Source organism: Lonchura striata, chromosome 23 (genome assembly GCF_050655825.1).
Source record: "Lonchura striata isolate lonStrDom1 chromosome 23, ASM5065582v1, whole genome shotgun sequence".
In the NCBI taxonomy this organism is placed as follows: domain Eukaryota; kingdom Metazoa; phylum Chordata; class Aves; order Passeriformes; family Estrildidae; genus Lonchura; species Lonchura striata.
This window is the reverse complement of record NC_140725.1, coordinates 607,049-741,639: the sequence shown is the minus strand read 5'-3', so window position 1 is coordinate 741,639 and position 134,591 is coordinate 607,049. Positions and strand designations below refer to the sequence as shown.

General features: G+C 57.4%; 8 protein-coding genes across 21 annotated transcripts in view; 4 read left to right on the top strand and 4 right to left on the bottom strand.

Moving 5' to 3' along the window:
* Positions 1-4,713, bottom strand: part of TENT5B (terminal nucleotidyltransferase 5B) — an 8,607-nt gene extending 3,894 nt beyond the window's left edge. The window contains exons 1-2 of the mRNA XM_085559509.1: positions 4,296-4,713; positions 1-722 (exon numbers count right to left, since the gene is read on the bottom strand). The exon at positions 1-722 is cut by the window's left edge and continues 3,894 nt beyond it. Of these exons, the coding sequence (XP_085415635.1) occupies positions 1-722; positions 4,296-4,475 (902 nt within the window). The 5' untranslated portion in view covers positions 4,476-4,713. The remainder of the gene's footprint in view (positions 723-4,295) is intronic.
* Positions 4,714-10,391: 5,678 nt separating this feature from the next.
* On the bottom strand, positions 10,392-36,117 carry SLC9A1 (solute carrier family 9 member A1). The gene is made up of 12 exons (XM_085559499.1): positions 35,725-36,117; positions 18,094-18,554; positions 16,383-16,633; positions 15,705-15,922; positions 15,047-15,249; positions 14,739-14,828; positions 14,319-14,389; positions 13,786-13,959; positions 13,552-13,666; positions 13,040-13,141; positions 12,676-12,748; positions 10,392-12,037 (listed from the first exon to the last, which is right to left on the bottom strand). Exons 1-12 carry the CDS (start codon positions 36,047-36,049, stop codon positions 11,712-11,714), a joined length of 2,409 nt encoding a protein of 802 aa, XP_085415625.1. The 5' UTR covers positions 36,050-36,117; the 3' UTR covers positions 10,392-11,711.
* Positions 36,118-39,962: 3,845 nt separating this feature from the next.
* On the top strand, positions 39,963-65,585 carry WDTC1 (WD and tetratricopeptide repeats 1). 7 transcript variants are annotated; one of them, XM_085559503.1, is made up of 17 exons: positions 40,831-40,984; positions 43,658-43,696; positions 46,420-46,567; positions 48,898-48,981; positions 49,975-50,021; positions 51,155-51,266; positions 51,683-51,870; positions 52,260-52,442; positions 52,728-52,822; positions 53,929-54,044; positions 55,120-55,195; positions 55,771-55,867; positions 57,176-57,349; positions 60,648-60,883; positions 61,257-61,425; positions 61,831-62,023; positions 62,143-65,585. In XM_085559503.1, the coding sequence occupies exons 3-17, from the start codon at positions 46,460-46,462 to the stop codon at positions 62,338-62,340; spliced, it is 2,076 nt and encodes a 691-aa protein (XP_085415629.1). In that variant the 5' UTR covers positions 40,831-40,984; positions 43,658-43,696; positions 46,420-46,459; the 3' UTR covers positions 62,341-65,585. The 7 variants fall into 7 exon arrangements, with proteins under 7 accessions (XP_085415630.1, XP_085415631.1, XP_085415629.1 ...); XM_085559504.1 differs by lacking the exons at positions 40,831-40,984; positions 43,658-43,696 and adding an exon at positions 39,963-40,216; XM_085559505.1 differs by lacking the exon at positions 43,658-43,696 and having other exon boundaries at positions 40,805-40,984.
* A 4,688-nt stretch (positions 65,586-70,273) lies between these two features.
* On the top strand, positions 70,274-76,738 carry TMEM222 (transmembrane protein 222). 2 transcript variants are annotated; one of them, XM_085559507.1, is made up of 6 exons: positions 70,274-70,415; positions 71,884-71,968; positions 72,600-72,631; positions 73,265-73,361; positions 73,642-73,772; positions 74,652-76,738. In XM_085559507.1, the coding sequence occupies exons 1-6, from the start codon at positions 70,300-70,302 to the stop codon at positions 74,737-74,739; spliced, it is 549 nt and encodes a 182-aa protein (XP_085415633.1). In that variant the 5' UTR covers positions 70,274-70,299; the 3' UTR covers positions 74,740-76,738. The 2 variants fall into 2 exon arrangements, with proteins under 2 accessions (XP_085415633.1, XP_085415634.1); XM_085559508.1 differs by lacking the exon at positions 74,652-76,738 and adding an exon at positions 74,167-74,645.
* Positions 76,739-80,121: 3,383 nt separating this feature from the next.
* SYTL1 (synaptotagmin like 1) lies at positions 80,122-86,153 on the top strand. Of its 4 annotated transcripts, none has more exons than XM_085559488.1 (16): positions 80,127-80,274; positions 80,839-80,952; positions 81,878-82,133; positions 82,288-82,433; positions 82,507-82,606; positions 82,903-82,942; positions 83,193-83,292; positions 83,610-83,755; positions 83,986-84,105; positions 84,630-84,796; positions 84,875-84,977; positions 85,074-85,235; positions 85,301-85,379; positions 85,448-85,547; positions 85,624-85,829; positions 85,898-86,153. In XM_085559488.1, the coding sequence occupies exons 3-16, from the start codon at positions 81,928-81,930 to the stop codon at positions 86,035-86,037; spliced, it is 1,815 nt and encodes a 604-aa protein (XP_085415614.1). In that variant the 5' UTR covers positions 80,127-80,274; positions 80,839-80,952; positions 81,878-81,927; the 3' UTR covers positions 86,038-86,153. The 4 variants fall into 4 exon arrangements, with proteins under 4 accessions (XP_085415617.1, XP_085415614.1, XP_085415615.1 ...); XM_085559489.1 differs by having other exon boundaries at positions 80,128-80,274; positions 83,625-83,755; XM_085559491.1 differs by lacking the exon at positions 85,898-86,153 and having other exon boundaries at positions 80,122-80,274; positions 84,875-84,996; positions 85,624-85,774.
* Positions 86,154-86,558: 405 nt separating this feature from the next.
* On the bottom strand, positions 86,559-91,533 carry CD164L2 (CD164 molecule like 2). 3 transcript variants are annotated; one of them, XM_085559497.1, is made up of 6 exons: positions 91,330-91,533; positions 89,714-89,818; positions 89,284-89,361; positions 89,038-89,103; positions 88,243-88,408; positions 86,559-86,965 (listed from the first exon to the last, which is right to left on the bottom strand). In XM_085559497.1, the coding sequence occupies exons 1-6, from the start codon at positions 91,412-91,414 to the stop codon at positions 86,959-86,961; spliced, it is 507 nt and encodes a 168-aa protein (XP_085415623.1). In that variant the 5' UTR covers positions 91,415-91,533; the 3' UTR covers positions 86,559-86,958. The 3 variants fall into 3 exon arrangements, with proteins under 3 accessions (XP_085415623.1, XP_085415622.1, XP_085415624.1); XM_085559496.1 differs by lacking the exon at positions 86,559-86,965 and adding an exon at positions 87,168-87,889; XM_085559498.1 differs by lacking the exon at positions 86,559-86,965 and having other exon boundaries at positions 88,239-88,408.
* Positions 91,534-92,327: 794 nt separating this feature from the next.
* GPR3 (G protein-coupled receptor 3) lies at positions 92,328-95,172 on the top strand. Of its 2 annotated transcripts, none has more exons than XM_085559495.1 (2): positions 92,328-92,710; positions 93,277-95,172. In XM_085559495.1, the coding sequence occupies exon 2, from the start codon at positions 93,293-93,295 to the stop codon at positions 94,277-94,279; it is 987 nt and encodes a 328-aa protein (XP_085415621.1). In that variant the 5' UTR covers positions 92,328-92,710; positions 93,277-93,292; the 3' UTR covers positions 94,280-95,172. The 2 variants fall into 2 exon arrangements, with proteins under 2 accessions (XP_085415621.1, XP_085415620.1); XM_085559494.1 differs by having other exon boundaries at positions 92,652-92,710; positions 93,020-95,172.
* Positions 95,173-100,263: 5,091 nt separating this feature from the next.
* Positions 100,264-132,852, bottom strand: WASF2 (WASP family member 2). The gene is made up of 9 exons (XM_085559493.1): positions 132,732-132,852; positions 115,566-115,719; positions 111,656-111,790; positions 111,009-111,162; positions 109,826-109,943; positions 109,033-109,163; positions 107,492-107,647; positions 105,204-105,718; positions 100,264-104,788 (listed from the first exon to the last, which is right to left on the bottom strand). The coding sequence occupies exons 2-9, from the start codon at positions 115,693-115,695 to the stop codon at positions 104,631-104,633; spliced, it is 1,497 nt and encodes a 498-aa protein (XP_085415619.1). The 5' UTR covers positions 115,696-115,719; positions 132,732-132,852; the 3' UTR covers positions 100,264-104,630.
* Between the last annotated feature and the right edge of the window lie 1,739 nt (positions 132,853-134,591).

Sequence of the window (134,591 nt, the reverse complement as noted above, 5' to 3'; positions counted from 1 at the left end):
CTCTGCAGGTAGCCCTCCAGCTTCCTCAGCTGCTCGCCGATGTCGGAGAAGTCTATGAAAAACCTGGAGCACATGTACCTCTGCAGCGCCTTCATGTCCACCTCGGACTTGGGCTTGAAGCCCCGCACCAGGAGGTTGCAGTACTTGAGGAGGCCCCCGCCCCGGATCTCCTCGGGGTTCCTGGTGGCGATGACGCGCTGCCGCAGGTGCTCCATGGCCTCCTCGAAGTCCCCGTACATGCTCTCCCCGGTGACCGTGGGGTGGAAGTTCTCGGCCATGGGGTTCTCCGAGCACTCCCCGAAGAGCAGGAGCGAGTCCAGGATGATCTGGAAGGAGTCCACGCTGAACTCGAACTGGCGCCGCAGGGAGTCCACGAACTTGAGCTCCACGTTCTTGCCGCTGTTGTTGGAGAGCGAGATGAGGCTCCAGCGGTCGGTCTCGTTGCACACCTTCACCAGCTTCTGCACATAGGCCTCCTTCAGGGTCACGGGCGTGATCTTGTCCTTGTTGACACCTTCGGGGAGGAAGTCCAGCAGGCAATCCATGACCACATCTTTAACCTGCTGGAAAACGTCTTCGCTCTTCAGATCCACCCCGAAAATGAGGTCCAGGTCCTTGTAGCCCAGGCCGCTGTCCTGGTGCAGGACGTGGCTGGCCGCCGAGCCGTTCAGCCTGACGTCGTGCACCGGGATCCCCTTCTGCTCCAGGCGGCTCCGGACAACCTGAGGCAGAGACAGAGTCAGAGAGAGCAGGAGGGAGCTCCTGGAGCAGCCCGGGGACGGCAGCAGCACTCCCAGCGCTATATGGGTCACTCCAGTGCCAGACAGCCAAATAAAAAGCTAATCCACTGGAAATAGGTCACTTTGGAAAGCATCCCGAGTGCTGCCAGCAGCTGGGGGTGGCTCTCCTTTACTTGTTCCTGGCATTGGAGAGCTGACTGCACATGATCAGCTGTTCTGCTTCCAGTGCAGTGTCTGCTCTCCCTGCCTTCCCCACTCTGGCCTGGAGAGCCTTCCTGACCCCATTTTTCAGGCTGGTCTCTGCCCTCTACATCCCCCCCCAGTCCCAGTGACCGAGCCAAGGCCAGCCGACGCCAAAGTGACCCCAAAGAGGAGGTGGCAGCCCAGTCTGCAGCACCCCCGTGGATTTAATCAGGGTGGCTCACCCCTTTGAGCCATCCCTTTGGCCTGTCAAGATCCATTAAAGGCAAATCAAGATGCCAGAGCAGCTCAAAAGCCCCAGCCAGGCGTGTGCAAGTTCATGTCCCAACTAGTAAGTGTATCCTAACAATTTCCAGTGTGTCAGAGCTTGGTGCTGAGCTTGGCGTGCTATCAAGCACAAGAGGCAGCTTTCATCTTGCGGGTGTTACTCCGGTGATTTTAATGCTGCCTGCTCAGTCCTGGCACACCCAGCAGCCCCTCCAAAGCTTTCCTCATTTACAGGAAAGCTGAATCACCTGCCCGATTACTTAACAAGAAGGAGGCTAAAATAACCCCCAAGACCATAAAATAAATTATCTGGACACCAGCTTATAATTTGAGTTTAACTCGGCTCAGAGATCCCAGGAAGATTAGGTTTGCACCTTCCAGCAGGAGCTCTTCCCACGTCTCATCCTGCTTTCGTGTTCCCCTCCAGCCATTTCCATTTCCCTGGGAGTCCCAACCAGCCAGCCTAGAGCAAGGCCATGGCTTGAAAGAGCCGAAGCTCGGGACACAAATGGACAAACTGGATCACCAAGAGCCAGTCTGCCTGGGCCCTGCAGCCCTGTGGGCCTGCCCTAGTTTGAGAGGCCCCACAAACTCCGAGTTTGGCTGCCCAAAACGTGAATTTCAGTTCAAAGCTGTATCACAAGGGCCAAACCCTCTTGGCTGCCCCGGGCCTGAGCAGTTCTGGGGGAGACAAGAAGCGCTGCAGTTCTGGTCTCAGCAGCAGTAAAACTGCCCCTCCGTGGGTTTGGTTTGGAAGGAAGAACACACAGAAGGTCAGGGGCTGCAGCACGGAACCCTCGCCACATCCCTGACCCTCGGGGACCACAGCAAGCTCTGCTGCCTTCCCAAAAGCATCCAGCACAAACCCACCGATGTGGGCACACCTGGGGGGCTGCCATGGCTCTGGAGGCAGCTTCCCTGGCAGTGCGGCCCCTCTCCCTGGCAGTGCTGCCCCTCTCCCTGGCGTGAGCCATCCCTGCCAGGCTGGAAGCGCAGCCGGGCTCCTCGCCAGCCCGCTGGTGACAGTCACATGTCGGGCAGCATTGAACAGGACTGCTCACCCCGCCAGCCCAGCCAGGGAAAACGCTGCTTTCCAAGCAGGGAGCCTGACCAGAGGAGGCTGCTCGCAGAAGCCACGCAGGGCTGTTCCCCCGGGGAGCAAACGTCACCCAGGGGTGCTGGGGCCAGCCCCTGCTGCCAGCCGGAGCCACTCAGCCACTCGTGCAGCTGAAGAGCTCCGTGCTCTCTCTCGGGCTTAGGCAGACAAGATATAGGTCACAAAGTCTCAGATGTGGAGCCGGGCCCGCTGCTCGGAGAAGATCTTGTTCCAGATTTATTTCCTAACCCCAAAGAACTTAACCCTTCTCTGGGCACGGCTCAGGACCTGCAGCATTCCAGACCCACAGCCTCCAAGCTTACTCAAGTTCCCCAGTCTGTCTGTGTGAGATATATTCAGAAAACAGGGAAAAAAACCCAATTTATCGAGTCAGCGCTGTCCTGGATCATCCCAGAAGTCTCCAACCTGCAGAGCAGCGGGGAGCAGAGCGCTTTGCCATTCCCTGGGAGCTTCCACCCACCGACCTTCACCTGGAGCTCATCCCCCCTGGCTCCGGCAGTGGGTTCAGGGCTGCGTTTTCCCCCAGAGGGTTGGATATTTCCAGGGTTAGGCAGCTGCTGACCTGCTTCCCAAAACAGCAGCTCACCTTCCGTGTGGTTGGGATAATTGACTGTGACAGCCAGGCAGGAGCAAATCCTGCTGCGTCCTGACCTGCGCTCCCCACCTGCCACAACAACAACAGGATAAATACCTGCCTTTTGGGTTACTTGTTCCAGCTTAGTCAGCCCTAAACACCGGCTCTGCCAGCACGGCCGGGCACAATTACAGCCCTCAGCTACGCCGTGCTGGGAGCTGCTGCTGGCAGCATCCTCTGGGCACCGAGAGCTGCTGCAAGGTTTGCTGCTGCCCAGGGCGTGCTGCTGCCCGGCCGAGGGCAGCGTCCTGCCCGCAGCTCCCACCTCACCTCAAAGCAGCCAAACCCAGCGCTCCTGCCCCCACCATGCGGCAGCAACTCCAGGAATTCCAAGCCAGCCTTCCAAATGTCACCTTTCCCTCTCCCAGGCTGAGCTCTAACTATTTCTCAAGCAGCTGAAGCTCCAAAATCCCGGTTATTGTGAATGCCAGTTGGGTCTTAGCGCCGTGAATAGGCTTTTTAATTAGAAGCCAACATGCCCGATTTTATATTTGATGAGTCACTACTGAGGAATGAAGTCGCCTCCCAAATATGAATATGCATCAGCTCATTGGAGCTACATTGTTAGTTTAATATTAAACACAGTTATTACTTGATGGTTCAACTGAGAGGAGCTCACGAACAAGCCAAAGTCTCAGGCAGGCACTGGAGAATTCAGCCAGGGGTGCCCAGAAATCAAAGGACACGGACATTTGATCTGGCCTTTGAATTAATAACTCTGCCGCTTCCAACACCAGCCCAACATGTCCACCAGCACGAAGCCATTTCGTGGAAGCAGCTCCAAAAAAAGCCACTTTTGCCCCGGCCAAACACATTTCGCTGAATTTAGGGCAATAAATTAACTGAAAAAGAGTAGGAGCAAGGCAAGAGGGGAGGAAGCTAAGCAGGACCTATGGCAGAAGCCGCAGCAGCCCCAGGGACGGGGCGAGCTGCTCAGGAGGGTTTTTCCAGCTTTAGGCATTCCTGCAGCGGCTGCCGGCAGGGTCAGCCCCACCGGCACTCCGGGATGACGGGGGCGATCCCCCCAAATCTGCAATCCCCCTGGAGCAGCCGCCGGGCCGGCCAGGGCTGGGAGCAGCCTGCGGCGGCAGGTGCCGTGCCCGCGGGGAGCGGAGGCTGTTCCCGGTTCCAAGCCCGGCAGGAGCCGGGCAGCACCCGGTCACGGCTCCGGGAGGCTCCGCGGGTCCCTGCGGTGTCCCGTGCAGAGCCGTGCCGGGCTCACGCCCCGGTTTCGGCTCCGCCCGCACCGGAGCCGTCCCGCGGCCCCCGGGACGGCTCGGGCCGGGCTGGCTGGCGCCGCTCCCCGGCGCCTTCATCCCCCGGGAGCCCCGCTCACCTGCACGATGGTGCGCGGCCGCACCGCCAGCGTGGGGAAGTTGCCGCGGCCGTGGATGGGCACGGCCTCGCCCAGGATCTGGTCCAGCCGCTGCACCTGCTCCCACGTCAGGACGCTGAAGCGGCTCCCGCGCTGCTCCGCGCCGCCCGCAGCGGCCCCCGCCGCCGCCGCCTCCAGCATCGCCCCCGCCGCCGCCGGAGCCGCTCTCCCGGATCCGCCCGCGAAACAGATGGAAGTGCCGGCGCGGAGGGGAGCGGGAGGAAAATTTAAAAATAAGGGGGGGGAAGCAAAAAAAAAAAAAAAAAAAAAACCCCAGTGGCGCCGGCGAGGGGCGGCTGCGCGGGGCGCGGCGGGAGCGCGGTCGGTGCCCGCTGGGATCGCTCAGGACCGGCCCCGGCCGCACCCCGCCCGCCACCGGCTCCGCCGAGCGCTGCGCCCGCCCGCGCCCCGCCGCGCCTTTTATACACCCGCGCCGCGCCCCATTGGCCCGGCTCCCCGCCAATCCCGGCCCGAGCCCGTGCCCAGGGGGAGGAGCGCGGCGGGACCGGGGCCAATCGAAGCGGCGGAGAGAGGGAAGGGGCGGGGCGAGGGGCGGGGAAGCCCCGCCCCCGCGGCGCGCGGGAATCCCGGCCGTGATTGGCGGGGCGGGCGCGCGCCCGGGGACGGCGGCGACACGGCCGGGACGGGACCGGGACACACCGGGACACACCGGGACGGGACCGGGACAGGGCCGGGACACACCGGGACAGGGCCGGGACACACCGGGGACACACCGGGAGACACCGGGACGGGACCGGGACGGGACCGGGACACACCGGGACACACCGAGACAGGGCCAGGACACACCGGGACACACCGGGACAGGGCCGAGACACACCGGGACGGGACCGGGAGACATTGGGACACAGGGACGGGACCGGGACAGGGTCGGGACACACCGGGACAGGGCCGGGACACACTCGTGCCACACCAGTGCCCGCTGATGTCCTCTCGGTGCCCCATTGATGCCCTTCGAGAGGCCCCCGGTGCCCTTGGGTATCCCGCTGGTGCCGCAGCGATGCCCCGTGACGCCCCATGACCTGGTGGTGCGGTGATGCCCCATTTTTACCCCGCAGATGCCCTGTGATCTGGGCCTCCATCGGTGCCCGTCGATGCTCTACAGGCTGGCGCCCCACTGATTCTCCCTGCAGTGATGCCCCATGGGCTGGCACTCCACAGATGCCCCACGGTCTGTCACTCCGCAGCTCAGGGTCCCCATCCTGGCACGCCCAGCGCCCCCAGCCCTTGTCCCTGGCCAAAAGGGCCCCCATGTGCCAGCTCTGGTGCCCAGGAGACGCGGGGTCCCACCCTGGGGAGACGGAGCTGCAGGAGCTCCGACCCCTCCCCTAAATCCCAGCGCTGGCCCAGCTCCCAGCTGAGCCACCGCCTCCCCCTGGGGCCCGATGTGTCCCCAGCCTCTGAGCACCGTTTCCTTTCATCCCGACGTTCCCGGGGCTTCGCGGGGCTCGTTTCTCCCTGCGTTTCACCCTGCAGCCGTTCCCAGCAGGGCCTCCCCGCCGAGCTGGTGCCCCGCGGTGCCGGGATGGGCAGAGCGGCTCCAGCCCCATTCCCCTGGCCGCTCCCCTTCCCCGGCTCCTGCCTGCAGCTGGGATCCGTCCTCAGAAGCCAAGAGCCCCGCTAGGAGATGAGCCAGTGCTGATTTTTTTTTTCACACCCTGGCAGGGTTTTGTTGCAAGAACTCCCCTGAAAACTCCCCAACATCCACCCTGGGACTTTCCACCACTGCAGAGCTCTTCCAAGATGCAAAGTCTGTCTCGGAAGATCTGCCACATCCCGAGGGTTTGCTGCTGGAAGCTGGAGGCGGCTGCAGAAGGCGGGACGGGGAATTGGGGCGTTCAGGAGCAGGCACAGCCGGGGCTGGAGGGGAGAGAAGGGAAGTGGCGTCCCGAGCCCCGATTCCCTCTGGAATGCTCCCCATTCCCTGATGCACTGGCAGCCAGAGGGGCTCCCGGGGGCTGGAGTCCCCTCTGCCGGCGTCCCCACTGGGATGCTCCTCCTGCTGTGGTGTTTTGCTCCCTGTGACTCCACCAGGCTTCTCCACCGGGATGAAAAGCCGCTCCCGGTGCTCCCCGTGAGGCTCCCAGCTGGGGCACGGGACAAGGGGAGCCCTGCTGGAAAGTGATTTTCCAAGGAACTTGATTAAAAAATCAGGCAGCTGCCTCTCATTGCAAAACCCTTCTGATGTTGCTGGAGAAAAGGCTGGATCAGGGAGGGTTTCCCAAGAGGCCGAGAGGGGCCAAATGGCTTTAGGGTGAGGATGCATCCAGCCGGGGATCCAGCGGCAGGAAGGGCGATCGGGGCTGAGGCCACCGCAGCTGCGGGTGCCCCGGGCGGTGCCGCAGGATCCGGGCAGGGACAAACGCTGCAGATCCCTCCGGGATGAGCTGGGCTGGACGCTGGTGCTGCCCGGGCCCCAGGGCGCGGAGGTGGTGGTGGCTCCGGAGGAAAGCTCGGCCCGCTGGGGAGAGCTGAGCCCCCCGGGGCTCTGGGACCCCCAGGCTGAGCTGAGCCCCTCGAGGAGCTGGGACCCCCAGGCTGAGCTGAGTCCCTCGGGGCGCTGGGACCCCCAGGCTGAGCTGAGCCCCCCAGGGCGCTGGGACCCCCCAGTATGAGCTGAGCCCCTCGAGGAGCTGGGACCCCCAGGCTGAGCTGAGCCCCCCGGGGCGCTGGGACCCCCAGGCTGAGCTGAGCCCCCCGGGGCTCTGGGACCCCCAGGCTGAGCTGAGCCCCCCGGGGCGCTGGGACCCCCAGGCTGAGCTGAGCCCCTCGGGGCGCTGGGACCCCCCAGTATGAGCTGAGCCCCTCGAGGAGCTGGGACCCCCAGGCTGAGCTGAGCCCCCCGGGGCGCTGGGACCCCCAGCCTGAGCTGAGCCCCTCGAGGAGCTGGGACCCCCAGCATGAGCTGAGCCCCCCGGGGCGCTGGGACCCCCAGGCTGAGCTGAGCCCCCCGGGGCGCTGGGACCCCCCAGTATGAGCTGAGCCCCTCGAGGAGCTGGGACCCCCAGGCTGAGCTGAGCCCCTCGGGCCCGGTCAGTGGGGAACGGGCTGGGAGCGGCCGGCAGTGGGGCAGTGGGTGAGAATCTCTTCAGCCTGCCGGGGAAGGGGCCTCGGGGACTCCGTGACTCGCGTGGGACGGCTCCGTCCCACTCGGCATTAAGCAGGGCGTGTGCCAACTCCCTGAGCAAGCAGCAGGGACCAAGCCCTGCTCCCGGAGCCACCAACGTCACGCAGCCGCCCCGGGGCAGCGGCAGCGCTGCTGTCGGTGCGGGCGCCCCGGCTCCGCTCCCACGGCAGCGCCCTGGCCCCGCCGCCGCGCTCGCGTCACCCGTGTCCCGGGCTGGCCCTGTCCCCGTGCCCGCAGCAGCTGTCACACAGCCTGGCCCAGGCAGATTCCAGCCATCCCCATGCACAAAGGCCACCATCGCCGGGCAGACACCCACTGTGCCCAGCACTGCTGTCCCCACACACTCGTCACCGTCCCCACGCCCACGCTGCCACCCCCACGCACACGCCCGTGTCCGCGTGCCCGCTGTGGGTTTAGGAGGTGGAGTCCGTCTCCATGGCCTTGTCCAAATCCTCCCTCGGCAAACACAGTTCCTGGACACCTCCCAGGCACCCGAGCTCACTGTCCAGCCCCGCTCCCTCCCACACAGAGGTGCCACCAGAGGTGCCACCAGTCCTCGCTGGCCAGCAGCTGCCCAAAGACGTGTTTCCCCCGTGCTGGCCACAGCAAGGCTGGATTTGGCATGAGGGGCACTGTGTGGTGTGAGGGGTGTCACTGCTGCCACTCTCTGATCTCAGCCTGGGGCCCCTGTGTCACCACCCTGGACCCCCAGACTCGGCCACATCCCATCCTGGAAGGGATGACGAGCAAGGCTGCTGGAGAGGGGCCACCCGGGAGGCCCCGAGATGAAAGGGAGCGCAGGGTGTCATTACTGAAGGTGACACAGAGCTCGGGAATGGCACCTGTCACCTCCCCCGGCTGCTGCAAAATGCTGCCCGGGGAGTGGGGGGACACGGCACCGCCAAGCTGTGGGGACAGGGACACAGCAACGGCGTGGCCCCAGCACCGATGTGCCCTGCCTTGAATCTCCCCTGGGGTGTCACTGGCTGGGGACATCCCTGTCCCCTGGCAGCATGACCTGTGTGTCCCCAGGCTCGGTGGCTTCCCGGTGACACCATGTGCTATTTTTCTTGGCATGACTTGTGCCTCTACAGCCGTGGCAGGGGATGACCCATCTCAGTGCCACTAATTCGGGCCTGGCAGGGAGCACACCGCTCCCTTCGCTTTGGGATTTTGGGCCTGGGTGCCACCGGAGTGCAGCGGTGGGGGTGGCAGCTCCAGGACACCCTGTGCCCGCGCTGGGCCGGCCGCTCCTCTCGGGAAAGCCGGGAGCTGCACTCCGGAGGCTGCTGGGCCTGGAGCCCTGACTCGGGCTGGCATGTCAGGGGTGCTTGGAGGGCTCTCAGTCCTTGCTGGGGCCACAGGGACAGTCACTCCTGTCCTCCTGACACCCCCTGCACCCCAGGCTTCGTGCTGGACCACACAGGGAAACTGAGGCACGGGAAAGCCCATCTCCTGTCTGGGGCAGTTTCCGGCCGCTGCAGAGGCAGCAGATCTTTAACCCTCGTGGATGGGGGCTGTGGAAGGGGCATAAACAGGGTGGAACACATGTGAAAGGACAAGGTTATCCTGCTCAGAGTCCCATTCCTCCCTGCTCTTGCTGCCAATGTCCAAACATGTTTTGGGAGGGAGAGGGGGATATGGGGCACGGGGGGCGCACACAGGGAAAAGACATCACTGCCAGGACCAAGGGGCTGGGGGGACACGCTGGGGCCACCCCCAGCCTCAGCGCTGCGTGTGCCTTGGCAGTGGCTCAGTGGTGACAGCACAGCCCTGGAGGGATCATTAGTCCTCCCTCATTAAAAAGTTACTCACCCTTTGAGACAGAAACAAGAATATCCTGGAAATGCCTTGGTTTGGGCAGTTCTCGCTCTAAAGGTATGACTGAAATCAGGCTGCAGGTGATGCTGCCCAGCACGTGGGCAGGTGAGTTACCTGGGCACTGCCCGGGGCTGCTCTGCTCCTGCTGCTCCCTCCGTGCCTGGGGTGGGCAGTGCCCGGGGTGGGCAGTGCCCGGGGTGGGCAGTGTCCGTGGTGGGCAGTGTCCTGGGTGGGCAGTGCCCGGGGTGGGCAGTGTCCTGGGTGGGCAGTGCCCGGGGTGGGCAGTGTCCGTGGTGGGCAGTGTCCGTGGTGGGCAGTGTCCTGGGTGGATGAGCCATGGCCTGGCCTGTTCCTGCCAAACCCTCCTGTTTTGGTATCCCCTGCCCTGGGGACAAACTACCTCAGACCCTGCGTGGGATGCGAGGGTGGCACTCACCAAGCTGGCACCGCCATGGGCTCATGGCACCGCCTGCCGCACATCCCTGGCCACCTCACCCTGCCCAGGAGCCCCTCGGGCCGGCCCCGCGGTGGGTGACCCAGGCGGGGACCCGGGCTCAGGTATTTCGGGCAGGTGAGCAACGCGCCGCGGGGCGGCCGCGGGCGGAGTCCCGGCTCGGGGCTGCAGCCGGGAACGCGCTCCCGCCGAGCTGCCCGGAGCGACTCCCGGCTGCCCCGGGACACCCCCGGGACACCCCCGGGATCCCGGCTGAGGCCGGAAGGGTCCCGTGCTGGGACACCTGGCCGGCATCCCGGGCTGTGCCAGGTGAGCCATGCCCCCGGAAAGGACCTTCCCTACACACCCTCACCCGGGCACAGCTCCAGCGGGGATTTTGGGAGCCCGGGCTCTGTCGAGCCTCTTTGCCAAAGCTGGGAATGGCTTCAAATGTCCCCCTGGGAGGGGGCTCCACTGTCCCTGAGCCAGGCAGGAGGGTGAGAGGCAAACCCCCCATCCCAGCGATGGGGATGAAGTGTCACAGCCACCTTGTTCCTCTAGGACCGTGTGGCAGCAGCAGGAGTCCGAACAGCTGGAAAAACCCCCACTAAAAATTAACATTAATTTATTAGAATACTTATGATAAAAACCAAGAATCTCTTTACATGTGGGTTTGTTTTTTTTTTCCTTTTTATACAAGAGAATTTCCATTGCTTTTTTTTCCTCCTGGAAACAGAGCAGGGCAGCAGGCAGGCGCAGGCAGCAGCGTGGGTGCTCGCCCCGGTGACGGAGCCCTGCGGACGCCGGACCTGGGGGTCCCAGCGGGATGTGGAGCAGGTGGGATGTGGGACAGGTGCCCACCAAGGCAGCGGGGCAGAGCGTGGCAAGGCACAGCACAGGGAGGGGACAGCGGCCGGGGTCCCCGGGGAGGGGTGGTGAGCACCCCCAGTACCCATGGCAAAGGTGGCACGTGGCAGGAGCTGGCTGGCACGTGGGGGACAAGGTGACAGATGCAGGACACCCTGAGGAGGGCTGCAAGTCACCAGAACACCCAGTGATCCCTCCCAAGCCCTGGGGAAAGATGGGTCCTTCCAGGACCCCTGGCACCCCCAGCCGTCCCCTTGCTGCCAGCCTTCGGATCCAACGTGTCCCCGCTGGCACTTGGCTCTCCCCCAGCTCCTCTCGCTTGCAGGGGGACAAAAAATCCCCCCGGCACACCCCGGGCCCCGTCTTTGGTTAAGGAGCAGCCGCTGCCGCGCTGGCACAGGGCGAGGGCCGAGGGTCCCCGTGGGGACAGGCGATAGCAGTTCCAGGAGGGATGGAGAGGCTGCTCAAAGCGAGGGGGGTCCCGGCTTCCCCCCTGCATGGCTCTAGAATATTTCTTTGAAAAGACCTGGCATGAAATGTGAGGCCAGGAGGGAGGACCCCAGGCACAGCCGGTCCCGTGGGAAGCTGCCAAGGCGGGGGAGCAGCAGCAGGAGCCCGAGGTGCCTGGCAGGGTGCAGGGGGAGTGTGCGTGTGCCAGCCCCGGTGACAGCTCCTGCTGCCCCATCTCTCTGCTCCGGAGCACGGCCAGGGGGCAATCAATAAAGCACAAGAGGGGAGAGGGGAAGCTGTGCCACGGGGAGCGACTGTGGAGACCCCTGGTCAGAGCCGGCCGCAGGTCCTGAGTGGGTGGGCACCTCTGGGAGAGCCCCGCGGGGGCTGTGAGGCACCTGCAAATCCCAATCCCGGGCGGAAAATTGTCCGTCACCCCCAGGCCACGCGGCCCAAGGAGCCCGGGGCATCCCAGGGCTCCTTCCCTGCTCACTGGGGCCAGCCCAGCGCTCGCTGGGCAGAGCTGTCCTGGCAAACCCAGTCCATCCAGGACAGTCTCCCCTTCCTGAACCCAGTGTGTAGTGACAAGAAACCAAAACGGAGAGCAAAGAACGAATGAATGAAGGGAGAGAGAAACAACTTGGAGGCTTTGTGCCAGCAGCTACTGCCCCTTGGGGATGAAGGGCTCCCCCTCCTCGGGCTCCTCGGGCCGCGGGCCGGGGTCGCTCAGGCACCGCAGCATCCGCTGGTTGCTGGGGCTGTCGCTGGCCCCCGGGGTGAAGACGTCGTCAGTCCCCGGGGAGGAAGGCTCCTTCACCCGCATCACCAGCCCCTCCTCATCCTCCTCGGGCGAGGGTGGGAGGCCACTGCAGCCCTTGGGCTCCTCGCTCATCAGGTCCACGGACTCGGGGGACTGCGGCGAGGCCGGGTCGATGGTGATGATGGGCAGGTTCTCCGAGTCCTCCTTGGGCTCGTAGGCCAGCGGGTCTGGGAGGCACAGAGGGGTCAGGCAGGGAAAGGGGGTCTCAGGGACCCCCGGCGACGCACCCCAGATGTTTGTCTGGGGCTGGGGTGCCTGGGCTGCCTCGCTGATTTCCAATTCAGCTGTGTAATTCCTCTCCCGACTCCCACAGCCCGGCTGGAGCTGCCGGCAGCCCGGCTCCATCGGGAAGGGCGCAGCTGCCCTCTGCTGATGAAGCGCCGGCTCCGCAGCCGCGTCACACCCCGACACCCGACACGCTGTCCCCGGAGCGGGAGGGGACACAGGGACGGGAGGACCCGAGGGTGCCAAAGCAGATATGCGATGGACAAACTGGGAATCCAGCGGCAACAGGTTTGGGGGCTAAGCGCTCCTGACGCCCTCCCCTGAGGAGGGGCATGGGCTGCGTGGATGGAGCGAGCTGAGCTCCGGAGGGACTGCCCAACCTGACTTCCAGTGGGAATTGTGCTGGGGAGCCAGCCGGGTGCTTCTGCTCGGAACAGCAACCCTCTGGGGCTCGGCTGGGTGGGTGTGGGATGGGGACCCTCGTGGCTGGAGAGCCACAGGGAGCTGGGGAGGTGCAGGACAGCTCCAAGGGCTCCGGGTGCCAGCAGTGCCGCTCCTCGTGCAGCCCCCTCACACCTACCTGAGCCGATGCGAGCCCGGGACATGGTGGGCGAGTCCACCCTGTGCGCCGGCACCGTCAGGTAGTTGTTCATCTGCAAGGGAGCAAGGCACCGTCAGCGCCGTGGCCAGGGCAGGCAGGGACCTGGCCACAGGGACGGGCAGGGAGCAGCAGTGGGACGCAGAGGACATGGGCACAGATCCTCCCAGCCACGCTCCAGGGACTTGCTTGGGGCCTGGGGCAATCGCAGCACCCCCGAGGCTTGGGGTCACCCTCTGGCATCCGAACCTCAGCCCCCTCCCTGTGCCCTGCCTGGCTGGGAAGCCCCCCTGGCCCCCGTCCTGCCCAGCCCTGGCACATCCCCGCCCTGGTGTTCCCCCAGCACCTTCTGTTCCAGCTGCCGGGCCTTCTGCCTCCGCAGGAGCATCTGGTTCCAGGCTTCCTCGTAGGGGTCAGCCACCAGCGTGTGCCGGTTGTAGGATCGCAGCTGGGAAGAGATCCCGAGAGGAGACGGGTTAAAATCCCACATGGAAAGGGAAAGGAAGGCCACAGCCCCATTCTTCCTGGAGATGGATGGAACAGCCACCAGTGGGCAGAGCAGGTCCAGGCAGGCTCGTGGCTCATTCCCTGTGTGCCACCACAGGATGCCTGATCCTGGCCCTGCCTGGCCCAGCGAGGGTTTAAAGGCTGGGCTCAGCCACTGACCAAGTCAGCCTGCCCCTCAGCCTGTCCCAGCACCAGCCCAGGGGGAAAAGCCTCTGGGGAAGAAGAGTCAGGCCGGGAGCACAAGGCACAGCAGGGCAGGGACAGCAGGGGTGAAGGGCCCAGCTGAGGGTGTCTGCAGGGCAGTGTCCCTGCCCCTGCCACGCACAGGGGACATGCCAGGGGACACCTCACCCTCTGCCTGGTTTTCTGCAGGTTCGTGCGGAGGATCTTCCGGATCTCCTCCTCCTTGTCCTTGGACAGGGCTGGAAGGACGCGCTCCAAAGGGAGGGTCTGGGGGTTGATGTTCCTGCGTGGACAGACAGGATTCAGAGCCACACTGCCACGGCCACGCAGCACCCAAGGGCTGCTTGCCCTGTGGCCACCAGCAGGGAGCACTCGGGGTGCCACGGGAGGCAGGGAACTCACTGGATGGAGACGGTGGAGACGGCAGAGGGGATCTTGCCGATGCCCCCACTCTCCACCAGCTCGATGGCCTGCTTCATCTCCATCTTGTGGTAGAAGGCGATGAGCTGGGGCTCCTTGGAGCGCTCCCCCGCAATCAGGCACTTCTTCACGTACTTCTTGTTGAAGCGGTTCAGCCTTCCCAGGAACGTGGGGAGGAGGAGCAGCCACAGCTCAGCCCTGGCCCTGCCCCAGTCCTGAGTCCCCAGTCCCCAGTCCCCAGTCCTGATTTCCCAGTCCCCAGTCCCCAGTCCCCAGTTCCCAGTCCCCAGTCCTGAGTTCCCAGTCCCCAGTCCCCAGTTCCCAGCTCCCAGTCCCCAGGACAGCATTGCTGGGCTCAGTGCTGGCTCCAGTTCCATCAGCATGGCTCAGGCCAGGCTTCCCTGAATCCCTCCCACGGTGAGTCTGTGTGTGGATATTAAAGCCTGGCACAGAGCTGTGAAACCTTCTGGGTGGTGACTGAAACCCTTCCCCAGCCACCAAACCTCCCCACTCACTTGTCCTTCCAGTGGTGATGCCCGTAGTGACCACAGATATCCTCGATCCCTGTCAGAAGGTGATCCAAGAACTGGAAGAGATGGTCCAAGGCATGAGCAGCTCAGAGGGCTCTTTCCCACCCTCTCCCTCCCCTGACACCCACACTGACACATGGCGGGGCACTCAGGGCGTGTAAAATCAGGGCTGTGGGTCCAGGATGGGCTTTGGGAGGGCAGGACGGACTCACACAACCAGGCTTGGCTCTACAGGCACCGGGGGTGTGGGTCAGAGCAGGATGACAGACAGGGGAGAGCCCTCGCTCTGCCCCCCTTACCTTGGGATCTGATTTAGGGGCAGTCCCAGTGACAGAGGTGGAGTGGCAGAAGCAGAGAGAGCAGAGGGCTGAGGCAGCGCGCGGGGTGGCCGCAGCAGCGCGTTACCTGCGTGTGGATCTCCTCGTTGATGGAGCGCTTCGTCTCCTGCTTCTTCTTCACAGCCAGCAGATCCACCAGGGGCCGGATGGTCATGCCCTGGGGAGGGGGAGGGAGGTTACATCTCTGCCCAAGGCAAGTGGTGGGAGTGGGAAGGGCTCAGCAAAGCCAAACCACTGTCGGTGTCACTGTGCAGCGATTTGGGGACGTGGGACAGCGGCAGGGTCAGGGACGGAGGCTGGGGATGGGCTCCCCACTCTGCACACGGCATGAAGAGCCCCTTTTCCTTCTGAAAGCACAGCCTGAGTGCCACCAACCTGCACGAAGACGGTGAAGAAGATGACAGTGATGATGGCTGTGAGGAACATGTCCCTCATGCCGAAGTGCTTGTAGTCCAGGAGGTAGCCGAGGGAGAAGGCGATGGCTCCCCGCAGGCCCCCGTAGGCGATGATGAACTGGTCCTTCGGCGTCAGCTTCACAATTCGGAACTTGTTGATGAACCAGGTGAGGACAAGGACACCTGGGGGAGCAGCACAGTGCTGTGTGAATGGTCAAGGATCCCCTCCAGTCCCACAGAGCCCACCCTGCAGCCCCTCAGGGCTGTGGGTGCAGGTGAGAGCTGTGCTCATCTCAACGCCCCTGAGCAGCCTCCACCCCATGTCTGGCATGACCACAGCCTCAGCCCCATCTCCCCACACCACCAACCACCAGCATGGGTGATGCCCACGGTGGAGCAGTGCCACTCAGCCATCCCCAGCCTCCCCAGCAAGGCAAACCATCACGGTCCTGAGAGTTCACCATGACCCAGATGGTGGCTCAAGGTCAGGCTGGGCAGGGCTTGGAGCCACCTGGTATGGGGGAAGGTGTCCCTGCCCATGGCAGCTGGAACGAGATGGGCTTTAAGGTCCCTTCCAGCCCAAACAATGCCATGATTCTGCTACACCCCGAGGGCTTTGCCACCACGCTGACACTCACCCAACACTCTGGCGATGAGGCAGAAGAACAGCGTGCTGATGACGAAGGTCCAGTTCCAGTAGTGGTGACCAGCCACGGTGGAGACACCCAGGAAGATGAAGATGAGGGTCTCGCTCACACTGCTCCACATCTTGAGGAAATACTTGATGGTGGTGTGGGACTTGTGGGAGATGTTGGCTTCCACATAGGGCCGCATGACCACACCAGCAGCGATGAGCCTGGGGGTGAGGTTGGGGCCCTCAGCAGCCATGGGGACATGGGGACAGCCTCAAGCCCTGGCCCCGCAGCAGCATTTTGTGTTGTGACACCAAACTCCAGGGCAGGACAGGCCTTGTGAACCACCAACAAATATTCAAGGCCTCCAGAGAAGGCAACAGGAGGTTTCTTCTCACCCTGGCAGGGCAGGAGTGAGCACTGGAGCACAAACCCAGAGTGTCCCGAGTGCTCAGCCGGCCCTGCCTGCTCCTGTGTGCCCGGGAGAACAGCAACAGGCTGCCAGCAGCCCGGGGTCTGTGGGACCACTCCCCAGGCTCACTCCTCTCGTGTGCCTCCTTGCATACCCCAGCCCAAACACACCGGGGCGTGTCCTGAGCACGCGGGGCCAGCCAGAAGACTGTGGCTGCAGCCCAGAGATCCCCAGGGGCCAGGAGGGCGCCTCCGGCCACGCTGCCCACTCACGCCATGATGCCGGACAGGTGGAAGAGCTCGGCAGACAGGTAGGCCATGTAGCTGTAGAGGAACACGAAGAGGGGCTCGATGACGCGGATGTGCGAGGTGAAGCGGGACGTGAAGGCAGCGATCACCCCGTAAATGACGCCCACCAAGACCCCGCCCAGAGACACCACGAAGAAGCTGAGGAAGCCGAGGATGATGTCGAGGATGGTCACCTGCTCGAAGCTGGCAAACTCCTCAAAGAGGTGGTAGAGGACCTGGCAGGGAGAAAGGGGAGCAGGGTTCAACCTGTCCCTCTGGTGAGGGATAGCCTCACCCTGGAGGAGACCTGCCCAGGGCCCTCCCTTGGCCGTGTGGCACACCTGAGCTCAGCTGGGTCACTGCTTGGTGACCCTGAGCTGGGTCCTGTGCTAGACCAAGGCCCACGCCAAAACCAGCTGCTGGTGCTTTGCTGTGCCAGGCTCAGAGCCAGGGGGACCAGCTCCCTGTCCTCTGTGCCCCCAGGGACACGGTGCCACGGAAGATGTGTCTGGGACAGCTCTGCTCTCCAGCTGTGCCAGGAGGGCCTTTGGTCACCAGCCAGAGGCTGTTCCTGTTCTCCCAAAGAGCAGGACAGGACAGATCCGGGCTGGGGGACTCCTGACAGATGCAGGGACATAAAAGCCCCCGTCTGCCCTACACAGCCCAGAAAAGAGCCCAAACCCTTGAGGCAGCTTCTGCAGCTGAAGGAAACCTGAGGGGAAGACTCTGGGCTGTGCTGCCTTCTCCCACCCCCAGACACTGCAGATGTTAAAGCACATGTCAGGATGGGAAACAGGATTCAGAGCATCCTGCAGGAATAGCAGCACCTGCAGGCAGGGAGAGGGCGAGGTGCCAGCTCCTGGGGCAGGGGCAGACAAAAGCATTCCCCAGGGACCAGAGGGGGGACACAGACCCTGCAGGCACCCCTCAGCTGAAAAATGGGGGAGAAGTGCCTGGAAAAAGCCTCGTGGTGGGACAGAGTGTTCTTTGTCACCAGGAACCTTGTCAGCAGGGGCTGAGCAGTCAGCTCCGGAATGGACAGCTGGGATATGGGAAAAGAGCCAGGAAAAAGCAGTGCGTTAGGAGTCAGTTTAGAGGTCAGCTCTGCAGAGAGGAGAAGACCGTGCTGATGGCCAAGCCAGTGATGGACAGTGATGTCCTTTGGAAAGGGAGCAGGCCTGGCCCCACCTCCCAAATGTCCCTGCACAGCTGCTGCTTGGAGTGGGCTCAGGGGTGCTCCAGGTGGGATGCCAGCCTGGCTTCAGCCCCTCCAGTTCTCCCCTTTGCCATGGCTGGCGTGCTGCTCTCCCACCTCCTGGGAGCTGGAGGACACCGGGGGCACCACGTGAAAGGAGACAGAAGGAGCAGCAGCTACAGGGTCAGCCCCTCGTGCTTCTCCTGGCAGGACAGGCACAGGCACAGCAGCAACTCCAGCCAGGAGAGCAGATTCCCACGGCACCATGTGCTGATGGGGCCTGTGCCCTCAGCCTCCCCAGCCCAGCAAGAGAAACACTTCACCTCAACCCACCTCTGCAGTGTTTTAAACCTCTATTTTTAGCTTTGCACCTGGACAAGGTTTGGTCCAAGTGGAGCTGCCAGGAGGCACCCGGCAGCTTGGCATGGCCCTGACAGCTGGCACCACCCCGAGACGCTCCTGCACCGAAGCAAACCCCCCGTCCCGGGCCGAGCCCCTCACCACGGTGACGGCGTCGTTGAGCAGGGACTCCCCGAAGACCAGGATGTGCAGCAGCTCGTTGATGTGGATCTCCTCGAAGACGGCCAGCACGGCCACCGGGTCCACGGCCGAGATGATGCTGCCGAAGAGCAGGTTGGCCAGCAGGCCGATGTGGTTGAGGCCGGGCCCGCCCAGCTGGCACACGGCGTACATCAGCCCCCCCAGGAAAAAGGCGTTCCAGAGCGTGCCCACCACGGCGAAGATGAGGATGGTGCCCAGGTTCTCGGTGAACGGGCGCAGGGGCAGGAAATAGCCGGCATCCAGGATGATGGGGGGGAGGAGGAAGAGGAAGAAGATGTCCGACTTGAGGATGGGGGGCTTTTCACCCACCCCTTTGATGAGCCCCCCGACCAGAAGGCCCACCACGATGAGCAGGCAGCTCTCGGGGACGATGCTGGACACTGACGGGATCACATGGAAGCCTGGAGAGAAGGAGAGAGGAAGAGTCACGTTGGCTACAGGAATGGAGGATGCTGTCTGCTGGGGGACACCCCTGCCAGAATCAGGACCAGTTCCCAGCCCTCCTGGCACTCCTCGTGACCTGTCACTCCTCGTGTGCCTCAGTTTCCTCTCCTGCCCTGCTCTGTCAAGTGGAAACTGCAGCTTAACCAGACCATGGTACTGCTGGTCTGAGGAAGAAGCCCGAGAGCCCCAGCAGCAGGTGACAGACACCCCTGGGACACGCCAGGGTCTCTCGGAGGGCCCCAGGCCCGTGACAGCCCTGCAGCAGAGGCAGCTCTCTCCACACGAGCAGGCCCTGGCTCCAGCCCTTCCCACCGCAGCACTGACCCCGAGCACATGCAGGCAGTGGCATTTCCCTCCATCAGACAGCAGCCACCCACCAGTGCCACTATTGCACGTGCCAGGCACGGCGCCAGGCACGGCGCCCGGCCCCGGGCACCCCTGGCACGGGGCACTGTGGGATGGGGGATGCGGATGGGAGCTGCTGCTTGGTGGATTTTAGGATGCAATTCTCCTTCCCGGAGGTTTTACATGACTGGCTGCAGCAGGGACAGGATGCATCCTTGGGGTGCAAGGTAGCAGGGAACACATTTCCCCCTTTTCCAATCACAGCACAACTCCAAACGCAGGTGCCTGAGCCAGCCTGACCTGCTGGGATGACATTCCCACCAAACACCCCCAGCCGGGCACCTGCCAGCACACCAACACCCACAGAAGGATTTTGGGTTCCCTGGATCTCCTCCCAGGCTTTATAATTATTATTTTGAAGTGAGGCATATTTGTTCCCTGGCAAGGGAAGCAGTTTAAAATAAGGAACCCTGCCTTGGCATGCTGTGTTCCTCCGTTCCTTCCGGCCGTGCCATCTGCAGCAATTCCACAACAGATTAAATCCCCTCCAGAAGGAGCCAGATCCCCCCGAGCCCGCAGGGGCCACATCTGTGCCACGGCTGCTCATCCCTCCTCCAGCTGCGCAGAGACACCCACGGGAAAGGCCTCGCTCCCACGGGCCCTCAAATTCCACCCAAATTCCACCCGAGCTGCAGAACAGGCTCCAGCATGGGCGAGCCCAGGGGATTCATCACACCCGAGGCTCCTGGAAACATTCCAGCTGCCCCAGAGGGTCCCTGGTGCCCGAGTGGTGCTGGAAGGAGTCTGGCCCCTGCAGCTTTGCCCAGCAGCACCAAGCCCAGCAAACAGCTCGATGGCCACAGGCTCCAGGGGAGGCAGGAGCAGCTGGGAACACCAAACTCCATCCCGGGCACCCCCAGCACCCAGGCACCTGCATTCAGGGACTTCCAGGCCCGGATGCGGCTCCTGATCTACCCCCGTGGGATTTTTCTTCTTCCTTGGATCCCCTGGAGCCCACACGAGCTCTGAGCACCCCAAGGCAGCCTGGCAGGCAGCTGCCTATGGGAGGGGAGGTGATAATCCCTTTTCCATGCACAGCTCATGCAAACCCTGGGAACCACCGACCCTTCCAGCACACCGGGCAATTTCTGGCTGGAATAAGGCTTAAAGCCACACAAGCAGCGAGAAGCCAACAGCAGATCAGTTTTTGCTTGCTAAGTCTGTTCAATCATGAATAAAACACAAACACTGACAATTAAGCATCTCTCACTTCTTCCCCACAGGCCCCAGGATTCCATTAAACTGGAACATTCGTGTGCTGATGGGAATTCAATGGTTTACAGCCTTTTTGTAGGGCCCTAAAAATACACTTACACGGGCTGCATTTTAATTATGCCTTTGATTTCACTGAATCTCAGCCATTTTTTGCTCCCTGCTTGCTCTGCTCAGTATTTTTAGAGCATTCCAGAGCTCATTGGTACCAATCTGTTGGTGGGAGCCAGCATCCCACTTTGGGATGGGGGGGACTCATCCCTGTGGGGATGAGGCCAGGCAAGGGTGAACTGCTTTGATCCCAGCCCTGTGCCTGAACTTCCCTCCTGGAAGATGAGGCAGGCTGCGGCAGGATGCCGGGAGATGAGGATGCTCAGCCATGGGCACATCCAGGGGCAGCAGAAAGGGGAACAAGCCTTGCTAATAGCTTTAAAGATGATGATTATGATAGTAGTAATAGCAATAAAATAATAATATTGTGACCCCAGATCCCTAAATCCCCAGCACAGGGCACGCACAGTCACCCAAGCTTCCTCCTTTGGAAAACAAACTCTGTGTGAGCAGCTCCCTCACACCAGCATCAAACACCACCAAGAACCATTAAAAGAGCCACAGCTGAGTTAAACATGAACCCCAAGAGCTTGAGCAAACACAGACAAGGAAATCCAGGAGATAACAGCTCCTATGAAAGCAGCTCCTTGCCCACATCAGCTCCTACATGCCCAGCAAGGCACACACAGGGATTGCTCACTGGTGGTCAGCAATTCCTTGGGTTGGGCAGAAAGGAACCAGGGACAGGAATCCCAGTTTTAACCACAGACTGAGCACTTGCAGATCTGGAGGAAATCTCATCCTTCAACTGAAAGAGATTTTGGGCAAGGAAAGTTGGCTCTGACTAAGTTTGTTCAGCAGCTTCTGAGCATTCTGAGGTCTTTATTCTGGGGTCAGTGGATTTGCTGGACGGGGAAGGAGGAGGGAAGGGAGCAGAGGGCACAGCTGGTTCAACCAGCACCTTCACGGTTAAGCCGGATGCTCCTGAGGCTTCAGCCCACATTCCCAAGCACCCACGCAGGGACACAGCCTCGGAGAGCCTGGATGCTTCCAGGATGATCCTGTCAGCCAAGAGGAGGCACGAGAAAGGAGAGTGGTTACACAAACCCCCATCCTCCCAGGCTGCCCAGGTTTATTGGAGCAGCTGCAGGCTCCAGCAGGCAGGCACAGAGGAATCACTCAATTATTAACCAGGGCTAGGAGCTCTCCCACCCCCGGGAATTCGCTCTGGCAGAGGAAGGGTCGGTCTGGGCAAGGGGGCTGATGCTCTCTGCAGCCCTGGAGCCCAGGCTGGGTGCAGTTTGGGCTGCAGGGGGCTGGGAGGGCCTGGGAAGGAGGCACGAGGGGGAGCAGGCATGCTCAGAAGGGCTGCCCTTCTGAAGGACACTGCAGAGCAGGGCTGGAGGGACACGCGTGTCTGACAGCACCACCCTTCAGGACAGCAGGCTGGCCCTGCAGAGGGGCAGCAGCCATCCCAGGCGAGGGATGCAGGCACTGTGCACACCCTCCCACGCTCCCGTGGGACACAGGCACCCCGCACGCTGACGCTCTGCTGGCTGAACCCCAAAATCAGGATGTGTCACAGCCCTGGGGACAAGTGAGCCACGAAGCCGTGACTCAGCAGCGTGCCTGCCCTTCTTTCTGCAGTTGAAGGAGCAGCAGGGAGGGAAGGGAAGGAGGGCTGGGCTGGGCTCCAGGGTCTGCAGAGCTCCGAGGCCCTGGGATCTGGCTTTCCCACGCTGTGTTTTGGGCAGGTCGAGGATGGGGGTAAGACCCCAGCAGGGTTAAAGCCCTGCCAGGATGGCGATGCAGTGACAGAACATTTTGCAACTGGCTCCCAGGGGAAAATCCATCCCAGTCCTGCAGAGTTTGGCTGCAGCTTCTTCCATTTATCCTTCTCCCTCAGGAAAAAACCAGAGTGGATTTCTCTCTTCCCTCGCCTGACCAGCAGTTGCCCGAAGCTCAGCCAGGCTCTGCTGATTGCTCTGGCCTCCAGCAGGGCCATTGGGGATCTTGGGATGTCTCTGCTGTGCTTCTCCCTTGGAAAATGGAGCCGGATCCAGCGGCTCCCTGCAAAGACAGGGAACAAGGAGAATGGAGAGAGCTGCACCAGATGTAACGGGGAAGCCTCGAGGGAAGGGGATGAAAATTGAACTTGCTCAAAAGGAATTAAATAGCTGCTGATTTACACCTATAAATAGAGCGAGGGCACGGCTGGTGTCACCCTGCCAGGAGAGGGGGTAAAACCACTGCACTTAAATTACACTCATTGCCTCTCACAAGCTCCATCGTCACCATGTGCCCTGAAATTCCAGCCCCACAGAGCTCCAAGCTGGCTTATTCCCACAGCCACCCCACTGGGAGGGCACATGTGGGGCCATGACGCAGTCTGGGCTTTGCCAAACCCTTTTCTGTTTCACCAGGGAGCAGGCAGGGTTTTAAAGCAGGTCCAGGTCACCCCAGTGCTCCCCCGCAGCTCTTTTTGGGCTTGTTTCAGCAGCTTGGGTTGATTTGGGCAACCTTTTAAGCACCCAGTGGCTTCAATGTCCAGAACGGAAAAGCGTTGATTTTCCACCCCAAAATGCCATTTCCTGGTGAGAAGTTGACTTCTTGTTTTTTGTGTTAAGGCACAGGTACAGAAAGTGCTTCTAAGCAAAACAATTTCCTCCAGAACAAACCAAATGTTTCATTCAAGCCTCATTATTTTGTTGTCACTAATTACGAAGTAAAGCCAAGAACCAGGAAGGTAATTAATTTATGCTGCTTTTTGTGAGTCACTGAGTGAATGCAGATCCCACACGAGGGCCACAGAGCCACCCTCCAAATCTCACCGTGGGCACAGTGTGCAAAGCCAGCACAGGGAGAAGGGAAAAGCAAAACATCCAGCCCTGATTTCGGGGTCCCTCCTGCACCCCGGACTCGGGTGGGCAGGGGCTGCAACCAGGCTGGTGCTCAGGACTGGTTAAAAACCATCAGCACCCAGCACTGCCCCACAGCCTCCAGGCGTTTTCAGGGATCAGGATCAGCTCCCTCCACGCGGGATGGGATGAAACCTGGGGGACCCCAGGGTGCCCAGCACAGCCTGGCCGTGACCCTGCCCAGCTGGATGGCACATCACGTCCCCAGAAGGCACGCTGTCACAGTCCCCAGCCGTCAGGACCCCTTGCAGACGAGGAAGGGACTGTTTCATTTCCCCTCGGTGTGACTTATCACCCTGTGCCTCCAGACCTCGCTCTCCCAGCTCGGCCCCACCCTGCAGCACGGAGCTGCCCTGCTTTTACCCCTCTTTCCCACCCAGTGCAAACAGCCCGGGGCACACGGAAGGAGCTGCCTGGTACAGCCCCAGCCCCCAGCACCCCCAGCACCGGAGGCAGCTGTGTGTGGGAAGGTGACCGCTGGACCCTGCCTGCTTTGCACAAGATAAAAACAGGGCTGATAGCATCAGGCCAGCCCTAGGGTGACTCCAAACCTGGAAGCCACAGGACAAAAAGCAGACCCTGCCAGGTACCAGCCTTGCTGCAGCTCAGCCAAGCAGCCACAACCCATAACTTGAGCTGGCTCCACACAGGAAGATTGGTGAGAAAGGTACAGGCACATCAGCCAACGCTGGAGGCCTGGCTAGTGCAGGCCAGGGAAGAGCCCTTCATCCCTGACAACAACAGATGCTCCCCTGCATCACTGTGAGAGGAGGGGCTGGCAGGCAGGTGCAGCAGGGCTGTGATGTCTGACAGCTTCACCGTCCTCCTGCAGCAGCAGCTCCCAGGAAACTCCCACTGGCAGGCTGAATAAATCCTCTGGTGGAAGGGGAGACAAGTGCAGACACCTCATCTGAGGCAGCTGCAGGGAGAGCAGTGCATTTGCCTTTCCCAAATCTCAGTTCCCTCTGGGGGCCTCTGGAGAGCAAAGCCTGCACCCCAGGGCAGGATAAACACAGAATAAGCTGCAGCCAGAGCCTCTCTCCTTGGAAGGATGCTGGGAGCTTCCCATGCTCCAGGCACAGAGGGGAGGGATGCCAGGGCAGCAGCAGGAGCAATGCTGGTATGGCTCTCTGCAAGGTCCAGGTGCCAAGGACAGTTCAGAGATGGTCTGGGGGAGAAGTGGGCTGTTCTGTGCATGGAGCCTGGTGGAGAGCAGCTCTTTAGGGACATTTTATGCACTGCAGCTGCTAATGGTGATAATGGGACGGGGTCTGGTGTGCTGTCAAAGCAGCTGTTGGGGCAGGGCACGGAGAGGAGGGTGAGCAGGGGAAGGGGGTACAGCTCCTTCCCACCCAGCACCAGCCACTGGCATGACACACCTGGGGACAGGACAAGCAGCTGAGCCCTGGCACAGACAGCAACAGCAGGGTCCCCAAAAAGCTGAGCAGCCTGGGGAACAGGACCAAAGGCGTCCCTGCATCCTGCAGCAGCCAGAGCAGGAGCTGCATGCAGATGAGCCCTGAGCCCTCCAGGAGCAGCACGCTGCCCTGCGAAGGCAAATCCTGTGTCCCTCCCACAGCACACTCCTGGAGGGGTGCAGGGTGCAGGGTGTGAGGGGCGCAGGGTGTGAGGGGTGCAGGGTGCAGGGTGTGAGGGGCGCAGGGTGTGAGGGTGCAGGGTGTGAGGGGCGCAGGGTGTGAGGGGTGCAGTGTGAGGGGTGCAGGGTGTGAGTGGTGCAGGGTGTGAGGGGCACAGGGTGGGAGGGGTGCAGGGTGCAGGGTGTGAGGGGTGCAGGGTGTGAGGGCTGCAGGGTGTGAGTGTTGCAGGGTGTGAGTGTTGCAGGGTGTGAGGGGTGCAGGGTGCAGGGTGTGAGTGCTGCACGTGTGCTGGGACCCCGTGGCCGCGCTGCAGTGCTGCAGAGCAGGAGGGGACGCAGCAAGCCCGGCTCTGAATCATCCGCAGGCACCCTGGACTCCAGCCTGCCAGGAGGGGCGGCCCCCTGCCAGAACCCGCTGTGTACGCTCAGAAACGAGCTGTTTACACAGGCACATCTCCTCCCTGGCCGACCCAGGCTCAGCACCCACTCCTCCCTGCAGCACAGGGATGGGCAGCTGCTCCTTGCTTTGCTGCTCCCCACCCCAAGGGCTGCGCCCCTCTTTCCAAACCCGTGGGCAGCTCTGAGAGCCTGGTGAGCCTTTGGTGTGATCCAACACCCGGTGTTCCCCGCAGAGCACACGCTGCTCAGCCTGCAGCCACAGCTGCCAGCCATCCCTCCCAGTTAAACCTCACTGCCCTGACCCTGGGAAGGACTGGGAAGACCTGGAGCAGCAGCCTCCTCAGAGGGGAAGGTGCCCACACACAACCACAATGTGCCCTGAGAACAATCCATGGACAGAAGCCTTTAGCACAAACACTTCAACACTTTTTTTTTTTGAGAGCAGAAGAGCACGTACCCTGGTTTTATCTTGAAGCACTCACAAGAAATTAACAGATCAATTGGGAGTCTTTTACAGAGCTGGTATTAATTTCCTCCCAGCTGTAAAAAGGAAATGAGAGACAAAAGACATTAAATGGACTTGCCCGGGTCCCCAAGTGAATGGCGTGAGAGCTGGCATGAGAACCCAGCAGCTCCCAATTTCCAGTCCTGTGTTTAGATAATGCTTCTCCTTCACAACAGAAGGGAAGGCAAGGACAGTCTGCAAGAAAAGCACATATTAAGAAAGACCTAATTGCCATTAACGACTGAGAGACCCAGAGCCCTTGGACTGTCACCCCACGGCTGCAGCATTCCAAGGAGGGAGGAAAACAGAACCAAGGAGCAGCGATGGCTTGGGAGGCTTCAAGGCTTGGTGCCACCACATCTCGAAAAGTCCTCTTCCAGGCCCAGCTGCGCACAGCTGTGCACGAAGCAGCTCTCCTCCACCTCTCTCCAGGTGTAGAGCTGCCAAACCCACCCTTCCAGCTCGGGGACACCAGCCCCGGTTTGGTGCTCGGCGCCCGGTGACTCGGGCGCTGCGCTGAGCCCGCTCCTGCTGACTGCATTCCTCTAACGGGCACGTTCCAGAGCCGCTCCCAAAGCACAGCCTGCAATCACCAAACCTGTTCGGAGCCTCTGGGCAGGCTCCACGCAGCTTTCCAGGGCGGGACCCTGAGTCTCTACTAGCCCATGGCATTCACCCAGGAGAAGCTGGGCACGGAGGCACACGGGGACAAACTGCCACCCAGATTTCTGCTGCAGGTGTTTCAAGACTCATTTTGACTTTTCCCCACCAGCTCTGGATGGGTGCAGCTCACAGCCAGGCCTGCAAGGCTGGAATTTTCCTGGCACAGCTCATTTACCCTGGAAAAGTGAGTTTTCTATTGGGCAACAGCATCCTTATCCAGATTTGTATCATTCAGAACAGCGACAGCAGCTGGACTTGCGCATTTTGAGGAGGTTTAAGGTCTAGAAAAACTTCTTTAGCTCCAGGGAAAGGGACAGGGAGCTAAACATAACTCACTCACCAGCCATGCTCTTCCCAGATTCCTTCAGCTGCTACAAGGCGCTGGATGCCATGAATAGCTGGGTTAGGAGGGGTCAGTGCCAGGGGATTTCTGGAATAGAATCCTCCCAGTTAACATCTGTGTGCTGCAAAGGGAACCATCACACTGTGGGATGCAGATGGATGCTCTGGAGCAGAAGGGACTCAAGGTGATGCAAAAGAGATAATGCCTGGTCACCCAAAATAATGCTCCACTTGCTCCCCAGCTCCTTACCCTCAACCACAGGACCCAGTGTTTAATTCCCAGTTCCTGCTGACCCTCAAAGCCTTGGGGAGAGTTAAACCTGAGCCCGCCTGAGGTGACCAGACACAAACTCTCCAGGCACAGCGATGCCAATCGCCCTTCCCAGGAAGGGCAGATTTCCTACCGGGAACACGGGCAGGAAAGACAAACAAAAGCTTTTCAGGAAATAACCTGTTGGTCTCCACTGGACAGCAGGGAGGAGGTAATTGCAATTAGCACTGATTACTACCGGGCTTTGCAAGCCCAGACAAAGTGACACCACTCTCAGCACACGCCAGCAGGCGTCCGGAGCCAGCACAAGCACCCGGCCACTGCCACCTCTTCCCCAGCACACACAGACACCACTGCAGCCTTCAGCACCAGCCCCAGGCACGCTGCTCCTCACACCCAGCCCAGCTCCTGGGAGCAGCTGCTCTCCCTCCACGCAGCAGCTGAGACAGGAGAGGAGCTGATCCTTGCCAACTCACCCCCAGGGACCAAGGCTGCTGTGGGAAAAGCGTTCCCAAGGGAGACTGAGGCACTAACAGGACTGGAAACACAGCTCTTCTCTTTAGAGGCCCGTATGTGCTTAAATCTGTGCCCCTGGTGTGTCTGCTGTTAAATCTCCAGCAGTGGGGTGGGAAGCTGCCTTCTCTCCAAATCCATCATTAAAATTTAGCATGTCGTGACTCCAAAATGCAGAATAATTCCAGGCACTGGAAAGAAACTGCTGCCATGGGGTGTCTGCTCTGCAAGTGTGTGTCTTGCACAAGAGAGGGGAATTATTTCCCTAGCAGCACCCTCTGTAAAGTGGGATTTAAGTGCTGTCCCTGGAGGTCGATTGTATTGCAACCTTCTGGAGACAAAGACCTTGGATGCTGAGATGTTTGTGAGTCACTCCTGGGCAACCCAAGAAAATGTGTGTGTTCTCTTCTGACTAAAAAAGTACTTTGCATTCTTCAACTTTCCACTCAAAACACCACCCCAACTTCAAATGAGTCTCAATCGTGCCCTTCTTACGCAGGCAGGTTCTGGGAAGGAGCCCCAGGAGATATGGGGTGATGTAACAGCAGATTTTTGTACCACCAGAGGTGACACACCACCAGATTCATTCTCACTGCTCCTCTCCAAGCAAGGCTCAGCCTTGGATCTTGCCTTTTCCAACAGGCAGCAACGAGTGCGTGCACGCCCATCTGCTGAGCTTTTAATTTGGTTTCTTCCTTCCCAAGCAGAAACACCTGAGTTCTGCTGCCCTAGAAAAGAGCAAAAGAATGGAACATGACACGATTTAACACACAGCTGGAAGACACTGTAAAATCAGAGCAGTCCCTGAGATATCCAGCACCATGGGGAACAGATGCTGGGAGCTCAGTGGAGTGAGAGGATCAACCACCAACACGTGGCTCGACCCAAACCATCCCCTGCTCCTCTGCTGTTCCCTTGGAAGCTGTCTGACCCTAATCTCAGAACACCGAGGTTTGCATCAAACCTGTGCTGGCAGTTTTGAGCCCCAATGGGTGAGCAAAAGCTGCTGCTGACTCAGGCAGCCCAGTGAAAATGGGAGGGATGAGGTGTAAGCCAGCTCCAGCTCCACTCAGCAAGCCTGTGTTTTCACAGAGTATTCCGTGTGGATTTCGGGTTTTATTTGAACAAATTAGGCCTTGGGGACCCAAATCAGAAGGAAAAGAAAAAAAAAAAGAAACCAAATGTTTACAAGGCAGCTGCAGTAATTCATCCCCATTATTGCCACAGCTCCAACTAGGCTGTACAAAGGACCAAGCCCTGCATGATCCTGGGACAGGCTCAGAGCCCCCACCACCTCTGCACCTACAGCCAAACCTGGGCTTGCAGGAGGGAAAAGGGGAAGGACTGTGTTAAAGAAGTATTTATTTGCAAGCCCAATGCGCATCTGGTTCGTACAAGTGCTAGAGATAGCTGTGTCTCTTCTGCACAAGAGGGGCTGCAGTCCCTTGCCACAGGATTGTTGTCACCCCAAGGATGACCCTCTGCCCTCCACCACCACCTGCTTTTCCCTTCTCCCATGTGTCATTCTCAAACCCCAAAGGAGACTATTTAGCTACATTAATTGCAGACAAAAGGCTTGTCCTCCAATTTGGGAGAAAGGATGTGAACCAAACAGGCCAAATATTGACATGTTCTGCTGTTACCCCACCAACCACCCCAGGTCACCTGCAGGTCTCAGGGGAGGAACAACTCCATGGCATCTCCCTGAAAGCCAGGCCAGCACCAGTCTGGGCTCTGGCTGCCCCAGGACCTGCAGCACCCACATCCCACCTCCCACCCATCTGTGTGGGAAGCCAGCCCATCCCTGACCCCAGCATCAGGTCTCCAAGCCTTTGTTGATAAAGGGGATGAAACAAAAGCTTTGGTTCCTGAAGGCCTTGAGGTCCAAAAGCTGCCACAGGCAACAGGGTCCCTGCAGGGAGCAAAGCCAAGGCTGCAAGAGAGTGTAATCCTGCCTTAATGGACATTAGGGCTCACCAGGGAGGAATGGCTGTGATTACAGACCTGCTCTGCTTTTCCCGCTCCATCACCATCCTGTATTTCACAGCAGGAATCTTTCACTCTTCCAACCATAATTAAACTAATGGTTTGCTCAGATCCATGGAGGGAACAGTTTGGATGTTTTTTAGTTCAGACACCAGCAATGGGCAGATCAGGGAGGAAAAAATAAATGCCATGGCTGTTCTTTCTGAGATGGCAAAGCGGGGGAAAAGGAGCCAGAGCATGTGTTTAGATCATCCCCAATAAGGAAGTGGGAATGCAACAAGTCTGCATTGGAAGAGACTGTTTAAATTCATTATCCCGACAATTTACACTTCTGTGGCACCAGCTGCAGCAGCACTTCAAAATCCTTTCTGAATTTGTCATTCCCCAAGGCCCAGCTCCCCTGAACAGCTCCCTGGGACAAGTGGGGACACTGGGGTGATTTCTGAGCTCTCACCACCACCGTGTCTGCAGCCAGCAGTGATAAGGCGGGTTGTAAGACAAACATTCCTGCCAGGAATGAGGCAAGAGGGAACCTGCCTCAGCCAGTGCTGGATCCAGTAGGAAATCCAGCAGGAACTGCCCCTTCCCCCTGCCCGGCTCTGCCGATGGCCATCCCAGCAAAGCCATCCTGGGGAAGCCACACCGGGGTGGCAGAAGGGCCACAGAGAAAACCCCAGCACACTCGTCCTGCACGTCAGACACACGTGTTCCCAACAAAGCACTTCTGGGAATGTTCCTTTGCTGTGCCATTCCCACCCTTGCAGGTGGCACTGGCAGAGGTGTCCCCATGCCAGTGGCTTTGCTCCAGGGTGTTTCTGCTGTGTCTGGTCTCAAGATCCAGCTCTTCCATCCAGTGCCACCACCGCTGCAGGTTTCCTACCCTGCTTATCAACCCTTGCCCGCAGGAATTCTCGGGTTCCTCAACTCGCAGGACTCTGTAAAACCTCGGGGTGGCCTCTCCAAAAGCCACGATTTCAGGGCAGGGATGTGGGCTGATAAAAACATTTGAAAAGCACCCAAGTGTTTTAGCACCCAAGAGTTTTTGCACCCAAAGCTCACTGCCAGCCAGCAGCCACCAGCTTCTACAAACATTTCTCTTGCAATTTTGAAATTGTCTTGTCTCCTCCAGGCACAGGAGCCACCCCCCAAGCCCTGAGCCTCTGTGGGGCTCCACAACCCCACCTGCACCCATCAGGTTCTGCCCTTCTTCTCCCAGCTCCTATCACCAGCTCACAGGCCCTGAGAGCTCCCCTAATCTTGCTCCTCCGCAGGCGCAGCAGTGCTGGGGACCACTGGTGCTCTCCAAAGCGGTGTCACCGAGCACGGCGGGCTGAGATGTGACACCAAACCTCCCCACGGCACCAGCGTGTCCCCACCCTGGCACAGCTCTGGGCTCTGCTCGCCGAGCACAGGCTCCATCCCCAGCTCATTTTACACCAGCCCAACAGGCACACGGTGGGGACAGTTCTGCGAGTGCCAGGCTGGCAGCCATCACTCGGTCTGGAGGGGCAGGGAACACCCCAGACAGGGCAGCGCTGCCAAGGGGGAAGGAGAGACAGAGCAGTGACTCAGTGGCAGCCACGGGCTCCGAAGGCAGCGAGCAGCGTCTGGCGCACGGCGAGTGAAGGCGCTCAGCTGCAAGCGCTGCCTCGTGGGGACCCCCAGCACGGTCACCGGCGTGGGACACGGGGAGGGACGTCCCCACGCCCTGGGGCTGGCTGAGCTGAGCTCATCTGCCCCTCAGCAGCCAGAGTGCAGAGCCTCTGTGGTGGCTGGAAGGGGGCCGGTAGCACCCTGCGCTCCGGCTGCTGCTCACAGCAGCACAGCTGCCCCCACACGCACCCTCACCAGGAGCTGGGGGTGGGCAGCAGTCCGGGAGGGCACACTGCTGGGATGCCCCAAACTGACCAAAGGGAGATTCCACACCACATAAAGCAAAGAGTAAAGAGGAAGAGAGGGTGGGCAGTTCTAGTTAGGACATTTGCTTTCCAGAGCAGCCACTACGCTCCTGAAGGTACTTCCCAGGAAGCGGCTGGACATATCTGCTGATGGGAAGTAGAGAATAAATCTTTTGTTTCCTTTTGTTTCTGCACATGACCTTTGCTTTTGCTTTATTAAACCGCTTTTATCTTGATCCATGAGGATTTTTGCATCCCAGTTTCTCCTGCAGAGGAGGGAAGTGATAGAGCAGCTTGGCGGGCACCATGAGTTCACAGAACCATGGAATGGTTTGGGTTGGAAGGGACCTTAAAGCCCACCCAGCCCCACACCCCCCACCCCGGGCAGGGACACCTTCCACTCTCCCAGGCTGCTCCAAGCCCTGTCCAACGTGGCCTTGGACATCCTGAGATGGGGCAGCCACAGCTGCTCTGGGCAAGCTGTGCCAGGGCCTCCCTGCCTTCTGAGGATGTTATTTCTTTCTCATATCTAATCTAAACCTGCCTTCATAGAACCACTTCCCCTTCTCCTGTCATGACAGGCCCTGGTATGAAGGCTCTCTCCATCTGGGGGAGAGGGACTCCCAGAGAAAAGAAGGAAAGGCACCACCCCACTTTCAAACCTTGGGCTCAAGACAAATTTTAGGTTACTTTCCAGCCAAGGTGAACCCACCAAACCCTGCAATCTCCTTGAGATGGTGGTGGAATGGCCAGGATGCTCCAGGGAGGCTGGGAAGCCATTTGGTGCAGACAGACAACAGGACATGCCTCAGTGGAAGGTGGCTCACGGAGTATGACTCTCTGCTTTTGGGCTTTAGAAGGAAAGGCCAGCATGGGCTTTGGAGATGCAGGTAGCCCCAGCTCTTCTGCAAAGTGGGTAAGAGCTGGTGCTCACCACAAATCTCTGCCTGCTGAGCACAGCCAGCAAAGGCACTGCTGACCACAATCTGTTATTTGCATTCCTGACTCACTCCTTCCCTTTCCCCTGAAATGAGGACGTATTTACAGTCAAACTAAACATCTCTGGGAGCCATGTGAGCTGAAAGGTCAGCCCTCAGCGTGAGGAAACCAGGTTCTCCTGCTGGGAAACCCCTCAGCTTCCCAACCAGTCCCTGGGCACGGTGTGAAGGAACCCTTAGGATACCCCTGCAAAGCCTTGGAGAGGGGCACAGAGAGCTCCTGGCTGGGGTGGTTTGTGAAGGTCTGACCTTCTGCAACAATACAACAGGCTGAGACAATGTCTGCTTGCAACTTGCAGCTGCAAAGGCTTCTCCTGGCAAAGTCAGGCCACCACCAGACATGATCTGCACATAGTTGTAGCTGCCCCTCGCTCCCTCTTCCTTTACACAGCCTTAAAATATCATGTGAGTATTAAGTAAAGCAGCCAGCACCAGCTTCCCCTTCTCCACGGGGATTAACAAAGCAGGAACAGCCCACGCCTGCAGGACATACTGGGCAGATACATCCCTCTGTGCCCTGCCAGGTGAGGAATCCTCCAGAAACCAACATCTCTGAGGCATTTTACAAAAACTGCAGCAAGAGGGGAAGGGCTCAACTCACACCTTTGATTCCCCAAACAAACTCAGAGTGAGAGCTGCTGGAGAAAGGACAAATCCCCTGCATGGGACAACAGGAGGCTGCATTTAAGTCTGAAGATCTGTCTAAAGCATCAAGAGCAACAGGGGGAAGCTGAGCAACAGGAACAAGGTCAGGTTGCATCTCCTGGCCTGGAGCAGAGCCCTGTGAGTATTTCTGAGCTCCTCAACATGGTCACCCTGCGCTACCCCAGGGTGACACCCTGCCGTGACTCACAGGGTTGAAGACTCAGTTTTGTAGCAACCTGTGGCTCAATCACCAGCTTCAGCCCAGCAAGGAGCCTGTGGTGCTGGGGAGGGGCAGGCAGGAGGTGCCGAGCTGTCAGGCACAGCCCACACCACAGGAATTCCTGGTCTTGGAAAAAGATGTTGGTCCCCTCAGGATCACCCTGATGCATCAATGAATGCACACTGACAGTGTGGGGAGAAAGAGGAAGCACTGCAAACTGCTGTTCTATTTATCAGTCCCCTTCTCCTCTTCCTGGAAATGGGATGCTGCAGACTCTGTCCTGTTTGGGGAGCCTGGAGCTGTGTGAGCCTCATCCTGCCATTCCAGGCTGTGCTGCCAGCAGTGCCCAGCTGTGTAAGAGCTATTCCTGCGTGGAAAAAAGCCTATTTTTCTGCTGCTGAACAACACCCCATGATCCAGGGGAGGATGGAGGGGGCTGGGATAGGACACAGAGCAGTGAGACATTTTTTATTGAGCACAGGGAGCTGTACGTGCAACTTGGGAACTACCTGCCAAGGCAGCAGGAACAAGAAATGCAAAATGCTGGAAAGGAGGCCAAGGAAAAGGGTGTCCCAGGACAGCCCTGATGTCAAGGCCCTGTCACAGCTGTAGGTAAGCTAAGGTGTGGATTTTGGCATAATCAACATCTCCGGAGCTCTGCAGAGCACCTGCCACCTGCAAAGACCTTTGCCAAACTTGCAGGGCAGCCTCTCCTAAAATACACCCCTTGAAACACACAGTCTTGCATAATATGTGTAGCATCAAAGCCCTGACAGCCGGCAGCCACAACTTTTCCTGCAGCACAAAGGAGCCCCGAGTGCAGGCAAGGGCAGCAGGAGCAGCTTCCCACAGCACCAGCGACGGGGAGTGGGGCGGGTGTCCCCACCACGTCCGGCCGTCCCCCCGAGCCGCTGCCCACTCTGGGGTTTGCCAGCAGCTTCCCCGTGCGGGCCGCAGGCCACTGGCCCCTCCTTTCTCCTCCAGCTTCCGCACAGATACTCCTGATTTCATCACTCAGCTCTGCGAGCAGCGCTGAAGGCGCACTGCAACGGCGGAGCCTGCGAAAGGAGACCTGCGTGCCCAGGGAGAGGCACCTGCCAGCCGAACGGGCCCGAGGTCCTTTTGGGAAACGCCAGGAAGGCAGGAAGCCCACGGCTCCCTCCTGCTTCCACCCTGTCCTGACTGCTTGTCTCCCAGACAAGCCTCCGGCTCTGAAGTGTTCTCACTCCTCCGCCTGCACGTAAATAAAGCACTCAGGAGGGATTGTGGAAATGGGGCTGCACCTGCCTACGCACGCTCGCAGCGGGCTGGGAATGGGATATTCTGAGGAGTAGCTGAGCAGGAACGATCTGAACTCCTGGGGTCTCTCAGACCCCTCCAGACCAGAACAGGGCACAGTTTACAACAGGAACCAGCTTTTAAAAGCTCCCAAAGCAAGATTTCCCTCAGCAAGCTGGAGCGCCCCATAAGTGAGTGTTATTAAACCACTGATGACAACTGAGGAGCAAAATGAAGGAGTGCAGAGCTCCCTTCCCTCCTCACCTGCTCCAAAGCAAACACTTAACCTGTCCCCTGGCTTTATCACTGGGGATGGGACCAGGGCCAGCTCAACCTCTGCACTGCCGGAGGCTGGGGACAGCACAGCAGGTTACATCACATCACAGGTTTGGGCTAATTCGGCTGGTATTGATCCAGCTGCAGAAGTTTGGAAAACACTTTGTCAACAACCCCAGCCCCAGCAGAGTGATGCTTTCCCAGAGTGGAGCAGCCCAGCGGGGGACTTTCCCAGCCCTGAGCAGCTCTCCTTAATGCGGGAATCTCGGGACGCTTTGCAGCAGAGGCAAACCCACCTCGGTTTGCCGCGGAGGGGGAGGAAGGGGAGGCCGAAGCACCGGGAGGTTTTTGAGTGACTTCTCCAAGGTTACAAAAAGCATCTGTGGTTTAGAGAGGAAGTGAGCAAACTGGGTGCTTCCTCTCTGAGTGTCAAAGGGAGGAAAGCAAACCTGGTCCAAGCAGGGGTCAGGAGCATCTCCAGGCACGGAGATGAGAAGTCAGTGGGAGCAGAGGGACTGGGATGCCACTGTCCACCAGGCCCAGGACAGAGACCCAAGGTCGTGGGGAGAACAGTGCCCACCCCGGCCCAGCCGGCCTGGGAGGTTCGCAGACGTGCAGCAGATTTTGCCCTGGGGTGTTTGGGGTGGTCCCACCCTGGAACGTTCAGAGGGACCTCTCCCCGGGATGCTCCACAGGATCCCTCCTCGGGATGTCCACGGGTCCCTCCCGGGGAGACTGGGGGAGTCTGTCCCGCCCAGCTGGGGGTCCCGCCCTGGCTCGCCCGGGGGATGCTCGGTGTCCCTCGCGGCAGCGAGGGCCGCTCCGTGCTCTGCCCGGGGTGCCAGTCCCGTTCGCCCGGGACATCCCGCTCCGGGCTGCTCCGGGCTCCCTCCGTCTCCAGGCCGGCGGGGCCCTGCCTGGCCCCGTCCCCTCACAACGCGCCCACCTACCCAGCTTCATGAGGCAGGCCAGGAGGATCCAGAGCGAGATCTCGAAGGGGATGCGGACGTGCGTGTAGTCGATGCCGATGACCGGGAAGGCTTTGCGGGGCTTGGCGTGCCCCTCTGCCGAGCCGTTGGCCGGCTGCTCCTTGAGCGGGTGGATCTCCTCGGGCGCGGCGGGCGGCGCGGGGGTGAAGCCGGGCACGGCGCCGGGCAGCGGCGCGGGCTGGCCCTCGGAGGTGAGCATGGGGTTGGCCTGCAGCACCTGCCCGGGCAGCAGCGGCCCCAGCAGCAGCAGCGCCCAGGGCAGGGCGCGCAGGGCCGCGGCGCCCATGGCGGCGGCCGAGGGCGGGGGGCGCTGGAGCCGCCCCGCCACAGCCCGAGCGCAGCTGGGCGGCCGCGGCGCCCGGCTCGGCCCACACGGCGGGCGGGAGGCACCGGCGGGCGGCACCGGCGGGAGGGACCGGCGGGAGGGACCGGCGGGAGGGGCGGGGCGGGAGGCGGGAGCGGGGCGGGGAGCGGGGGGACGGGGAGGGGATGGGGATGGATGGGGATGGATGGGGACAGGGATGGGACGGGGATGGGGACGGGGATGGGGATGGGGATGGGGATGGGGATGGGGATGGGGACGGGGATGGGGACGGGGATGGGGATGGGGACGGGGATGGGGATGGGGATGGGGATGGGGATGGAGATGGGGATGGGGATGGGGATGGGGACAGGGATGGGGATGAGGATGGGAAGCGATGGGATGGGGATGGGGATGGGGATGGGGATGGGGATGGGGATGGGGACAGGGATGGGGATGAGGATGGGAAGCGATGGGAAGGGGATGGGGACGGGGATGGGGATAGGGATGGGGACAAGGATGGGAAGGGGATGGGGATGGGGACAGGGATGGGGATGAGGATGGGAAGCAATGGGAAGGGGATGGGGATGGGAGCGGAGATGGGGATGGATGGGGATGGGATCTGCGAGCAGGGGCTGCTGCTGTAGGGGAGCAGAGCGGGGCTCTGTGCCCAGCAGCCTGCAGCTAGCAGGGACATGGGGGTGCCCAGCCACCCTGTGGGGACCAGCCAGGCCACCGGGGACTGGCACAGCTCCCTGGGCTCTCGGGCATGGCTCAGCAGCCAGTGCCTCCTGTGTTTGCTCCTTGCAGAGGCACGGCCTGCTCTGCTTGGCCTCAGTGTGCAGCAGAGCAGCAGGGCTCTGGGGTGGGGGCTCTGGGGGGACAGAGGGGCCTGGTGGCCACTGGCTGCTATTCTGGACCACCGTGGGGCTGTAACCCCATCTCTGCTTGCTGCTGTGGCCGTGCCCTTCTCCCGGGTGACCGCTTGCTCTGAGTCACCAGGAAATCTGATAAGGCTCCAGTTAAACCGCTGGAGTGCTGGGGGGGGGGGTTGCTTGGCACTGCGGCCAGGCTCAGCCACCCTGATTGCTTGGCTCTCCTCCAACATCCTGACTGTCACATGTGTGTGACCAGAGCAAGCCAAAGGAGTTTTTACCTGGTTTACTGACTAAACTTTAGGTGCCAAGGGGCCTTTTGGTAAAGATGCAGCCCCTAATTCTTGGGAGAACTGCATGTGGGGAAGGCACGGGCCCTTTCCGTGACATGTGGCAGCTGAGCCTTGAGCTTTGAAGGTGACGTTTGCTGGTTTGCAGCAGTTACATTCTTGATTTAAGCCTCCCAAAGCGCTAGCGGTCGGAGGGCAGGAGGGGAGCCTGTGGCAGCTACAGGATGGAAAATCATCCCCAAACGTGACCCATCAATTAAAGCAGATGATCAGCCCCAGCAGGAACCCGCTAGGTGTGTCAATTCCTCTTTTCCGTTTGGCTGCGTGCTGGGTAGTCAAATTAATCTGTTTTAGTGATTAAGCAAGAAACCCTGAGCGTTTCTCATCCCGAAGGGCTTAGTCATATCTGGGTGAGAAGCCTGGGCCGGCGATGCAGCTGGCGATGTTTGGGTTGAGGCAGGACTGTGCTCTGGCAGCGGGAGACTCCTTGAGGTAAAACCACGCTTGGCTTTCAGAGGCAGTTCCTAGAAGCTAGAACAGGTATGTGTTCCTGTGAAATAACTGGTTTGCTCCCTCCTGGAGCCTGGGTCTGCCGGAGCTGTGCTGGAGGGCGTTGGCCGGGGGTGCAGCACCCAGGGAAGGCCTCGTGGCTCTGGCAGCGGCTCCTGCTTGTCTTGGACAAGGTTGGACAAGGGCCCGTCAGCCTGTTGAGCTCTGCAAAGGATTTTGGTTGCTGCACATTCTTGGCCAAGAGGAAATCTTGGTCCCACCTGGCCGTTTTAACCTGCAAACAAATCCTACTCCAGCTCCAGGTGTCTGCAGCACAAACCACTTACACAGTAAGATCTGCATCTGTGAAACTGCATTTGCGCCCTGGGACATCCTAACTATGGCACAGGGTGTAAAATTGAACTCTGTGCATGTTGTGGGGTTTTGACACTGAATTTCCTTTTTTTATTCTGTGTAGAAAAAGTTGAGGATAGGAAAGGAGACAGATATTTATTGAAATGCCTTTTAAAGTTAATAATAATTAAAAATGTATCTTGTGTTACTTAAATTGTTTTCCCTTCACCTGTAAAAAGGACAAGCTCCGAGGCAGATTTATTCCTTTCTCCCTGTACCTTTCCTTGGAACAGCCACAGCCCTGTTCCAGGAGGATCATCTCCAAGGTGTGGTTCTCCTGCAGGAGCTGTGCTGCTGGGAGAACACCTTGTTTGCATTCCCCAGCTTTCAAGACTGCATCATGAAGCTCCAGGTCTGACAGTCAGAACCAGCAAGTCCTCCTTGGCTCCAGCCCTGGCATTTCTGTCACCAGCCTGAGAAAAAAATCAAGCTCCCATGCCCCAATTTTCTCTCCACCAGCGAGGAAAACTTCCATATCAAGGACATCTGAAGCCTGCCTGATTTTCTGCGTGGAGCTTTGGGTCCCCATGGAGATGGCATCTGAGAAAAGAAGATAAAACCCTTTTGTGAGGATGGATCCCGATTATTATTTGTTTAATTAGAGTCTGGACTGATGCAGAAGCAACAATTAATAATTACCTTCTGTAAAGGACTTTGACAACAGCTGAATAGGTTAATGACTTGCAAGATGGAGACAAATCATTGCAGCTGTCATTTATGAGGCTGGAGGTGCAAAGAAGAGTCCTGATGTCTCTGATTTAAGGGGCTTTTCCTCCTTCTTTTGGAATAATCAAGTAGGAATTTTCTTCTGCCGTGCAGCTGGGATTATCTGGGAGCCAGGGAATTAAGTTCCAAATGAAAATTTAAACTATTCATTACGCTTTATTAGCAGACCTCAGGAATGTTTAATTTTAGAAGTAAATTATAGGGAAGTGAATTGGTAAGTTTTGCTTTCTTTTGCACACCTCCCCTTTTTGGGAGGGTTCTGTGAAAAACGCCAATCATTTGTTTTAAAATTTTAAAAGTTTGACAGTAATAAAATGATTATAAAAATAGAGTAATAAGTATTTGGACAACCACAATTAGGACAATAAGGACAATAAAAAACAAAGAAATATAGACAGTCTGGGTCCCAACAGCACACACGCTAACAAAGGATTAACCCTTAAAAGCAGCAGCCTGTTGCATATTCATATATCTCATACATGATGCATAGATTCTTTTCAAACAAAGGGTGTTCTCTGGTTATTGTCAACTTCCCCTTAATCAAAGATGGAGAGGAGGTGGAAGAATGTTTGTCTTTTCCCATAAAGAGGGAGTAACTCTTTTCTTGGGGATTTAGGTGTCTTGCTGCTGTTATCTCTGTGCGAAGGATTTCTTGACTATCTCATCCCTTTCTTGAGCTAGTTAAAAAAATATCTTACATTGCATAGTTTCTATTATAACATTATGTTATAACCTAAAACTATATCTAATTAATACAACATAGCACATCGAGTATTCCTTTGCAAAGAGCCATTCATATAATATCACCTCAATATGATATATTCATGTATGAGATATATGAATATGCACCAGGCTGCTGCTTTTGAGGGTTAATCCTTTGTTAGTATGCGTGGCGTGTGTTTTCGGGGCTTAATTGCCCTAGGGAGGCACCCAGAGTGTGTTTCTTTAGTTTTTTATTGCCCTAACTCTGCCCAAATTGTTATGGCTCTATTTTTATAGCCATTTTATTGCTATTAAACTTTTCACGGTGGCGTTTTTGGCAGAACCCTCGCGGAAAGGAGCCGTGCGTGGGAGAAAGCCATCAATCCCTTCATGTGCATCCTCACAGCGGCCGGGCCTGGCGGGGCCCCGGGCCTGGCGGGGCCGCGCTCGCTGCCCCGGCGAAGGGAAGCGCCGTGCAGACACTGCCACCGCCTGGCTCTCGGCTCTGGGTGCCAGCTCGATCCCCGAGCGAGCCGGGCTCGCTGCTGCTGCCAGCCGGGCAGCGCCTGGAGGAGCCAGCGAGGAAGAGGGAGCGGGGTTGGTTCAAAGGGTCTGGAGTGACGGGGCAAGGAGGAACAGCCTTAAGCTGGTGGAGTGTAAGTTTAGATTGGATTCTGGGAAGGAATTCCTCCCTGGGAGGGTGGGCAGGCCCTGGCACAGGTGCCCAGAGCAGCTCTGGGTGCCCCTGGACACCTGGCAGTGCCCAAGGCCAGGCTGGACACTGGGGCTGGGGGCACCTGAGGCAGTGGGAGGGGTGGGATGGGGCCCTTACAGGGACAGGACCCTCAGCCCCCTCTTCTCCAGGCTGCACAAACTGAGTGACCTCAGCCTATGCCTTCCTGGCTTCCCCCCAGGCCCTTCACCATCCTCGGCGCTGTGGAGCGGTCCGAGCTCAGGGGGCTTTAACGCCCAGGTTTGGGGAAGGGGAGCCGGCGGCCATCACTCCCCCTTTGACTACATCTCCCAGCAGCCCCTTCGCTACACTCCCGCCCCCCCAACGCCGATTGGCGGATCGCCCATGATCTGCATCCTCTCTTCCCATTGGCTCCGTGAGCTGTCAGTTCCGGCGCGGTGGCGGGCAGGAAGGGGCGGAATTCACGAACGGGATTTACGCCTTTTGCGCGGGGCGGGGCGCGGCGGCGCGCGGGGGGGCGGTTGCGCAGTTGGCGTGGCGCATGCGCAGCGCGCGGCGGCGGGGGGCGCAGCGCAGCCCCGGACAGCTGGCGGGGGTACCGGGGGTACCGGGGCCGGGGGCACGGCCGGGGCCCCGCCGCGGCCCCTGCGCTGCGTCCCGCTCTGCCCCGCATGGATGGGGCCTCGCCACCTCCAGTGCCCGCTGCGCTCGCGCCCGGGAGGCCTGACAGGTAACGGGCCCCGCCGCCCTGACAGACCCCCGCCGCCCCCCGACCCCTTCCCTGTCCGCGCCCCGCGGTGCCCTCTTCCCTGGCAGTGCACCCTGTGCCCGCCTCGCTCGCAGCTGCATCAGCCGGCCCCGGTGCCCCGTTCCCCGGTGCCCTGTTCCCCGGCCCCGGTGCCCCGTTCCCCGGCAGCTCTTCCCCCGGTGCCCCCTTCCCTAGCAGCTGCATGCCCCCGGTCCCTCCCCGGTCAGGCACACCTCGTCCCCCTTCCCTGTCAGCCGGGCTTCTTCGCTGTCAGCTGTGCCCCTGTCCCCTCTTCCCTGCCAGCTGCCAGCCCCATCCCCGCGTACCCCTTCGCTCTCAGCTGCCCCCCTCACCTCCCTTTCCTGACATTTCCCCCACCACTGCCTTTCCCATCAGCTTCCCCCACCCCAGGCTCTGCCAGGTGTCCTCTCATCCCCCCGAGGTGTCACCCCCTTCTCTTTACCAGCAGTCTGACTGCCTTTAAGGATCTCTGCCTTATCCCTGCTCCCACCCCATCCCCTCACCCCCATTTTCCCCAGGCCCTCTTCCCCCCAGCCCGGCATCCTCTGCTGGTGCAGCTCCTGCTTTCCGGCTGCCTTGCCCCCTCCCAGCCCTGGCACTGCCCTGTCCTCGCGTTCCTGTCCCCTTTGCTGGCTGTGGCCCTGCCCTGCTCCCTCCTGTGCCCGCTGTCCCCTGGCTAAAGCCTTCACAGGAACGTTCCCTGCCCGGTGGGTGTCCTGCAGCCCCTCTCCTCCTCTGCCAGTTAAACTCTTCCTGGAGCTGCTGTGCGACTTGGGGCTGAGGGGTTGCCTGGCCTCTTCCCTTTTTCCCGTGGATGTGCCAGCTGGGGATCAGGGGAGGGGCAGGGTTGCAGTGGGAGGGCTGAGCTGCGAGCACCGTGTGGCCCGGGTGTGTCAGAGTTTCCCTGACAGTGCCCTGCGCTGGCTCTGTCAGGGCTCCCATCTCCCCTCTTCTCCTGGCTCCCTGCTCCAGCCATCTGCCCTGGGGAGCCACTGCTGCTCCTTCAGCTAGAGAGAAACCTTCTTTAAACAAGGTGTTTGCTGCTAACCAGGGCATTCCCTCTTGGTTTTTCAGGTTTCCTAAAAAAAAAAAAAATATTCCTATCTACACTTCTGTATTTTAATTTGATCTGTGACCTCTTGGAAAGTCATGGTAAAGAAGGCAGGGAAACAAGTTGTGAGGATAAAGAAGCCTCTCAGGGTGGGTTCTGGGTGGTGTTTGGATGGGTGAAATAATTTCTAGGTGCTGAAGGAAGGGTTGAAGGAGCCCTCCCTTGGGATGAGCCGTGTATCCAGAGCCTCGTGGTGTGCAGAGTGCTGCTTTTTTCCAGTGACCTTGAGTTTTCCAGAGACCTAGAGCCTGAGACACTTGGGCACATCCAAGCAGTTAGGAGTGGGATTGCTTGTTTAAAACTGCTGATTTCAGGAGTTCTGCTGCTCCGTGGAGTTCCTTGGGGCGGATGGAGCTTTCCCAAAGGGTGCCGATGCCCAGGCTGGGGCTCAGCCCCCGCTGTGCAGAGCCCATCACTGTCGTGTTGCTGCAGGTGGGAGATGCTCAGGTGGTTCCATGAGAGGGAAATACAATCCAGCAATGGGGCAATCCCTCAAACCCAGGCTGTGTTGGGAGCGTTTGGTGTTAAATTGATGGAATTATTTGTGTTATCAGTGTTGAGGTTTTGTTTCCAGGCTTGGAGTGAGTGTTCCTCTCCATGCCCTGGAGTACCCTTTGGAAGTGTACTTTCCCAGGAGCTTAAGGGGCTTTTAAGTGACTGTCAGTGTAAACAGAGCCTGCCAGATTTGGAGCCCATGGAATTCTGTGCCTTGTTAATTTTTGACTGTGGATTTAAGCGTTGCGAAAGTTCCGTTTGTGCCCTGGAGTTGTGTGTGGCAGCAGCCGCAGAGTCCGGGGGAAAGTGCAGGAGCTGCAGGTGGGCTGATCCTCGGTGTGCTCCAGGGAGCAGCTTGAGGAGAGCTTGTCACTGGAGGAGGTGACAGCATTACTGCATCCCAGGTTTTCAGTCCCGTCTGGGGTGTCCCAGGCAGGTTTGGAGCAGTGAGGGGTGAGGGGAAGCTGTCCTTGAAGGGTGATAGAGAAATGTGTCCTGGTGTGATCCAGGAAATAACCCCAGAGAGGTCACGGGCCATGGAATGGTGTGGTTGGAAGGGACCTTACAGACGATTTTGTTGCAGTGGCAGGAGCACCTTCCACTGTTGTGCTTCCAGGTTGTTCCAAGGCCTGGTTTGGAACAGAGAGGGAGGGGTGAGGTTATCTCTTACACGTAGCCAAAGTGAAGCTGCTTGTGGAGTCAGGCCTGGTAGCAGCAGTGCAGCTTCGTCCCAGATTGCCCCTCTCTCTGGGACTCTATCCCTCATTCCACCAGGGCTGGTTGTGCCAGGTTAGCTAAAAGCCAGAAGCTGCAAGAATGGGTTAGAGCAGAATTTGCATGGTAGTTTTGCCTAAAGAGGAACATTCTTTGCCAATTTCCATGGTGGAAGTGTCCAAGGAATTTCCAATTCCTTTAGTGGTGACAAAGACTCTTTGGAGGAGCTTCATGTTTGGAAGCCTTTGTGTCTTAAGAAATTGGGAGGCACAGTTGAGTTTTGTCTGATTTTTTTAATTACATATGTTTTGCAGGAGATCTACAAATCTAGAGAGATTTTGTTTTATTCCAGGGTAAGTTTGAAACCTGTACAGTCGTGGGGTCAATAGTCTTTAGTGTTAAGAACACATAATATTTATTTTATTTGTTTATTGCTTCTTTATTTAGTATTTGAATGAGATCCCTGTCATATTCATGGGGACTGGGAAGCTGGGATTGTGATCAGTTGTGGCTAATGCTCAAAATGTGCTCTGGAATGAGATTTTGGGCTTCTTAATCCTTCATCTGTGTTTCCATGATAACTTAAAGGTTGCCAGAGCCTTTGTAGTTGTGGAATACCTGTTGAGGAACAAAAATTAGCAAAGGGAAAGGAGAAAAGGCTCTTGAAGCCTTCTTGGCCAAGCAAAGGCACAAGATCTGGAAGACCTTTAAGCATTTTGTTGTATCCAGTTGCCAAATCAAGCACTTTCCTGGAAAGAGAGACACCTTAGGCTCCTGCATTCCTGTTGGACTGGGTTTTATCCAAGCCTGTTACCCAAGGTCTGATTTCTTGGATGATTTTCCTCGCCTGTATTTTTTAAGAAGTAAAGTTAAGATGTGCTGATCTCCTGAGACCTGGGGCCACCTCTGAGTAACCACAGCTGGCAATGGCTTGTCCAGAGAGTTGGGAAGCTCCCCAACACATCAGTAATCCCCAAAGCCCTCCCAGAAACAGCCAACTCCTGTGTATTGCTGCTCCCACCTGGGCAGGGTGGGTGTCAGGGTTCCACAAGGCAGAAAGTGCTGGCACAGAGGAGTCTTTGTTAAAACTCCAGGGAATTTGGGTCTGTTAAAGAGTGGTGGTTTTGGGGGGTTTGGGTATTCCTTCTCTCTGTTTATACAGAGGGGTTATAGGGTATTAATGGTTTTGCAGTGACTTATTTAGTTCTAAACTGGCCCCTCGGTGTGGATTATTTATGGCTGTGTATGGGAGATCTGGATCTTTCCATGCACATGCATTTTTCCACGTGTGTCCTTGAGGTTGTTTGGTGCTGTTGGAGGAGAAAGAAGCTGATTAGAAATTAGCCATAAGTAGAGGTAGAAAATGTGACAAAAACACTCCCAAAAGAGCAGTGGGGTGTTTGTCAGCAGGGAGGTGACAGCCTGCCTGGCACTGGGATAGCAGGGTCCTAAGAACCAAATCCAATTGCTCTCAAAGAGGAAGACAAGAAATCTGCCTGGCAGGGAAGAAGAGGAGGAAGCTGGGTGTTGTTTGAAGAGGGCAGACTGGACAGGGCATGGCAATGTTGTAGGGATGCTCTAAGAAGAGTGGAAGGCACTGAGGTGTGCTGGGATATTGTCCCTGTGTCTTTTGAGGATGGACTTGGGAACAGCTTGAAGCCATTCCCTCTCCTCCTGTCCCTGTTCCTGGGAGCAGAGCCCGACCTCCTGTCTGTCCCCTCCTGTCAGGAGCTGTGCAGAGCCAGAAGGGCCCCCTGATCCCCCTTTTCCCCAGGCTGAGCCCCTTCCCAGCTCCTTCAGCCCCTTCCCTGGACACTCTCCTGCTCCTCAGTCTCTGCTGAAGTTTGGGGAAGCAGCTCAGACACCTCTCAGGAGCAGCAGAGTCAGCAGATCCACCCGCCCTTGTGCCCAGATGCTGCTGCTTCCTCCCTTCCTGTCCTGGGGAGCCGTTCCTGAGGGAAGTTGTTGTTGTGGCTGCCCCGTCCCTGGCAGTGCCCAGGGCCAGGCTGGACAGGGCTTGGAGCAGCCTGGGACAGTGGGAGGTGTCCCTGCCAGTGGAAGCCCTCCCGTGGCAGCAGAGAATCAGACGAGGGTTGCCAGGACTCCTGTTTGTTGCGGCGTTCCTGTGAAATGCTCCTGTTTCAATGAATCAGCATTTCCTCATTTAGAAGAGGAAAATTTTTGGCTTGTTTTGCTTGGAAATGTTTTTAAACTAGAAGGTTACATAGGACAAAATGGGTGTTTGAAATTTCATTTTTATTCTTTTTGTTATTTTAAAGAGAACTGTAGAAATGCCTAAATGGGCCAGGCTGTGGGATGGAAACTGGGATTGGAATTGCAGCATTTCTCAGGGACTGACTGATCCTTTGCTAAGCAGCCTGTCCAGCTCGGGGTTGTGACCATCACTCTGCAATTTGAATGTTTTTTTAGCAGAAGTAGCCAATTCCATGGGGTTTCAATTATTTAGGTTAGAACATTAAACTCGAATAAGAGTGTGCAAAACTCTTAATTTCTCCTGGAAATTCAATTTTAACTGGTCACCTCTTTTCTCTTGCTGAGGTAATTAGGTGTTCAGTTCTGACCTCACAATTGGCTGTTGTGATTTCCAAGGAATGTTTATGTCCTTTTGGATATTTTAGGGGTGTTTTGCTGATAATCCAATGTAGTAAGTGAGAGAGAAGATGTGGCCAAAAGCATCAATGCTGTGTTTATTCACAGCATAATATAATCTTTGTTGGTTGTAGAGTTTGGGAAACATGACATTGGACATGAGTGGTCATAGAATGGTGGGAGGGAAGGCTGCAACAGGAAACTGCTCTGGACTCACAGGGTCTCTGCTGGGATAGAAACATGGATTTTCCAGGCTGATATAGTTCTGGAATTCTGCTCATCATTAATTTCTCCACAAACTGGGAATGGCTTTGAGCCAGACATTCATTCTCCCATCGTTCCTTCCTTGAGTTTCTTCAGGAGCCTTTAACCCAAAATTCCAGCTCTCAGCCAGCACTGTGTGTGGGAGCAGCCTAAGGTGTGGTGGTCCTGCCCTGCCCTGCCCGTGTCCCCCCGCTGCCCCCAGGTAACTGAACGCCCTCGGTGCGGATCCTGGCCCGGCTGGAATGCTTGGATGCACAGCAGCTCTTCCCACAGCTTCTCTTCGTCTGCCCCACTGCAAGAAGATGGCAAAAGCCAACATCACCAGGGACATCATCCACAGGCAGATCAAGGTACGTGGGACCCCGTGTTCACTGGTGTGGGTGGAGAGGGGGGAGTCCGTGCTGGAGTGGGGAAAGCTCCTGGTGTTATCTTACTTGGGAGCAAGATCTCTGTTACTTACATATTGATAAGCCCTGTAAGGAGCTTAGGAGAACAAGCACACAGGACCTGTCACTGTCCTTAATGGAGAGCTGGGATGAAGTCTGGCATGACAGGAGCACAGTTCCTCTCCCTGGGCTGGTTTGCCATCAGCAGCTCTGTTCCTTCTGAGTTGAAGAGAGAAATAGAGCTGCTTGTGTTTGGGCACCACAAAGGCCCTTAGCCAGCTTCCCTCTCTGCTTTCTGTGTTCTCCCCGTGTGATCTTGCCATCAGAGGTATTTCTGACTGTAGTAAAGCTAATGATCTCTGTCACAGCTTCTCTGTCTCCTTTTCTTTAGAGAGTGCTGTGTTGCTTCCTTTGTGTAGGGGAAAAAAAACTTGTGCAGTGGTGGGATCAGTCATCTGATGGCTGCTTTGGTGGAATATCAACGTGAAAGGACTGGCTGCAGCAGACACAATAGGCAATTATTGCTGGAACTCAGAGGCCTGAAATCATTTGCAGCTTTGCTGATAATCAGCATTCAGAAAAGGGGTCTGTGAGTGGCCAGAATAAGGAACTGGGAGCTTGAGTGCTCACTTTGCAGTTTGGTACCAACTGTTATAAACTCTGTTAGAAGCTTGTAATTCAATCCATGTGCAAAGATTTGTTTTGCTGCCCTAACAAGGAAGGGCTGGTTCTGTGGTTTGAGCCTTAGCCTGGGACTGTCTCAGACTGTCTGCATGTCAGGCTTTGACGTGTGACCTTGGGAAGATTGCTAAGTCAGGCAGTTCCTTATAGGAAAAGCAATATCCTGCCCCACAGCCCCCACAGAGCCACTGGGGCTGCAGTAGCACAGAATTACACCTGCAGCACCTTGCATGGGCCCTGCAGTGCTTTAGGAATGCTCTCCACAAAAGTACATCAAGGGGTTTGAAGTCTCTCATGGAAGCTCCTACAAAAAGCCTGGTTTGTTTTGCCTCCAATCCTTTTATGTCTGTCTCCATTTTGTCTTCAAATAGCTTTTGGTGTGTGGAGTTCATTACTGAGCATTGGGCTGGGGAGGGAATTCAGCACTTCTGTCTGCTCTGGGACTGCTGATGTGCTCCGAGCACCACCAGGGTGATTTCTTGGGCACCACCAGGGTGATTTTGACATTGGTGTTCCCATCTTACATTGACGAGTGTGGCATGGAGTGAGACCACAGCAGGGTCAAGTCCTAGGGAAGAATCTCCATTTAGATGTTCCATCCAAAATCTGACTGGCATTCCCTCTCCTTCATTCCTGCCTCTGCAGTTGGCCTTCTTTCATCAGAGCCATCTGCTGATGCATCTGTGAGCCCTGTGAGATCACAGGGGAAACAACTGTCCTGCTTTCCTTCACCTTCATTTGTACTGACGCAGCTCTGTGGCAGCTGTTCCCATCCCTCTGGAACAGCCTGTGCGCTGCAGCTCTGCTCCCTGCCTGAGGAGTGACCCATCCCTGAGGGCAGCTGGCCAGTTCCACGGCCCAGCTCTTCACCCCATGCTGCTGGTGCCTTGGGACAGGCTCTGCAATGGCACAGCTCTCCTGGGCAGCTCTGGTCCAGGACTGCTGTGCTCAGGATGGAGATCCTGCTGAAATCCTTGCCAAGGATAATAGCAGGCATTCCCAAGCTCTTCCATGTCTTCTCTTTCAGGCCCCAGTTAGGGTCAGCTCACTCTGCCTCCGTGTGGGCCTCCCAGGGCTGGTTTTGGCTCCTCAGCTGGAGCCTGGCACTGAGTTTCACAGCATTTTAAATCAGTTCAGGGGCAAAGATTAAGATCTGCTCACCTGGAGATGTTTAGAGGATGCGAAGGCTGGAGAGGGACTTGTAACAAGGGTGTGTAGTGATGGGGCAAGGGGGAATGGCCTTGAGCTGAAGGAGGACAGGGTTAGATGGGATATTGAGAGGAAATTCATTCTTGTGAGGGTGGGCAGGCCCTGGCACAGGGTGCCCAGAGCAGCTGTGGCTGCCTTTGGATCCCTGGCAGTGCCCAGGGCCAGGCTGGACAGGGCTGGGAGCAGCCTGGGACAGTGGGAGGGGTCCCTGCCATGGCAGGGATGGTGCTGGAGGGGCTTGGAGGTCCCTTCCCACCCAAACCATTCTGGAATTCTGTGACTCCCAGTGGGGTGGGGGGGAGCACCCCAATACCTGGTGTGGTTTTTAAAGCTGAGGAATTTCTCGGAAAGGGCAGGTGCAGTGGTGTGTTGCTGTGCTCAGGGTGTGCCTGTTGCTCCTGCAGGAGCGGGGAGCGCTGGGCTTCGAGCGCCACTACCACGTCACCGACCCCTTCATCCGCCGCCTGGGGCTGGAGGCTGAGCTGCAGGTGAGTGTCCAGAGAGCAGACAGCTCCTTGGAGTGTCCCTTGCTGCAGGAGTGAATGCACTGCTCTGTTTCATGAGGTCAGTGCTGATTTCTTGGTCTCCCACACTGCATTAGAGCCAGGAGTAGCTCACTGAGAGCTTGCGTGAGCTTTCTGCTCTACCTGGTGAACCTTTAACAGGGTGGGCACACCTCATCTCAGCACTGATGCCTGAAGAAGACAATTGTCATCTGCTCAGCTCTCATGGGATCCCTAAGGAACGGATTGTAGTGCACTCTGACATACCTCAGAAAAGATTTTAAGATTATACAGAATATTCTGAGTTGGAAGGGACCCACAGGGATCATTGAAGTCTTAAACAGCCCCATCTGGGGTCAAACCCACAACCTTGGTATTATCAACACCCTGCTCCACCCAACTGAGCCTCTAACACATCAATTATCTTGGTTTGGGGGAGGAAAGGATTATTTTGTCCCCCTTTTCAGTCATATCTCCCACATCAAATGCTGCTCAACACTCCCCCACTTCCTGGTGCAGTTGTTGGTTAATGTGGATGAAGATGGATGATGTAGTCACCCAGCAGCAAGGTGCTTCTAACAGAGCTATCAAAAGTGCATTTTCCCTGTGTTCCCAGAGTGCCTGTACATGTAATTTGTCAGCCTAGCCAAGGGCTTTGGAAGCAAAGTCACCTTTCCGTGTGTACAGCAGGATTTCAGCTGTAGCCTCTGAGACTAAACTGCCATTTTATTCAACACTACCTTTTTCTATTTGTTTCATTTTGCCTTTTCTACCCCAACTGCTCTAGCATGTCTGTCTTTTCTGGATGTGCTTATCTACCAACCATGTGGTGTTCTTTGCAAGGTTGGAATTTAAAAAACCTGCTTTTATTGGAAGAAGTTATTTGTGAGGAGCTCACTGTGTCCTTGTCTTAGGACAGCTCTGTTTGATACATCTGAAGTTTGAGTAATGCCATCTTCCCTTGCCTTCTTCCCTCAGGGTCACTCTGGGTGTGTCAACTGTCTGGAATGGAATGAAAAAGGAGAGTAAGTATGTGGCTTCATTTGGGGAATCAGCAAAGCCATAACCCCAGGTTTTCCCAAGAGTAGGATGTAGGTCATGTTATCATAAGCAGCTGCTTCCCATTTCTAGTAAAGTGGAGCTCAAGCTCAAATTTTGAGCTGTAGTAGAGCTCATGCTTCAAAAGAAGCTTTATTTTGTTAAATATATCTGGATATTATTAGAAATGCCCCTTTAGTGAGTTCAGAAGGGAAATGGTCAGACTAAGAAGTGGAGATTGAAGGCTGCTTCTCTTAAGTGGTATTATGGATTATAATGGATCTTTAGGATTTGCCCAGCTGGTGGTGACATTTCCCCACCCCCTTCACCATGCTGTTGAAAGCTACTGCTGGGGGACAGATATCCAAGTGAAGGAGGTAGAGAATTCACCCCTCTGCAATTTTAGAGGGACACTAAAGAGCAACTTCCAGTAACCAAGTGGAATGAAGAGTCTGTGTAAGAAGTGAGTGCACTGGAGGAAGAGTGGGTGTTTCTGCACATGCCTCTTACAACATCCAAAGTCTGCCCTCTAATACTCTTCAGAATTATTTGCCAGTGAAAATTTCAGGTACTTGAAAGAGAATGGCTACGAAACAATCTTAAGTTTAAAAGAGCTGAGAGGTGCAGGTGTCAGATTCCTTTGGTCCTGGTGCAGATGGATGGACAAGGCCAAGAGCACCTTGCAATGACTTTAAAAGCAGTTTGTGTTTCACCCCACGAGCCTGGGACTGCCTGGGCACCTCTGGAGGCTGGGAGTGAATGCCTTGGCTGGGCTTCAGAGGGGATGTGGAGCAGGTAACACAGCCAGGGTGGCTGGGAAGGTGCAGGCCCTGCTTGTGCTGTTGACCAGACACTCTGCTTTCCCATTGCCATGCGGGTGAGATCCTTCAGTCAGCTGTGTTTCCTGTGGAACTGCGTTTGTCTGCTTTAGCTCTCAGACCTGGCTGAGGGGATGGGTGCACGGTGAGCAGCAAGAACAGAGAGCTGAGGGAAGAGAGGAAATGGGCTGGTCAGGGCTGAATTAATTTAATGGATGTCTGTGGTCAAACAGCTCCACAGACCCAGGCGCAGTGTGGAACAGAAGAATTCATAGTGCATATTTGTCTCCTGTTCCTTTTAGCTTGTTGGCCTCTGGCTCTGATGACCAGCATACCATTGTGTGGGATCCTCTGCACCACAAGAAACTCCTTTCTATGCACACAGGACACACTGCAAACATCTTTTCTGTCAAGGTATGTGCGTACAAGGAAAGAGCAGCTCACAGAAACAGCAACCTGAGCAGTAAAAGATTAAATCCTTGCTGGGAAACATTTTCCTGCAAGCAGTTTCCCCCCAAAAAAATTTAATATTTCTAATTATGGGCAACAAGATTAAATCTAATATTGCACTTAGTTTATGCAGATCCCAAGCTCATTCTCCCAGTGAATTGGAAGGAAATGGTTGTAGCAAATTGGGATGTGGCATGAAGACACTCTTGTGTGTCCTGCTGTAGCTGGTGACTCTTGAGTGTGCATACTGACCTGTGTAATAGGGAATAACATGGGCTGGCCCACGTTCCTGAAGCAGAGTTCCTGCTCTGTGGCTGCCAGGGTGCCCATGGGAGCAGCCCAGTGCTTCTCCAGCTGAGTGTCCAATCCCTCTCCCGCAGTTCTTGCCGCACTCGGGGGATCGGATCCTCATCACGGGAGCTGCAGATTCCAAGGTGCACGTCCATGACTTGACTGTCAAGGAGACCGTGCACATGTTTGGAGATCACACCAACAGAGTGAAGCGGATTGCCACGGCTCCAATGTGGCCAAACACCTTCTGGAGTGCAGCAGAAGATGGCTTAATCAGGTACAGAATTCCTGTTGGTTTGGTTCTGGGAACCATCGCAATGTGTGCTGTGCACAGGCCTGAAGGGAGGCTGTCTCTCTACTAAACACTTAAGCTGAACTCTCCCTTTCCTAAAAGTGGAAAGATGTATCTTGTAGAGTCATAAATACTCTCCTCAGCCTCCTCCATTTTCCTCACTGCTGGAAAGGGAGGCCAGGAAAGGAGCAGGTCATGACTTGAGAGTTTAATTTGGAACTTGAATAAATCTGTGCACATTATAGATCTATTTTTAATGATTCTCCTGGTACTGAAGCCCAGTGTGTGTTGTCCCAGCTGAGGATGTTGTATGAGTCTCTTCCTGCTGCTCTGTTCCCCCGGGATAGCTCTGCCTCTCTGCCGCCCCTTTGCAGGCAGTACGACCTGCGGGAGAACAGCAAACGTTCCGAGGTGCTGATAGACCTGACTGAGTACTGTGGGCAGCTGGTGGAGGCCAAGTGCCTGACAGTGAACCCCCAGGACAACAATTACCTGGCCGTGGGGGCCAGCGGGCCCTTTGTGCGGCTCTACGACATCCGCATGATCCACAACCACAGGTAAGAGCTGGGGGATTTCCTGGTGCAGGGATCTGGTCAGGGCTCTGGTGGCAAGAGGGACCTGCAGGGATCCAGCACTCACCTTTTTCTGGGAAGTTTTGCTCCATTTCTTCTGTCACCCAAAGTCTTTTAGCTGAGCACACCAGGGTGGTGTGAGGCTGGTGACCCTGTTACTGTGTGGCAGCTGGCCTTGTGCTTGTGGGTGGACCAGAAAAGCCAGTGGAGATGAGGCTTCCAGCAGCTGAATGCTGGGGTTATCATGAGGCTGTTCCTCTCTCTGGGCAGGAAAAGCATGAAGCAGAGTCCCTCAGCTGGAGTGCACACGTTCTGTGACCGGCAGAAGCCCCTCCCGGACGGGGCGGCTCAGTACTACGTGGCAGGTACGGGCCCTGCTCTGGGCTGGCACGGGGGTGCCTGCAGGAGCAGAGTTCTGCCCAGCACACAAACCCCTGCTCAGGGCAGCTCTTCCATGGCATGCTCCATGGAATTGCAGCTTATTTCACTGGGGTGGTGAGCTGGCCTTGCTGCTTTCTGTCCAGCATAAATGTGTTTTTGTCACTCCTACTGCACAGTGAAGGGTTGGACATCACCTGGGCTCTATAGGCTTTCCTGGAACTGGTCCCAGCAAAGCTGCCGTTCAAAATCTTTTCGGCACAGAAGTGACTTGTGCTCATCCTGCAGATGAAGAATCAGTGATGCAGCATCTGAGCAATCTAGATGACATTTTTCTCCAGTGCTCATTATTTACTATCTTTTACCCCAAAATGTTTGGGTTGTTTTTTTTTTTACAATATCTCAGACCAGCATGTTCAGCAGACCAGTTCTGACAATCCTGCTCCTCATGATTCCCACTAGAGGATTCCTCAGGTCCCCTGAATTGGTCATGCAACACATCTGCTGTCTGAAGAGCAGAACCTGTGTGTGAGCTGAATATTTAGGAGCTTTGGTTTCCTTGTGCTGAGAGCTTTATTAAGGAAACCTAATTAGGAGGTTGAGGATGGAGGTATTTGCAGATGGCCACAAATCACAAAAGCCAAATCCTAGTGAATCCCCAAAACTGAGATTTGCTGGGTTCTAGAGGCTCATTGTTAACAAGGCAGTTATGATTCCTGTCTTCATGTGGGATGGCTGTGCAAAATTGGAATCATGGAATCACAGAACGGTTTGGGTTGGAAGGGACCTTAAAACACCCCTTGTTCCACCCGTGCCGTGGGCAAGGACACCTTCCACTAGACCAGGTTGCTCCAAGCCCCATCCAGCCGGGCCTTGGACACCTCCAGAGATGGGGCATCATTACCCAGAACATGTGAAAAGGCACCGTGCATGGTTTGGTTCTTGTGGAAGGATCCCATAAACGGCGGGAAATGGAAAATCCTGTAGGTGCTTGTGCTCCACGGCTTTGCTCTTGTAAAAGGGAGCAGCTGGAGTAGGACAAAGACAGCAATTGAGAGTTAAGCCAATAATTCTGGACTTGTTCTCTCCACAGGGCACCTCCCAGTGAAGCTTCCAGACTACAACAACCGGCTGAGGGTCCTGGTGGCCACGTACGTCACCTTCAGCCCCGATGGCACCGAGCTCTTGGTCAACATGGGAGGGGAGCAGGTAAGGAGGCAGAAAAGCTTCACATTGGGTCACTGGACATTGCTGTGTGCTATTGAAAATAGGTACAGCAACTTCTCTGTGGGTAATGTGATTGATTTTAAACTTCTTTCTGGTTAATTCAGACTAAATACTTGGGATTAAGGATATATTTGTTACGTTGGCACTGATCAAAGTTAAACCACGTTCTGTTGTGGTATTCCAATTCACATTTCGCTCTTTGGAAGAGGGGAAAGAAGATAAACAAAACCAGTTCTGGAACTGACCTTTGTTGACCTAGAAAGGATTTCATAACTCATTCTTGAAACATCAAACTGCTTCTGTAATAGAATGTAGTGAAAGAAGAACTTGGAGAAGCAAAGTCCTTCACCTGGAATATTGATTGTTTTAATTTTAAGCTCTGGGTGATATTCATGGATCTTTTGTAATGCCTATCAATGGAATGAGAAAATCCTCCTGACAGCATTAATCAGCATGGATTAAACAGGACCTTTGCTTGTGGGCAGGTTGCACTGTGCTTGTCCTCTCTAGCTCTTTCTCACACATGCACTCACTCCCTTTAGGAGAGGGTGAACCATGGGTCTGGGCTGGGCTGTCCATTCCTGTGCCAGTACAGCTGTAAATTAGAATTTCACACAGCTGCCCTGGGAGTTTCTCAGGAAACACTGGTTTCATCTTAGAGAGACTTTTCCTCAGTGTCCTGCCTCTTCTCTGTCAATAGGTGTTTGGTTTCCTCATTGTCATGGTGTTAATTGAAATATCTCAGTTGCTTAATTGAAATATGAAGCTTTCTGAGCAGATTGGTCAATGGTCAGGTCATCTTTTAAATTCTGCAGGTGTGGAATAAGACCAGGTTCTTGTTAGTCAGTGTTGTTCTCTCTGAACTGGGCTGGACTGGGACACACCCCAGTTACTGCTGCCACCCCTTGTGTGTCCATCCATAAGAAAGATTCCCAGTGAGAAAATTTGAAGTAGCAAATACAAATAGGGAACTGTGTACCTACTGAGCCCTCTGTTATTTCTGACCTGGGATCTCTGTTTTGCAGACTTGTCTCATGCTCTTTTTTCCTTTCCTCAGGTCTATTTGTTTGATCTGACATACAAACAGCGGCCATACACTTTTCTCCTCCCAAAGAAGTGCCACACTTCAGGGGGTAAGTTTGATGCTGTCACATAGGGACCGAGCAGCAGAAGGGAGTTCTGTTCTGCACAGTTCATTTTCAGGGTGCAGGAGGAGACTGAAGCAGGCTGTGGGTGTTGCTGGGCTGCTTCTGCAGTGCAGTCCATACCCTGGTGCCAAATCCTTCTGCACGGGGACAAAACAGGGCAGAAGTGACCTGTGCAGAGGGTGGGGTGTGTGTGAGTTGTGCTCAGGGATTAAGCAGACTGTTCAGTGGCTGAGGTCCTGGAATCCTCCCAGACCATTCCAGGATTCCATGACACTCCGACCATGGCCTGAAATCAGTAAAGGTAATTCCCTTAGCACTTAGTTCTGTGTGTGCCTGGTTTTCTGATCTAGAATTGTATTGCAAAGGGCAGTGCAGAGATTTGTAAATATAAGAGGACAAATCAAATGCAGGTGGCTGGAGCGGATGGAATCATGGAAGTTTTGTTTCTGCTCTGAATGGGGCAGTCGTGCTGGATTGGCCCTGCTGTGAAATAAACCCTGAGCTTGTATAATGTACATTGATACTTAGCATGGCTGTATATATCTTTTTCTAACCTTCAGAAGTGCAGAATGGAAAAACCTCTACCAATGGAGTGTCCAATGGGATCCATCTCCACAGCAACGGCTTCCGCTTGGCCGAGGGAAGGGCACACGTGAGGTGAGGGCACAGCTGCCCCTCCAGGGGGTTTATGGCTTTGTCCTTTGCCTCTCACGGGGTGAGGTGCTGCCAGAAAGGTGTGAGGTGCAAATCCCTTGCCCTGTTCCTGGATTGCCAAGTGGCCGCTGTCCCTGGGGCTGTGTTGGCCTCCTATGCCTGGGCTGTGAACAGGAGTCAGACCAGGCAAGAGCGTCCTGGGAGGAATTGTCTGTGAGGATATTTCCTCTTACGATGAATTGAGGTGGACAAAACTAAGAAATTATTTTTCAGGCCTGGAAGCAAAGTGTCCTGAATGGTGGTTGCTTCCTGGCCTGCAGGAGCTGTGTGTTGATGGTGGCAGAGGCTGGCAGGTGAAGGAATCTTGCTTCCCTCTGCCATTTTTTGGGCACTTGCCAGCTGCAAACTGAACTGAAGCAGCCAGAATTGTTCTGTGACAACACTGGAACACTGCTGCCATTCCTAACATGGGACTGGATGGAGCCTCTTCTATTGCTCCTGCTGATTTCTTTCTTTAAGAGCAAAATGCAGTTGGGGTGAAGGAGCAGCAGCACATCTTGGTGGCTGTTTTTCTTCCTGCTGATGAGACTTGGTTCAAAGTCAAGACACTTATTTAATACCATATATGGGTAGTCTGGGTTCCTCCAAAGTGACTTTGTGGACTGTTTCAGCTCCTCTCCTCTAGATGGCCCCTCCACCGCGGCAGCAGGAATGGGGAATGGGGCTGGAATTTTGGGTTGTGGAGCATGGGCCTGGTGAGCTCAGATGCTTCTGCATGTGCATGGTTGTGCATTGCTAAAAGAGCAGTGGGAACGCTGTTTATGCACTCGAAACAAAGACGTATTGGTGGAGTCTGATGCTTAAAATACCCACTGCTCAATTTGGAGTGTGTGTCTGTAGATGAAGAAAAATTGGAAACAGTCAAATGATGTAGTGAGACTGCCAGAGGGTGGGGGGCCCTGGCACAGGGTGCCCAGAGAAGCTCTGGCTGCCCTGGAGGTGTCCAGGGCCAGGTTGGACGGGGCTTGGAGCAACCTGGGGTGGTGGAAGGTGTCCCTGCCCATGACAGGGGGTGGGACTGGATGGGCTTTAACTTCCCTTCCAACCCAGACTATTCTGGGATTGTGTGGTCAAAACCAAACTTTGCTCTTAAACACAAGTTCTTCAGGTCCAGAATCCCTTCTGTCTTTTCCTGACTCTTTTATTAGGAAGTCTAGCAAACATTAGCTAAGCTGGAACTAAACACTGCAGACTCTGACCTGGAGCTAAGGATGTACAACTTACCTGTGCTGCTCCCTTCTTCCCCTGCAGCCCCCAGGTGGAGTTGCCCCCGTACCTGGAGAGGATCAAACAACAAGCCAACGAGGCCTTTGCCTGCCAGCTGTGGACGCAGGCCATCCAGCTGTACAGCAAAGCTGTGCAGAAGGCCCCCAACAATGCCATGCTCTATGGGAACAGAGCTGCTGCCTACATGAAGCGCAAGTGGTAAGGGGCCAGTGTCACTGCAGGTGACTCCAGGGGCCACCTTGGCCACAGGCCTGGTGTCCCTCTGGCAGGCAGGCTTGGGGTTGTCACACTGAAACATAACTGGGCACCTCTGGCACAAAGGGGTGGTGCAGCAGTCTGTGCTGCACAGAGTCTGGGGAGGTACAGCCCACCTACTGGTGTGCTGTGTGAAATCCCCGTCCTTTCCTGTTTAAAAAGAAACCCAAAATCCACATCTGATTCACAGCATCCTGGATGTCTCCAAGGGTGGCTGTGTTTCTTTGGGTGGTTCTGATTTGCATTAAAGAAGGGCTCTTAAATCTGCTGTCAACACATGACGTAATGGCGACTGTGCTTTATAACAGCTCGTGACAGGAGGTTGTGTTAGGGCTGCTGGGGTGGCTTTGGTTGCTGCTTTATCCAAGAACCTCACACTGCAGACACTCAGACCTGGTGGTTCCTGTGTTACCCCAGTTAACCCACCCTCCTTTGACTGGAAACAAACCTCTGGGAGGGGTCTGGGGAGGTGGCAGATCCTTGCAGTCTGGAGAGGATTCTGCCCTGCTGGTTGCAAAACACCCTGTCAGCCTCTGCAGTAGGTAATGTCTGCTCTGACCAGTGGCCAGAGCTGCATCTGCAAGATACAGCTGAGTTATTTTAGTGCTGTCCCCTTGAGCAGAGTAAGACTGAGTACCATGACTTGCCATTAACATATTTAAAATAGCTGTGGTCCTTCATCTCCATTTGCTTTGTGAGGATATCCTTCTCCTCTCCCTGCTGAAATCCCCAGTATGAATTCTCCTCTCCTCTTGCCAAGATAAAGAGCAGCCAGCAGTTGTTGTGACTGTTGGTAACTGGCCTACTGGCTGTTTTGCAATAGCAGAGATTTGGGAGCTGCCTCAAAAAGACCTCAGTGTTCAGAAGGAGAAGAACAATAGGTTGGGATTAAGGGATGGAACACAGAAGCTGAGTGCTGATCTCATGAATGACATTTTTCTTATAGGAATCGTTTTTCCCGAAGGGTGTTGGCACATCTGAACCTTTCAATGTGTCAGCTACTGCTTTGCCACAGTTTTGGGTAGCAGGAAGATGTGGAAAACATACACAGTGGGTTTCTGTGGCACGCGGGGGTAGGATTTAAATAGCACTGAGGTGATACCTGCCAGGTGCAGGAAAGGGGCACTTTTCTGCTAGGAAGAGTTTGAGGAGCGTGGGGAAGGTGGCCGGGATGTCACTGAGCAGAGGAGAGGCAGACAGTGACCCAGGATGAACCACCACATGTCTCTGAGGTGTTCTTGATGTCTGGAGCAGGAGCAGGTACAGGCCACCCTCAGAACCCTGCAGGTTCTACTTTGGCCTCATTCTCTGAATAACAGAGCAAGGAAAAAAGGAAGGTCTGTAATTTCCTAACCTCCCCTTGTTCATCTCCCTTAAGATGCTGCTCATATTTTCCAGCACTTCTAAGGCTGTCCTTTGAAATTTTGCTCCTAAAAGCCAACTGCATCCCCCTCTAGATTGCTTTCAGCAGTCCACGTTGGCAGTACTGAGCTGATTTCTAGTTTTGCACAAGCTGAGTCAATCCTGTAACAAAGGGAGAAGTCAGAGCCTGCTTTACCATGTCCATTTTCACACCAGTCTCTTGGGCTGCCAAAGCTGGTAGTTGAGCTTGAAGGATGTTTGAGGGTGGCAAAGCAGTTTAAAAGCCCAGTCAGGTGTGCAAGTGTGGGACACCTGTCTGTCATCCTAACAGGTAACTTGCATTCCCTCTTTCTCTGACTAAAAATGGCCTGTTGCTGCATGTCCTGAATTAACCCTGGCAGTGCTGCAGAGGCAGCCCTGGAGAGCCTTGTTCCTGCTGCAGATCTCTTGGGCAGGGCTGTGCTGGGCAGTGGCCAGTACCCACCTGGACAGGAGGGAGCTGCAGGGTGAATGGATTGCAAAACAGGCTCCTGGCAAGGTTTGGAACTCCCATTAATAAGTCCAGACACTGAGACACCTCTTCCCTATTCCACCTGTGCATGAGGAGGAGCTTCTTCACCGTGAGGGTGACAGAGCACTGGGACAGGCTGCGCACGGAGAGTGTGGAGTCTCCTTTACTGGAGATAATCCAAAACTGGACTCAGTCCTGAGGCATGTGCTGTAGGGAGCCCTGTTTGTACAGGGAAGGGGTCCTGCATGACACTGAGTGCTCCCTTCCAACCTGAGCCTTCCTGTGGTTCCCTGACAGAGGTTTCACATAATCTAAAATTGTTGCTCTTTGAATTGATCCTCTCCTTGGGAGTGTTTTGGACCTTGGTGGGCGCAGTGCACAGAATCCTGGAATGGTTTGGGTTGGAAGGGGCCTTAAAGCCCATCTCATTCCCTGCCATGGGCAGGGACACCTTCCACTATCCCAGGTTGCTCCAAGCACTGTCCAGCTTGGCCTTGGACACTTCCAGGGATGGGGCAGTCACAGTGGGGCATGTAGGTTACAGATATGAAACATTATCATTATTATTATTATTATTACTATTAACCATCAAATGGAGCCTTGGCACTCTGTTTAGGCAGCTTGTGGTCTGAGCAGTTGAGGTGCCCCAGGTGTGTCTGCCCTGCCAGCCTGAGCTGGGCACCACACAGGGCTCACAGGTCCCTCCTGCTTCCAGAGCACAGCCAGGCAGCCTCACTGCCAGAGCCCAGAGCTCGGGAGATCAGGCTGTAAACAGGATACAAACACCAGGGCAGTCCATCACTGTAACGCTCACCTCTAAAACTCTGCCATTTGCCCTGGAAAGGTGAGCAAAGGTTCCTGCTGGAGACAAGGCTCCTGCCTGTCCTGCTCGTCCCTTGGTGGGAGCCCTGCGGCTGCTGGCCGGGCGCCGTGGCCGGAGCTGAGCCGTGTGTCCACACAGGGGCACGATTGAGCTGTGACAGGGAGCCCGCCTGGCACGGGAGGGCTGTGCTGCCTGGCCAGAGGGCTGCTGCATCCTCCATCTTCAAAGGACTTCCCGAAATGTGCTGCAGCAGGGAGCTCTGCTCTCTTGGATTTAAAATGGCAGGTCAGGGCTGGCGGGGCAGCCTGGTGTGGTCACATCCCAGAGCTGCCTGTGGGCGTCTGCTGAGGCCTTGGGGAGGCTGGGCTGGGTCAGGTGGTGTCCTCGAGTCACAGCAAATGCTGTTAGCGAGCTCCTGGGGTGTGGGATTGTGTAGAGAGCTGGAAACAACAAGCTGTGGAGTGAAATGAGGGCTGGGAAGCAGCAGTGGAAAATGTTTGCTGTTGCTGCTTGGGCTGGCTAATCCACGGCTCTGCTTTCCTCAGGGATGGGGACCATTACGATGCTCTGAGGGACTGCTTGAAGGCCATATCCCTAAATCCATGCCACCTGAAGGCCCACTTCCGCCTCGCCCGCTGTCTCTTTGAACTCAAGTACGTGGCAGAAGCATTGGAGTGTCTGGATGACTTTAAAGGGAAGTTTCCAGAACAAGCACACAGCAGTGCCTGCGATGCACTAGACAGGGACATCAATGCTGCCCTCTTCTCCAAGAGTGATAACGGTGAGTGCTGCTGCTCCTGGGCTTCTCCAAGGTTACACTGAAATCTCATGAGCACACAAGGACTTTCCTCCTTAAACTGACACTCTGAAGTAAAGCTCCAACTTCTGAGAGAGATTGATTGTTGCTGTGCACAAAAACTGGCCGGAGCCTGTTCTTTCCTTGTGCCTGGTCCTGGTTTGCTCTTGAGTGAGAGTGTGATAAAAGGAGTCTGATGCAGCCAGGAGATAATGTGGAAGGAAGGAAGCTCATGCTCTGAGCCCTGCTTCCTGCTGGAATCGTCCTTAACTCTTCTCTAAGGCTGCTGGGGTCTCCTGGGGTGTGTTTTGCTTAGAACTCCGCCGGTGGTGCTGAGGGAAACGTGTTGTCCTTGCAGCTGAGGACAAGAAGGGGGGTGGCCCCATCCGGCTGCGAGCCACGGGCCGCAAGGACTCCATCTCCGAGGATGAGATGGTGCTGAGGGAGCGCAGCTACGACTACAAGTTCCGGTACTGCGGCCACTGCAACACCACGACGGACATCAAGGAGGCCAATTTCTTTGGCAGGTATGCTGGCAGATGGTGGCAAGGGTGCAGGACAGGAGTCAGCAGCAGCAGGGTGATATGCTCCGTGGAAGCCTCGTGTGTAGCCCCATGTTACTGTTCATAAAATGACATGGACACTGGTTTGGAGTGTTGGGAGGAGCTGACAGGAACCCTCATCCCACGTTGCTGCATGATCAACCGACGAGGAGCAGATCACAGAGGACCTGGTTGGGCTAGCAATTCAGAAATCCATTTGGGATTGAAAACAGGGCTCCTGGGGATGCAGGGAACCAGCATAGGGAGCTTTATCTGGATGTGTAAGTGTGAGGGATGTCAGCCTGCTGATGGCAGAAGCCATGTGAAATGCTCAGCGTGCTGGAGCCTGGCTCTTGAGTGTGACCCCCAGGCTCTGCTCCTCTGCCCTAGCAACGCCCAGTACATCGTCAGCGGCTCGGACGACGGCTCCTTCTTCATCTGGGAGAAGGAAACCACCAACCTGGTGCGTGTGCTGCAGGGAGACGAGTCCATTGTGAACTGTCTCCAGCCTCATCCCAGCTACTGCTTCCTGGCCACCAGCGGCATCGACCCGGTCGTGCGACTCTGGAACCCCAGGCCGGAGGTAAGGGCTGCAGCTGGAGCCTCGCTCTTTCCTGCTGCCTTTTCCCACTGGGATCTCCCACTGCAGCAGCAGGAGCAGCCCCTCCTGGGTCCTGAGTGCTGTCCCCTGGTGTTTTGCAGAGCGAGACCCTCAACGGCCGCGTGGTCGTGGACATGGAAGGTGCTTCCCAAGCCAACCAGCGGCGGATGAATGCGGACCCGCTGGAGGTGATGTTGCTGAACATGGGCTACCGGATCACAGGACTGACCAGTGGTGGGGCTGGAGGCTCGGATGATGAAGACAGCTCAGAGGGGCAGGTCCAGTGCCGGCCCAGCTAAAACAGAACTGCCTCTCCTTCCTCTAAATATTTGGCTGAAAGAGAACCGAGTTTCCTTGGTCCTGAACTTTCTCTGGTGAATGACTGCACTGTTTCGCACTATGCACAGGGTAGGACAAGCTGGCAGGGGCAGGAGCGGCCGTCTCTAAACCATCACCTCCTCCTCCTCTTCCATGGCAGTGCAGTCCGGGGTTTGCCTTTAGTGGAATTTAGTCCCAACAGGGGTCTTTGAGTTGTCTGTGAGCAGTGTAACTGGTGATTATTTTTCCAGAGCTGCTGTATGATCTGGTACAGGGGCTGTTGCCTGCATTGCAGGGGGGATGTTAAATTCCTGAATAAAATACAAACCTAGGGCAGGGGTTATGGAATGAATTTACTGCAGTGATGCTGAAAGCTTGACTGTGCTACCAGCCTGTGCAGAGGCCCCCGGTTTACGGTTGTTGGCCACGAAACACCTGTTTTGTCCCCGAACACCTTTCTTCTGGCTTCCATCTCAGACACGTCAGCAGATGTAGCTGTGCTGTATTGAGGACTGGAGGCGGCCTGTCTTGTCCCCTGTTGTAGCTGAGGGATCAGTGAAGGTGCGGGGTGTGTGCAGCTCCATGGGGCAGAACGAGCTTGCCCAGTTCTGACACTCCCTCCTGTGGTCCCTGAGCCCGTGCAGGGAGGTGACAGCAATGGGCACAGGCTGGATCAGAGGCCCAGGACTTGTGTAGCTAAAGCTGCTGAGGAAAAGGGCAGGTGACAGCACCTCTCCATTGCCCCAGGTGTGTAGCTGTGTTCGCTTCCTCCTCTCCATGTCACCTGTGCAGGAGCTGAGGATGTTGTCGCCGTGTGAATGATACAGCCACAGTCTGGAGCTGTCAGAAGCAGCATTTTTGTGCAGCCAGCCACTCTGTCTTGGCCCAGGTGGGCCTTCCTTGCCTCTTTGTTGGTGTAACATCAAACGGATTCGTGGTCCTCTCAGGAACCCTCCTTCCTCTTCCTGGTCCCCACGGCCTGGCTGGCTGCACAGCCAGGAGCACACCTGGAAACACAGCACTGTACTCCCATTCCTTCCCCCTCCTGTAACACACAGCCCTGTTTTCCCCTCTCGCAGTTGCCAAACAGTAAATACCCCACAGATCTTACACAGCTGTGCTACAACCACCTCTGGAGGTTGCTTTTTCTAGGACTATCAACTAAGACCAAAGAGCCCCTGGAGATCTGAACCGCTCTGTGCTGTCTCGTGTCTCTTCCTGCCGAAGGTCTGAACATGTCAGCCTCGGTCCCAGGGGTGTGAGGTGTGTGTCTGGGAGCGTGTGCGCATGTGTGTGTGCCGTTCTTCCATGCGGTGCAATCCCTGGTCTTCCTGTTGCTGCCGTGGAAAGATGAGAGGCCTCCCTTTCCTCCCCGGCTGCCTCGGGCTGCCAGGCACTGCCGAGCGCAGCTGCGCGGGGCTGCCGGAGCCAGGCCTGCCTCTGCCTTCCAGAACAATCCTGGAGACAAGGAGCAGAGAGGTCAGCTGGCAGCCTCTCAGTTCCTGCGAGGGAGGGAGGGACTGAGGGTGCCCCTCGGACGCTGCTGCTCTGTGCCGGGCTCTGCTCTGTGCCGGGCCATGTGCTCTGTGCCAGGCTCTGTGCTGTGTGCTCTCTGCCCTGTGCCAGGCTCTCTGCCCTGTGCCGGGCTGTGTGCCCTGTGCTGGACTATGTGCCCTGTGCCGTGTGCTCTGTGCCCTGTGCCGGGCCGTGTGCTCTGTGCCGGGCTGTGTGCTCTGTGCCCTGTGCCAGGCTCTGTGCCCTGTGCCAGGCTCTCTGCCCTGTGCCAGGCTCTGTGCCCTGTGCCGGGCTGTGTGCTCTGTGCCCTGTGCCAGGCTCTGTGCCCTGTGCCGGGCTCTGTGCCCTGTGCCAGGCTCTCTGCCCTGTGCCGGGCTGTGTGCTCTGTGCCCTGTGCCAGGCTCTGTGCCCTGTGCCAGGCTCTCTGCCCTGTGCCGGGCTGTGTGCTCTGTGCCCTGTGCCAGGCTCTGTGCCCTGTGCCAGGCTCTCTGCCCTGTGCCGGGCTGTGTGCTCTGTGCCCTGTGCCAGGCTCTCTGCCCTGTTCCGGGCTCTGTGCTCTCTGCCCTGTTCCGGGCTGTGTGCTCTGTGCCCGCTCTGCAGGAGCCCCTCCGAGGGACCGGCTCCCGCGCTCTGCCGCTGCTGCGGGGCAGATCAGCCTCCCCCGTGCCAGGGCAGAGCTCACCTGGGCCAGGTGTCCCTCAGCCCCGGGCAGGTTTGTCTGCTGTCACAGTACCTGTGACTGTTGAGTTCACTGGCCGGGGCCTGGCCAGGTGCACCCCCGGCTTTCGCTGCTCTTCCAAACCCAGAGGCAGCAGAAAATTCTCCTCACTTGGGTGGCTTTCTGACATGGTCTGCCCTTTGCTTTTTTTGCTTAAGGCTTCCTACTAGACCTATCCTCTTCTTTTTTTTTTTTTCCTCTTCTCCTCCCACTCAAACTTTTTTTTCAGCTTTCAGTAGACAACGTCTGCAGACTTTGATTTTTAAACTGAGAGACTGAGATGGAAAGCTCTGAAGAGAACAGACCTCTCCCTCCCCATTCACCTTTTGCTGTGGCAGCTATTTTTTGGTTTTTTTACCCTTATGAGACAGTGCAGCTCTTTTACCTGCCAGTTGCAGTGTGAAAGCAAGCAGATTCCCTGCCTCTGCAGTGGGTTGCTGTTTTTAATGGCTGCTTTGGTTAAAAAAAAAAAAAAAAAAAAAAAAAAAGAAGATTAATAATAATAGGAGAGAAGGGGAGAGAAAAATCTTTCTGCCTCTAGCCCCTTTTCCCCTTGCTGTGGGCAGATTACCTGCTTGTCGCTTGTTAACAAGGAATTTGTATTTATTGGTAAAGGAAAAAAAAACAGGCTGGGGAAGTCAGGAGATGTTGCTTTATTGACCTCTGCTGTTTACTTCAACCCCCTCTTTGGGAAAGCTTCTTCCTGCTCTTTCTGGTTAACTCTTTCTAGCCTGGGATATGCAGGGATGCCTCCTTTATTTTTGTATTCTAGCAATGGGCTCTCCGTTAGGAGACTCTAGGATTCTCTTAGTGTTGCAGTGACCATTGCTTCTCGCTTTTTTGAGTACTAAAGACGATCATCTCGTAAACTTTGCCCCTGCAGTTGTAGAGGTAACACATGAGCCTTACTGCCCTCATTAGAAGGAGCAGAAAACTTGTTTCTCTGGTCCCTGGAAGAGAAAGGGTTAAGCGATTAAAGAATTCTTTGTTCTAGTTCTTTCTTGGTGTCATTTTCTTCGGGGGATCCCTGTGGTTTTGTTCTACCTTTCTCTTCCGTGAGGGTGGGTGGAGGGTGGCCTGGTTGGGCCAGGTGCTGTCAGTTCTTCAGAGAACAGGGGCTCCAAAAACTTGCATGGGAAGGGGCTGGGGAGCCCAAAATGTGGCCCATAAGCTGTGGTGGCCCCGGAGTCGGTGCTGAGTGAATTCATCGGGTTTGGGAACTCGGAGCTGAGTGAATTCATCCAGTTTGGGAACTCGGAGCTGAGTGAATTCATCCAGTTTGGGAACTCGGAGCTGCCAGCATTGGGTGGGGATGGAGGAGAGGAGGGAACACGTCCTGCAGAGCTGCTCCAGCAGTCCCTGTGCCTGTTGTCAGAGACAGCAGAGCTCGGAAATCCTGGGAGCCCCTGCTCAGCCCGAGGGAGATGGAGCTGCACCAGCCCGTCCTGCCTTGGAGCTGCTCCTTGGGCTGGGGGCTCGGGCACACCCGGGCTCGCCTGCCTGAGGGACCCGAGGTGTTCCCGTGGCAGCAGCAGCGCCTTCCCTGCCTTAGTGGTGTGCCCATCACCAGCCCTTGTGCCCAGAGCTGCTCCTTTGCTAAAGATTTCAGAAACTCTTTTTCCTCTGGATTCCTGCTGCAAAACCTCCCAAGTATTTCCTTGCTCTCCAATCTGCAGGCCTTGAGGGAGAGTTTGAAAACCAGGCTGTTATTCTCAGAATCCATTTGAACTCTTCTCTTAATTCCTGTTGGACACCTTTCAGCCGAAGGTCTTTTGAGGCCTCTTCATTTCAAATCCTGTCTGATATAAATTATTGCTTTAAAAGGCAGCTCTGCTGTAACAAAGCAATGAGCATCCATAGCTGGAATTGGCAATCAGCTAATTGGGTCAGCTCTTGGAGTGAGTGGTTGGAAGCTGAGTGTTTGAATTGTGGGTGGAAATGGGTAGAAGGACCCAGAAAATTAGTTTTATTTATCATTTGGATGAGAGGATTGGGTTGAGGAGGCAGAGGAGGGATATGCTCTGGGATGTGGGGGGAGGAACATATTTGCAGCCTGACTGACAAATTCACTTTTCTCTGATGGAACTGTTGGCAGTGCCAGCGACAAAACTGCAGAGGGCTCGGGATGGGTGCTGCGTGTGAGCAGGGTGTCAGAATGGCCGGCTGTGGGTGCCAGCTGTGGGTGCTGGGAGCAGCTCAGCCCCTGGGGCTGCTCAGGCCCTGCATGCACACGGGAGCAGCTCGGCCCTGCATGCAGCACGGGAGCAGCTCGGCCCTGCATGCACACGGGAGCAGCTCGGCCCTGCATGCAGCACGGGAGCAGCTCGGCCCTGCATGCAGCACGGGAGGCTGAGCAGTGCAAGCAGCACTCAGCTCTGGCAGTGTGCCCCTCGTCCCTGAGAAACTGCTGGCTTTTCCTTTAGCCAGGGAAGCTGCCCTGTGGGTTGGAGAGGGAGGAGGAGATGCAGCTTCCAGTGCCCGGGAGAGAGAAAAGCCCCGAAGGCTGGAGCTGAGAGCCGGGGCGGCTCAGGGCCGCTTTTGGGGAGGCCGGCTGAGCCTGGCGTGTCCATGGCGGGGTGGGAGCGGCACAGCGGAGCCCCGAGGGGCGTTTGGGCTCCCGGGGAGCCAGGAGAGGCTCTCGGGCTGCACAGCCCACAGCAGGGAGCAACAAAAGGCAGCCCAGCCCAGCCCGGGCTCCCTGCGGGCCGGTGTCCTGCAGCAGCCCCGGCCTCGCTGACATTTCCAGCCCGCGCCTGCTGCCGCCTGGGCCCTCGGTGGCAGGAGGGGGAAGGGATCTCCTCCCAGAGCTCTGGCTCCGCACTCCCTCCCCAGCGCCGAGCTGGCACAACAGGGAAGGTTCCCAGGGAAGCGCTTTAGCAGGAGCTGGCCGGGCGCCCGCTGCTCCGGCTCTGCCCGAGCCAGCCTGGCACCGCGAGGTGCCCGAGCACGGCCGGGCTCCAGCCGGGCTCCAGGCTGGGCTGGGACAAACCCACGGGGCCCCGTGGCTGCCCTCAGCTCGGCTCGGGGTCGCCAGGGCCCGAGGAGCCGCTGGCACGGCCGGGAGCGGGGACGTGTCCCCGCTGTCCTGAGCTCAGGGAGGCAGAGGAGCCAGCGGTGGCAAGTCCCTGGCAAACCCTTTTGTTTCTCCTCAAATGAGAGCTTGCACAAACAATGATGGCACCATTCCTGCTCTGCACATCGATCCAGTGCTGTAGTCAGGCAGGAGAGCTGCAATAAAACCCTGGCCTTTAATTTTATGCATGGAGAACTTCTTACCTGCTCTCCCCTCCCTGTCGTCCCCCCCACAGCTCCTTTTCCAACTGCAGCTATTTTTCCCTGCTGACTTCAGGTGTTTTGTATTCTGCTTAGATCAATAGCAGCACAACAGCAGCAGCTTTCCAGTTGTCACTAGGAAGACCCTGCTGTCAGCTCCAGCTCCGCCGTGCTCTGCCGGGGCTGGAGCGCCTTGTGCTTCCCTGACAGACACAAAGAGCTGCGCAGCAAACCAGTGCTCTATTGATTTGGGTTTTAATTATTGTTTTTTAACCCAGCCTGTGTTCTTCCCGAGCTGCGGCAGCAGGGTTTGCTCCCGAGGGAGTGAAGGGTCCGAGCTGCCCTTGCCCAGGCGGGAGGTGGCACTGCGGGGACACGGCCTGCCAGAGCTGTGCCTGCTGTGCGCCTCTGCCAAGGAGCTGCTCCCTGGTGATATCCTGCTTAGCAGCCTCCCAGCCACGAGCAGCAAGAGCAAATCCATTGCCTAATCCGACAGACGTGCCAGGACCACATTAGCTGATGTGAACATTGGCCCTCATTTGTGGCTTTTTCACAATCTCTGATATTTATGTTGGCCTGGAGCAAATCAATGCCAGGGGTTTTTTTTCTTTGTCGAACAAAAAGTGTTCACTGAAACACAACCTTTGTGTACATCTCCCATCCCAAGTGCCAAAATGGAATCACAGAATGTTAAGGGTTGGAAGGGACCTCAGAGAGGATCTCACTCCAACCCCTGCCAGGGCAGGGACACCTTGGTTGCCCCAGTGTCCAGCCTGCCTTGGGCACTCAAGGGATCCAGGGGCAGCCCCAGCTGCTCTGGGCACCTGTGCCAGGGCCTGCCACCCTCACAGGCAGAGATTTCTTCCTCCGAACCAATCTGATTTCCCTCTTTCAGTTTGTACCCATTACTCTTAGTCCTGAAAGAGGAAAGCAGAAACCAAAGCACCAGCCATGTGTTAGATTTCCTCAGCTTTCTGCCTTTTGGAGACAGACTATTTTGTGGATTGCTTTTCCATCACACAGCTGAGCGCTCAAGGGGAGTTCCTGTGTCTTGAGGGGGAAGAGGCCACCCTGACAGGAAACTAGTGACATTTTCTGCTGCCCCAGTGGCCCCTCCAAAGTGGTGGCCCCTCCGAGGCGGGCAGAGGTCACCCATCTCCTGGGCCTTCCCCGGAGGCCTCCGGGCTCTGAAGCTCGCTGTGAAGTGCTGCTGTGTCCTGAAGCACACAACACCCGTGGCCAGACTCAGCCTAACAGGCGGGACAAGGCAGGGCAGGAATGTCAGTAAAACGTGGGAGCTGTAGGTTTGTGATGAGTGCTGGGAACAGGTTTGTCCGTCCCCAGATCCACCTTGGCTCTGCGCTGCCTCTGTGCCACGTGCAGGAAGGGGCCAACACTGTTTATTTTTATTCCCAAGCCCTGGCAGGGCACCGTGACACCCCAGCTCTCCTGGAGAGCCCTGGGGCGAGGAGGAAACAGCGGCTTCCAAGGAAAACGGGGAAGGATGCAGAGCTGGAAGGTTGGGAGGTGCACAGTGCAGCTCTGCTGCAGCCCTGGGGCAGAACAGCCCCATCCTGGCTGGGCTGGGGCAGCCCCGGGCTCCCTGTGCCTCCCCCAGCCCCGCGGGTCTCTCTGTGCTCAGAGCGTGCTGTGGTGGGTGGGAATCCGGAATAAACACATTTCTCCAGCTTTCTCGCATAGTTCGAATTTAACTTCCTAATAAAGCAACTGTTATTTTTCTAACCCTCGGCTTTCCCTCTGCAAATGCTGCTGCTGCTCTGGCAGTTTCTCCCCTGTCCCGGGAGGCTCCGTGGGATGACGATTTCTGATGATTTCTGCTCCTGTGCTTCCCTCGGGGGCCCCTGGGGACAGCCCTGGGCACAGGGAGGGGTGCGGGGAGCAGGAGGGTCCCGTGGGCAGCCCGGGGCTCTGGGGCTGGGGCTGGGCTTTGGGGTCCCGGGCTGGGATGGGGGCCCAGGCCCGTTCCCATTCCCGTTCTCATTCCCATTCCCATTCCCGTTCTCATTCTCGTTTCCGTCCCCGGTCCTGTCCCGTTCCCATTCCCAGCCCGTTCCCATTCCCATTCCATTTCTGTTCCCATTTCCATTCCCATTCCCGGTCCTGTCCTATTCCCATTCCCGTTCCCGGTTCCCGGTTCCCATCCCCATTCCCGTTCCCGGTTCCCATCCCCATTCCCGTTCCCGGTTCCCGTTCCCATTCTCCATTCTGCATTCTGCATTCCCCATCCCGTTCCCCGTTCCCCGTTCCCATTCCCGTTGCCGTTCCGTCCCCGTCCTCGTTCCCATTCCCCGTTCCCCATTCCCCATTCCCCGTTCCCCACCCCCGGTCCCGTTCCCGTTCCCCGTCCCGTCCGTCCCGTTCCGTTCCCGGCAGCGCGCGCCGCCGGTAGTGACGCGGGCGGCGCGCCCCGGGCATGGCGGCGGCGGAGCCGGGCATGAAGCCGTTCGGTGGCGGCGCCGGCGCCGCGCCGGACGCGGAGCGCGGCCGCTTCCCGCACTGCGTGGTGTGGACCCCGATCCCCGTCCTGACGTGAGCGAGCCGGGGCCGGGCCGGGGCCCCGGGGCCGCCCCCGCCTGTCCCGGAGCCCCGCGCTTCTCCCGGGGCCGCGCCGGATCCCCCCTCGCCTCTGCCGGGACCTTCTCCCGGTGCCCTCGTCCCTCCCGGTGCCCGCTGTCCCTCCCGGTGCCCGCTGTCCCTCCCGGTCCCCGCTGTCCCTCCCGGTGCCCTCGTCCCTCCCGGTGCCCGCTGTCCCTCCCGGTGCCCTCGCCCCTCCCGGTGCCCGCTGCCCCTCCCGGTGCCCTCGCCCCTCCGGTGCCCGGTTCCGCGGGACCCGGCCCGGGCTGGTTCTGGCAGCCCCGCGGGTGTGGGAGGGCTCGGTGCTGAGCGGGCTCGTCGCTCCGGGGAAGGTGGGAAGCGTTTGTGGAGCGGGGTTTGGCCGCCGGCACCCGGGAGCAGCCCGTGCCCGCGGGCAGGCTCGGCTCCGTGCACCCCGGGACCGGCTCCGTGCACCCCGGGACCGGGGACAGCCGGGGGCTCGGCTCCGGCCGTGGGAGGGTGGAAGGCTGCGGCTGTGCGGGTTCCCAGATTCCCACTGCCCGCGGTTCCTCGGGGGTGTTTGCTCTTGTTCCTGAGCCCGGTACAAGATGTGGCGTGGGATGTAATGGGAACGGGAACGGGAACGGGAACGGGAACGGGAACGGCCCGGGAGAGGCTTCGCTCCCCTCCCACCGCTTCTTTTATCTTCCTGAATCTCTTTTCTTTTTTGACTGCTTAAAATTTTCACCTCAGCCTTTTGCTGGAGGATTTTTCCAGAGCTTTTCCACATTCCTGACCCCAGCGGGGAGTGCTGAAGGGAGCTGCCAGAGCCACTCAGGCCCTCAGGGAGAGAGGAGAGGGAAATCGGGGAGAGGAGGGAAGCTGAGAGTGCTGGAGCCAGTGGGAGAGGGCTGGAGTGGGACCTGGAGTGTTCACTGCTGCGGGGTCGTGAGGGACGAGGCTGGCAGGGAAGGGGTTTGGGATGAGGTCTGGTGAGGGAAGGGGCTGGGATATGGGTCTGCTGCTCCCTGGGGCTGTAATCATCACCAGGGAGAAGGTCTGTGAGACAGTGGGATCTTTTAGAGGAGGGAAAGCTGTTCTGGAGCCAGGAGCTCTGGTTTCTGTCTGGGAGCCGAGCTCTGGGCTGCTGTGGGGAGCTGCAGCGTGGTGGGTTGGTGGGCAGGGTGACCTGGTTTTTGGCTGCTGGAGTGGAAAGTCCGGTTTTCTGCCTGCAGTCCCCGCAGGATCTGATCTTTGTGCTTGGCTGCACAGAGGGGTTTGCTGGGCTGGGCCGGCCCGTCCCTGCCCTGCTGCGTGCAGGGCGCTCCGGGGTGAGCTGTTCTCCTGCAGCCTCCTGCCAGGGCGGCTGGGACGCTCCCCTGGTGCTCTCCCTGCGCCCTGGCCCCTCCCAGCCCTGCCTGGCTGTGTGTCCCAGCCCCCCTGACGGGTCCCTGTCCTGCAGGTGGCTGTTCCCCATCATTGGCCACATGGGCATCTGCACCTCGGCCGGCGTCATCCGCGACTTCGCGGGGCCCTACTTCGTGTCCGTGAGTACCCTGCCCTGCCTTCTGCTCGAGTAACACCCTCAGGGCCTTCCCAGGGGCTTTTCGGGCTCTGGGATCCTTGCTGTTGCTCCACTGGAGCTCATCTGGGGGCCTGATAAATAATGGCTGGTTTGGTGAGGAGAAGGGGGGGAAAAAAAACCTTGCGTTCCAGGCTCTAAATAAGGAGTTTAGGACTCAAATTCTCCTAAATCTGAGTAGCAGAAGTGCCTTCAGCTGCCTCAGCGTGGTTGTTTGTGTCATGCTGCTCAGCATCAGGTGTGTGTCAGGCCTCTTAAGCTGCTGAGGGTCCAGGGGATTCTGAAAGTATCTGGGATAATTAATGCTCCTAATAGACTGGGACATTTGCAGCCAAGAGTTTACAAAATATTGACACTTAAAACAAAAAAAGGGAGGGGAACGAGGCACTTGTAGGTCAGTGATGTCAGCGTGTGTGGAGTGTAAAGGTGCCCAGTCCAGAGCAGGAGCATGGAAACAATGGGACTCCTCACCCCGGCACACTGGGACTGGTGTCTGGGGCAGCTGGATCACTCAGCCAGCCAACTGAGAGACCTCCAGCACCGCCCTGAATGTTGGCTTCAGCCCCCTGAGACAATTCTCTTTTTGTTTTTTTCAGGAAGACAACATGGCATTTGGGAAGCCTGTGAAGTAAGTGCTGCCTGTTTGTATTAGACTGACCAACTGCCCGCAGTTCCTGAGGACAGATGTGCTGTGACGTTGCTTTTCCTGGTGCTCAGCTGCCCTCACTCACCTTGGTGGCCGCTGTGTCTCTGCTTTTCAAGAAACACATTCAATTAAATCTTTTTAGCAGCATGGCAGCAGCGTGGTGGTGTTAATAAGCAGAGCTGTGTGGAGCCTTTGTCAGAGGAAAGGAAAAGAAGGCTGCACCGTTCTGGGATGGTGCTCCCGGGGGCTGTGGGTGCACCCAGCCTGGCTGGGCTGCTGGGCTCAGGTCGCTGCCGTGTGTCACTGCTGGGGCAGGAGAGGGCCGGGTGTGTGCCGGGTCAGGCCGGGAGCTGGGAGCAGCTCAGGCTGTCCCCGAGCTCTGGGATTTCTGTCTGGGGAGCTGAGCAGCCTTTCTGCAGCCCTGCTCGTCTCCCAGAGCTGGCTCCCTGCCTTCCAGAGGCGCTGGGTTTGCCCCAGTCCTTCAGGCAGGGCGAGGAGTTGGACTCCAGGGTGCTCGTGGCTCCTCGGAGGCTGATTCCTCTTGCTGCTGGCAGGAGCAGGCCCTGGGAGCCGCAGCAGTGCAGCAAGGCAAAGGGAACTGTTGTCACCCTGCAGGTACTGGAAGCTGGATCCCAGCAAGGTCTGTGCCTCGGGTCCCAACGCCTGGGACACGGCCGTGCACGACGCCTCCGAGGAGTACAAGCACCGCATGGTAGAGCTGCTGCCTGCGGGAGGGAGGGAGCGCCCCGGGGCTCCAGGGGGTTCCCAGAGACATTTGGATGCCCCTTCCCTGGAAATGGTCAAGGCCAGGTTGGAGCAAGGAGCTTTAAAGTCCGTCCAACCCAAACTGTTCCACAATTCCGTATCTCTGCAGTGGTTGGGAGGGATCCCTCCCCAGTGTTTGGCTCCTTGCCACGGGGGTGGGACCTGTGGCTCTCCCCCAGGACTGGGAGACCTCAGGGATGGGAATTTAATCCCTTTTTGTGTTCCAGCACAACCTTTGCTGTGACAACTGCCATTCCCACGTGGCTCTGGCCTTAAACTTGATGAGATACGATAACAGCACCTCCTGGAACATGGTGAAACTGTGCTTCTTCACACTCCTCTATGGGAAATACGTCAGGTGAGCTGAGGGACAGCCTGCATCCGGCAGCAGAAGGGGCTCTTTCCTTCTCCTGAGCCCTCTGAAGCATCAGCTGGCCCTTGGAGAAGGAGAAACCTCCCCCAAGCCATGGGAGTGTTGCTGGTGGGTGGTGCTGTCACTGCCTGTGCTCAGCAAGAGAAGCAGGAGTGCTTGCTGGGCTGCACTAGATGCTGCTCCCAAAATACTGTTTCTGGCTGCTAATTTGGAGTGCCTGGAATTTGGGAAATGCTGGCTAAAGCAAATCTCATTCTGTGTTGTCTTCTGGCTGGGTTAGGTCGGAACATAAGGTCACAGGATGGCTTCTCTCCAAGCATTACTGGTTTCCCTCCCCTCTCTTGAAGCTTGTTTACATAAAAACTGGTCTGATTTCCAGCTGCTGTGGAGCTTCCCACTGGAGTGGGGAGGGAAACCCCGAGCTTTCCTTAAGGAAAGGCTTTTGAAGCTCCACTTCTGTGGAGTTTTCCCTGTTCTGGAAGAGCTTCTGTACCTGCTTGTGGGCAAGGATAGCTCCAGCTGTCTTGGCTGAATCCACCAGCAGTCGGATTGACAAGCCCTGTGGTAATGGTTTCATTTTTTGTGGCCTCCTGTCACCATTCCTGTCTGTGCAGGTATGAAATGGGCTTGTCTTTGACTTGATTTAAGCTGGAAGGAGACTCCAGCCCTGTTGTTTGTGATATATTTATTGTGGTCCTGAGTGAGTCTCAGGTTTTAACACCAATTTCCAGGATGGGGTGTGTGGCAGTGCCAGCAGCAGGTAACAGTCAGGCATCTGTCCCCCTCTGATTCCTGCAGTTATTGCCCCATCCTTTTGTCTCTGCTGGTTTCTCACACAGACTTTCCCCCCTTTCCCTCCTGCAGCATAGGGGGCTTTGTGAAGACCTGGCTGCCCTTTGTGCTCTTCCTGGGGGTGATTGTGACCGTGGTTCTCACCCTGCACCTGCGGTGATGGCAGCCCTGACCCCCAGTGCCTGAGCACACAAAGGAAGAAACTGGGACTGCTGCAGCAGGATGGAGGCCTGGGACTCTGGGAGCCTTTTCCAGGGGAGGTGGCAGCCCCACTCCATCGTGACAGCTCATCTTCGTCTCCTGGAGCTGGCTTCTTTTCCTCCTGTTTCTGTTCTGTCGATGGTCTCTCCCAGTGTCAGGGGCCTGGAAGCTTCTGCCCTCTGCCTTCCTGCAGCTGGGGAGGTGGGAATGGGATCAGGAAAGGAGAGGGGTGGGCACCTTTGCTTTCAGTGCCAAGAAAAGCCTCCAGGCGAGCTCTGCCTCCTGCAGCGATGCACTTGGGAGGGTCTCTCTGCTTTCCTCCTCTTCCCCAGATCTTCCTCAGGTCCCCTGGCTCTCCAGTTGGGAGCTGCTGTTTTCCCTGTGCACATCTCTCCAGTAGCACACGCTCCAAGGGAAGTGGGGGGGTCTTCTGGGAGGGTGGGGTGCCCCAGCACTCGGCCACGGCCCCAGGCAGAGGCTGCTGAGCTGGGGCATCCTGAGGGACGCTCGTGGCAGGGCCGGTCCCCCTGGTCCTGCCGGGGAGCCTGGAAAGGCAGGAAAGCTGGAGGGCTGCCTTGGGAAGGCTCGTGGCAGGGTGCACCCTTCAGGAGCCTGCTGCAGCTTCGGGAGCAGCCCTCGGTCCCTTTTAGCTTGTGCCAGAGAAAATATCACTTCCCTGCTTCTCCCTGGGCCCTGTGTTGCTAAATCTGGCGCTGCAGCCCCCAGAGGCGCTCGTTTCCCTTTGATCCCCGTGCTCCCAGCAGGCACAGCTGGGGCAAGAGCCTGAGCCTGGGGCTGGGAAACCTCTGGGAGCTGCACCCGAGCCTGGAGCTGCAGAGGGAGCTGCAGGGACTGGGCAAACTGGGGCAGTGGCTTTCTCCTGGCTGGTCGCGGGTGGTGACTGAGGAATGGTTTGGAGAGCACACCTGGGCACAGGAGCTGTGCAGGGATTGGTGTGAGGGGCAGGATGGGCCATGGGGGGGTTGCCCCTGAGGCAGGAAGGGAGTTTGGATGTGACCTGGAAGCCCTTCTGCAGCTGGGTCTGCTCTGCGGGTGCTGATTTTGGAGGGCTCTGAGCCAGGGGAGTTTGAAAGCCCAGCCTGGTGAAGGGTCACTTGCAGCTGAGCGGGTCCCTGCTGACTGCAGAGCGGGGAGAAGAGCTTCTCCACTCACACGTTGGCCCAGGACCTGGTGGGTTCCAAGGAATCCATTGCAGGGAGTGCTTGTGGCCAGCAGGAAAGCTTTTCTGGGGTCCCTGGCACATCTGCAGCTTCCTCTGACTGCAGGGTGCACTCAGTGTGGTTTGCAGACCCCTCCCCAGTGCCTCTGCCACTTCCCACTCCTGCAGCCATGTGGGAGGCTTGGAGCCTCCTCCTGAGCTTGTTCCTGTGTTTCCCCTTTTCCTCAGTCACGTTTAAATCCTGGTCCCTGTTGTCCCTCTGTCACCCCATGGTGGCTGTCCCCATCAGCCTGGAGCTGAAGCATCTCTCCCTGCAGTCCTTCCTTCCTGCGTGGGCAGCTGGGCCGGGGGCTGGGGCTGCTGGGCCGCCGAAATCCCCGTCAGAGAGCCTGGATGAAAGTTCGGAGCCTTCCGGAACGCTTTCCCTGTGCGCTGAGTTCAGGTGATTCCCGGGGCTGGATCCACCCTCAGCAATAACCTCCAGCCCCTCCGTGTCCCCAGCCGTGTTTTATCCACGAGCTCTGCGAGAATTGCCAAAGCTGAGACTTGGGGGTGTCGGGGGGCCCCTGGACTTCCAAAACCCCACTGTGAAATTCCCTCTCGTTTGCTCCCGATGCTTTTTACCAGAGCGGAGTTTGCAATGGCGAGGGCGAGCCCCCATCCCTCATCCTTTGTTCCCTTCATCTCTGCGGGGCGCTGGATTTCTTTGTAAATATTTAAACTCTGCTTCTGTGGTTTCATAATCCCGACGGCAGGGAAATAAACTGATTTCTGTGGATATCTGCAAGTGCTGCATCTCTCGCCTGCTCCCAGCCCTCAGCCGAGTGGGTTTGGGGTCGGAGCTCCCTGCCCCACTGAGCCCCGGCCCCTCTCCTGCCCCAAGGAGCTGGATCCTGAAGCTTTCACACCTTTGATTTATGAACTTGCCCTTTCCCTGCTCCAGGGAAGACTCAACCCTGCTGCTGGGAAGGAGGTGTGGGGGGCAGGAGAATTCCCCGTCCCTGCAGTGCAGAAAGAGTTTGTGGGATTTAATGCCGGGTCTCGACGCCTGGGCAGGGGCTGCCAAGTGTTCCGGGCTGGGAGATGCTTTTCCCCGAGGCCGGTTCCCTTCAGCTGTGAACAGCTTCCCTTTTGTCTGTGCTGTGGCCTTTTTTTGGGAGGCACTGCTTTCCCAGCTCCCTTTCCTTCCCAGCCCGGAGCCCCCCTCTTCCCCGGGGAGGGACGCCTGTCCTGGCCCTGGGGCTGCCACAAGCAAAGAGCCAGGCTGGCTTTTCCCTCTCCCAGCAGGAGCTGCTGCCTGAGCTGGGAGCAGGGAAAGCTGTGCCTGCTCACTGCAGATGTAGCCGCTGATTTTCTGCTCCATCTGATATCCAGAGGCTGGAGCTGCGGGGAGGAACTGCATCAGCCTTAAAATTAGGTTGTGTCCGAGGCCAGGGGATTTCATGGTGCAGCCATTTCATGGAAAAACACCTGGATCCTCCTGCTCAGCCCCTCCAGGCAAGCAGGCGGCTCCGCAGGCTCCGTCCCGCACACATCTGCCGCGGGAAGGGGAGGTGGGGATGCCGAGCCCCGGCACCGCAATGTGGGGTGAGGATGCCGAGCCCCGGCACCCCAGGGTGGGGTGGGGATGCCGAGCCCCGGCACCCCAGGGTGAGGTGAGGATGCCGAACCCCGGCACCGCAATGTGGGGTGAGGATGCCGAGCCCCGGCACCCCAGGGTGAGGTGGGGATGCCGAGCCCCGGCACCGCAATGTGGGGTGAGGATGCCGAGCCCCGGCACCCCAGGGTGAGGTGGGGATGCCGAGCCCCAGCACTGCAGGGTCCCTCCCCGCCTCCCAGCCTGGCAGGATTTTCCAAACCTCCTTCCTGCTCCGGGAGCTCGGGGGTCTGACGGGATGTGTGGGGCGCTCCGGTCACGGAACGTGGGGCCTGGGGGGAGCAGCCGGGCCGGGCGTGCCGGGCAGTCCCGCTCGGATGCTCCGGCCCAGCCCCGGGAGCCGGGAATGCTGCAGGATGGAATGTCAGCATCCGTCCCAGCTGCCACATGGCCTGAGCCCCCCTCCCGGAGTGACCCCGCCGCCCGCCTGGCTGTGACCGACCCCGCCCGGGGTCCCCGACCTCCGTCCCCGCCCGGAGCCGCCTTTGAAGTGGGGTCACTTTTCGGCAGCTGGCCGGAGGGGAGGGGTCCCAGGGTCACCCCCTTTGGGGGGTGCATCAAAGGGCTCCCCCAGGAGCGATATCCGTGCCCCCCGGGCTGTGCATCCCCACTGTTTCCCAGGCAGGGGAGGGGAGGGGGTGTGAGACCCAGCGCTGGCCTCCCAGCCAGGCCTTGAATGTCATTCCTGGCCAGAGCCACAGCTGGAAGCTCCTCGAGGTCCCTGCTCTGCTGTAGGGATTTGAAGTAAAAAATTACAAGTAGGTGCAAGCAAAGGGCCCCCAGCCCCAGGGAGAATTGGGGTCCATCCCAGGGAGAATTGGGGTCTGTCCCAGGGGGAGCTGGCACCATTCCTGCGAGCCCAGGGAGCGCTGAGTGCCACACCGACGTGCCCTGGCAGAGGGCACGGGAGGCTGAGCTGCCAGGGGAGGACCAGCCCAGGTGCCCCATGCCTTTGGGCAGACACGCAGCAGTGTCCAAACCAGGGTGCTGTGCTGCAGGGGCTTCCCCACCGCCCAAAACCGCGCTGCCGGGCCTCTGCCCGCGCTCCAGTGCCCGCTCCTGCCTCGGTTTCCCCCGGGAGAGCCAGACTTGCCTGTTCCTCCCGGACCTGAGGAGCAAGTCCTGCAGGGGAGGAGGGCTGGGAGCAGGCCGGGACTCGCTCCGGCTGCCCACGCGGCGCCGAAGGGAGACAGAACCTGCACCGGGGCCGCTCCGGAGCCGCCGGCAAGGAAACCGTGCCCGAGGCTGGCCTGGCACCGGCTCAGCTGTGCCCAGGCTGCTCCGGGGGGTCACGGCTTGCTGCAGCCTCTGTTCTCTGTCCTCTGAGACCCAGCAAACCCGCTGCACCTCTGGGCCCCCAGGGCTGGGGTGGGACACACGGCAGGAGTGTCCCGCTCCTCCCCACACCTTCTCTGTCCCAGGAGTGCTCCTCGCTCTGGATGCTGCAGGAGCAAAGGGTCCAGGCTGCCCAGAAAGGTCTTGGTGCCACCTGGGGGGACCCAGAGCTGCGCCCCCGGCCCACGAGAAGCCCTGTGGGGACTCTGGAGTCCTCACAGCGTTGTCCCTCTGCAGAGGCCTGGCTGCATTCCCAGGACACCCCTGGGATCGCGGGGGTCCCATTCCTCTGGGACCCCCCACCCGAGCTGAGCGGCCTGCAAGGGGAGGAGGGGAGTGGCCCACGGACAGACACACGAAGCCTCTGCTGAAGTCTCATTTCCTGACAAACCAGGCTAAAAATAATCCCCTTTTCTTGCGGTCCTGCGCTCGTTAAGTACTGCCATCTCACATTAAAGATGGGGGGAGCCTGAACCCCACCCCCAGCCAGCTGCTCTCCCTCTGGCACCGAGGGAAACTGAGGCACAGGGCCTGCTGTGCTGCTCCTGCCCGGGCTGTATCCCCGCCTGGCACCACTGGCCCCATCCTGCGTGGGGCTGAGCACCCAGGGAGGTGCTGGGTGCTCAGGACCCCCGGCCATTCAGAGCAGGAGGGCATTGCTGCCGGCAGGATGGGGGTTGTGGGGCTGGGGGAGCCGTGGGGTGGGGGTGGGAGGGGATGGGGGAACCAGGGTTTGAGGAGGGGGCTGGGGCCGTCCCGTGGGCTGGGAACGCGTTCTGGGATGGGGGCTGTGGAGCCGAGGACACCCTGGGGGATGGGGTCCCACAAAGCCCCGGGGACCTGCTGCTGCTCCACTGGGCTGGTGGGGCGGGGGGCTGCAGGGGGAGGTGTACTGCTCCCCCATGCCCAGCTCAGACCAGTCTCCCCAGTTCCCCCAGGGCAGCCCAGGCGCTCCCCCAGTTCCCCCAGAGCCACGTCCTGCCCCCAGCCCCCCGTGTGACACCGGGGTGGGACATCTCCCACCCATCCCCTTGCCCACACCCTTGGCTTCGAGTCTCCACCGGGCTCGGGGTCCCCCTGTCCCGGGGCGCATCCGCACTGCGCCACCCCCTCCCAGGCGCTGACGCCTCCCAGTTCAGCCCAGTTCAGCCCAGTTCAGCCCCGTCCGCCGGGTGCTGCTGGCTCCAGTCCCTGCTTTCGTGCCGCCGGGCGCGGAGGCGCTCGCAGGGCTGCGGCGGAGTCAGCCCGGGCACGGCACCGGCCGGGGCACCCGCCGCGGACCCCGAGGGGCGCCGAGCCGCGGAGACCCCACACCTGGGCAGGTAAGCGGGCCCGGGGGGCTGCGCCCACTGCGGGGGGCTGGCCCGGCTCCTCTCGCCCCGCCCGGGGGGCTGCACACCCCCGCGGCCCGGGCTGGGGGCTCCGGGCCACGCCTTTGGGGTGAATTGTCTTGTCCCAGGCTGGGACAGAGGCCGGGGTCCGAACCCCTGATGGGGTCCCCGGGGCTGGGAGGAGGCTCGGGCAGCCCTGGGCTGTGCTCCAGGCGGCTGGGATCGCCCGGGGGGCTCTGGGGGTCAGCCACGAGGGGCTGCCCGGGGGTGCATTTTGGGGAGGGGGCGTGCGGGGTGTTTCACGCCGTCTGGAGCTCCCTTCCATCTTGCCGGGCTGCCTGCAATGAAAAAAGGGGGACGTGCAAGCCCCAGCTGCGGCTTGCCGGGGAGGTTGAACTGGTTTGACTGGTCCCCGTGCAGGGTGGGGGGCCGGGTGCCCAGCACCCCTCTGCGCCCCGGCGGGGCTGTGCTGCTTTTCACGGCTCGGTTTTGGGGACCGCGCAGGGAGCTGGGCACCGCAGCAGCGCCCGGCTCAGGCTTAGGTGACATTTTTAGGTGGTGGCTCTGTTCCGGGGGGCGGGGACCCCCCCGTGCGCCGGCAGTAAACAGGATACGAGCGGCTGCGGCGGGGAGACAGCGGCAGCATCACCCCAGCCCCCGGCAGAGCCGGTTCGTGCCCCCCGAGACCCCTCCCAGGGCGATGCCGGGTGGTGGCGTGTCCCAGGTTGCCCCGAGGGGGGCGGGGGGTGTTGGGGTTCCCCTGTGTGTGGTGGGGGGTCCCTGGTGCTGGTTTGCTGCGGGTTGTGGCGGGGTTGGCACCCACCGTGCTCAGGTCCTGGGCTGACGGTCCCGGGGCTGGGACAGGGGCACCCGTGGGGCAGGGGGGGACCCTCCGAGGGGCTGGGGACAGGCTGGGACGGGGCCACCCGTGGGGCGGGGTCAGAGTCACCTCTGGGGCTGGGGACAGGGCCGCTGGTGGAGGTGGGACACCCCAGGGCTTGGCTCTGTGGGTGCCCAGGAGCCTGGGGTGTGCCCGGGGTGTGCCCGGGGGGGTTCGGGCTGATCCTGCCCCACGGCTGCTGCAATTTCCTGCCCTCGGTGACAGCCGGCAGCGCTTTCCCAACGCCGGGGACAGGAAGGGCCGTGGTGAGGCAGGCCGGGCATGGGGCAAGACCCCTCTGGGAGATGTGATGAGCTGAGTACGGGCTCAGCCTGGTTCGGGCTCAGCCCATCGTGGGGGCAGCCAAGCCCCTTCTGCCATCTGTCCGTGTGCCCTGGCAGCCGGGCAATCTCTGGGAAAGCGGGCAGGGGCAGAGCCAGCCCTGAGCAAACACGCCGGGCAAACAGCGGCCGCGGGCAGGGCCGGCCTGGCACGGAGCCGGCAGCGGGAGGAGCGGCCCGGTGCCCCAGCCCGGCCTCGGGCTGCCGGTGCCCTTCCGTGGCACGGAGCCGGCAGCGGGAGGAGCCGCCCGGTGCCCCGGCCCGGCCGCCCGTGCCCTCCCCTGGCCCCCAGCCTCGTCCCGCTCCTCGTGTCGCCGCGGGGGTCGCGGGGCGCTCAGGGCGCGGCTGAGCCGCTCCCCGCTCGTCCTTCCAGCGGGATGAGCGGGGCCGATCCTCCCCAGCGGCGCCGGGCTGCCCGTCCCGATGCTGGCATCGCTGCTGCACGCCCGGCCCGCTGAGCACGGCCCGGCCCCGCGGGCCGGCCCCGGGCTGTCCCCCGAGCCGCCCATGGCGCCGGAGCCCGAGGCGCTGCTGGACCTGAGCTTCCTGACCGAGGAGGAGCGGAGCTCCATCGCCCGGGTGCTGCAGCGGGACTGGCAGCTCCGCCGCCGAGAGGAGGGGCGCATCAGGTGGGCCGGGGGTCCCTGGCTCGGGGTCACCCTGAGCTCAGCCGGGCTTGTCACGGCAGCACCGAGGGTCCCCCAGGCGCTGCTGGGGCGGCTCCGCCGGCCGGGAGGGCTCCGGGGCAGGACGGGGGTCCCAGCGTCCCCCTGCCGCCCCCAGCAAACTCCGCAAGTCGGTGTCGGACCCGGCGCGGCTGCGGAGCCTCACCGGGGACTGGTTCTGCGACGCCCGGGCCCAGCGCCACCAGCCCCGCCTGGGCTCCGACCTGGTCCGAGCCTCCATCCGCCGCCGGAGGCGGCCCCGGGGTAGGCGAGGGGCGGCGGGGGCGCGGGGCCCGCGGGGCCGGGGCTCGGCCCCTGAGCTCCCCGCTGTCCCCAGGAGCCGGGGACCCGGAGCGCGGCCCCGGCCTGGAGGCCATCGATGAGCCGCTGGCAGGGGAGAAGGAGGATGAGGATGCTGCGCTGGAGACGGACGAGAGGTGAGGGGAGGGGGTGTCACCCCACGGGTGCCCCGGGGCTGGGGGCGTCTCACAGGTACCCACCGGGGGTGGCACAAGGGAACTGGAGGGGGGCAGAACCCCCGGTGGAGGGGATGGTGCAGCCAGGGCTGGTATCTGCCCTTCATCCCATCGTTCCGGGTCTGGTTTCCACCATCCCAGCATTCTGCCCACCATCCCAGTGTCCGTCTGTCCATCCATTACCCCAGTGTCTCCCGCTGTGCTGGTGTCTGGCTGCCCTCCATCTAGACCAAACTAATGGTGGTCTCTTCCCACAGTTCCCCCCCAGAGGAGGTGCAGGAGGCCGCTGAGCCCCAGGTGGGTCCCTGGTGGGGGGCTTGAGCAGTACCTGAACCCCGGTGCTGGGTGGGGTTCACCCTGCAGCACCCCCAGCGCCATCCCCAGGTTGTGCTGCGCTTGGAGTGACGGGAAACGTCCCACAGAATGTCCCACGGGGTGTCCCGCGGGTCATCCCTCATCCTGTCCCAGGAACGCAGTGGGCTGGGCTGGGGGCAGCAGCTGGGGGAGGAGGGGGTGCCCGGGTCCCTTCTCAGCCTTTCCCTCCCAGCCCAGCGCCCCCGGCCCGGCTGCAGAGGGGACCCCGAGGTCACAGCCCGTGCTGCAGGGTGACATCCCAGCGAGGGAGCAGCACAGCCCGGCCCAGGCAGGTAAACGGGGTGGGGTTCGGTGCTGTGGAGGGCTGGGGGCTGGAGCCCCCCAGCCCTGCATACCCCCAGCACTGCAGCCCCCCAGCACTGCATACCCCCAGCACTGCAGCCCCCCAGCCCTGCATCCCCCCAGCACTGCATACCCCCAGTACTGCAGGCCCCCAGCACTGCAGCCCCCCAGCACTTCAGCCTCCAGCACTGCATCCCCCCAGCACTGCAGCCCCCAGCCCTGCAGCCCCCAGCCCTGCACCTCGCTGCTCTGGCCAAAATCAGGATCCCCCTCCTGCCCAGCCCTGCTGGCTTGGACCCCCACGCAGCCCTTGTCCTTGCAGGTGGCACGGGGGGTGGGACCTCCTTTGGCTCGTCCAGCACCGAGGGGGATGAGGATGAGGATGAGGATGAGGATGAGGATGAGGAGGAGGAGGAGCCGGGCTTGGCTCACGGCAGCCACAACGCTGGGCAGGTGGGCCGGGGGTGCTGTGGGGGTTGGTGGGGCTGCATGGAATTGAGGGGGGGCTACATGGGGTTGGGGGGGCTGGAGAGGGCTGTAAGGAGTTTTGGAGGGGGTGTGTGGGGTTTTGGGGACCTGGCGGGATTGAACAAAGCCAGCACAGCGTGGGCAGTAGCCAAGCACCAGGCACTGCTGGGTGTCCTCAGCGGGCCTGGGGGGTGCTGACCCCTCTGCATTTCCAGGGACCAGAGACCCCCCAGGCGGACCAGAACCCCCCAGACCCACTGTCCTCACAGAACGGCCACACTGCCCCGAGCCTGCTGAGCACCAGCTCCTCTGTGTCCAGCCTCAGCTCCTCCACGGTACAGGGCTGGGGCTGGGGCTGGACTGGGACTGGGGCTGGGACTGGACTGGGATTGGGGCTGGAATTGGGGCTGGGGCTGGGGCTGGGACTGGGGCTGGGACTGGGGCTGGGGCCGGGGCAGGGGCTGGGATTGGGGCTGGAATTGGGGCTGGGGCTGGGGCCGGAGCTGGGATTGGGATTGGGGCTGGGGCTGGGGCTGGGATTGGGATTGGGGCTGGAATTGGGGCTGGGGCTGGGGCTGGGACTGGGGCTGGGGCTGGGGCTGGGGCTGGGGCTGGGGCTGGGGCTGGGACTGGGGCCGGGGCAGGGGCTGGGATTGGGGCTGGAATTGGGATGGGTATTGGGTCTAGGACTGGGACTGGGACTGTATTGGGGCTGGGGCCGGGGCTGGGGCAGGGGCAGGGGCAGGGGCAGGGGCAGGGGCAGGGGCAGGGGGCAGGGGGCAGGGGGCAGGGGCAGGGGCAGGGGGCAGAGGGCAGGGGGCAGGGGGCACCTCCCCAGCGCCCCGCCTGTGTCCCGCAGCTGAGCGGGAGCCTGATGAGCCTCTACAGCGAGGGGGAGCTGGGCAGGGTGGCCGTGCGGGGCTGCGTGCAGTTCTCCCTGCGCTACCAGCCGGCCGACAAGGAGCTGCAGGTGCACGTCCTGCGCTGCCGGGAGCTGGCCGAGGCCAAGAAGCAGCGCTCGGACCCGTGAGTGCCCCAGCCCCCGCTGGCACCGCCCAGGGGATGCCCCTGGCCCCGCTGCCCCACCTCGGTTTTTGGCCCCAGGTACGTCAAGACCTACCTGCTGCCGGACAAGTCCAACCGCAGCAAGCGCAAGACCGCGGTGAGGAAGAGGAGCTTGGACCCCGTCTTCAATGAGACCCTCAAGGTTCCTAACCCTCCTTTGGGTGGGTTTGGAGGTCCCCGTGGTTCCAGTGGGATGGGTGGGGGTGGGTCATCTCACCCTGTGTCCCCTCCCCACCAGTACAAGCTGGAGAAGAGGGACCTGCAGGGCCGGACCCTGAACCTCTCCGTGTGGCACCACGACAGCCTGGGCAGGAACCTCTTCCTGGGGGAGGTGGAGGTGGCGCTGGGCACCTGGGACTGGGCCAACACGCGGCCCGAGTGGTTCAGTCTCCAGCCGCGGGTGAGCTGCTCACCTCCCCAGCCCCCTGTCCGTGCGCTGCCCCCCTGACCCCCCGTCCTCCGCAGATGCCCATCCCCTCGGACGGCCTCGCCAGCCGCGGCCACCTCAACCTGGCGCTGAAGTTCATCCCCGCCGGCTCGGAAGGTGAGAGGGGCCCGCGGGCAGGCGGGGGTCCGGCATGGCAGGGTGCCCCTGACCCTTCTGGCCCGCAGGAGGGGGGATGCCACCCACGGGCGAGCTGCACATCTGGGTGAAGGATGCTCAGAGCCTCGTCCCGCTGCAGAGCGGCACCGTGGACGCCTTCGTGCAGTGGTAAGGGTGGGGGTGACGCCGGGGACGCCTGGGGGGGCAGCTGGGGCGTCCCCCCCTCACCCCAGTGTCACCCCAGCTACGTGCTGCCGGATGACAGCAAGGCGAGCCGGCAGAAGACGCGGGTGGTGAAGCGGAGCCTGAACCCCCTCTTCAACCACACCATGGTGTACGACGGCTTCCAGGCCAAGGACCTGGCCGAGGCGTGCGCCGAGTTCACCCTGTGGCACCACGAAGCCTTTTCCAAGCGCCAGCTGGGCGGCATCCGGCTCAGCCTGGGCACGGGTGAGGCGCAGGGCGCGGCCCCGGGGGTGCCCGGCGCCGCGCGGGGCTGACGGGCGCTCTCTCCGCAGGGAGCAGCTACGGGCTGCCCGTGGGCTGGATGGACTCCACGGCCGAGGAGCAGGGCGTGTGGCAGCAGCTGCTGCAGCAGCCCGGGCGCTGGGTGGAGGCGCTGCTCCCGCTGCGCACCAACCTGGTCCCCCGGGCGTAGCCCCAGGACCAGCTGGAGCGGGATCCGAGCCTGGGCACCCGGGGGCACTGTGCGGGCTGGCTCTGTGCCCTCCCCTTCCAGCAGCAATGAAGTGGCACCGGCGGGCACATCTGGCAGCTTTTTATTGTTGTGAGCACATCTGGCGGCTGTTTATTGCACTGGCCACCGTACCCTGAGTTCTCCCTCGGCCGTGGGGCTGGAGCTGCTGCATCCCAGTGCTCCCAGCGTGGGGCTGTGCCCTCCACCACCATCCTGCCAGCCCCTGCGTGTGGCCTTGTCGCAGCCCCGGGGATGGGGGAGCAGTGCTCTGCCAGGAGCTCTGCCAAACTGGGCTGCCCTGTCCCACCAGGACACCCCCCCTGCTCCCCAGTCACCGGTCACTGGGAGGGCTGGAGTCACCTGGGGCCGCCCACCAATCCCACCCTGTGGGCAGAACAGCCAAATCCCCAATTTGCAACCACAATCTCCGGGAATACCCCGCTGCTGGGGCTGCGGGGTGACAGCAACACGGACACCAGGACTTACAGGAAAATCCTTTATTGGTTTCTGCCCCCCCGTTCCAGCTCGGGCTCTGCCCGGTGTGGGGCTGGGGCCAGCAAAGGGTCCCCCACGGCCACCCATGGCCACGTGTCCTCCAATTCCTGGATGCCCTGGTGCCCTGGGCGAGCCCAGGGTGGGGGCCGAGGGTGGAATTCCGGTGGGATGGGCCCCCCATGCCAGCTGCAGCCCTGGCAGCAGCCGAGGGCACAAAGCCCCGGAGGGCACAAAGCCCAGAGCATCCCCGGGCCGGGGGTCCCCCCGTGCCCGGCTTTGCGCAGTGCTGGGGCCGTGCAGCGGGGACAGTCCGGCCGCGGGCAGGGGGACACCAGCAGTGGCCTCTTCACCTGGGGAGGACGGGGACACGGCCCCCCAGCCTGGACCTCAGATCCTGGTGCGTTGGACAGAGAGGAGAGTAGCAGGAAAGGTCCTGGGGGCTTCCGCTGGGGGTCCCAGCCCCTCGCAGCCCCTGGGGAGGGGGTGCCGGGGGTGTCCCGGTGCCCACCCACACCATGGGGGAGGGTTGGACTGCCCTGGAGGGAGGGGGGATCCCCTGCACCCCCCCCAGCCACAGCAACCCCGACACAACACAAAGACCACCTGGCAGAGTTTAATGGGGGGCAGCCCGAGAAACAAGTGTCACCCCACAGCACACGACACGCAGCCCCCTCCCCAAAACAGCACACAGAAAGAGGGTGGGGGAGAGGGAACCCCCCAAGCCCCCCCAGAGCACACAGAGGCACAGCAAAAGCACACAGCAAGGCCCTGGCTCCACTCCTCAGGCACGGGGGACTGGGGGGCACGGGGGATGTCACGCCAGGGTGGGTGCTCCAGCCAAAATGCCAGAGGGAAAAGCACCCAGGAGTCCACGAGGGCAAGAGGGTCCCCCTGGCCCCAGGAGCCTCAAGGCTGTGGGGAGGCAGTGGGGCAGGGGTGCTGAGAGTGGGAAGGGGGCTGCTGGGGCCAAACTGGGCCAAACTGGGAGCCCTGCAGTCCCCGTGCTGTCAAAGAGGCTCAGGGTGAGGCTGGGGGCACTGGGAGCACCTCACCCGGGTGGCAGAAGGGGCTGTGAGGGGCTGCCCCCTGAGGGGCTCCGTGCCAGAAAGGGGGCGAGGGGGGACCCCCTTCCTTTCCATCCCTAACAACTCGCAGGAAACAGCAAAACAGGTTGGGAAACACCCGTCATGCACACCAGGAGGGAGGGCCCGCGCCCCCCTCTGCCCGGGGAGGTGCCAGGCCAGGGTGAAGCTGCGGGGTGCAGGGGGACGCCCCCTCCCCAGGGCCACCGGCACCCAGAACCTACTGGTTGTCCTCTCTGGCAGCGTGGAAGGAAAGAGAGGGGGCACGGCCCCCACGTCAGACACGGCGGTCCCGGACAGCAGCGGGAGCTCCTGCCAGCTCCCAGGGACAGATCCGGGGCCCGGAGCCAGGACCCAGCCAGACAGGGACAGACAGAGGAGGCAGGACAGCCGGACAGCGGCGAGGGGACGGGCAGGGGTGTGAAGCCCTCCATCCCCCAGGTCATCCCCTGCGGCGTGGGGACAGACTGGCACAAAGAGCCACGGGACACAACACAGCGGGGCACGGGACACGCCCCAGGGTGAGCCCAGGCTTGACTTTGGGGGGCTCGGTCCCCCCTCCATCCCGGATCCCGTGCGGGGCCCTTACAGCGTTTGGTAGGTGCTGTCCTTTGACTTGATGAACTTGATGAGGAAGAAGGCGACGGCCTGGACGCACAGCACCAGCACGATGCCCCCGATGAAACTCGCCGTGTCGAAGCCGGGCGGGCGGAACTCGGGGCTGCCCGTCAGCGGGGCACTGGTGGTGGTGGTCCCTGGTGGCCAGGGAAAATGGGGCGTTTGGGGAATCATGGGTGCTGTTGGCATCCCTGAGTTCAGATGTGTCCACCAAAGAGAGGGGATCTGGGGTCCTGAAGAAACCAGGCTGCACAGGGAGGAGTGGTAGCTCCCAGCTTGGGGCTGGGATGTCCCCACCGTGGCTGCCGGGATGGGCTCAGCCCCTTCCCCTGCCAGAGCAGCTGGAGCTGCAGGAACGGAGCCAGCAGCAAGAAGATCCCAGCGGGATCAATAATTCAGCAGCTCCAGGCTCCGGTTTCCCGCTGTAATGAGCCCGGCGCTCTCCAGTTCCCCTTGCTGGAAGAGGCTCCTGCTCCGCTCCCAGCCAGGCTGGAGGTGGCAGCTCCCAGCAAAGAGGGAAGCAGGGCTTGTTCCTGGGGGGCTGACGGGTGCCATGAGCCACTGCACTGCCCGAGCAGAGAGAAGGGACAGGGCTGTGACAGGGGACAGGGGCACATCCAGTGGCCAACACCGAGGGCAGCTCCGCTCATCCCTCCCAAAGGGATGGGAACTAGAGAGGACGTGCCTTGCTGGGACAAGTCACTGGTCCCTGGGGCATCCAGGACCCCCATCCCGCTGTCTCCCACCCCTCCCCAGACCCACTCACTTGTGGAGTGTGTCACTGGCTCCTTGCTATGGGATCGTGGAGGCTCTTCCGTGTGAGACTTCAGTGCTAGAGAAGGCAGGGACAGAGGGAAGGGGGTAAAAGGGGTGGCAGGGGACATTGCCACACACCCCTGCAACCCATGTCCCTGTCCCGGTGGTGGGATTTCATCCCCATGGCCCTGGCGCCTGCAGCAGCAGCCCCGTGCCAAAGGCCAGAGGGTCTGGGGGCTGTGGGGTCTGCGGTTACCTCGGCACGGGGTGCTGCTGTTGTAGAGTGCGCAGGTCTCCCGCACCGCCGAGCCCCTCTGCACGCAGCTCCCCGCTCCTGCGGGAAGAGGGAGCAGAGTTTTCCCGGGATCCCAACCCAGGGCAGCCAGCGGCGTCCAGGCCCAGGGCTGCCCTGGGCGCCTGGGGGGTTGGGATGAGGAGGTTTCATTGCCAGGGGTGGGCATCCACCCGAGGGGCTGGGAGTGGGGCCAGAGCTGCACCCCGCAGGGCAGAGCCCGAGCAGGGGCTTTGTGAACAGCTGAGATGGACCCCGATGCTGAAAGCAGCTGGGGCTGGGCATCCGGGGGTGCTGAGAGCCAACGCCACCCGGGCACGCCCCGGCCCGGTGACAGGGGCTGGGGAGAGCCGAGGAGAGCCCCCCCCTGTGCCCACCCAGCCGAGCCCCTCACCTGGCTCCTCGGGGGTCCCGCAGCCCACCCAGACGCAGTCGGTGCCGTTGTGGGGGTGGCTGCTGGCTGTGCACACCTCGCAGGACCTCAGCTTGCCACAGTCTCCTGCCAAAGCCAGGGAAAGGTGATGAGGGCAGGGCCAGCACCCATCCCTGCGGCAGTGGGTAGGGGCTGGACCCCCAGCCCCATGGAGGGGCAATTCTGATGCTGCAGCAGGAGGAACGAAGGCACATCCCACGGCCCCAAACCAAACAGCCCCGTCCCGGTGGGGTGTTCCTGGCATCACCGGCCCTCCAGCCGGGGGACCACGGCTGCCAGCAGCCACCAGCTCACGCAGGGACAGGGCTCCCCATCACTCACAGCGCAGGGAACATCCCCGGGCCCGGCGCGGGGTCTGCGGTCTTTCGGCGAGGTTGGGACGGGACGAGGCGGCAGCGCCAGCCTGGGCGGCGTTACCCGGGCGTGCCGCCCCTCTGCCCGGCCAGGCCGCCCCGCGGGACCCCCGTTCCCGGTGAGCCACTCGGGGGTTCGCGGGGCCGCTCGTCCCCCACGCTCGCTCATCACTCATTTACAGCGCTGGCTGTGGGCGAGGGAGGCTGCGCCGAGCTGGGCCGGGCCCTGCCCGCGCTCGCTCCATGCGGGAAAGCGCCGGGAGCCGCTCCCCACGCTGGATGCGACCCGGGCTCGGGGTCCTGGCAGGGCTGGGGTACCCCGGGCTGGCTCCCCAGGGACGGAACGGGCACAAGGCACCCTGCCGGCAGCGCCTCCCGCCGCACCGCTTCTCTTTGGAGACCACTGAGCCCCCCGCTTTCGGGGCTCCCTAAAAACCATGTGCTCCTGATAGAAAAGCCCCTTTCCCTCTTTCCCAGGAAAAGCCAAGGCGGTAACTGGTGGCGTAAGGCAGGAAGCGGAGATGCTGCGGCCCCATTGCCATGGCTACGGGAGGGGGAGGTGGGCACGCCGCTGCCCCCCTTCCAGCATTTGGAGATCTGCCGGGAGCCAATGGGAAAGTAGGACTTTGTTCGCAAGGGTTTAGGCAGGTTTATAATTTATTTTTATCGCGGCAGGCGCAGGAACAGACGTTTGAGCCCAGCGTTGTCAACTCCCGCTCCTGCCGTCAGGTGTGGGGAGGGAGGGGAAGGAGGGGGAGCAGAGGCCGGCTGAGGGCGGCCCCGCTCCCAGGGCTGCTCTGGGAACACGCGTGGGTCCCGCTGGGATAAGTCAGGGTGGAAACGTCTCCCTGCAGCAGCAGCCGGAGGATGGGAGCGGGGGAGCAGAAGGAAGCCTGGGGTTTGCATAATTAACGCCCGGAGTTGCAGCGCCTCGGGAAGGAGGTGACGGCTCCGTTCCCCTCTCCCCACCGCGGTCCACGCGATCCCCACACTTTTTGGGGAGGAGCCTGGACCCTGCACGCCGCGCAGCCGCCTGGCCTTGGGGGTCCCAGCCCCCCGGAGCACGGCTGGGAGAGGAGCGGGGTCCCTCTCCCCCGAGCGAGGTCGGGGACCGAGTCCCGTGGGGGCGAGAGGAACCCCCGGGAAAAAACCAACCCCCACAAAAAAGTTCAGGTGCCCCAGAGCTGCGAAGGCCCGAGTTCCCCCGCCGCGCCCCCGCCGTACCTGCGCGGGTGGGAGCGGGTCCCTGCGCGCAGAGCAGCGCGCACAGGAGCGCGCAGCGCAGCGCCCCGGGACCCGGCGGGGCCATGGCCCGGCCCGGCTCGGCTCGGCCCGGCTCGGCACGGTCCCAGCGGGAGGTGTGTCCGCGGATCTCCCGGGAGAGCGGAGCGGAGCAGATGCGCGCCCGCGGGAGGCGGCCCCGGCGGCGGCGGCGGAGGGGGCGGCCCCGCCTCGTCCCGCCCCGCCCCGCCCCGGCGGGCCCGGCCCGGGGCGTGGGGGTCTCTCACGGGGGGCGTGCCCCCCACACCCACCCACACACCCACACACCCATCGGGCGTGGGAAACCCGGGGCTGCACGGGCTGCACACCTGTACACACCTGTGCACACCTGTACACACCTGTGCACATCTGCACACACTGCACCCCCTGTGCATACCTGTGCACACCTGTACACACTGCACCCCTGTGCACACCTGTGCACACCTGTACATAAGTGAACACACCTGTGCGCACTCGCACACGCTGTATACACCACACACACCACACACACCTGCACACATCTGCGCGCACCGTGTGCCCGCATCCGGCCTGTGCCCAGCGCACCGCGCTCGCTGCCCGCTCTCCCGGGCACCGTGCCCGCTCCAGTCCCGTGCCCGGGACACTCCGAACCCTCCCGGGGCCGGGTCCTGCCGCTCAGCACCGCGAAAAGCCGCACTCAGGCTGCGCCGGGCCGGGCCGGGCCCCGGGGGACTCCCGCAGCCGGGTCCGGAACCCCGGGGTAGCCCGGCTCCCACGGGGTCCCTCGGGGTCCCGTGGGGCTCTCTGGGGTCCCGTGCGGTCCCGTGGGGCTCCCTGGGGTCCCGTGGGGCTCTCTGGGGTCCCGTGGTTTCCTGTGGGGTCCCGTGGGGTCCCGTGGAGTTCCCTGAGGTCCCGTGGGGTCCCGTTGGGCTCCCTGGGGTCCCGTGGAGTTCCCTGGGGTCCCTCAGGGTCCCGTGGGGCTCTCTGGGGTCCCGTGCGGTCCCGTGGGGCTCCCTGAGGTCCCGTGGAGTTCCCTGGGGTCCCTCGGGGTCCCGTGGGCCTCCCTGGGGTCCCGTGGGGCTCCCTGGGGTCCCGTGGGGTCCCTCGGGGTCCCGTGGGGTTCCCTGAGGTCCCGTGGGGTCCCGTGGGGGCGCTGCTCCCGTGGGCGGGCGCGGGCGGGTTTTTTATGAATGAGCCGCGATTACTATGCGGCGCGCGCGCTCCCGCGCTGCCCGCGCGGGCGCTGATTGGCTCCGGCGCGCCGTGACGTCACGCGGGCAGCGGCGGGGCCGTGAGTCACGGCGCCCCCCGGCCCCGCCGCTGGAACCGGCGGCGCCCGTGGCAGCGGGGCCCGGCGTCCCGGCAGGTGAGTGCCCGGCTCCGGGGGCACCGGGCAGCGCCGCGCCCGGGGACGGTGGCGAGGGGCGGCCGTGCCCCCCAGAGCCCGCCCAGGCGCTGTGCTGCCCGCCCGGGAGAGCAGACCCCCAGGGGAAGAAGGGATGCCACGGTGGGGATGGGAGGGTGTCTGCTCCCGCTGGGATGCTGATGGGGGGGACAGGGTCGCCCCGTTACCTGCTGCTTGGGATCCCCTCCCTTTGGCCCCGAACTCCTCGCGGGCAGGGTGTTTTCCACTGCCAGCCCTGCTCCCCTGGATTTACCCATCAAAATCTTGCAGCGCCCAACCCCCAGCGGCTAAGGCAGGCAGGAGCAGCGGTGGTGTGTGTGTGTTCCTTCCCCGTTATTCACCGATTTATTCTAAAACCAAACCATCTCATCCAGAAGAATCCCCTCGGAGCCAACAGCCAGCACACCCTCAACCTCCACTGCTCTGCCCACCCTCCTGAAGACAACTTTTGGGGGCAGGCAGTCCCCCTGTCTGGGTGGCACAGGGGCAGCTGGTGGACAGCAGGTGCTGAAGGGCTGCTCTTGCAGGTCACCCTCCGCCACCATGATGGAGAAGGGGCCCCCCAACTCCAGCGAAGGCCAGCAAGGCTGGTTCTCAGCCAGGAATGGCAGTGGCAGCTCCCTGGATCTGGAGTCTGTGGCGCAACCCCTCGCCTTGAACCCGTGGGACGTTGTCCTCTGCATCTCGGGGACCATCATCTCCTGCGAGAACGCCATCGTGGTGGTGGTCATTTTCTACACGCCGGCTTTCCGCGCCCCCACGTTCCTCCTGATCGGCAGCTTGGCCACAGCCGACCTGCTGGCAGGCTTGGGGCTGATCCTGCACTTTGCCTTCGTGTACTTCATCCCGTCGGAGGCGGTCAGCCTGCTCACCGTGGGGCTGCTGGTCACCTCCTTCACGGCCAGCGTCGGCAGCCTGCTGACCATCACCATCGACCGCTACCTGTCCCTCTGCAACGCCCTGACCTACTACTCGGAGAGGACGGTCACCAGGACTTACATCATGCTGATCCTGGCCTGGGGAGCCTCCGTCTGCTACGGGCTGCTGCCCGTCATGGGCTGGAACTGCCTGGGGGAGCCGTCCGCCTGCAGCGTCGTCAAACCGCTGACCAAGAACCACCTCATCCTCCTGTCCGCCTCCTTCCTGGCCGTGTTCGCGGCGATGCTCCAGCTGTACGTGCAGATCTGCCGGATCGTGTGCCGGCACGCCCAGCAGATCGCCGTCCAGAGGCACTTCCTGGCCAGCTCCCACTGCGTGTCCACCCGCAAGGGCATCGCCACCCTGGCCGTGGTCCTGGGCACCCTCGGGTGCTGCTGGCTGCCCTTCGCCGTGTACGGGCTGCTGGGCGACTGCCGCTCCCCGGCGCTGTACACCTACGCCACGCTGCTCCCCGCCGCCTACAACTCGGGGCTCAACCCCGTCATCTACGCCTTCAGGAACCGGGAGGTGCGGAAGGTGCTGTGGGCCGTGTGCTGCGCCTGCCTCTCGTCGCCGCTGCCCTTCCGCTCCCGCTCCCCCAGCGACGTCTGAGCGGCCCCGCAGCCCGCGCTCACCGGTTCCACTCGGGGGGCTGCTCTGATCCCCCCTTTTCATTCCCAGAGGCACATTGCAGGAGCTCCTGGAATCAAGCAGCTCCTCCCAGACTCATCCTTTTTGGGCACAACCCCTTCTTTTCCTCTATTTTTCCACTTTTTGAATAGAGAGAAAGACGTATTTTTTATCCATAATATAATATATATTTATGCGTGAGAGATAGGGGGCCGATCCTCATATTTTCTTTAAAACTATTTATGATGCTTTATTTTTTTAAGGGTGGGGAAACACCAGGAACGTTCCTCCCCATCTTGTTTTTTTTTTTTTTTTTTTTTACAACCTTGTTATTTACCTCAGATAGTCAAAATATATTTTATACATTTGGGGAAGGGGAGGAGAGACTCGTTGATAGAGGAGGAGGGACTCAACCCCCTCCCCCTTCCCCAGCCATCCATTTATTTATTTATTGATATTTGAATTATTATTTAATTTGATTTTTATGCCTCCCTCCCGCCGCCCAGTGCTGGGCCCTGCTGCCCTCTAGTGCTCGCTGCCTTCGGGGGGGGGGGGGGGGCGCTGCCGGAGGCTCTGCACCCCCAAACCCGCGAGTTTTGGGGTCCTCTGTGTGCTGCCACCCCCCCTCACGGCACCCAGGGCTCTCCCTGCCAAAGCCTTTCTTTGCACTGGGATTGGATTTGCACATTTCTGGGCTGGGGAGACGGATGTGAAGGGTCCCTTGTGAAGGGGACCCCTGGGGATGGGGACCCCCTGGGGATGGGGATCCCCTGAGATGGGGACCCCTCTGGATGGGGACTTCTCGGTGGGTCGGGGTGGGGGGGCTGCTTCTTGTTTACAGCTCTGGCAGGGGAATAAATTAATTTGTGTATGAGGTGCGGCTGTTTGATGCCGGGGAGGGGGCGGGATGGTGTTTCCCGAGGGGGCAGAGAAGGCTGAGCTTCCCGAGTCCCACCGGGGCCACCCCCCTGCTCCGGTCCCGGCTGCCGGGTGGAGATGCCGAGTGACAGCGCCTCCCGCGCCCATCACATCCTGTTAGCAGGAGCTGGCCCGGGGGCAGCAGCACTGAGGCCCCTGACCATCCTCATCCTCACGGCGCCAGCAGGCACAGGGGCTGCATCCAGCTCTGCTGGTGACATCTGCATGTCCCCCCAGCCAGGGATGGCGAGGACTCACTCCCGCCGAGGGAACGGCATCTCTGTCCCCCGTCCTCTCCTGGGGAAGGGGGCACGGGGGCACCGTGCCCAGCACCCCCACGCTGAGGCTGCCCTGCTCCCAAAGTCACGCAGGATCCGAGCCCCCTCCCCGCTGCCCCGCTGCCTGCCGGAGCCGCCTCTGCGCCCCCAGAGCCCCGTGCCCTGCCCGGTTCCTCGCGGGCGTTTTCACCGCAGCCGCGCCGGGAGCGGCAGGGCCGGCCCGGTGCGGGGATGGGTGCGGGGATGGGTGCGGGGATGGGTGCGGCCCCGAGGCCCCGCTGCACCCCGCGCTCGGGGACCTGCACCCCGAGAGCCGGGGCTGTTCGTTGTAAAGGAAATGCAGATTTCCCTCGGCTGAGCGCTGGCAACGCGCTGTGCTAGCAAGGGATGAGGGGAGATCGGGCTGGGAGGGCGGAGGGACCCACAGATCGTCCCCTGCTCTCCCAGCGCTGCGGATGGGGAATTTCGGGCTCCTCCTGTCCCCAGCGAGGTTCAGCCAGAGGCTGGAGGTGTTCATTCTACCCCAGTGCTCAGCTGAAATCCCTCAGATCATTCCCAAGCCTACCTCCCCCAGCAGTGAAAAATCCCGTAATTCCCAGCTCTGCTGTGTTCAGGGGCAGTTTTTACCTGGTGATTCTTATGTCAACATCACATGGCAGCCGAAACTGCTTTTCTCTCCCTTGTGCCTCCCCTGCTGATGTCTTCAGAGGGAGCTTCTCCACGCTGTGCAAGCCCATCCAGCTCCTCCCACTCTCTGGGGTCCCTGTCACTTCCCCTGGGGACAGGGTGGCACGCCAGAGTGTGCAAGGCACAAAGGCAGCAGCATTCAGGTCTGCCAGAGCCCCTCCTCAGGCTCCCGCCCACCACGGCCGGCAGTGGGGGTGGGCACGGGGCTGCAGCCCCCCGTCCCAGCTCCTGGCAGGGCTGTGCCGCTGCCGCCGAGCTGCCCAGACCGATGGGGGCATGCAGAGGGCTCAGGAGCTGCGGTGACACGGTGACAGCGTGGCATCAGCAGCCATCACAGCTCAGGCCCAGGCGTCCACCCAGGACCAGAAATTCGGGACCTGCGGGAGCTGAGCCCTCACCGAATCCTTGTCAGCACCACCCCGAGAATGTCACCCTCAGCCCCGGCCCCTGCTGCCACCACGGTGGCACTGCCCAGCTCCGAGCGCCCCTGCCCAGGTGGGAGAGGCACCCTTTGGCTCCTACCTGAGTGCGGTGCCCTGCCGGCAGGATGGAGGAGGGAAGCCCGGGTGGAGCATGGGCTGGAGGAAGGCACAGCCCTGCCTCTCCCAGCCCTCCAGCCAGCCCAGAGCCATTCCCGGCTGCTCCAGGCCTCTGGGGGATGATGGAGCAGTCGCAGGGCGGGGAGATACAGCAGGGCCCTGCCCGCTCCCTTTTTGGGTGGAGAAGGATGCAGAAAGTGAAGCTATAAAAAAAAAGAGTCAAATCCATCCAAGAAGGTGCCAGAGTGCTGAGCAGCCACCCCCACGACATGGATGTGCCAAAGAGGCTCGGGGGGGACCAACAGCCCAACTTTGGGGTTAAAATATGAGCTAAGAGACGTGGGCACGGCCTCACCCCAGCTGTGCTCGCACATCTGGCAGGGCCAGCCCTTCCCAGGCTCCCAGCAGATGCTGCAAGCACCGGCAGCTCTTGCCTCCAAGGGCTGCCCGTGCTGCAGTGCAGGCAGGGGGGTGGGCTGGGGATTGCTCCCCCTCTCCCCTGTGAGCAGCCTGGTCCTGCTGGCAGCACTGGGACCCAGATCTGGCTCCAAACACTTGCCCTTGGAAACCATGCAGGTGAGAGAGCTGGCAGCACCCAAACAGAGCCAGGGCTGGTCCCAAACCACCCTGCTCCAGCCCTGGTGCCAAAACCACCGGGGTTTTGCCAGATGGGAGGAGGGAAAGAGGTTGCTGCTACTGCAAAACCTCCTCCTGGCACCCCGAACCCCAAGTGCCCTGCCTGAGGCACAGCCGAGAGCTGCCCGTCCCCACACCCCATGCCAGGCACGGTCTCTGCTCTCAGTGGCTTTCTGGAGCACCCACGATGGGACCACGAGTCCTGACATTCCTCCTCCTGCACCACCCTGGGAACCCCGGGCCGTGGGGAGGGCTGGCAGCTCCAGTTATGGGCCTGGGTTACATTTAAATGAGAAACCTCAGCCCTAGCTTGGGGGATTTAGTTTCCTTGGAAGCGGCAGCAGGCAGGAAATGAAGAAAACACGGCCCTGCTGTAAGTGTTTTACCAAATGCCGGAGGCAGCGGGAGGCATTTCCCAGCACAGCTCGGCCTCGAGCATCATCCCCAGCCACCACCACAGGCACGGCTCTGGAGGCAGCGGACGGTGCTGCCCAGGGAGGGAAGTCTGTCAGAAAGGGCCGTGCCTGCTGGGAAAGAGCAGAGTTCAAGGAGAGGGGGTCGGCAGCCTCCCGTTCTGTCGCCGGTGCCCCACGCGATGCAGAAGGCGCCTTCGGGGCTGTGCAGGGAGCCGGGGCCAGCAGGACCCTCTGCTCTCCACAGGGAGCTCCCAGAGGACCGGGCTTCCATGCTGGCTCAGAGCTGGGGCTTTGTCTGACTGGATGGGGAGAGCAATTCAGCGCTGGCCACCTCCCCAGCTCCTGCCCTAAGCCCCGGCCGTGCCGGCCTGGCCTTTGCAGGGCGGCTGAGCCCGGCGCAGAGCTGCTGCCCTGCCAGACTGCAGAAACTTGAGCTCCAAATAACATAATTCCTCTGGCACCCCGTGGTTATTTGTGAGCTGCTGTGAGCAGATGGAAGAGTTACAGATAAAGCCATCCGCAGCACGGGAGCCGATTGCCTTCCCCACACAGCCGCGTAGGCAACGGCAAAGGCAGGGAGGAGGAGAGAAAAAACCCACCAGGCAGCGAGAGAGGAGTCAGCCATTTCCGAGGGGCCGAGCTGCCATCTCAGCACACCTACGTGCGAGGAACGGGGACTTTCTGCTGGCGCCGGGCCCTTCCCAGGATGCTGGAAGAGGGGAGCGCTCTCCCACCACCCGTGGCTGCTTGGCCAGGGACAGCAGCGCGAGTCGGGGGTGACATTGGCACGGCGGAGCGCTGCCACACGCTGGGAGAGCAGGCTGCTAACGCTGATCCGAGCTGGCAGCGCCTGCACTCGCTTCGGTCCCAGAGGGGGAATTAAGGGAGAGAAGCTGACGTCAGTGGTGGAAAGGACACACAGCCCACTCGTCCAAGGCAGCCAGCAGCATCTTCTGGGTGTTGCTAACACCACCTTGAAGGAGAAAATTAAATAGGTCTTTGGAGATGGGGGCTCCTGTGAAGCCGCAGCCTGGCCAGCTGTGATCCTGCGCCGAGTCGTGTGGAAGAGACAGACGGGCACGGAGAGGGATCAAAGGCCGGGGCCAAGGTGGGTGTGCCAAGGCTGCGGAGCTGTGGAGACACTGGCCCAGCTGCGGCAGCAAAGTGCTGCTCACGGACAGGGCTGGGGCTCACACAATCAATCACTGCCGGCCTCCTCCTCCCTGCAGCCAGCTAAAGCTCAGCCTCCAGGAGCTGCGGGTTACCCAGGAAGGCAGATCTGGAACTACTTCCCTGTTTCTTAGGGGGTTAAATCAGCACAAAACACCCCCCGAAACTCTGATGACTTCCAAGGGCTGTCACTCCAAAAGCACAAGGCTACGTGTTGCCCTGCACCCCAAAAAAGCAAAGGCACCACCTGGCCACAGGCACGCCCATCCAAAGGCAGCCGGGAGCTCCAGGCGCTCCTCCCCGGCTCCAGCTGGAGCCGGGAGCTGGGACATGCAGCTCCAGGGAGTGTGGAAGCCCCAGAGCTCCCTCCTTCCCCTGACCTCTGCGCCCCTGCACGACTAAAGGCCTTGCTTGTTCAGGAGCTGGCAAGGCCAATTAATCTAATGAGGTTTTGCAGCCAGGGACCATTGTCAGCCAAGAAAGGCACAGCGCTGCGGAGCGAGGCACCGGTGTCTCCTAAAGCCAAGGGAATTTGGCAGAGCAAAGCCCGCGGTAAAAGCAGGGATGAGGAGCAGCAGGGACAGAGCCTTTTGTTGCTTTTCACCAACCAGCAAGAAAACAGAGCCCCACGGAGCGAGGCCAGACGAGGCACCTGAGCTCGGGGCCAGCAGCCACCGCTGCCAGGCACATTCGCTGCACGAGGGAGCCGGAGCTGTGAAATGGAGGCAAAAAGCTGCTGCAGCCCCTTCCCGGCCCAGCTGCAGCAACTCTGCTCTGCAAGATGGAGCCCGGGTTCATTTCCTAGGGCGGGGAGGGCTGAGGGCTGCTCCTGGCTGGGGCTTCCTTGGCGCCTGACCCCTGAATTCCCACCGTAACAGCCCTCAGCCCACCTCGGCGTGGAAAAGGTCTGAGCCGATGCTGTTTGCCTGACAGCTCGGGATGTGCCAGCTCCCCTCGGCCTCCGCCTGGGCGGGAGGCAGCTGGCACCTCCATGGACACTGGGCTTCCCAGGGCACAGCCTGGGAGCTGCACAGGACACGAGCACAGGCACGACTGGCTCGGGTGGCCCCGCACCTCCCACGCTCCCAGGAATGAGCGAGGCTGGCCCACAGCACCTGTGGCTGCCCCTGGATCCAGGCTGGACGGGGCTTGGAGCAGCCCGGGACAGCGGGAGGTGTCCCTGCCCCTGGAATGAGATGAGCTTTAATGTCCCTTCCAGCCCAACCCTTTCCATGACTCCAGGTCACACACAAAGCCACAGCTGCCCCTGTGCCAGGCCCAGGCTCACACTTCCCCCCCCAGTAACACACACAGGCACCGACTGGATAGAAAGATTTTATCAAGTTTTTAAAAAGAATCAAAAAAATTATTACTTTTTTTTTTTTTATACACGTACATTACAAAATATTTGCAGTTGGGATCTTCATCCAGGGGTTACTGAGCTGATTATTAAAAACAACAAAACAAAGCAGCAGGAAATCTGGCTTATACAGCAAGCGACAGGGGAAAGCACAGACATTACATGGGAATACAGAAGGCAGGGAGTCTGCACTGGGATGTGCAAGGATGGACCAGGGTGGGCTCTGATCCCCACACCCACTGCCTCCCTGCAGAGTCCGGCCATCAGTGTTTGTTTTGCAGGGGTAAAAAAAAAAAAAAACCAAACAAAAAACCAAACCTGACAAATCTACAGTATTTTGCTCACATGTTTGGGGTTTTTAATCCTTTTTTTCTTCTTTCTAAGCAGAGTTTCACTGCTGAAGTGAGGAACCCCCTGCACCCTGAGAGTATCCATCAAACGTCGCCCTTCCGACCTCCAGCCTGGCTGGGTCCGTGGGGGGCACTCCCCATCCCTCCACTCCCACCTTATCTCCGCTCAGCAAGAAACCCCTAAGATATAAGTGGAATAATTACTCTTATAAATATATTTATATCATGTAGGAAAATAAGGCACTTCGGGAGGGGTTACAGCTTGTCTAATTCTATGACATTCTAATCAGGAAGAAAAATGGATTAGTTTCTGAAGTGAATTAAAATGAATGTTAATACAGTAATAAAAACATGGGATCCACTTCCACTTCAAGGCTTTGTTTAGAAAGGAAGAGAAGAAAGCACCCCCGAAATCCAACAGCAGTGAAACCTGACCCGGGGCAGCTGCATCTGCCCTGCCAGGCAGCTCCATCCCAGAGCCCCTCCAGGGCAGGGACTTCTAAAAGAAACACGTTAAATAAGTTCACGTTCTGAAAAAAAAAAAAAAAATTCCAATCTACCCTTTCCCTGAAATGACACTGCACCATTCCTCAGCCACCTGGGAGCTCCGGGAGCCCCCTCCCCGGCTCTGGCCCGGTCTCTGGCTCCGGTGAGGAGAGGAGAAGCGGTGAAGGTCACCGGGCACCGGGACCAGACCTTCCCGGAGAGGGAGGGGGCGGCGGGGAGAGGCGCCGGCAGCAGCAGCCAACACTGCGGGCGAGGACACGGCGAGAATGTTTAACCAGGGAAGGCAGGGAAGGGGAGGGGAGGGAAGGGGAGGGGAGGGAAGGGAAGGGAAGGGAAGGGAAGGGAAGGGAAGGGAAGGGAAGGGAAGGGAAGGGAAGGGAAGGGAAGGGAAGGGAAGGGAAGGGAAGGGAAGGGAAGGGAAGGGAAGGGAAGGGAAGGGAAGGGAAGGGAAGGGAAGGGAAGGGAAGGGAAGGGAAGGGAAGGCAGCCGTGCCTGGGAACCAGCAGTTCCCAGGATGGGCGAAATGGCTGCGAGGGGCAGCGGGAGGCTGCTTGTGGGGAGCAGAGATTGTGGGGAGCACAGCTTGTGGGGAGCAGAGCTAATGGGGAGCACAGGTCGTGGGGAGCAGAGCTAATGGGGGGCACAGCTTGAGCCCTGGGCTTTGGGAAATGCCTGAGGTTTGCCCCAGCCCCCCCTGAAAGGGGAGGAAGGAGTGAGAGCCCCCAGCACGAGGGCAAAGGTGGTAGGGCAGCCCTGAACTTCCAGCACAGCTGCTCTGTCTTGCAAAGGTTGGTTTTGGCACCTCTCCTCCTCCCCTGCTGCTTTCAAAAACATCAAGCTCACTTGGTGGCCCACAGCTCTGCAATTTTGCAAGGATTCTCAGAGATGGTCCCTGTGTAGAGCAGCTGTTTCTCAGGGATCCCCACACAGGATAAGGCAATCAAAGATTTAGTAAAAAAAAATTAAAAAGCAGGAATCAAAAGAGATTTTAAAAAAACACTCCAACAACCAACCTCCCCTACCTGTCCACAAGCCTTCTGTTTAGGATCCTGCAGTTTTGATGCCTGCTCTGGGATGGGATTTGGGAGCAGAGGGTGTTTCCAGCAGGCTTGCAGAGACACGGCAGCATCCCTCCCGCTGCCTGGAGGCCGGAGGAGCCACCTCCACCCGTGTCCCTGCCCACACAGCAGCATCCTTGTGCAATAGGCAGTGTGAGGGACCTGTCCCCAGTCGCCAGGCTCGGCCCTGCCTGACACACCATCCATCGGGGCTCAGGGGATATGGCACTTCTCGGTATTTCAGGTGACAGGAAGACTCGCTCCCCCTTTCCCAACAAGGGCTAAGTCTAGTTAATGCAATCTCAAATTTAGCCAGGTTTGGCATTTGCGGGCTCCTCGCTTCCCTGTGTGATCCTGCTGTCAGCCCGGGTTAGCTCAGGGCCTGTTTTTCCTGGAAACTTGTCTCTCAGAGCAGCCGGAGGAGGATGCTCTCAGAAAGAGCAGCAGAACGAGGCAGTGCCTCTCATCCCCTCACCCAGCTTGCAGCAACCATCCCTTTGCATTTCCCAGTGTCTGCACTGCACCACGGCTCACCTGCGCTCCAGGGGTCTGTTCCTCCTGCAGAACCCAGCACCGGTGCTGCTGCAATGTTCCCAGCCCATGGGGGTGCCCGGCTGCCCACACCCCCTGCATCCTGCCTGCATGGCACTGCCACCCAGGGAATCCCCAGGGCCACTGGGTCCCAGCTTGATCTGCACCCCTGGGCCCATCCTCCAGCCGCCTCAGCCCCGGCCAAGATTAACACACACACAAGGAATCAGCAAGAACTCGGTGGCACAAGCTGAAGCCATCAATCAACTCCCAAGCAGAATTTCCAGCCAGCCTCGGGCAGGGCCCAGCGTTCCAGGTATCAGCAACACCATTAGAGAGGCGAGGCAGGGAAGAGAGACAGGCACAGGCTGGTGAAATACTTTAGGAAAGGCAAAAAGCTGGGAGAGTTGGTCTTAGTGGGAATCACATCCCACAACCGCTGGACCCATAACCTCAAAAAGGCTTTGGAATTGCTTTTTGCATGACCCTTACTGAGTCATGTCCAAGTTAAAATACACATAGGGGTATCTGGGTTAGATTTCCAAGATACGCTCATATTCTATGTAAGGTAACATAAAACAGCAATAAAACCGAGGTCAGCTAGTTCAAATTCCCCATTTTCCCCTGCCAGTACTGGATCTATAGTGAGCAGCCTGGGAATTAATTCACAGGGTTAGTGAGGAGAAAAAAACCGTTCTCTTAAAATTAACTAATGAATTATAATAACAAAATTAGGGTAGGTTAGGTCTGATGTAACTGATGGGCAACTCAGTTCACACACACCATGTTTTTAGGCACACAAACTCCCCTCCCTAGGGGGAAGGGAGAAGAAGCAAAGGCAACACCAGCATTTAAGTCCCTGTGTTAAAAGTACAGTCACCCCACTAAAAAAAAGCACCTCTCAAACTGCCCTGGCAGGCCAAAGACCACCACAGTGCCTGGTGTTCAGAGAAGCCCACCCCACCCCATCTCCCTGTCTTAGGCACTGGATTTGGAATTTTAAAACACAATCTCAGCATGAATTGGAGAAAATCAGCCTGGCGAGGTCTGGCCGCCGCTCAGAGCTGACCACGGCTGTGTCGCAGTGGGGCAGTGGCTCTGCTTTCCCAAGAGTGGGAAGCTGAGCAAGCATCCTGCCCCAGTTTTACATCCCTCTGTGCAAGTCTCCTCTTGGCAAAGCAGTCCAGGAGATTTGAGGAAGGTAAAGGCAGCTTCTAAAATAAAAAAAGTCCCTCCTTACACTGCACCCAAGGCACTCAGCAGCCTTGGAGCTGGGAAGTGCACCCCACACAGTGTGATCTGGAATTAATACTCAGGGGTCAGGGGGGAAAGAATTGTGCACTATTGCCAAAAACCTGATTATTTGACAGTGGGATGCAGCAGAGAACTGACATTTAAAGCCCATTTTCTTGCAGCACTACCAGTATTCACTGGCAAGGAAGAGCCATCAGATCAACTGTCTGCTGTTGCACTGAGAAAACCAGCTGAAAATGTCCTTCATCCAAAAGGCCACATGGCCACAACAGGATCATCCATCTTTACTTTAAAAATCCCTCAGGATGGAGGGTTTATATGTGCTCTGCCTGGTGGCATCAAAAAATCTGGAGGTTTAGCTCTCTTTTAAATAAGCAACCGTTACACCCCCTCCAGCTAAATCCCAGCGCCGCATCCTCGGTGTCCGCGAGGAGACCTTTTGGAAAGGCAGAGCACGAAGTCCTGCCAAAGCTGGAGGGGGAGGGAGAGGGGAGATATGCTGCTGGTTGTCTGAAAACCCTTGGCACATCTTTGGTTACAGGATGAAAAGGATGTGGTGCGAGGTTTGGCCACCTGATTCTGTAAGAAGCGCACCCAGGAGAGAAGGGAAGGAGGGGGTGGGAGCGTGGCTAATCCGACCATTCGTCCTCATCGAACTCGGAGGAGTCGTCCTCGGAGTCGCTGTACTCCACCGCGATGCGGCGGGACAGGATGGTGGCCACGTCGTTGCCCACAACATCCCGCTTCTCCTGCTCCCGCTGCTCCTCCACCTTGCGCAGCTGGAAGCCTGTTGGGGAGAAGGGAACGGAGGGGATCATGCCGAGGGCTCGGTCACACTGAAATCTCCCTTTGGCACAGAGCAAGGCAGGCTGGGTGTGGTGGGGTAGTGCTGGTGCTGACAGCCAGGACAGGCTGGCTGGGGAGGTGGAACGGGGAGCAAATCCCTTCTGTGCCCCTCCACAGGGTAACCCCAGTGCTGCAGCTTCCCCGACAAACCTGGATCACGCCAATTCCGGCACTGCCTCTCCAGAAGTGCTGGGGGAAGCAGAAAACCCAGCAGGGCGCTCAAGAGGGTGGGCAGACAAGGAGGGACCACCAGGGACAAGCCTTGAGCAGCAAGGCAGTCACGCTGCTCCCAGGAGACAGCTCCCAGGGGTTTTCCAGAGGCAAAGGAGAGCGCTGGCAGGGGAACACAGCCTTACCTTGCCGAATAGCCGAAAGCAGGTCACTCCTGGCATCGCTAACCGCAGGCAAGGATGACTTGGGCTTGGATGCGGAGGTGTCGGAGGGCGGGGGGGGCGGGGGGCCATCCAGGCCGCCGGGGGCCAGCGGGGGTGGGCCTGGAGGGGGCGGCGGCGGCGGCGGCGGCGCAATCCCGGTGCCCGGCTGCGACAGCGGAGCTGGCACAACACTGCAATAGTCGACTGCTGGGGGAGGGGGGGGCGGTGGAGGGGCAGCAAACTCGGGGTGAGGGGGGAAGGAGGGGGGCGAGGGTGGCGGGGGGGGTCCCGGGGAGGGGAAGCCCATGGCAGGTGGCGGAGGGGGGGTGCTTTCCATCAGTGGTGGTGGTGGAGGAGGAGCTGGAGGGGGAGCAAAGCCCGGCCTGGCTGCGGAGGGCGATCCGATCGGAGGAGCTGGTGGTGGGTGGCTCGGGCTAACCAGGCTGGATCGTTTGGGCCCTCCAGAACCAGAACCTCTTTGGTTGTCTACAGGATAGCTGTGGCAACAGAACAAGAGAGACAGGGAATCAGCCCTGGGGCCGGATCAGACTGTACAGTCTCCATGTTAATGCAAATCATGTGTGTTTGCTGCAGTCCAGACAAAAAAATCCAACTTCCAGCTTTAACTGATGTTTCCATGAGACCTCACTCCTTGGTTTTGGTTCCCTTGCACTGTTTCTTTTGGCCTACACCTCCAGAAAACAGAAAGCTTCCAGGGATGGCAGGAATGTTGTCCTCCATCCCATCTCTGAGGCTGACAAGAACATGAGCCGTCTCACCTCTGTCAGAGACCAGGCAGGCACGTCCCAGCTCGGAGCAGCTCCTGGCTCCAGAGCCCCTGCCATCGCCCCTCCTCGCCGAGGTCAGGCCCGTGGCACACCAGGCAGGGATCAGGGATGTCTGCAGGATAAACTGCACAAGGAGGGCGGGGGTGCCAGGAAAGCATATGCTCTGAACACCTGCTGGGAATGGATCTCCTCCCTGGATTCCACAGCTCGGAGCTGGAGTGCAGCAGCCATGTCTCAGAGCTCACCGTGGGGAGAGAAGGGGAGGACGTGCCTTATGGAAAACACTAAGGCATGAGGGACTGAATCTCCCGTTGTGGAGGCTCTGCTCATCCCACAGGACTTCACTGCCCATGTGACAGTGGGACATCCTATGCAAGGGAAGCCCAAATTGAGACCTCCTTCCATGGCAAGACAGAAAAATAAGGTACCTTTGCCACAAAAACATCAGCATTTTTATCAGTGCTGATCCAAAACCGACTCCTGGAGATCAAATCTACCTCCCAGGGTTCCTTAAAAACAACCATCAAAACAAAACCAGAAGAGGGGAGATCTGTGGGGTTGGGCAGAGATCTAAGCAACTGTGTAAGGCAATGAGAACTTCATCTGAGAGCTCGTGTCTGCTGTGCCCGAGAGGCACAGGCTGCAGAGTGCAGTGCTGGGTCTCTCTGACACATCAGAAGAGCCTTTGCTGCAGCATTGCTGCCTTTGGATAAGATGGAGAGAAGCCAAGCAGCCCTGTCTATCAGACAGACTTTCTCTTGTTCCTCTTGACTCCGTTTTAATGTCTTTAAGAAAAAGAAAAAGTCCACTCTTGTGTCGCCCTCTGCGTCTTGAGCCACTGCTGGACCGTAACTCTCATCTCTGGAGGTGCCTGGGAGTCACCATTTCATTCAGTCCGAAGTAAATGACCTGAACTCGCACCCAAGTCTCTGGGAAGAAGGCAGCTGCTATGCTCAAGTCCTTGAGACTTATATACATCTCCATCTCCATTGCCCACATCCTGCATTTCTCACAGATCAGTGCAAAAGAGGTTAAAGAAGCTGTTCTTTGCAAAGCTCTGTCATGGAATATCCTGAGCAGGAAGGGACTCACACGGATCATCATGTTCAACCCCTGGGCCTGCACAGGACACCCCCAAGAATTCCACGATGTGCAAATGGAACACAAGGAACATGCTATGGAAAAACTGTATTGGAAACCATGGCAATGGGGCCAAGCCATTCACTGGGACTCTGCTGTGGAATAAATTGATCTAGCTCTCCCCTTCTGCCTGGGATTGGTGGTGGTGGCTGGGATCCACGGAGAGCTGTGCTGCCTGTGTCCTGTCCCTGCCTGCAGTTGCACTTCCCTTCCAGACAGCAGCATTCTGGTTCCCATACAACGCCCATTAGGAAGTTCTGCTGAACTATCTCAGCCTGTCTCATGTCATCCTTTTACACCACCTACTACTCCTCGGTGACAGAAGGGATCCCGTAGGCTTACCTAAATTCCACCGGGGGTGGAGGCAGGCTGTCATCTGGGAATGAGGGAGGTGGTGGCACAATGGAGTCAGTCTGTGGCGGTGGCGGGTAGCAGTTCCCGTCCATGCTTTCGTTGGAGCCGATGCTGCCGTTCTGATACACCATGTTGGAGGGGTACCTGGGAAAGGCAAGAGAAACACTTTGTGGAAAGAACTCAAGGCTATGTCTAAAGCTCATTTTTTCCCCAGAGATTGTCCAGAGAGGTTGGCTGCCCCTGGATCCCTGGGAGTGTCCAAGGCCAGGTTGGATGGCGCTTGAAGCAACCTGGTCTAGTGGAAGGCGTCTCTGCCCATGGCAGGGGGTGGAATTGGATGGACTTTAAGGCCTTTTCCAACCCAAATCAATCCATGACTTCACATTATTAAAAAAAGCCCTTTACTTCTCAGAGACTCCTATATTGAGAACCACACAGGCCTGTATGTGTTTGCTTTGCTTGATGTAATCCTTTGGTTAAAATTTGCTCAGGTGCTGCCCTGTTTATGGCTGCCACACACCAGAACAGCAGGAGTATGTATTTTAATAAACAAGCAAACACCTGAATAAATGCATTTTTCTTTAACACTCAATTTTGTAAAAGCACTTAAGAGTGTTTTGACCAACTTGGACTTAAAGAACTTGCAGTTACACTGAGTATCATCAGGGGCAAAAACGGGAGATACTCAAAGTGCCGAAAAATAAGCTCGAGAACAGAATATCAAAATGGAAACCATTAAATGGTTTTTAATGCCATTAAAACAAGTATTCAAAGCTGGAACAGTACTGAAAAGATACTCTCATGCTTTCAGCGCACTCATTTCACTGTGAGGAGGGGGAACCACCCTATTTTTGGGGGCTCTGGACCCCAAGTGAATCCAAATGCAAGAACACACTCACATGAGAAAAGAGAGGAGCAAGAAAATGGTGCTGTTGTGCTGCTCGATTCCCCTGCTAGAAACCAAACCTGTTCTCTTATTAAACTAAAAGCAAGTTTTATTTTTAGCTGGAGAGTGTGATTTAAAGAGAGATTTTTTTCTTATATGAAAGGAAGCTGCAAGGAAGAAGAGCATTGTGGGGAATTCGGTCTGCTTCCAGCCTTGCTGGTGTCAAAAGTTAAATGAATTCCCAAGCCAGAAGTGCTAAAGAGAGAGATGTGTAGCTTGAAATACTTGGATGGGGACAGCCCCCGCTTCAACTTTAGGGTGTGAAGAGCCATTTGTGAAATGTAACAAAGCCATCACACAATGGCACCGAGATGCCACCCTGGCCGGGTGTGAGGGAATGAGGGAAGGGCATCGCCGTGGGGCAGAGCCAAAGCTCCCAACACCTCTGTGCCCACAGGCAGCGAGAGCAGCCAGAGCCACCTTGTTCCAACCGTGCAGCTCCCTGATTTATTTGGCAAATTTTAAATCAGCAGGCGGATTTGCTTTGGAGAATCTGATTAGTGGCAGTATCGATCCATGGATCCCGAGGAGCTGCAGCACAGGGTGGACTGCATCCCAATCACCCAGCCCCAGAGCTGCTTACCCAGCAGGACCATGCTTGTCCTTTGACTCGACAAATTCTTGTCCCATTTTCAGCTTCTCCCACTCCTCTTTCCGGGTTTTGATTTTCCGTGGATTCACATTTCCTCTGTTCGGATTCTCCTTTTTCTCTTTCTAAGAGAGGAGGAATCAAACACAAGCTTTATTTTGCTTTAAATTCATTGGGAATAGAGAGGAATAGGACAGACCTGGAGCAGTTACAACAAGACACAGTCTCAAAGAGGATTTTTAGTTTACTTTCTTGATTGCTGTGCTCTCCAAAGATCTTCCATATAAAAAAGCTGGAGCACAGACAACATAAAAAAAGCCAGACAGCATCAGGTTGCCCAGAGCAGCCCAGACACGATGCCATCCTCACCCCCCAGCACAAGCAGCTTGAGGGCAGAGTAAAAGCTCGGTTTCCCAAATCAATTTAGGTTTTGGCCTCCGTGTCAAGACGCCCAAATTTCATCTTCGCCCTCATGGTGGTCAGTGTTCTGGGCTGCAATCTGTTTTCATGATTAATACTCCAGTTGCTCAAAAGCTAAATAAAGTACTTTAAGACTACATCTCTTATGCTATGATATAATTTAAGGCCTAATGACAGTGGCATTTGGAAAAACCAATTAGAGGTATCTTTGTTCTCTTTTTTTAATTAACAAGGATGTGGATAAACCGATGAAACTTCACTGAATTGATCCCATAGGAGTCCAAAAGTGCAAACCTGAATTTTGGACAGCAAATTTGGAGTCCAACATTTATTAACACTTCCCACTTCCTCCTCCTCCCTTCCTCACCCTATGTTTCCGCTTTTCCTTCATGATATCCTTGGTGTCCTGAAGCATTTTCTCCTTCCAAAGGTCGAAGAAATATGAAGGATCTGTGTAGAATTTAAGTGCCTCTTTGCCATCATCCCTGGAACAGGGGGAGGAAAAAACCACACATACAAGGATCAGGTCACATATTTCTTGAAAGGAAACACAAGGCAGTATCTCAGATGACAGTTTGGAAGTGCAGTGAGATGGTCACAAGTGCTGTTCTTGCCTCTGCCCCCATTTCAGAAAGGAAGAGACCCCCACCTCAGTCAACCCAGCTCTCCCACATCCAACTCCTTTTGCCCTCACACAAACCCTCCATCACTCAGCATGTGAAGAGCTCAACTGCCATGAACAATCACCAGGAGAGCAGCAGGTCTCTCACTTCAACTCCCTTTTGTTTGTGCTGTATTTTGGTGTGAAAAACCTCCTCCTCCAGCTCAGGAACCCTAAATCAGCCCAGCAGCGTCCTTGAAGCTCCTGAGTGAGCGCACACAGACTCCCTCTCCTCCCACTTTGCAGTGCAGCCGCGTCTGGCAGGAGACAGCTGCCTCCAGCTATCTGTAATTACTTTTTACCTGCTCAGAAGATATTTATGGATGTAGGATAAGTCTCTGGATTCTGACCCCCTTTACTTCTACTACCTACAAGATGGAATCAGAGTGGGACTGCTCAGAACTGGTTACACAGCCAGTGTAGGTCCCACCAGATGTCTCAGACCATGCAGTGGAGGTCACAGGAAGCATCAGCAGCAGCCTGCTGCACCCACCTGGGTGAGAGCCACCTCCAGGTGAGTGCTCTGCATCTCACACTGCTCCTCTGGAAAGGAGCCATTGGGCTACGGAGGAGCACAAGAAAAATGCCTCGTCTGCAGACACCCAGCATGGCTCTGCAGAGCCAGGCACGCCTGACCACAGGGCACTCACAAAAGTGACAGCAGAAAACCAAAAAGATAATTTTCTAGCTACATTCATTTGTATGACCTCAAAAGCAAAGTTTCCCATAATCCAAAGGACAGAGATTTCCTGGCAGATTTGTTTGGCAACTCAATTTCCCAGTGGAAACAGCTACTTCAGTGCAGCACAGCACGGGGAAGGAGCTCCCTGGCAGGATGGGGGGAAGAGGTTCTTCTCTGCCAGGGAACAAGGAGGTATTGCAGCTCTACCTGTAAGGTGAGAGGATGTTGAGAGGTGGAGGGGTGTTGCAGGTCCTGTAGGTTTCAAGGACAGGTACAGGGAGAGAATCTCTGTCAAAAAGCTTCTGGTCCTGAGTGGTGGAGCTTTTGAAGGCCTTCCTGGTGTTAATGCCTTGCAAGGAGACTGTAAGGAAGAGGAGAGAACAAGTGAAGAACAGCTTGACCCAGGCCAGTTATACTGAAGCCCAAGCAGTGAACATCTGATTTCAGTTGGAGTTCTTGGCATGCTTTGCAGTTCTCAAGGTCAGGTTCCTTTTCCCAGAGATCCCTTGGGAAACCCATCCAATCTCCAGCGTGCTGCCAAGATCTGCTGCTCCATCAACACAGCTCTCCCTCGAGTGGCCCACGGGCTTTGGAACCCCTGTGCCCAAGTTCAAGCAATTCATCCACTGCCACCCAACTGCCGAGAGCGAGTTCCCACATGGAGAGTCACTGAAGAGCAAAGCCAAAACAGCTGTCCAAGTGCTCTACTGGGAGGCAGGGAAGCAGTCCCTCTCAGCTCCAGAGAGCACATTCCAACACCCATGGCAGTGTCAGGCTGGGTTTACGGTGCTGAACCAACCACGCTGACTCAACGAGAACCTTCACCATGCTCAGCCTGTGCTCCACTCCATTACCTTCCTCCTCTTTGGGATCCAGCTGAGTGACTTTGACTTGCAGGCGGTCAACTCTCTCGACGAGAATGCTCACCCGAGAGGCAAAGGTGTTGGCTTGAGTAAACAACTCTCCAAATATGTCTTCTGCAGATTTACCTGCAATATTAAAGTGTCCACATTACCCTTATGAACCACATCAGACCATACTCAGTCTCCCAACTTGTTTTCATGAAGAAAGAAAGCAAGAAAGCAAGAAAGCAAGAAAGAAAGAAGGAAAGAAAAGAAGAACCACTCTTCTTTTCAAGTTTGTCAGGGCTGAGTTTAACAACCTGGAAGAAAGTGCTTTGTTCCACCAAAACCTGACATTTCCAAGGGATCTTCAAGCAATAAGGAAACAATTGAGACACACTTTAAAGTCTATTAAAGTAACAAACTAAAGAGGGCTGACAACACTACACTGGTCTGAATGTGGATGGATCTGAAGGTCCTGTAAGATTCTTTGCTGTTCTGTTTATTAGACAAGGAAATATAGTTAGATTTTTATTGCTCTGGAGAATCTCAAAGGCTCTCAGTCTCCAGCAGGCCTGCCTCCAGGGGAGCTGGCACACATTTACAAGCTCAAAGTACTCTGGAAGCAGAGAGCAGACCCAGTCCTGGATCCCAAAGCTGGAGCTGAAACCACAGCTGACAGCACTGACCCTGCTGTTCCTTCAGGTGGCAGTGTCTGAAAAATTGATGCATTCACATTGATTCTAAATCATAACCAAAGGGGAACTTCTCAGTTGGGGACATTCTCTCTGGAACACCTTGGACTACCCAGTGAGCTGCCATGACAAGCAGCATCCATGGTTTGGGCCATGAGAGCGCCCGGGGCTCAGATCAGGAGCTGCATCACCTACAGGAGCAACAAGAACATGGCCTACAAGAGACAGGTAGACAGAGGTGGGAGACATAGAAGAAACCCATGAACTTTCACTGAGTCCTGTTTCTTTGTTCTGCTCCCAGGCACATCCCAAGACAGGGAGCCCCACCACTGAGCAGACTTGGCACCGACCGCAGACATGGGCCCGTGGTGTTCCCACTGATGGGAAACATTTCCAGCCACGGCTGCTGAGTACAAGGCTGCTCCCAATAAGCAGTCTGGTTTTGAAGTGCATCATCATATGGTCAACAGTTTGTTCTGGAATCTGTTACTCCTAAAGATCCTCTCCAACATTCAGGAAAGAAAAACCAGTTGGAAGTCTAATTCCAACAGCAATTTTGGAAAACATGGTTGTCTACAGAGTCAGAGAGACAAAGCACCCCTTGCACAAGGCAAGGCGAGGGCATCCCCCAAAGCCCAGCTGCACAAACACTCCCAGCTATCTAACTTGACATATCAACTCCTTGTTCCTGCTCCCAGGAGATCTCCTTACACTGCCAAGCACGGGGAACAAGCCAGGTTAAAATTCAACCTTCTCCACCCCTTTTGGTGGCAATGCCAGGTCCAAGTGTTTGTAGAAATCAAATGCTGAAGGTTAACTTCAACTGACCTCTTCCTTCCACCCTCCTAGACAATGCAGACTCCATATATGCTCAATTAACAAACCCAAACTCATAAGAAGGATTTCATGTTTGGAGATCTAAGGGCCAGCTAGCTCTCATTGTAACCATGTTTCGTGAAGCAATCTCCATTTTCATACCAGCACAGACCAGCTCTCCTATTTGACCAAAGAGAGTAAAAATTTATCTGTGAGAAAATGCTCAAAATGCTGAAAAGTTGTAATTTTGTTTGTACTTTCACAAGAAGAGAAAAACGTTTCTGAATTTTACAAGGAACTGCAACAAACACTAGGGGAAAATTAAGTCTTTGGTTTGCAAAGTATATTTCAAGTATAAAATAATATATTAGCAGCATTTTCTATACTGATTTTGACCCTGAAGAGAGAAGAAGAGATGGTCTGTGTTCACTTGCCTGTGTAAGTGTACCTGGAGCTATCACCCAGCATCTCATACATTGCCTGAGCTTCACAAACACTTTTAAATGGGGTAAGACGGAGATTAATTTTTTAGTTTAGTTACTTTGACTGCAAAAGTGCAGCTTACAATCAGAATTATCTTTGTCATGCACTGGCAGGAAGACAGACGGCATGATTTAATAGGTCCTTCCATCTTTAGCTTGTGGATTCTGTAAAATCACACAAAACCGCACAGTCGACTTATACAAAGTGCTCCCAGCTGCGATAGTAACGAAGGGTAAACTCACTGGAATATGAAAGTTTGACAAGATTTATGTTTGCATCTTTGTAAAGAGACTGTGGTGCACCAGGCATGGCTGATTATTCACTTGACAGGGCTGTCACAGCCTACTGAACTTGCTCTACGTTCCTGTAATAGTCAAGGTACAAGGAGAGCGAGAATTTGTTTTTTGGAGAGAGGAAAGGGTGGGGGCAGGAGTTTGGTCATTTGGGTGCAAGCGTAGTCTAAGCATTGCTTTATTTAAATACTGCTGACCCTGGGGAAGTGGGTGGTGCTCAGCATTTCCCTCCCACCGGCCCTGCTCTCATACCAAATGTCAGCAGGAGGCACCTCTCCTCAGTTTCCCCCCCAGGTACCTGTGACTGCTCCAGCAGCTCACACCTTCTCCCCACATTCCCAAATCCAATCTCCCAGGGCACCTTTCCGAAGAAGAAACCAGGCTGTGGTTTGGCTCCCAGCGCTCCAGAAGCAGAGCAGCTTTGAGTATCTGTGCAAAGAAGGTCTAAACCTGTGGGATCTGGCTGGGGCTGTCACGCTAACCCAGAGCGTGTCTCTGAACACGGATGAGCCTTCCCCGCAGCTGGGCTTTGCACAGCTTTACTGACTCCTTCCTCACCATTTCACATGCACGAGATGGATTTCATTCACACTCCACAACCATCTTGGCTACCAGACCTAACAAATGAACAATGAGGGCCAGTTGAACGTGAGCAGAGAGCCTGGTCTCGCCTGTGCAGTGACATTTCTCCAACCCAACAGAATGTGACACCGACTGGCAGCAAACACGGGCCCAGATTTCAGTGACAGCCACGGTTTGCACTGCTGGAAAGAGGCTGCACCCAAACTTTGCCTGCCACATGGCGGAAGACAAGGGCTTGCTTTGCAGAGCAAGCAGAAGGGCTTGCAAACACCCCAGAGAAGCTAAACAATAGATTAATTTGATTATCAAAGTCTCACTTCAAGGACAAAGGTGGTTAATCAGAACCCAGAGCATTTCAACAGAGTATGGAGTCATCCCGGAGAGACCACAATTAACTCTTCGTTTCTTCTATGGCATGTAGGCCTGTGTTCTTCCTGTGTTCTCCCTCCAGCTCTTCCAAGGCTACAGGTCAGCCCACTGGAGAGCTGAGCCAGGCATCGCTCCAGCTCACGCTGCCATTTGAGTGAGCAGCACCAAACCACCGACGCTCTGGAGGCACCACTTGGCTCAGACAGGTCTTTGGGTCTCACAACGCAACAAACAGCAGCAGGGGCAAACTGGAGCTTCTGCGTGGGGGCTTTAATTATCTTTCATCAAAAATAAGACTACTGACATGGTGTAGATTCAACGGAGTCAAGCTCCATTTAGTAGCGCATGCAATTACAGGCACGTTCTCTGACATAAGATCCTGCCTGCTCCAAGAGCCTCCCATTTTACAAGCCTGAGTTGTGCTCCATCCTTCCATCTGCAGTTGCACTGCAGCCTCTCACATGCACACACACATACACACACCCCCCTCCCCATTTTCTCTTAGATAGGAAGGCAGTGGGACCAGGGATATGAAATTAGCATCAGATTTCTTTAGGAAAACATTTTAGCATTACCCAGGGAAGGCAGATGGGGGAGAAATAGGAACACGAGAGTAGAAAGGGAGCTAAATAAAGAGCAGTAGCGACTCCTGAGGGCAACGCGCAGGCTCGCCATGGTACTCACTCAGGCTGCCCAGCTGTCGAATGACATTTGCCAGGGTGATGTTGGTCACGCATTCCAGCTCGCTCGGAACGCTAGGCAACGTCTGACGGCACAGGTGCCTTGGCTCAATGTTCCTCGTTACTAACGGCATGGTGGACCTGCTTCAGGCACTGTTCTGAAAGATGAAAAACAACCCAAAAAAGAAACAGGAAAGGATTACTCAACCGCAAATTCCAGGCACACCAGAGCCATGGTGTTCGTTTTTCCTGCTCTCAAACGGCTTTACTTATAAGCCTTCTTTCCCTTGCTCCCCACCCTGAGAAAACTGGTTCATCAGAAATAAAGATCCTCCTGTTCTCTGACTTGCAGTGGCAGCAGAGCCCCACCAGCCCAGGTACAGAGGCAGAGATGGAGAACTCCACATCTTCGCCCACACTGCCGCAGCCGCTGGTCCCTCCCTACCCACCCGCAGCCTGGACAGGCCTCCTGCCTCCCGCGCTCACACAGCGCCTGGCACAGCTCTTACGAGCTCCTCTTCGGAAACATTTCCAACTTGCAATCAATAGTTGCTTAAACCGTGGAGATGAGGACAGGAGATGTTATTACACAAAAAAAGAAAGAACAAAACAGGCTTCTCCCAGCACGCCAAAGCACACGTGGTGCCTCCCTCCTGGAGCAGCACACGGGGCTCTCCTGGAACAACAGGAAGCGCTTGCAGCTGACCAGGAAACTTTCTGGTGACTGTTCCTTATCCTGCAGGCTGCACCCCTCTTCCCTTGGGAAATCCCCCGGGGATGAGGTTTACACTGGACCATTGTTTTCCTGCTAGAGCAGTTAAAGGTTGAGGGAGCTCTAATCAGGATGCAGGACTGGAGTGTGCTCAGAGGCAAGTCAGGACTGATTGTACAACAGGCAGGACAAACTTCCAATTCTTTAAAAAACTAATAACATAAAAAACCTGGAGAAAACCTAAGTGTCTGGAAGTTAAGCTTTGGACACTTTTATGTGCAGGTCAGTGTCTTGAACTAACAAAAATGTCCTTTGCTAACAGGCCCAAATGTTTAAGCATCAAACAGCTCCCTCCCAGATCGTCCAGCTCCAAGAGGGAGAAGGAAACCTGCGTGACCAGCTCACTAGAAGGAGCATCATATATGCCTGAAATCTTTAGGACTAAGTGAAAACAAATACATCCCAAGTTCTTGATTAATTTAGAAGGGGAAAGAATCACTTTTCTAGGTCAGCTGAGGAACAACCCAAGAGAAGCAGGCAGCTCCCATGTGATAGGCATGCGGATCTGCTTGGGCTGGATGTAAAAATAAAACAGGAAGCGAACAGCTTGGGGAACATGGCTTCCTGTCACCACCAGCAAAAACCCAAGAACCATAAAAAATCAGCTGTTTGCTCTTGACTTTGAGCCACCCTTTGATAGTCTCTGTGGCAGCTGGCAGCTTATCTTTGAGGTCCAGGAGTCCTTCCTGGATGCTTTTCTATCAGGGTGTTAAGAGGAAGAAGTGGGCATTATCCCTCCTAATTACCTCAGAAGCCAGATTTTGAATTGCTAAATTTGACCCATTAAGGCAGAGGAGTTCAAGAGCCGCAGCACCGGGCGCTGGGATATCTCCCAGACAAGCAGATGTAGGTTGCTGCCATTTTGCAACGCCTCTATGTGAGGGATTTCACAGCACCTCAGAATGCCAGGATGGTTTGGGTTGGAAGGGACCTTAGAGCTCCTCCTGTTCCAACCTCCTGCCACGAGAGCAGGCTGCACAGACAGGGTTCCCAAAAGCGAACACCTTATTGAACAGGGGAGCCAGATCTGCATCCAAATAAATGAAAGCAAGACCCTCTAAGGATCGAGTCCGTGTTGTTTTTCCCCGTGTCCACTGCAGCCATCAGTAACTGCTGGGATATTTAAAGAACAGGGTGAACTAAGGAAGGGCTCTGACCTTCCCTTCCCAACACCCCGTGGTTTATCGATTCCAGCCCAAGCCCTACAATCTTTTGTCAGCTTTAGTGCTTCATGCCAGACAAACTTTCCCAGCTCCCCCCAGACTGCAGTCTGCACCAACAAGCAGCTCTCATAAACAAGGCAGCATTTGCAGGCTGCCTGCATCCAGCTTCTCCCCTGTGCTTCCCCAGGGCTTGGCCAGGAGCACAAACGGTGGGATCTGCAGAGCTGGACTGGACAGCCTGGCTGGAAACCTTCCAAGGTGGAGGACAGACAGAGGGAAAACAGCAACAGGAAAAATAAGCCTGGAAGTGGGGGATGAGATGTGAGCAGTCTGTATAAAAGGAGACAAAAAAAAACCCAAGATGATGGGTAGCATGGTTGGATAAATACAGGCAACACTGATCTCTGCAAAGATGGGGAAAACAAGGCAGAAAATGGTAGCAGTGCCTCCAATACAAAAAAAAAAAAAAAAAAAAAAAAAAGGCTTTGAATACATTGCCTGTATAGAGACACCCCAAAAGTGTTTGCCTTCAAAGTATGTTTTGAAAGTAAAGGCAAGGAATAGTGGTGAAAACTGCTTTTCTTAAAAGAAAAACTAAGACAGAGCACATGTACAGCACAAATTTTCACTGGCGCAAGACAGCAGAGATAAAGGCTAAGAAAAAGGCTCCCTTTATAGCCCAGCTCATCCTGCCAGCCACCCCCACCCTCCCAGCCACACTCCACTGCAGAAGGAGAGTTCTGTCCTCCTGATCACAGCAGTGCTTCCCAAGGCCGTGGGGACAGCTCTGCTGCCCTCAACCCAGCCAGGATCCAGCAAACAAAGGGATTAAATTACCCCGTGGAGCATCACAGATGATCAAGGCAAGAAGGGCAGGACGGGCTGTGGACACCCATCCTGTTCTCCCAGCAGCTTTTGGGTAAGAGGCATTTTACAGCAAAAATTCCTCTCTTCTGAGCAGAAGGATGAGGAGCTTCAAGGTTTTACGAAGGAAATCTGGGACCTGCAAAAAGAGTGGGTGATGTCCCTACAAGAAGACTGTTAAGACCCTGCATTTTCCTGGAGTGTTTGGAGGGTAGGGATAGAGATAACAACTAATGGACTCCTGTAAAACCTTCATGCCTCATGAGTAGGTGGGACAAAGATTAATAATGTGGACTGGAAAATAAGTGGCGTATTTCAAAATAAGTGGTGTATTTGTGGTGTATGGTCAGGTAGGGTAGAAAACCAGGTGTGGTGAAGGGGCAAGGTATGAGAGCAAAGGGGGAAGGGGGAAGAGGAAGCAAAACCCTGGAGGCAGCACAAGACATGAGCTGGAGGCAGGGAGGGAGGAGACACCGTAAATAAAAGAAGGGACAGAGCTAAAAAAGCTTTCTGGGAGGCTCATGCTCTTATTCTTTAAAAGAGTCATTAAGGAGGTGACTGACAGCACAGTGCCAAGCACGGGCCATCCAGAACCACTTCACTTTCCATGCTCAGGGCATGACAGCACAGCAGAATTGCACCCCGGCCGGCCAGCCTGGTCATCAAGCATTAGTCACTGTCACACAATGACCACAGACCATATATTATAACTAAATCCTACCATTCAGATGCAACTTAAATAAATTGCAAGGCCAAAAATCCTTATCTTTGGGGCAAAGATTAGCATTTCTATTTGCTTATGAAAGCTGGAGATTAGATTTCTTTCGGGAGTGTAGAGTTTTGGGGTGCAGACTCTGTTTTTAAAGAAGCTGCAAGAATGACATGGGCACAGAGGAGCTGTCCTGATCCCAGTGTAACAGGAGAGGAGATCAAGTATGTTAGAAGTAAAAGGAAACTAACTGCCTCTAGAAACAGGAAACCCTGCAACAGATTTCTAATGAATATGGAAAACAAAGAAAGGCATCAAATTGAAACACAGCGAGAGGAAAGAATTTCAGTGATCTCTGCTGGCTGGAAGAGCCCTAAGGAAAATCCACAAACCCTGCTGCATCAATCCACATTCAAAAGACTCATCCTCCCAACCACTGTGCTTCACACCTTCTTAAAAACATAGAAACAAATTACTTTCCTCTCCCACTTGAACCAAACTCTTCCTACCTGCTCCCAAGCACTTCCTCTGAAGCCTCCAAGTTATGACTTGAATCACAGGAGGCTCCAAGAGCCTGGGTGATGTTGTGAGGGCAGTGACTAAAAGCCAAACCATCTGAAAAGGCCCAGCTCTTCGCCCCGCAGCTCCTTTCCCCTTGCTGCCCCACCTACAGCCGGGCATTGCCAGGATGCCTCATAATTTCCCCTCTCCCAAAATGCTTATGCAGGCTCTGCCGAGCCCTGGCCTGCTCCAGCCCAGAAAAAAGTTTGCCGAGCATGAAAAAGCCCTGGAAGCTGAATTCACTGCTCCTACATTCCTCCTGATCTTCCAGCCTCAACTGGCACCTTGTTTCCAGGATTCATTAGGTTTTTGCTCCCCATCACCCTTCCCAACAACTCCTGTCCTTTCTCACTGCACACATCGTGGTCTTGGACACCTCATGCTTTTCCAAGAAGGCAGGATCCATGAGTAGAGCTTCTTCCCATGGCTGCAGAGCTGACACTCTGCTCCTGCCACAAAAAGACCCCACCTTGAATATCCTGCCCACCAGCTTTTAACAGGATTCTGACTTTGGCAATTAGCTCTGTAAATACTCTTGGGCAATGGGGAACAAGCATGGCCCAACACAGGCTCAAAAAGTGGGAAAAATGTGTGACTTGCAAGTCTTGCCTTTCCGAATCCAGCACTTTAAGCAAAGCTGAGGTAAATCCAAGATAAGCGTGCTGCTCCAAGATTTCTTATCAGCAAGCCATCGACCGCTCTCCCCATGAGCTCTGCTGCAGCAGATCACTCAGGAATCCCAGTTCTGGATTAGAATCAAGTACAATTGGTTTGTTTCAAACAAGAACTGCCAGTCCATAAACCCCTCGCACAAAGCTGGGTCTTATTGACTATTTTTAATAAATAGGGCTGGCACAGTAAAATTGAACAATTGCTAGGAACAATAAAGGAGACAGACTTTGATTACAACTATTGAGAAGCAACACTGGGATGTTTTAGCATCGAGTATTTGCTTTCCAAGGTGAGTTCTGTCAACTGAAAACAGCAACTCAGAGCAAATACTCCTTAGAAAGTGGTTTGGAGCACAGCAGAAACAGCTCTGCACAGCAAGAGAGGAACCAGACCTGGTTTTGGTTTTTTTTTTTGTAGAGCAGGCAGATAGCACAGTCACTGTGGTGGTGCAGAGGAGAAGGCAGGCAAGACTCCAAGGCGAGCCCTGCGGATGCAACACACACAAAAAGCTGTAAATAACAGGTGAGGTGGAGGGAGAGATCTGGCAAGGTTCTCCTCACTGGTATTTGACCAGTTAGCATAGCGTTACTGGGAGTCACCTGGGTAATTCCCCGCTCAATGTGACACACAACCTCTTAGATCAGGGACCATCTGCAAATAAATCTGGACCCCAGCAGTGAGATCATCTGTCATAGTGTCTGGTGTAGCACAAAGCACCTAAGGAGGGCAGAGCGCTTTTTTTGGGAAAGGGATGGGAATTTAGGTTTGATTTCCAAGTACGTCAGGGTGACCAAGCACCCTACCCTCAGCAGGGCTTACAAAATCCTCCGCCCGGACACAAACAGGCAGCACAGTCAAGGAGACCAAGCCTTCAGCTAAGCTCTTTGGAGAGCCGCCTCTAGGAGTGCCCATCAGGGGACTAGGCACACCAGCAGGTCTGGGAATGAGGGGGAAAGGAGATAATCAGATCTGAAATTCCCATCAGTATGAAATAAGACTTAACTCAGTAGCTTGCCAACGCAGACCGACTGTTCTTTCTAATGTCTGTGACAACTCTGCTTCAAATTTCAAGCTTCTCTCAGCAGTAACTACTCCCCCATGTAGCTGTAATGGCCAGAAAGAGACTGGCTTTTATGTAACCCCAAAAGACTTGCAGAAAGGGAAGCAGCAGCCACACACACACACACACACACACAGGGAGAACTGAGGGGGGAAAAAATCAGCAGAAGGCTCTGCTGAGTGCTCAGGGCTATATCCAAGCTCACAATGCAGCCACAGAGAAGTGGGATGCGGCAATCAGAAATGCTCCAGTTCCACGCTCTGAGAGAGACCCAGCAATCAGTGCTGCATCCGAGCAATAGGGAGCAAAATTATAGAGCAAACTGCCATGTGATGCCACAAACTACTCCATCCCGCCAGCTGTAACAAGTATTCATTCCCAAAAATGCATCACAGGCTCATCTGTCATTACCAGCCCAGCCTGCCAGCAGCTGAGCAGGAGTCAGCAGTGAAGGGCAGCTGCAGGGCTGCTTCCTTTCACAGTGGTCTATTCTCCCAAAAAACCACGGGGGAGATGGACGGGTAAAATCCCCCCTGGGCGCAGCGGAAAACATTGCCCACCATCTCTCAGCAGCCGGTGGGACGGGAAGCACACGCTGTGTTTTCACCCATCACCACACACAAGCTCTCCTGAAGCAGGATCTACTGAAAATCCAGAACCTTTGGGAGAACACACTTAGCTGATCACAAAAATCCACATCCGCAACCCCTCTGTGTACTCATAAAGCACTTCAGTCACCAAGTGGAGAACTCTGCAGGCCTGATCTGCCAGTGTTATGAAAGAGGATGTTTGGGCAACATCGTGGGGCAAGAGCAGCGCTGCCCTTTTCCACAGCCCTGTTCCGACAGTGGGAACGTCCGCCCTGCTCCCGCAGCGTGGCCAGGATGGTTCAGCGTGCAGTCCTTGACACACCGAGCATCCAGCCCGCTCCAATCCCAGAGTAAAAATAAACCTTTTTTTTCCCTCCCCTGCCTTCCCCCCCCCCCCTCCAGTCTGCTGGCTCTGAAAAATGCAAAAGAGGCTCAGAAAGCCATTTTCTGCGGGTTTTTTTGTCTGGCTCATGCATTATCATCATCATTTACTGCCCTCAAGGGGATTGCACAGGTGTGACTGAAAATTTGGCTCTTCCTTTTAAACTTTTTGTTATCAGCTTTGCTGAAGATGATCTTGCTGGAATAAATACCAGGCTGCTCTCCTGGAGAGGGACTCGCTCAGAGCTGTTGTCAGAAATCTGTCTGGGGGTGGAAGGATGGGGGTGTCACTAATGGGGAACATACAGATCCTCCTAGCTTCTGTTGGAGTGCTAATAGAGCCAGCAGTTTGACCTAGACTTTTATTTTTTAATTCCTAAGAAACAAACCATTGCACTAATTAATGTTTCCATTCATTTAGCTGAAAAACAAGTTAAACAAAGAGGGTCACCTGGTGTTCCTATCAATACCTGACTAGGATAGAGGCAGAACAAATGCATTTAAATAAAACTCTAGAAGAGACGTGACAAGAGAAAGGCAGTTTAGCTCAATTAAAGAGAGCTGTCACAGGGATTTGATTCTCAGAATATAGAACTATTGATTAAACAGGAATTAAAGCTCCAGAAGAGAAAGGTTTCAAGGTCTTTGCTGTGAGGGTATACATCAGGAGAGAGAGGCAGGACTCCTTCAGCGCCACGAGAGCTCTGGCTTTGTTGCTTCCTAGGAAACAGGAGCAGCAAAGGGAGCAGAATGCTCTCTACTAAACCTGTGAATATTTTGGGCAAGGATACAAGGTCAGTGACAACACAGAGTGGCATCACAAGCGTCAATCAACAGGCAGCTTTGGTGTACTTGGGTATTGAAAGCACACAATAGGTTCTAAAACATTTCAGAAGTATGTAGGGAGAGGCCTGGGCAGGTTTCAGTCCTAGAATCCCACGATCCTGGAATGGTACGGGTTGGAAAGGACCTTAATGCCCATCCCATCCAACTCCCTGCCATGGGCAGGGGCATCTCCCACTGTCCCAGGCTGCTCCAAGCCCCGTCCAGCCTGGCTTTGGGCACTGCCAGGGATCCAGGGGCAGCCACATCTCTCTGGGCACCTGTGCCAGGGCCTCCCCACCCTGACGGGGAAAGATTCCTTCCCAGTTTCCCAGCTAACCCTGCCCTTGGCAGTGGGAAGCCACTGCCCCTTGCCCGATGTCCCCCTTCAGCTCTCTTGGAGCCCCTTTAGGCACTGGAAAGGGCTTTAAGGTCTCCCTGGGGCTTCCTCCAGGCCGCACATTCCCAGTTCTCCCAGCCTGTCCCCAGAGTAGAGGGGCTCCAGCCCTCAGAGCATCCCTGGACTCACTCCAGGAGACACCCATCCTTCCTGTGCTGAGCGCCCCAGAGCTGGAGGCAGCACTGGAGGTCACCACAGAATTTCCCAAGCCTCACAGTCAGCAGCAGCGCTGAATTCACTCCGAAGCTCTTGACTAGAAGAGGCAGCATCCCGCACCCTGCATCCCATACCCCGCAGCCCACATCCCGTACCCCACACTCCGCACCCCACATCCCACACCCCACATCCCACATCCCGCATCCCGTACCCCACATCTCACATCCCACGTCCCGCACCCCGTACCCCACATCCCGTACCCCACATCCCACACCCCGTACCCCACATCCCATACCCCACATCCCGCAGCCCCGCTAACGAGCACAGCGCCCCTGCTCCCTCCCTGCCCAGCAGCTCCCAGCCAGAGCACAGGCTTGTGCCTGCCGCGCTAACAAAGCCCGGCTCACAATACAGCAGCGCATTCCCATTCCTGGGCAGCGCTCGGTAATTAATATGGAAAGACAGGGTGTGCTTTTTTCCCCCTAAATGACTTATTCGTTAAGTTCGAGCATATTTTAACCTTCCTTTTCAGCAGATAAACTCTGTCTCATTTGCAGCTAAGCTCAGCCTTCCCTTCTTTGCCACACACTAAACTATTTTGATTAATGAAAGAGTAGGAACAAACCGGTTCCAAGTGTTTTCTATAGGGCTCAACTGCTCTTTCAGTTTCAACTCACGCCTAGATAATTATATCACAGCTCTGAGTGCCCCCACCCTTCTGCTGCACTTGGGGAATACTGGAAAGATAAGTCTTTTCTTAATTATTAAATGTAAATAGCTCATTAAATATAATCCAATTACTTTAATTGTAAGAAAAAGGAAGTAATTACAATATATACATGTATTCTTGCCTGAACAGTTTTAATATCTTAAATGAATCTTTGCAGCATTAATATTTTAAGTCAACCTTTGACACGAAGGAAGAGAAAAAAAAAAAAGGACATTGACTCCCTGATATTTCCCAGAAGTGTTGTATCTGCAGGGATTTTAGTCACAAAAAACCAAGAGAACAACCATGAGCATCTAAGTCAAAACGGTTTATAAACAGGATCTTAATAAAGTCAAATACACAAGCTTTCCATTGTGGAGGGAAAAAATAAATATATAAACGATGCCATGTGAAGAGCCTGAATGTGTTTTTGGGATCTCAGGAGCCCAGCAAGATGGGCACTGCAGTGAACACGGGAGAACAGGCAGGATCCCATCACACCAGTACCAAAACCCGCCACGCATCTGGGATTTTCCAGGCAGTTTTTCCCCACACCTACGGTTTGTCCTGTTCAAGGGTGGGGAGAGGAACCAGGGCTGCTGGAGAAGGGCCTGCTCCACATTGGGATTACCCTGCTCTCCCACGGCAGTGTGCAGAGGTGATCCCACAGAAATGCTGAATGCAGCGTTTGTGTGTGCACAAGCCATCTGTGCAAGGCGCAGGCACGGCCCAGGATCCCAGGCTGCCATTTGGGATTTGCAGGCAGGGCTGCAGGAAGCTGCGAGGAGCAGTCCTCTGGTTTTGCTCAACAGCATGACAATCCCTGGACTCACTTTCTCCACCCCTGCAGCCAGTGGGGCTGAGCAGCCTTCCAGCAGACTCCAGCAAGGCCCCACTGTTTCGATCAACCCCCCTGGTCTGACAGAGTGGGGTCAGGTTTCAGCTTGGCTGTGGTGACAGATGCCTGTGAAATCTCCTTGGGACAGGCAGAAAAATATTCAGTTTAAACTGTAGTTGTTTCCATTTTGCATGTTCTGAGCCCAGCAGTGATCTCACCTTACGTAATCCCCAGTGCAAACTGCAGGCTCTGGACCATCCAAACCTATTCAAGGGTGTTTGAAACCATAAAATCCCAGAATGGTTTGCCTTGGAAAGGGTCTTAAAGCTCATCTCGTTCCACCCCCTGCCATGGGCAGGGACACTTTCCACTAGTCCAGGTTGCTCCAAGCCCTGTCCAGCCTGGCCTTGGGCACTTTCACAGATGGGGGCTGCTCTGGGCAGCCTGTGCCACAGCATCACCACCCTCACAGGGAAGGATTTCTCCCCAAAATCTAACCTAAACCTGCCCATCAGTTTGAAGCCATTCCCCCTTGTACCATCCTCCTGGCCCTTGTCCCCTGTCCCTCTCCAGCTCTCCTGGAGCCTCTTTAGGCACTGGAAGGGGCTCTAAGGTCCCCCTGGAGCCTTCTCTTTTCCAGGTGAGCACCCCCGGCTCTCCCAGCCTGGCTCCAGCCCTCAGAGCATCTCCATGGCCTCCTCTGGACTCTGTCCAGCAGCTCCATTTCTTTGTGCTGGGGGCCCAGGGCTGGATGCAATACACCAGGTATTGGAGTACAGGGGGAATAATCACTTTATTGAACTGATCTTTTTGGGAAAAGAGAGATTAGACCATATTTGGGATGCTAAGGATGCAGGCCTTTCTAGCCAAGCTTACCACAAGGTCTATAATAAGCTGCTTTATGGAAACCTCTCATGTGAAGCCAGCCCCTAGATGTAACCTCCTTGATACAATATTGAATTCTCAATAGCAACCAAAAGGCTATTTTGTATAAGTTAATTACAGCCGTTTTTAATTTAGCTTGCAGAAGGGAAGCGGCCAGTGATTTCATGCTGCCCTAGACAGAAGGTAAAGGTTTTCCACAAGCTGTGTTTATAGCTCTGTGCTTTCCTCCAGCAAAGCACCGGCTCTGCAGCTGCTGGTATTGAAAGAACAGGATCTGGGTGTGTGCATGGTTCTCTCTCGCCTGGTTGGGTTTTTTTGCAGCTGCAAGGCCAAACCCATACGAGTGCGTGTGTGCTTTTTCTTATGGTGACAAAGGCAGGGTGCCTGAAAGGGAACTCGCTTCCGCTCTGGCAAGCACTCAACCATTTGCTGGGCTAAGGGGTGGTCGGGGAACTTTCACCCATCCATTCAGCCAAGGCCGCGAGTCCCCCTCCCTCCCAATTAAATCCCATTTTTTGCACTCCATGCATGAACTGCAGCCACACCAATACATCAGATATTGTGGCTGATAGCCTCCTCTGAATGCCACTTAAAGCCCTCCAGTGCGGAGCGCTCTGAAAGCAAAGCATCGCTCATTCTTTGAGCGACAGAAAGAGACTTTTGCTATAGAGAGACCTCAAGTAAGACTCTAAGTAGTAGGAAAAGGGCATCCAGAGAAAGAGGAAATGAGAAATTAAAACCACATTCAATCTTATTAGTGGTAATACAATAGGTCAGCAAGAGTACTTTGCACAACTCCCACAGCATGGGAACAATTTATGCAGAACTTGGAGCAGTGACACCAGCAAGTTTGGAGTTTACCAAAACCAGCGAATTTTGTCAGCACTATCTTAAAGTGCCCAGCTGGAAGTGGAGAGGGCTGGAGGGGAGAGTGCCTCCATGCCTTGCAGGGGAGTGCGCTTAGGAGATGAGAATGTGAGGAATACTCCTGCTCCTCTTTTTCCATCTGAAACATTTTCTCTCTCAAGGGATTTCCAGCATCTTACAAGCACAGCCTCTTTGAAGTGCTGCAAAGTGGCATTGCTCATCATTTCAGTAATGATAGTAAATAAGCTCCAGTATTTTGTTGATCCTTTTCCTTTTGCTTTACAAACAAAAGGTCAGAGTCATTAGCCCAGTTTGATGAGTGGGGAGAAATGGAGGCATGGAAGAGGCAGGTCGCTCTGGATCAGTGAATGAAGAAGACCAGTCACAGGACTTTGGATCAGCCACGCTGGATCACCCAGACTCCAGATACCCCATGTACTCTCTCCATCATGGCCAGGCATCAAATGCAGCAAGAAAAGAGCACAGGAATAAGGCCAGCACAGTCAGAGCTCTCCCTACTGCAGCACCCCATTGCACCTTCAGACCACATGGAAGCAAACACTACCATTTAACTGTTCTTGGTGGGTTTCACTTCCTAAACTGCTCTGATCAGTTCCTTAACTCATCTGAACAGTGTATCCATGAGATCATGGGGCAGCAAATCCCATACTTAGTACGTTAGGTGAAAAGACACCTTTTACCTCTTCACAATTAGGGGGTTTCAATCTCAAATCTATGTGTGGCTTTGCTTCACAAAGGAGCTGCTCAAATAAATCCGCCACCATTCACATAAAACAAGCCCGTTCCCAGCAGGGTTTGCAGGCTGCATCTTCAAGACAGGCCTTGGAGCAACCTCTTCTGTGGAAGCTGTGCCCACAGCACAGCAATGAGAGGAGCTCTAAGGCCTCTTCCAACCCAAACTCTTCTGGTTTGATCAAACACAAGAGAAGTGCTCAGCTCTTAGGGAGCACTTTCAGTAGGAAGCAAACTAATAACTCATGGTTTAGGTTTGATTTACAGCAGCAGTGAGAACAAACCACATTTAATGGCTGGCTCTGTGTCTGACCCATTCTGGACTGTGCACTGCTCCCAGCAGTAATGCAGGAGAACCCAAACCTCATAACCAAGTCACCAGCAACCTGGAACAGCTCACCTGAAGCAGTGACACAGCAAGAGCCTCCCAGGCAGAACTTCAGCCCTCAAGAACCAGTGCCAACTGCTGCTGCCTCACGGGCACCTCCTGCTTCCTCTCTCGGTATCACAGCATCCCTTAAAGCACCTCTGCTCCCCACAGAGGCTCTGGGATGCTGCACTGGAAGAGGAGTGGACAGAGCAGGCACTGAAGGAACGGAGCAGATCACCACTGACCCATTTGTGAGAGATCCATCGAGCTTCCTGGTGCTTTGAATTCCTTCATCAAAGCCCCTGGCAGAAGCATACTTGAGATTATCTGAGCTCCACCACTTCTCCAGCAGCAACCTAACACCAGAGAGCTTTCTGCAATTTCAGGAATTAGGGTAGGATCTAGATGAACTATTTCCCAGGCCCATTACTGTGGGGAAAGAGCTGGGATGGAGAATGTGATTAACACCTCACGCTGCTTGCTTGAGAAAATAATGTGGAAGTTCACATTTAAGTTCTTCTGGGAAGGGAGCTCCCCTCCTACTGCCTCCCAGGCAGGGGAAAAAATATCCTGCAAACCTTCAGATGGAAAAAGAAATGTCATATACGTGAGAATTAGGCCTGAATCTGATCACCTTCTGCCAAGCACTCCCTCCACAGTGAAGCCTGATCTGCCTCGTGTCCTCAAAAAAGAACCAACACATCTTTTTATTACACAGAGTTGCAAAAATACAAAAGGAAGTAAATGTCACCAGGGTGGTTCTGTTCTGAGCAGTCATTTGCTTATTACCCAGAAGCCATTGCTACATGCCTTTTTTAATCCCGTGTTTATAAATACCTAAAGTATTTAAATAAATGTTAATCTGTGGTAACTAAGGCCCTGATCTCACAAATATTTATCCTTGCACAGTGAGAATAAACACTCAAATACACAAATTTCTTACTACAGATCCCATTTCAGCCAGAGTGTTGTTGAAAACAGTAACACACCAGAAGACAGGCTGGGAAAATAGCTGCATTTTGCCTTCCTGGGTTTTCACAGTGTGTCACTTTTGGGTTGTTTCCTGTGCATTTGTTATAGAAACTGTACAAAGGAGCAAGGGCAGAGCTGAGCCACCGGACAGGGCCGGTTGTGGCTGTTGGAACCCTCAGAAGGAGCTTTTGGCAGTGTTTTTTCCTGGTGTCCCATTCTGCATGAGGACAGCAGGAACTTTATCCACAGCACATGCAAACACAATCACTATTCAGTCCCTTTCCTGGTTAGTGACTGACTCATGAGCAATGTGTTCTGCTCAGCTGAATGACCAAGGGCGCAGTATTATCATCAAACCAAAGAGAGGCAAACCCAAAACCTTGCATCTAAAGTTATTAAACGTTTTGAGTCCAGAAAATGCACCAAGAGAAATTATCTAGAAGGCTCAAAGCCAAGTCTTAACACTTGCTGAAATCTTCTTTATTACAATCTGTCAGAGAAAACCTGAATTTTTGAAAAACATTAATCCTACCAACCTTTGTTCTTCTATCACCACAAAAATATAAGAAAATAAACCCGGGAAAGGGATTTGTTGCTGTAACTTCATGCACATGAGGCAATCACTGAAGTTTTAACCCCTCCACCCACACACTGTGATTATCTAACATTGGTGAATGAAATCAACTTTTCCTAGACCAGCCCTAAAGAATGAGATATATTCGAAGCACGTTGAGAAACTGGGTGGGGACTGATCAGAAGGGTTGTATTCCTTGTCATGAATCACTGTCTGCAAATACCTTCTGAGTTGTAACTCACAAAAATATACCATTTCTGTGTGGTGTGTCACATTAGTCATCAGGAAACCAGCTTTGCACTGGCAGGAGCAATCAAAACGGTTTTATTTCCTTAAATTAAAATAATGGAATTTGGGACATTTAGTTTTTGATCTCATTACCAGACAAGACAAAAAAAAATTCACAGTTCTTTTTAAAACCAGTGGAAAATATATAGTTTAGGGGAAAGTTTACACTGAGTTCAACCCTCTAAGTTTTTCCTCTTACAATCCACTCTTAGAAGGCACAGCAAGGCTTCACCTCATGTCAGGTGGGCCACAAGGGAGTGGCTATACCCACTCCTCCAGGCTTTAAATGGTGCAGAAATCAAGGCTTTGGAAGGTAAATCCCAGAAAGTCTGATCCCAGCATCACCAACACACCCAGGGATAACAGTGACAACTGCAGCTTGAGCCAAGATCACTGTCAGGCCGCTCTTGCAAGCTCAGGTCACGCTTTGTCACTCAAACCTCAAGAAGAAATAAAACCCCCAAAGTGCCCAGAACTTTGTGTGTGGTGTGCCCCACCCCGCTGCTGGGTAACGCTCCTGCCGGGCTCTGGAGGGGGATTCAAAGGCTCTCTCTGGGCACGCTGGCTGTGCTCTCGTGGGGAGATGTTGGCTCTGGTTTGTTTTTAACTCAGTTTGGGATTCAACCACGAGCTGGTTTCTATGGCAAAGCCCACTCAAGGTCAGGAAGGGACAAATCAGAACGAAAAGTGTCGCAACGCAGTGTAAATTCCGGCAGTGTAAATTCCTGTTTAGCAGCAGCTGATTCTGCAGACGCTGGAAATGATGGGAAACATAACTACTGCCCTTCCTCATGTGACCGAGCACGCAAGACTCGGGACTTCCCAGGGCTGTGGAAGCTGTCCCTGCCCGTTGCAGGGGTGGAATTGGACTCTTTAAGGTCCCTTCCAATCCAAACCATTCCATGATTCTATAAAAGCAACGTTATCGCATCAGTTTTGTCTCAGGGAAGCACATCTATACCCCTCAGCTGGCTTCCAACATCTTTTAATTTCAACTTCTCCCTCTCACGAGTCTTCAGAAAGGACACAAAAGTGTGAGGGTTACAGAGGGCTCCATAAATTATGACTGTCTGCATGTATTTAACACAAGTCTTTTTAAGCATTATTAACAGAATTTCATGTCCACCAACATCTGCCGTGCTGAAAGATTTAAGACTTTCCGTGCTTCCTAGTGCTGAACTCCCAGCATCAGCACATCCCTCAGCCCCACCAGTGCTCTGACCTATGGAGAAGTGCCCAATTCTGTTGTTCCTTCTAAAGAAAGCAAAACAGCAAGGCCAAACGTGAAATTCTGACAGGGAAATAAAAAATCCCACCACAGGAAGGTCCTTGAAGTCAAGTGACAGCAAACAGGGAGAAGATGCAACCCTCACCTTTCTCCAGACTATCTGCATCCCAAAGTAACCCCAACACTAACCTGAACGCTGGTGAGGTACAAGCACAAGGATATTCCCTATAAACTTACTCCTTCTCCAGAAGAAATACGGTCTGAGGCCACCGGGAGGTCAGTGCACTAACCCGAACTATCCAGCCATCCCCCAAGCTTTTTCCAGGAAAAATAAAAAACCCCAACCCATTTCCCTAAGCACGCTACAGCACCCACAGGGGGTCACATAAATTAGCTCTGGATTTTATGTGCTGTGGATGGCTCATAGACAAGGGGGTGACACACATACCCAAAAGTGTTCCCAGGGATTGAGGGGTGCACCCAGGAGTGAGGCTGGCACACAGGCAGGGCACAGCGGTGTCCCCCAATGAGAGCACCCAGCTGCCACCCAGACAGACTCTGGGCACAGACACAGACAGGTTTTCACAAGTCCCAATGTCAAACTCAGGCAGCAAATGCCTGCAAAGGGAGGGATCCCCTCTGCTCCCCCTCAGAGGCACCCTGCAGCACCCCGTTGTTTCCTGAGTGCCCCAGCGCTCCCCCTGAGCCAGACCTCCGGGACAACCCCAGGACAGCAGGCACCGGCCAGGCCTGGACAGAGCCCTGCAGGTGACATTTCCTTGGGCCAGCACGGGGCTCTGAGCCCCCCCGGGGCACCCCCGAGCAACCTGGGGCAGCCCTGAGCATCCCCGGGGCAGCCCTGAACATCCCCGGGGCAGCTCTGAGCATCCCTAGGGCTCTGAGCATCCCCAGGGCTCTGAGCATCGCCGGGGCAGCCCTGAACATCCCCCGGAGCAGCTCTGAGCACCCCCCGGACTCTGAGCATCCCCAGGGCAGCTCTGAGCATCCCCGGGGCAGCCCTGAACATCCCCCGGAGCAGCTCTGAGCACCCCCCGGACTCTGAGCATCCCCAGGGCAGCTCTGAGCATCCCTGGGACAGCCCTGAGCACCCCCGGACTCTGAGCATCCCTAGGGCTCTGAGCATCGCCGGGACAGCCCTGAGCATCCCCGGGACAGCCCTGAGCACCCCCCGGACTCTGAGCATCCCCAGGGCTCTGAGCACCCACGGCCAGCCCATCCCTGCGCCCCGATTCCCCAAGGCCGGCCCGGCCCGGGCACACAGCCCGCACCAAACCGCGGGCTCCGGGAGGGCTGGGGAGTGCCAGGCCGGGGACGGAGCCCCGGGGCGGGACGGAGCCCCCAGACCCCGCCAGGATCCAGGCTCACAATGTGGCAGGAAGCACCGCCCGCCTCATCCCCATAGTGCACTATTTGGCAAGGGCCTTGCGGCCCACTCCAGCGCCTCTGCCTCTGTCTCTCCCGGGAAGCGACGGCCCGGCGGGGCTGGGCAGGCCCGCTCGCCCCTCTGGCACTCACCCTGTCCGCGGCTGTCCCCTCCGCGCCCCGGCTCTCACTACCAGCAGGGCGGGCCGGCCCGCCCGTCCGCCATTCCAGGGCTCCCCCTCCCTGCCCCGCCGGGCCCGAGCCCCGCCTCCCCCGGCCGCCGCACCGCCGCGCCATTGGCTGCCTGCCCGCGGGTGCTGCAGCGCCATTGGCTGCGTTCGCTGTCCATCAAAGCCGTCCTACGCCACTTTCGTACGGCCCTGGCGTAGCGGAAGAACCGCACCCAAGGCGGCCGCGCAAAGAGAGTAAGGACAGAGGAGTGTACCATGAGGGGAGATAGACGGGGGGAACACCGGGCGGCCGGGGCACAGCTTACAGGGGCAGAGGGGAGAACCGCGCCTCCAGTCACAATTACGACATCTTAAAATTATTTTTGTTTGTTCATGAAAGCCAGAACTTGACATTCTTCCAAGTAGCATTGGAGGAAAAGGGTCTCTGTCACTTCCGCACCTCGCCCGGAGAGCTCCGCTTTGGAGTTGACTTTCGCCTCTATGGTTCCACCTGGGGGAGCGGGGGTGTCAAACCAGGGCGGGGCGGCCCCGGGTGGGAGGTGGGGTCTGGGGCGTGGGGATTGGGGTGGGGGGTGTGGGATTTGGGGTGTGGGGTCTGGGGTCTGCAGTGTGGGGTGTGGGATTTGGGGTGTGGGGTGGGGGAGATGGGTTTTGGGGTGTGGGGTAAGGGGTCTGGGATGTGGGGTGTGGGAGCTGGGATGTGGGGTCTGGGATTTGGGGTCTGGGGTCGGGGGTGGGAGCTGTGGGCCAAGGCGTGCGGGGTACGGGGACAGGCCTGCAGGAGAAGGGCTGGAGGGACGGGGGCCTTGGGGAGAGGCGGGCATGGCAGGGGCAGGTGACAGGGACAGTGCTGGGGTGCTGCCGAGACCGGAGCCTGCCGCTGCCAGTCCCAGGACCCCCAGCCCCCAGAGCAGGTTCCCATCACGGGGATCCCCGAGCTGGGCCGTGGGGCAGCCCCACACCCTCCTGGCTGGCCACCCAGGGCGATGGCTGCGGGGATCCTCCCTCCGGGTGATGCTGACTTTGGTCCCGCCTGGATTTCTCCCCATGGCTTGATGAGGCTGGGAAGGAGTCAGGGATTAAAGGAGCCTGGAGTCGCGCTGCTGGGGACACGGGGACAGGCCCTGCTGGGTGGGCATTGTCCTGCACCCCAGTCCCACAGGGACATGGCAGCACGAGCACGTTACAGCCCTCTTCCCCGTTCCAGCGCCGCAGAGAGGCAGAGTCCTGGCGTGGCTTGGGCTGGAAGGGATTTCAGAACTCATGGGACACCTTTGACTGGACCAGGACGCTGTGAGCCCTGTCCAGTGTGGCACTGAACACTTCCAGGGATGGGGCCAGCATCCTGCAACTCATGCTGGTGCTCGGTGATGCTAATACCCTCCAGAAACTGCAGCAGCAGAGATCTGATGAGCAATTCCCCCACATGGCGTGCCATGTTTCTGCTGGTGCACCTGGATATTAAATCCTGCCTCCCTGCCTGACGATCGAGCCAAGCCTGTGGGCTTGATGGGGAAGAGGGAGCGGGATGAAGGGCACTGGCACAGACATCCATCTCTGCTCTGTGCTCCTGCTTTAAAGCAAAGCACAGGGAGTAAATCACCGGCGCTCCCGGCAGGAAGAACAGATCCGGAGCCGGGCTGGCAGAGCCGCCATCCGGGGTCGCTCCGGTGCGAGCCGCGCCCGTCCCTCGTGTCCGCGCCTCCTCCGCCCTGTGACACAGCCCGGGCCCGCCGGGTCCCTCCGGATCCTGCTGGGCAGATGGACACACAGACAGACTGAAACGGCCATTTCTGGCCTGGTTTCCGCGCCGCTTTCCCCC

Bases quoted from the DNA above. Each gene is read 5' to 3' on its own strand.
- SYTL1 (XM_085559488.1), top strand. From the start codon at position 81,928: ATGCTGGCATCGCTGCTGCACGCCCGGCCCGCTGAGCACGGCCCGGCC. The intron at 82,434-82,506 runs GTAGGCGAGGGG...CGCTGTCCCCAG, and splicing joins CCGCCGGAGGCGGCCCCGGG to GAGCCGGGGACCCGGAGCGC. The intron at 82,943-83,192 runs GTGGGTCCCTGG...TTTCCCTCCCAG, and splicing joins AGGAGGCCGCTGAGCCCCAG to CCCAGCGCCCCCGGCCCGGC.
- GPR3 (XM_085559495.1), top strand. From the start codon at position 93,293: ATGATGGAGAAGGGGCCCCCCAACTCCAGCGAAGGCCAGCAAGGCTGG.
- TMEM222 (XM_085559507.1), top strand. From the start codon at position 70,300: ATGGCGGCGGCGGAGCCGGGCATGAAGCCGTTCGGTGGCGGCGCCGGC. The intron at 73,362-73,641 runs GTAGAGCTGCTG...TTTGTGTTCCAG, and splicing joins AGGAGTACAAGCACCGCATG to CACAACCTTTGCTGTGACAA. The intron at 73,773-74,651 runs GTGAGCTGAGGG...TCCCTCCTGCAG, and splicing joins CTCTATGGGAAATACGTCAG to CATAGGGGGCTTTGTGAAGA.
- CD164L2 (XM_085559496.1), bottom strand. From the start codon at position 91,414: ATGGCCCCGCCGGGTCCCGGGGCGCTGCGCTGCGCGCTCCTGTGCGCG. The intron at 89,104-89,283 runs GTAACCGCAGAC...TGCCTTCTCTAG, and splicing joins CAGCAGCACCCCGTGCCGAG to CACTGAAGTCTCACACGGAA. The intron at 88,409-89,037 runs GTGAGTGGGTCT...CCTGGCCACCAG, and splicing joins GCCAGTGACACACTCCACAA to GGACCACCACCACCAGTGCC.
- SLC9A1 (XM_085559499.1), bottom strand. From the start codon at position 36,049: ATGGGCGCCGCGGCCCTGCGCGCCCTGCCCTGGGCGCTGCTGCTGCTG. The intron at 13,667-13,785 runs GTGAGTTCCCTG...CTGTCCACGCAG, and splicing joins GTCTCCACCGTCTCCATCCA to GAACATCAACCCCCAGACCC. The intron at 13,142-13,551 runs GTGAGGTGTCCC...ATCTCTTCCCAG, and splicing joins TGCAGAAAACCAGGCAGAGG to CTGCGATCCTACAACCGGCA.
- WASF2 (XM_085559493.1), bottom strand. From the start codon at position 115,695: ATGCCGTTAGTAACGAGGAACATTGAGCCAAGGCACCTGTGCCGTCAG. The intron at 111,791-115,565 runs GTGAGTACCATG...TTAATATTGCAG, and splicing joins TCGACAGCTGGGCAGCCTGA to GTAAATCTGCAGAAGACATA. The intron at 109,164-109,825 runs GTGAGGAAGGGA...CTCCTCTCTTAG, and splicing joins AGGAAAAGCGGAAACATAGG to AAAGAGAAAAAGGAGAATCC.
- WDTC1 (XM_085559504.1), top strand. From the start codon at position 46,460: ATGCTTGGATGCACAGCAGCTCTTCCCACAGCTTCTCTTCGTCTGCCC. The intron at 61,426-61,830 runs GTATGCTGGCAG...CCTCTGCCCTAG, and splicing joins GAGGCCAATTTCTTTGGCAG to CAACGCCCAGTACATCGTCA. The intron at 62,024-62,142 runs GTAAGGGCTGCA...GGTGTTTTGCAG, and splicing joins TCTGGAACCCCAGGCCGGAG to AGCGAGACCCTCAACGGCCG.